We start from the raw sequence: 144,179 nt of genomic DNA, 5'->3' as shown, positions 1-144,179 counted from the left end.
CTTTGTCAACTTCAGCTCTCTGGGATAAGTAATTTCCAAGGAATACTTCAGTTGGTGGTTGTTAACATTTATCGTAGCCCAATATATTCTTGCCTGGTATAAATTAGAGTAAGTCCTTTAAAAACATTTGACCTATACTGGTCTACACCTGCCATAGAGTTTGCTCTGCCACCTATTTTAAATTCATTGCTACTTCTGATGATTTCCCCCTCCTCTTTACTTTATTCCTGATGAATTTTTCTCTGACTTTGTTCCCGTCGGATTCTATTTTACCCCTACAGATGGGTCGAGAAATGTTATGCTGTCATCCAGATTATGCTGGGCTGGAATCATATAATTCTCTTCATTTCTCCCCAGTTGTTCTTTAGTATGTCGGTACATTTGCATGAGAAGAGGATCTTTGTGATCTTTGTTCCTTAAGGGCCCATCTGCTCTTGCTGCTTATTTCCCCCACCTGAAGTCATAATCCTGCTTTTGATATGACAGTAGCGGGGAAGAAATTATAGTGATGTCACAGAAAGAGGATTATGGCACTTTCAGGTACGGGAGCAGATGGACTTTACACAAACAAGGTTGCAACGTTCTCACTTGTAGAAAGCAAAAAGATGGGGGAAAACACAAGAAATGGGCATAAGCGTTCTGCCAAAATGGGTCTGTATGTTGCTAAATGGATTTTTTTTCTTCCAAAACAATTAGGAGACATTCTTAGCTCTTGAGATCCAATGCTGATTAAAGCAGAATAATATTTACGAGGCAGCTGTTTTATTAATTTCTGTCTGGAGAAACGATGCGATCTCAAAAGGAAGTCAAAGCCTCAGCATGCTACATATGGAATGCAGCCGTGCTAAGAGATTGCACCTGTCATTAAAAATTTGCAAAAAGAAAATTTAACACGCTGGTGAAAAAAAGAGCTTGGTTTGCTTGTGGGTTTGTTTTTTTTTTTTTCTCCCAGTGTGGTTTCTGAGGCACAAAGCAACTTCCAGGAGTCAATGAGTCACTCAGGGTATTGCTCGATACGACGTGGCCTTTTGCTTGTATAGGTTGGTTTCCTGCACAGACACTCAGGAGAAAAAGCCAGTTTCCCATGCCAACATCTTGATCTGCAAGTACCTTTCTTCTCTGCAGTATGTGTCCTAACCACTGTCTGTGTGGAAGCAAATTCTCTCCTGATGCTGATCAGAAGTTAGAGTAATAAAATTCCTCCTAAAGTTCACTCCTGATAATTCAAGCTCTTGCTGTCCTTTAGCTGTCATTGGAGCTACCCTCTGCTGAGAGTATATATTCTTTTTCATTCCCATAGTCTTGATCTTCTGGAAATGTTCTTTTTTATATTTATACACATATTTCATTTGTTATTGTGGTGCATTGCTTATGAACTAGCCCCAGAGCAATACTTTTGACAATATTTTAGGCTTTGATGGTATTATCTGTTCCCTGTATAGAGAGAGAGAGAAAAGCTAGTGACTTTGATTTTGAAGGATAGTAACTGTATTATCCTGAAAGCACACAAAGGTCCCTGCTCCCTTTCTTAGACACTCCCTATGGTCATGGTAACATCTGAAATCAATGCTACTAATTCATCCCTGACATAACTCAAATGATGGCAGCTGGCCTCATGCCCTGTTAGCCCGTGGATGTCTCTGCTTACAGAGCATGGAGAACTCACTATTTTGGAGTTTCCCAGTTTCACCATCAGTAAATCCCAGTAAATCCTGCCCTCAACACATTTTGTTCACTCTCTTTAAAGCGATCAGATAACAAACAACATTTGAATTGAAAATAGACTGGATGGCAATGGAGAAATTTTTCACATGAGTAATGCTGACAGCTTAGGGAGGATAAAATTTCCGAGGCTCCATCCTTATGCTTTGAGGCTTAAGACTCATTGCCAGACTCAGAGGTGCAGAAGTTCTCCCTTAGTGGGACTCCATGCCATGATTTTGGCAAACTTTAGGGGATTTGCTTCTGTTTGCAAAGAATCCAGGATTTGACATTGTTGGATGCAAGATACGCAAAGGATTATTATTGCTGGGTGTAAGATATGCGAAGGATTATTATGGCGAGTCCTGTGATCCAGTTAATGTGACTCCATATGCTTTTAATAGAAGGGTGGAAAGTTATCTGTTGCTGTCTCCATAAAGCGTTTCCTAATGCTAGATTGAGTGTATTTGCATGTTTGAGTCGTGCTGAGACAACCCAGATATGCGATAGGCCCCTTCGATTCAGCTTGCAGTGATTTTGCAGACTTCCCTCTTACAAGCATGGACTTTTTTCCCATGAATTTTCATCTGTGGGATGGAAGAGGGATTTCTTTCTTTCTTGAGTTTTTGTGGTTGCAGTCACACGGTGAACTAAAAGGGAATGGAGCTGTTTGGAAAGGGCTCGATGTAGGGAGGAATGACGAGCCCTGGCTGTAGGTATCTGCAGCCTCTGCAACAGAAATGGCAGGAAATCAAAGGGAAAATTGAGGCTGAAGGTGAAGGCAAAATGTTCGTGTGTGGGTTTATTACTGGGGGAATGTTTCTCACGCAACAACCATTCCCCACTGACTGCCATGCTCTGTTTCTTGACAGAGCGCTACAAAAATAGTCTGGAGTGGGGAGCCAGGGAACTGAAATCCATAAAGTAGTATTGACAGTCCTAGAGTTCATAATAGAATGATTTTTATGATACACCTTAACTTTCCTTCTCTGTCGTTCTGCCATGCCAGGTCCGGTAGCGGACTTATCAGGGTTCAAGTGCGGAGATGAGAACAGAGATCTGGGATTTCAGGAGTCCACTTCTGCTGCTCACTTGGGGCACGGCTTTAAAGAAGTCATTTACGCCTCTTGGTGCTTTAGCTTGCGCTTGGTTAAAATGGGAAGGGGTTGTGCTGCCAGCCTGCCAAGACTGGCTAGCAGTGTTTTGTCAAGTGATGCTCAGGCAGGGTGCTATATGCCTAGGCAGTTCTCAGTGTGCAGAGGTTATTTTTGTCTTATCTTCTTGTTTTATCCTGGAAAGGTAGTGTACAGCTGGTTCCTTTTATCCGGGCAGTGCCTGCAGGTATGGGGTTTCTCACACGTGAGCAGTGGACCACTTTGAGACAGCTGTGATTTATCTGAATCATGCATGCGTGGTGTATCTCTTTTGAAAGCAGAACCTCCTCTAGGCATGAGCTGATCTACCACTGGAGGGAAGATACATGGCAGACTTTTCTCCTCCGGTTAATTTAGCAGGTATCCAAATTGCCTCACAGGCAATCCATGTCCCACTGGGTTGATATTTTCCAGCTGGAAAGATAGAGCCTGCAAATAAAAATGGAAAAGAAAAGCAGAAAGAGAAGTTGGCTCAGGAGTTACCAGGGTGGGCCTCTGACCTTGAGTAAGTCACTTAAGCTGCTCTGAGCGAGGAGCCACTGCATCTATGTACTCTGTTCTCTAGCTCACCTTCCTTGGGCACTGTTGTCTTCGGTTTCCCCTAAATTCTTCATCCTCCTATAAAGCTTGGTCATCTTACTTGTGCCTGCGCTGCAGCTCCTTCATCAGTGGGTGAGGCAGCCAAGGATTTTACTGTGGGAATGAGTTTCCAAACTACTCTAAAAGCACTAGCTCCAAGTACTGCGTGTCCATGGCTTAGCAAACAGTAGAATTACAAAGAGGACATGAACCTTGTTCTTTACCGTACTCTTTAGATGAGATTCCTGTAAAGTAGCTCCAAGGAAATGGATAGTGTTTGTACGCGTGCATGTAAGCACTAACCACTCATTGCTTAAATTTAAATGTGAGCAAATGCAATTCGGTAACTGTTATTTCTGTTCTTTATCTGCAAAATCATTGGGTCTCCATCCAGAACTGTGTTAGGGAGAATAAAGACACTTTTTCCGGCCCTCCACAATAGACTCGTATCTTGCGGTCCAAGATCAAAGACTACCGATAGGAGAGCGAAAGCACAAGAGAGAGACTGAACTGAAGTCTGAAGGTGAGCAGCAAAACTGGAAATGTAGCCTTCCTAGCCTAGGCTACAGCTATACTGTAGGCAGAGCCCATTTCTCTCGTCCTGCGGGCAACACGGTTCACGCGCAGGCAAATGGGAACACCCCTTGGTTTCTTTTGTCCCTTGATCCTGCTGGGGCACTGCCCAGGGCTCATTTCCCTGGGCCAAAGGGAATCAGGCTAACAGCTGGACTGTCTGGATGACTGTGGGTCAGCGTCCGAGTCCCTGCTGTGACCCTGCTTGGTGTACTACTGCAGATGTAGCCCTGCATGTCAACCTGCTGTTGTATCTGCTGGATCGCGTCCTGCCCCACGCAGTCTCAGCAGTGAGTACCAGCCAACAACTTCTTTTGGCACATGCTGATTCTTGGTGTGCTCTGGCTGCTTAGCACTCATCTGACAGCACGGAGCAGCCAAAAATATGTTTAAATGGCTCTTGAAAACTACCTTTGTGCAAAGAGGTTCTTGAGAGCATAATATTGCCAAAGCAGCTTTCTAGTAAAAGGGGAAAATGGGACTTGGCAGTGATCCTCTTGCCAGAATGCTTCCTTGGGGCTACAGCATCCGGCCATAAATCTGATTAACCTTCTGATTACTACATCATGTTGAGATGTAGATGAGTCCCAGTTAGGCTTCGGTTTGGGAGAGACCAGTGAGTGGCTTTAACTTCTCGCTCTCCAGTCAGCCCACCATGTCTGGACATGGTTTGGCCAAAGTTCTGACTCCCCGTTGTCTTCTTTCTCCTCCTGCTCCCAACCCAGCTGTAACCCTCCACTGTGGGAGTCTACAGGTTCTGGCTCTGCCCCAACTCAGTTCAGTTCATTTGGTGATGGTGGGAAGGCATCTCCATGCCTGCCTCAGTCTACCCTGCCTAGTTTAGACAAGCTTTTTGAGACAGAAACTCTGAGGTCGGTCACGTAAGACATAGAGACCCTATGTTCTCAGAATACTATAATCTGAGAAAGCCAACCTGGTATGCATTAAGAACGTGGGAATTAAATCAAATTATTTAACTTGGTGGGGGGAAATGAAAACACTGAAAAATATCAAGTTTCCTTAGGAAAAACAAAAATCATCCTTAAATCGCACCTTGTCAGAGGAATGCTGCAAGCCCTCAATCTTTCAACAGCAGCCGAGTTTCCAGTTCAGTGTAAGTGATCATTGCAGCATATAAATAAGATAGTCCACTAAAACTAACCTGCTATTTTGGGATTTATTTCCTCCCTCTCCTGTTGTGATACTTAACTCTATTTTCACCTCAAGTCACTCCTATGTTTGTTCTCTTTTTATGAATAAATATGCGTAGAAATAGGTACCCTGCGGCAGGCAGTGCCTGGGAAACTGTCGTGGCTGTTGCACACTTAGGGCAGAGATGTGCAGGCTGGGGAGAGGGGCCAGGATGCTCCACTGTGCTCTTCATACGAGGGGTCCTGCGGCAAAACAGGGATCCCTTTCTGAACGGAATGCACCCGGCCTTCCCATCTCTTGGTTGAAGCGGGAAAGTCTCTTTCATAGAATCATAGAATCATCAAATAGTTTGGGTTTGGAGGGACCTTAAAGCCCATCTAGCTCCAACCCCCTGCCATGGGCAGGGACCCCCTCCACTAGCCCAGGTTGCCCAAAGCCCCATCCAACCTGGCCTTGACCACTGCCAGGGAGCCAGGGGCAGCCACGGCTTCTCTGGGCAACCTGTGCCAGGGCCTCAGCACCCTCACAGGGAAGGATTTCTTCCTCATATGTTATCTAAGGTTTCCTTTTCAAAAAAAGGAAAAGAGATGCTGCCCAGGTGCAATCTTAGGTCTAAACCCTTGGGTCTAGCGTCGTCATCCAAAATTAATGGCAATGATCTTTGAAATGTAAGGGAGCTATGGGCTACCGGGAGGAGGCGGGTGAGAGTTCAATGGAGGAGATTTGGCACGCACACAGCAAAGTACTTGGAGCATATGTGTAGCTTCACTCATGGCTCCCGTGTTAAAGTTCAGCACGTGCTGAAGTGTGTTACCAAATCAACACCTTAACGAAGGTGATGAGTGGTGGGATGCCCTTTTCAGAGCAGCACTACAATCGCCTTTCTCAGCATATCTAAGACGAAACTGGATATTTGGTGGCAGACACTGAGGTTCCTGATAGCTCCTCTCAAACTTCCTCTGGGTCTCATACTACTTTCATTTCTCTTCCTACAGGAAAAAAAAAAAAATTGCTTGTGCCCTGCCTTGTATGTGCTAGCTTGCTGCAGCAGATGCTGCTCATAATGCAAAGCAGCCCTCCTACCACACTGGAGCATCCAGGCGGTAAACTCTTTAAAATAATGTGAGGTTTTTGAAATTTCCATTAAATTAGAGTGGGGAGAAGTGACTTGGAGGCACTTCTTTTTTTGAATAAAAAGCTAGTGGGACTTTGTGTAAGCAAAGATCCCCTTGGATGCGGTGCGGACAAAGATGCAGATTGAAGAAAGTTTGTTTTGTTAAAGGAGCCAATGCAAAAAACACAGTTTGCAGCGTATTTCAGTATCTGGGGAGGAAGGCGAGGGAGTGAGATGCTGTGTATTGGGGAGCTGCGTCTCTACCTAAGCTCCGCAAACTGCAAGTGCAAGAGCAAGTATTAGCACCGGGCTGTCGAAGGTGAGGTTGGTGGGGCTGCAAGCGTGTGTGGTCCAGCGTGGAGGTGCCGTGGGGAGGACAGCTTGCTCAGCATCACCTCTGCGTGAATGTTATAAACCCTCCTGGTTGCTCAGACTAAAGCGGAGCGACCAAGTTGACCTTTAGCTGAATTAATCCTCGCTGGATGCAATGCCTCGGGAGGAGCAGGGGTAGCAGGAGCGGGTGGTGTGGCAGGCTGGAGCAGTGCCTGCAGGCACGGGGACGGTGTGGGTGCTTTTATTTTTTTGTTGAATTTGCAGGTTTTCTCTTTCTGTCCGGGTCTGTGAGCACCCTGGCTGTGTGTCGATTAACCCACCATGTTGAGACAAGTGGATTTCGTGCACGCTCGGCAGGGCCGGTTCCAATCTTGTGCTGTAATAGCATGTCCTTACAGGGTCAAAAAGTTTATTCAGAGGCATTTATTCTACTTACATTGAAATTAAAGACATAAATCCTATAATGAAATCAGTTTGGGATCTCAGACCACTTCTTAGTGCGTAAAGATGATACACTGATATGGTGCACGCTTAGGAAACGAAGAGGGAGAGAAATTAAACCTTACTCTCATTTATTTTCTCTAAAGAATATCTATATCTTTATAAATCAAATAGTTCTTCCACATGGGCTGACGTCCTGTTAGCAGTGTCTTGGGCCCAGGAAGATTTCCTCTCACCTCCATATAGGATCAGCTTTGCTGTCTGGTGCATTGCTGAGGGTGGAGTGATGGACTTGTTTCCTGGTTCAGAAGTCTTTTATGTGTATGAAACACGAAACGGGAATAACATTTTCCTTGTTTCTTTAAAAAAAAAAGCTGCGAACTCTTCTTTTTATAAGTAGGCTTCTAAGCACTTGGGTTAACATTTTCCTGGGCGTGAGTACGAAATGGCGGTGGTATTACTTTTTGTTCTAGTTCAATAGGTGTGTTGAGAGGAAAGATGATGTCACCAAAAAAAAAAAAAGTACCCATGCCAACAAAATGAATGTTGTCGATAGAGAACCCACCACAGTCCTTGCTAGCCTGGTCCCATGGTTACATTACTGTCACGCTTGAAAACTTGTACCGTACTTCAGGTTGAATTTCCTTTTGTGGCCAGAACTTCCAGCTGCTGGTTCTTGTCACAACATATTGCACGCTAAACTGAGAAGTCCTCTCTTAATTTTGAGTCCTCTGTAGTTATCCTTATTTATCCCTTAATCTTCTTTCTGACAAGTTAGAATATTACAGCTTTTCTCATATTCTCTAATTAGCCTTGAGGCTTTTGTTTGCACCCTGAAAAACTTTCCTTCCTGACTGGTAGCACAGGGTAGGACACAGTGGTGTTACCCCCACCATCGTTCCCAAAGCTAATTTCACTTCTCCTACTCCAAGATTATTTAGTTTTGGCACTCTTAGTCGTTATTGTCTTTTGTTGTTCACTCCAGTGTTGTACATAGAGCTCTGATTTAACAAATCATCTACCATGATCCCTCCCTAGGTCCTTCTAGAAGAGCTGGTTTGTAGGGGAGGCAATCCTGCCATGCAGCTGTATCCTGCAGTATTGGGTTGGATTTCTAGAAAAAGGCTTTGTGCTGAGCCATTGGTCATGTTAAAGCATCTGCGCCGAGGTCACCAGGTTCTTTCTGCACTGGTTACTCACTTCTGTTGCCCAATTCCTTAAATGTTTTGTTGAAGGGAAACTTTGACAGCTAAAGTCGAGATCAAACAGTGGCGACTGAAAGGTTGCCACTGGTGCACAAGTCCATGGGACGTGATGAGTTGCATCTATGGGTCTTGAGGGAACTGGCGGATGAAGTGGCCAGGCCACTCGCCATCATATTTGAGAAGTCCTGGCAGTCTGGCGAAGTTCCCTGGGCTGCATCAAAAGAAGTGTGACCAGCAGGTCGAGGGAGGTGATCCTGCCCCTCTGCTCCGCTCTGGTGAGACCCCACCTGGAGTACTGCGTCCAGCTCTGGGGGCCCCAGTACAGGAGAGACATGGAGCTGTTGGAGCGAGTCCAGAGGAGGCCACGAAGGTGATCAGAGGGCTGGAGCACCTCTGCTATGGAGACAGGCTGAGAGAGCTGGGGTTGTTCAGCCTGGAGAAAAGGCGGCTCCGGGGAGATCTAATTGCGGCTTAGCAGTACCTGAAGGGGGCCTACAGGAAAGCTGGAGAGGGACTGTTTATCAGGGAGTGTAGTGACAGGACAAGGGGGAACGGGTTTAAGCTGAAGGAGGGTTGATTATATTAGATGTTAGAAAGAAATTCTTTACTGTGAGCGTGGTGAGGTACTGGCACAGGTTGCCCAGAGAGGTATGGATGCCCCATCATGGAAGTGTTTAAGACCAGGTTGGATGGGGCTTTGGGCAACCTGGGCTAGTGGAGGGGGTCCCTGCCTGCAGCAGGGAGGTTGGAACTAGATGATCTTTGAGGTCCCTTCCAACCCAAACCAGTCTGTGATTCTATGATTCTGTGAAAGCTGGTGTTCATTATTTAAGGCATGTAAAGAAGCTACCAACATCTGGCTTGACTCCAGACAAGTACAGCGATGAATGAGTTCTTGGAGAAAGGGCAGTGTGTTGCTGAGCAGGAAGCAGGTGGTGACAACCCTGTCCTAGCATGGAGTCCCTAAAAATAAGTCTTGTCTCACTAATCTGATGCAGCTGCTAGAGGGAATAAATGAGTTAACAGATGAAGGATGAACAGCTAATATTTTATCAGCTACATTGCTGGAATTGATATAAATCCTCCCGGTGTGGATTTTCCTTTCCATTTTTTTGGCACATTTTAGGAATGGGAGCCTGTGAGGGTTCTCTTGCTCTGCTAGCTCGCTGTCTCAAACTGTCATGTAATCATAATTTCATCTGTGCTTTTCTACAGGAGAAATTGAGGCTGAGTTAAATTATGCTGCACTTTAACGGATCCACACTGCGTGGGTGGTTGTTGGCCTGATGGTTTTACAGATGATCTCAATGGGACTCGGCAGGTTCCTGCCTTCAGAGCTCCCTCAGCTGGGACCGTTTTCCATAGAGATGGGCAATGTCCAGAGCCTGAGATTTGTCAGCTATGCCGTTTTCCATATTCACAGTGTCTGTGAGCCTGTCTTTTCTCTTTAAGGGGTTCTGCATATATATATGTGTATTTATGTGCATATTCAACCAAAAAGACTTCTGTTTTGTACAGGGGATACAGAGATGGAGTGTGAATGACACAGAAACTGGAAATAAGGCATGCATTTCTAACACTGAGGGTAATTAACCATTGGAGTAACTTACCGCCTTTCAGAGTATCCATTTCTCAAAGTCTTTACTTAAATATCACTTATTTTTCTGAAACACAGACGTGTTCAGTTAGCGGTTATTGGGCTTACAAGCCAGAGTCACCAAGTGAAGCTCCGTGGCCTGGTAGAGGTGGCCACTGGTGATGACAACGGTCCCTTCCCGCAATGATGATTGAAACCCAGGGAGGGTTGTGTTCAGGAGCCTGAGCTCTGCCGCTTGCTAGTGCAGCAAATGGAGATCGTGGGGTAGTTTTTAGATATAAACATGATACGTTTTTAATGAACCAAATAGGCAACATAATCAGTGCTATAAACCCTTCAATTATATTTGTTTTACTGTGCCCAACACTTCAGCTTTCTCAATACACCAAAAATGTTTGTATTGACAATTTATCACTGTGAAAACGCAGCTGGAGGTTTCGGAAGGGTAGAGACAGATGGGGTTTCTGACCTCTGGGGAGGCAATTTGAGATGGAAAAGAGGTACGTTAACAGAATAAATTCTGCTAAAATTATGGTTAAGTGACTAGCTAAGAGTGTTGACCTTTAAATCACCATATTTATGCTTTGAAGTCAACAAATGATGGGGATAAGTGAGGTGGTGCTGAAGGGAATGAATTATTGTTGTAGGCTGTCTGCAGACTCAGGAAGACAACATGGTGCTGATGAGTTCATGTTTAAAACACATTTTATTTTAGTCAAGTGAACACATTTTTAAGACGACCCTTAGATCTGGGACGCAGAAAATGCAATGCATGTGCAGGTAAGGTGAGGCAGCTTGAAGGAAAGGAGAATGTGCTTTGAATAACAGATGTGCAAAAACAGCAAAGGAAGGAGACTTAGGGATAAAAGCATGCGATAATTAGAAGGTAAAGATCCAAGCGTGTGACAGATGCAAGAGAAGCTAATCAGGTCTTACGGCGAATAAGCAAGAGGATTAGTTAAAATCAGGAGAGAGAATGGTTTCATTATACAAAGCCTTTGTAAAACCTCATTTGAAATATCAAGTCCAGCACTGGGCAGTGGGTTTAGAGAAGGATATTCGCAACATCACCAGAGTGTAAAGGCAGCGTTACAAGGCTTATCAAGGCATTAGGAGGGCAAGCCCAGGAAGAGAGGCTCCAGGAGCCGTCTTGACAAAAGAGGGAAGATTGCGTTTGGTCAATGCAGTTTGCCTTCAAAGAGGCTCAAGAGCCCGAGGAAGGATTCCCAGCACGCGAGGCTGTGGCAGCGTGAGAGGTCGGTGGGTAATAAATGTTTAGGGCCAGCTACAGGAGGAATCTTTTCTGACCATAACGTGATGGTATAAAGAGCCTGAAGTGCTGGGTGCCGTCCTGTTGATGGGCACCACCTCAGCCTTACCTGGGGTGTTTCAGAGACAGCGGACAGAAGGTGAGAGCCCAAGGCTTCTCTCACAGATCGGCTTCTCAGTATTGATGTATTGAGGCCAACTGTTTTAAAAATAGTCACGGTCTCCCATGGGACAACCTTGAAAGCTGAATGACAATTAAAGCATAGGGTTGAGCGAGAGTGTAAAAGCACAAATGCTTGTAGAAGCACTGCTCCTACACACCGGGCGGGCATAGACCATTCTTGAAGACTGGAGAGGAGCAGTGCCAAGACCAAACTCACCAGCGTTGCCTCCTCCAGTGCTTCGAGAGGTGCTTGGAGGCACTGTCCCTCAGGGTCCTTTGCAGGTGGGAATTATAACAGCGAAGGTAAGGCACAGCTTGTAATTATAAACAATACAAGGTTCAACACTGATTCCTGTGATACGGAGTGAATTTGCCTTCCGTGATGGAAAATATGACTTCACAGAAGAAATGCTGTGAGAGGCAAATCAGCGCTTAGTTCAGCTTGTGATTAGAACAGGATGTAAAGTAGAAACTCCAACTAGCGTCTGCTTTGTAAAATAATGCATTGGTTTCTCTCTGGAAATTCATAAGCCAAAAAGTTGGACCATGGCGACCTGACGACAGCAGCAGATGGGAGATATCCAGCTCCAGTTTGTTGGATTGGACATCGTCTGGTCGTTAGTAAGAAGCAGCCTCAAATAATTAATCACCCTTCCTCTCCATTTTTTGAAGAGAAAGATGTATCTTTTTCTTTACTGCAGGGCAGATGGCATAGATGTTATACGGTGCAGGTATGTCACTGCTCATTTCAGTCTTAATGCAAACATATTGGAATTTTGATTATGTTTGTTCATTGTTCTTCGAACCCTTCATGCAACCTGATGGAATTGAGCTTGTTTATGAAGATGGAAAAGGAGGGGGAAGAATCATTATCATCTTTATGAGGTATTATGGTCCCACCGATCAGCAGCCTGTTCGATTCCGAGTGGTAATCAACACGCACCTTTCATCTTCTTTTGCTTTATGCTTTTACTGTGACCTATGGTCTGCCAGACGTGGGCATGTAAAACAGAGAATGGGCAATTAATACTTTGCATTAGCTTCCATGCTCGCAGTATTACAGAAACGTGGATGTGCATGCATAAAAAAACCAATGCTCCAGTGATGCACAGAGCATCCACCCATGCAATTTTTTATCCTTTATAACTCCAGCCTCATCTTTGAATCCCATACAGGACAAAAGCAAAGGAAAACCTGGCCTATCAGAAAAGTCAGGAGGTGCCAGTGAATCTAGTGTCCAACTTTTTTTGAAGTTACTGTGGGTTTTATGCCAGGTACGCAAAAATGCACACATATAATATTCAGATTAATGAAAGCATTGTCAAATAATCTGTAAGATGGTGTCTGCTTGTTAAACCACAGGCTTCAGAGCACGTTTATTTAAGGTTTTTAGAGCAGCCATACTGATAAAATGGGACTTTCCAAAAGAAGCCAGAGGAATTCAGTGTGGTTTGGAGACTTGCCTCAGCCCTCCTAAATTTTTCTCCTAACTTGGTATGAAATTGTACCTAGCAAACGTATTTCGTGTTCAGCGCTTCATGGCAGAGACCCGAGAGTAGGAAACCAGAAACACCGGAAACCAGCGCTGGTTGCTGCGGAGCAGCCTGTCACTGCCAAACTGGCACCTCTCCCTGGATGCATCTTCACAGAGACTGAAGTCACTTGCAGCGAGATCACAGACCTTTGCACAGCTGGAAGTTTTCAGTAAAAGCGGTGTAATTCGGCTATTACAGAAGTATTTACAGCTCCCATTGGCAGCTGCTCTAGTTCCCTCCCCTATCTCTTGGAGCTGCTCACAAAATATTCTCCAGTACAAGAGAGCAAAAAGTTTTCTTTTTTTTTGGTAGGAATCCTTGCTTCTCCACTGCTATATAGAGGTGTGCGTATAAAAATGCATACTCATGAATACAAAAATCGGCAAAATAAAGCAAAATGAAACAAAGATCCAAGAAAAAAATCTCTTTTTTCTGAAATGAAGGGATTCTAGAGGACTTTCTTTTTTTGTTTATGTTTATGAATGCATCACAGAAGAAGATCCGCCTGGGGTGATATCATCCTGAAATGCAAGTGGGTTTTTGCACGTTCATTTCCAGACCATGCATTAGAGCTCTTAATCCATATGTTTTTAGGCAGATGATGCACCAAGCGACAAAGCATAGGCTGGACTGGCAGATCCTTTCGAAGGGCCTACCCGCTGCTGGAGCAATATTTGGAACAATGGCTCCTGCTTTTTCTCTTGAACTGCTTGAGACAGTGCACGTTACTGACTACTCCTTTATAGTGCAATAATTTAAAGACACTGTTTCTTTTTGCCCCTTGAAATGAACACTGGCACTGTTGGCTTTCTTCTATAGTGGTGATCCCCTGCTTCTGAGACGTGTCTCTGCTGGACCTCAGCCAGAATATATCCTTTGCCGAGAGCAGGCCATGTTGAAAGACATCTTTATTTGATTTGGCGTTGGGTGGACCGTCTCTTGCGGACCCCTCATCTGCTGGTTTTGATGGCTGTAGCGGAGCGGTCCTCTACTGGGCTTCCTAGTGTGGCATCCTGAAAGCTGAGTGCGGGGAGGAGGGGAGCGGAGATGCAGAGAGAGAGAGGCCGTAATCAACTGGGGATGCTCCGCATCCCTGCTAGCAGGGCGGCTGTTTCAGATGTTGGTGTTGGACTTCAGGGTCCAAAGCTGCAAACTGTTCTTTCTGTCTGTTTGTTGTAGAGTCAGGTGCTGTGCAGTGTCAAACCAACCAACGTCTTTCCTCCAAAGCTGCTTGCACAGTCCCCGCTACTCTAAGGTCTGAGGAATTCACTGTCTTGAAGGGAATTATCTGTGTAACTGTAGGGTGAAGCAGAAAGTGCTGCTTCTTCCTATGGTAGAGTTGGGATGCTCTTCAGACACCAGCTGATGTTGACCTTTTGGCTTTTCCCTCCTCATCAGCGTCAATCATCGTCTGTCTTCCACTGGATTCCCATCTTCTCAGCCCCAGCAAGGGGGATGCGATAGTGGAGCGCTCCAGTCAATAGGAGGAACGCGGTAATTTATATATTCTGCTGATGCTGGTGAAGAGGAAAGTAAATTTATGACTTGCCTATCCACATCTCTTCACTTCTTTGACAAGATTGGTAGGGCAAATAGAGCAAAACCCTGTCTGCAAGTCCAAGGACAGCGACTGCCTGGCCTGCAGCATCAGGGACTGGAATAAGGCTGCAGCAGAGAGAAATCATCATCTAGCTTGGTGTCTGAGGATGTTATCCCAAGAGTAGTTAATACATTCATGTTACTGCACTGTCTTCTATTGGATTCAATATATTAAAGTGTTAGTCAATCTATTTTCTATTTAGTTTGCAGTAACCTCTGCTATTAACCTTTCTTTCTTTAGCATGTGCTGGGAGAACAGAACAGACAGCAAATAGAGATCTGCCTGAAATTATGTGGCGTTTGCTGAGAATGTAAATCTATTTGCAAATATCTTGGAAGAAACTTTGAGTGGGTGGAGCTAGCTAATAAATTAGAATACTCATCTTTCACGTCGCTCAAATAGTTGACTTTAACTTCTTGCTAAAAGCAGTTGGTTTTATGTTACGTTCACCTTGGAATCCCTCATTACTATCAGGGAACTGAGCCATCAGTTACCATTTGTTATTAAAAGAATTAAAAGAAAAATGTGCTAGAATATGAAAGCCACAGCCAGTGTTACACATGGAAGTGTGGAGACCCTGCTGTCAGTGGGAATATGTGTCCGTGCTAAGAAAGCTCTGCTCCAAAGCTGCTGGAATTTGGAGCCACGTTAAGCTGGAAGTACCCAAACACCAATCAAATTTTGCTTTATTTCCTGATTTAAAAGAATTTCTTTAGGCAGATGAAGAAAACAATATCTAACTCCAGCATCTCAAGTAAAAACAACTGGTCGAGAGTGAATTATTATGTCAAGAAGTCATAGTATTGTTGAAATATTGGTAAGCCGGCGATAGCCTTGAACAAGGTGACCCCAGCTTTCTTACCAGCTCTCCTGATGTTTTCCCATTCTTCCAATACAATCCCAGAACCCTTCGGGTCCGATCGAAGTGATGTCTGGCTCAGAAACTTTTTTTAGCTATCATTGATAAAGGTAGTTTTGTTACTGGGGACTCTACCTTCTTTTAAAAATGTTTTTTTTAAAGTAAATTATGCAATAATACTTTCCACCTAGAGTGCTGAAAGCTGAATTGCAGAGAAGTGAAACTGAACTTTTTGTTGCATGCATCAATTTTGGATAATTATAGCTTTAAAATACTTATTTTCCTGCATTGTTTAAAAAGAAACTGTCATGGAAACTTTTGCAAGAGAAAATTTCATTATTCTGGAACAATGCAGTTGGAGAAAACAAAGGAAAAAAAGTGGCAATTAGTACGGAAACCTCACCAGGAAACATTGTGCAGTCATTTATTCTCTCCTACGCACCATACGCTATCACATGGTTCTTCGTATTTGCCTTACAGACAGCACAATAGACTGCCCTAAAAAAAGAAATACAAAGCTTGAAGGGCCAAACACTGAATTTGGAGGTGCTCCAAGATTGAACCTACGCCTGTTTGCTTTACGGTAGCTGATAAAAGTCCTTGCCGTTTTGATACCTATAATTTTTCATAGCAAATCCTTCCTTTCTCCTTATTTCTAAAATATCTCATTACCAGGAACCACACAGCACAAAGGTGGTATTGCCAATATTTTTAACTAGGGGCTTCAAACAAAACTGTTAATCAGCCACCCACGACAAACCTCCTCGTACTGACAGAAGGGACTTTGTTTCTTTCCCCGTTTTAGAGAAAAGCTCGTTCTCATATCCAGGATCCAAGTGGGCAGGGTAATACTACTTGGGCAAACAAACATATGTTTTACAGACTTGTTGGAAACCTTCCCACTTTGTTCCAAAAAAATACTGTATGTTGAGGATACAAGAGAAAGTTAAATGTACCTCTAAGGGAGCCAGTAAATTCCCATCCTGGGAAATGTTTGGGAAATGTTGCTGTTCGGCGCAATCTGTTCTGCACCCAGGGCAAAATAAAAAAATAGGCTCTTTAGAAGTAGTTCTGTGACCCTCCGGGCTAAATCGTCGCTGGCATTGATGAATTAGCAATATATGCAGACGGGGATTAGCATTACCAGAGGCAGGGCAGTTGGCCCAAGCTTCCTTCCAATTTGGTGACGGGATTTTTAAAAAGGGTTTTCGGGGAAAATGCTGGAGGAGATTTCGGTTCCAGTAAAGAGGTGACATTGAATCATGCAGAAACACAAAATGATTCCTAAACTCTGTATAAAAAAAGAAAAAACCAAAACCCAACCAAACATTTTGATGCTATTTATTCATACGTTTTAGAAAAACCATTGAAGATTATTTTGGCAAAAAGCAGCTTTTGCCGTATTCTGACAGTTTTGTCTTCCTGCTTGAATTTGGATGCTCATCTGTGCTGGCAGGCAGACGTCAGTCTTTGTCGTCTCAGACAAGTTCTTGGGGTTAAAGGGTCAAGAGTCACAGATTGGAAGCCAAAGCAAGATGAATCGAGAAAAAATAATGTGCACAGTTTTAACAATGAATGCAATTAACTGTTGGGATAATTTACCTCGGGGTATGATGGCTTCTCCATCACTCGAAGTCTTTAAATCATGACTTGAACGGTTGTCTAAATGATGCTGTGTAGCTCAGAATTAAATTATGTTGATGGCACAGTTGAAATTTGATATAGTAGGGAGTGATTAGTTGTCCTTTAATGTCCTCTACGTATATGTGTGTATATAGAGACACACATATACTTTTATATAAATATAATATCCCTAAAAGGTGAAAGGCATTGAGCACATCTCCATGTTGAGGAAACATAAGCTTTCTCTGCTTGTAGTTCCAGAATTAGAGAATATTAGCATAAAATTCCCATCCTGCTCATTCCCATGTGTATATGCTTTCATTGCAGATTCGTGTTTTCCCCATAGAAAACTCTTAGAGAATACCTTAATCCGTGATCCGCAGCCCCGCAGATCTGCCTGCGGTAAAGAATCTCCGGTGTCAAAAAATGGTTTTAAATTTTCATAGTTCTTCTCACTGTAAAAGAAGTCTTCTCCTCCCCTACAAACATTTAATAAACATTGCTAAAATGCACAGTTTTAATTGAAATGACAAACTAATCTGAGCTATGAAACAGGACAAACTGTTTCTTGTTGGAATAGAAAATCTTATTTTTTCCCGAAAACTTTGCTCTTGTTTTAATGACAGGCATAGGTCGGGTTCGATTAAATTCACGACCTGTCTAGCTGCCCAGGTATTCGGCGCCACCGGGGAACCCGTGCTTACGCAGAGCCGCACTGCGGACGAGGAGCTCTTCTGCAATAGCTTCACCACAATTCCTCGGCTGCAATAGCTTTCCCCACACGATCCTATTGATTCATCGGTCGATTGACTTCGCGGGGCCTGCTCGCGGTTTGAGTTTCGCTTATCTTTCCGAGCATCATCCAAATTTACTTCAGGAGGTGCAAGGGGAAAGATGGAGGGGCAGGGATCCTCCGCTGCCACGTGAGTGACGAGAGATTTGGTCCCTTTCATGGAGCCAGGGTGACAGCTTCACTCCAGTGCGTTAGGCATTTATTCAAGAAACACGAGGTACTGCCGATGCTGCAATTTCAGCATCATCCTAAGGCTTGATTTTTTTTTTTGGGGGGGGGGATCCTTGTTTGATGGGTTTAAGCATTAGGGAGTGGTAAAAATATTGCAGTCCTCACCAAGATTAAGGATCTTCTTACACAAATATAGGCAAGACAGGATGATTATGTCAGGCTGAGGTTTGCACTGACTGTTAGGTTTGTCTCTGGTTTTGGGAGGCTGCGAAATGCTTCCCTCGAGAGTTTTTCTTCCTTTTCTTCACCTGCCCTCCTTTAATAACGTCACCACGTAAATATACATTTACATTCCTACCATTGACACACACCGAGGATTGGGTGCTGAAGGTTTTGACAGCCCAATCCTTCATGGTCTGAGCTGGATAACTTGAATAAAATGAGGTGCCTGCCAGTCACTTTGAACGAGCTGTGTGTTGCAGCAGAGGCTGCCCGTGTTGTCAGTACAAGTCAGATCAATTACATTTGAAACAAATCTTTTATTTTAAGCTTAAATGACCTATTTAGGTCAGCACCTTAGAAACTAATTCTGTGCCTCTGGCTGTGCAGCTGGTCCTCATTGAGCACCACTTACTATGAGTTCAGATGCACTTTTTTATCTTTGTAAGCCAAATGTCCTCAGTGTGTTTATGTAAAGTACCTAACTTTCACAGCTGCCTGCCAAAAAAATGCAGCTTCAGCACTTTCTAACTGTACCTAGCACATAGTCACTAGGGAGAAATAAGTAGTTATGCTCAAAAGAGGATGAAAAATATTCTTTAAATTCCCGCTGTTGCCATTTCATACTGCTGCCTGCAGACGTATCACTTTCTTCCACGGCTGCTCTGCGAAGCAGCGTACATCGGGATTGCCTTGAGGCTTGCATGGGGATCCGGACGGCCAGGCAATGGGGCTGTGGAGGCGGCAGCAGGAGCATCTCTCCCAGTCAAGGACAAGAATACGCTGGGTTAGATCTGCCCACCCAGTCCAGAACCCTTCTTCCACAGTGTTCAGTGCCAGATGTCGCAGAGGTATATAAAAAAAAAAGTTTGAGAGTTATTTTCCTTATCAAACAGATGATACCCTGAAAATCCAACCAGCTGGGATGTTCTCAGCTCTTCAAGTGTCCTGTCCTCCTGTTACCTTGTTTTAAATTTCTCTCCGCTACAAAACATCTCCTGTTCTCTACTTGTACACAGCATTAATCACTAGGGTAGTTTTATTTCTAATTTACCTTTATTGGTATAACAAAATATTTCTAACCAAATGTAGCCTGTTAATAATACAGTATTTTAAATGAAATTGAACGATTGAGGTCTCGGTTGCTTCAGATGGCAGCATGTTTGGGTCTGGATGGCGGTGTTACTCTGATGTCCGGCTTTGGCTAATCGCGTTTCCCATGCCTGCTTTTCCTCTTCCTTTTGCCTTCGATTGGGAAATCTTCCCTGGTCTATGCTAACTTGTGGATTAACGTGTCTGAGATGTTTGCAGCAGCTAAAGGTCTATGAATGAGCATTTTTTTGGTCGTCTTTTGCTACGGCTGACAGTGTTCTGGGGTCATTTGAATAGAAGCATAATTTATTTTTATAGCTGGTTTGCTCCTGTGCATATGACAACAGCGTATCAGAGTCCAGCGGGCTGCGGGACACAGAGATCAGCTGGCCTCGGTGCTTTGGTTTTAAACATCTCTGCTGTGTCACGGGTTCTGTAATGCCAAGACACTTCTCCTAGTTAACTGATTTATAACTGGAAGGAACCATTTTCTTGGCACAGGAAGGATTATGTATACGGGCAGAAGTTACCATTTGTCCTTGCGGGAGGAAGGGCTTTTTGGGTACGTGCGATAACAGAATGCTTTCTATTTCCTTGAATAAAACCTTTTGATGTAACAAAACTTGATTGAGTAGAGAACCGTTTTTACATAATTTCCCTCTATTTCTCTTCTGAGTTTCAGCATGTTGTTTCTGGCTGAATTGACAAGTTTATTATGTGTGTGGGCATCCCAGGAAGAGCCCAAGTGTTTTCTCTTCTCCACTTTTAAGCACCAGAGGCTTTAGCAAAGGGCATTCGGGGAAAAGAAGCTTTGAGGTACAAAGACCTTTTTGCTCTCCTCTCTGCCCAGCTACGTAAAGAAACAGCGCAGAGCTGAGAACTGATACAAAACCACAACCTGCTCACCCATTTTACTAAGTTGTCTTGCTCTTGAACGATGCAATTGCGTAATTTTCTCAGGGTGTGTTTTACATGGCAGGTCTTTTGGACCTAAGAGTTAGGCATGAGCAAGGTCTTAAGGCCCCACGCGTACGAGTGGGCCGTCCATAGCTTTTATTGCAATACAGAATTGCAGCGTTGTTACTGACTCAACTAAAATCTGAAAGAAATGGCTTATTGGGTAAACATAAAGAACACGAGACCCAGAGCGAATGGAGAGAGCATAGTAGTAATTCCAATACGAACAAACAGCAGCGTGCAAGACAAAGACCAGATAGAGGTGTTTGCATGCTTTGCTAGCAAGATAGCAGGATGAAGTTGTTTACACTTCAGCTCGTCTCAGGAGTATTCAAGAGAGAAGTTCTGGCTGCTGTTAAAGGGCGTGGAGAGAAGTTCCTCCAAGCAGTGGCCATTTGTATTTCTCATGCGCGTATTTGTTCAAACCAGGGGTATCCCGGGGAACTCATGGCATCAGTTTGTACCCTGCTACTGGTTTTGAGTGAAAAGGACCACATTGTGACTGGCGTGACCTGGGGCTCCCAGTCTGGTCCTTGGGCGATAGGCTCAAGTCTGCGGCAGAGGAGCTTCACGGGCAGTGGGGCTGGTCTGCAGAGTGAGACTGCTGGTGCGGAGGACTCGATCTCTACATTGCACATTTGAGGGAGAACTTATTTTAACCTCTCTCTGCTCTGGTCCTGTGGTTCCATGAGCAATCAGAGCTCTTTTTCTGCTTAATTTTAACCAAAAATGAATTTGGTTTGCGTACCCTGAGAGCGCTCTGCAATGCAAACCAAAGCTTGGGAGTGGGTACGGCCAGAGACCACCTTCCTGCCCCGAACTAAAATGCTGTTGTAACCTCCTGCAGGTACCACCGTAGCAGGCTGGCCCTGGACCGGTGTCTCCGCATGTTGCAGCATGGCAGGGTGCTTCGGGAAACCTCAAGCCTGAAACACCCACCTGCTCCCGTGCACGGCTTCCTCAGGGAGCCCAAGCCTGCTCAAAAGGCCACCAAGAAGGAAAGGTTTTCCGAGGATTAGTCTCGTGCTTTGTTGTCTTTTGCCGCTGTTGATGACCCCGAGATGCTGTTGATGCTACATCTGCCTGTGAACATAGATCCAGCGTGGCTGGATTTCGCTGCGAGACCATGGAGGGATGTCTGTGTCACCTGTCACCGGAGTTGCCTGATTTTTTCAGACGGCAATTTCAGAGAGATGCACAAAAAGACCTTTTCAGTTACAGCATCAAAGGCAACAGGAAGTAAAAAGAATCCCAACCCAAAACCTTCTCTGCTGACTCATCAGACGAGACTGAGAGTGATGGCTGTAGTCTGCACCCGGATGACAGGTAATCCTTTCCGACATAAATTAACTCCAGTGACAAGGCAGCTTGGGCAGTGGGCTTGAGTAAAGCTACAGTGCGTGCATATTGGTGGCAAGCAGGTGAAGATCGTTACCATTAAATTTTCTTCCTTTGTTGACCAAGGAAATAAAATTGGTCCAATGCTTGCATGAGCAGAACGAAAAACCGGAGCGTGATTAATGGGGGCTCATGGTTATGCCTCACCTCTGCAATATCGAGTCCCAAACTGCACTCCATTCCAGAACAATGGAAATACCACCTTGCTTTGAGCAAGGAACAACTCCTGGTAGTTTACAGCAGTGATTAGTCCCTGCTGAACGTTAATGGTGCTGTGCTCCCCGTGCAGCTTTGGAGAGGGCGGCAGAATATGAAGTTGGGGGCCTGATCCAGAAATTTGGACTCGCCTCCCTCCTGGATCCCCTTTAACTACCCATGACTTGCTGTTAAAATTGTCTCATGTGCTGAAGTGATCTCACTGCGAACGCTTGTTTAATTGGGGCTACTTTTTCTCGAAAATATTCGCTATTGGCGTAATTCTCATATATTTGTGGGTGTCTGGCGAGCAGGGGTCAGGCTTCTCTGCCAGATGTCCGTGTGAGCCGGACGTACTCCGGCTCGGCACCGGGGGCCAGGCAGCCGCATGGCTGCAGGCAATTTCTTGGCCGGTGGTACCTTCTTTGTGCTTCTTCTAGTGCCTTGCCTTTGAATGTCACAAAGTATTTCACAAGATAATAACTACTGAAGTTTTATAAGTAGTCCAGTGAGGCAGCCACTCTGGTTAAATGTTTTGCTGGTGGGTGAACTGCAAAAGTGCTGCTCCAGCCAAGGCTTGAGAAATTAAAGTGCGACGTGTTGCTGAGCCCTGTGAAACCTGGAGGAAAATAAACCATCTCTTCATCTCCTGGGAAGAGAAGGTGAAGAGGCCAGCGGCTTAGAGCATGACTAATCTTAAGGGCAGCAGAAATTAGATTATTAAAGTAATAGTCAAATGAATCTGAAATAGTTTCACTTTCGGGGCTGTGACCTGAAGTCACAGAAGTTTTGACTCAGTTATTGTATCGAGGTCTATTAGCAGTGTGAGAGGCAGATGGAGCAGAGTCATCACTGAAGCCATGGAAGTGCAGGGGTGAGAATTAATAGATTAAAAGGTGGGTAAAAGCACAGGGTGCAGGGGGAAGTCACGCACGAGTGGGGCTCTTCGCTACCCCTTGTGTCCTCGCCACGCGTCTTGTCTTTTTCCTTCTTGAGCTGGAGGCCGTGTCCCTCCAAGGCCTTCCCTTGCAAGCAGGTCTGCTGCGATAGATTTGGAACTGTGCCTCTCCTTCCTCGTTAGTAATTTTAAAAGCTGTACCTTCCAAAGCAGCTTTTTTTCTCCTTCCCTATCTCCTTCTGTTCTGTACTGCTCATTATGGAGGTGACAAATGAACCAGAGGTGACTGAGCCATGGGCCTTCAATTGTTCGTTGACCTACGCTGTCTTTCCTCTGAACAGATCCTAAAATTACAAATTACAAATGTGCTATGATGCTATTTAGTTTAATTGGTATGTTCATTTTATGGAAAGAAGGTTACTGAACTCTCGACACTCTAGTGTCAAAAATCTACAAGCTCCTGACACCCAAATGACTTTGCATGGTGAAAAGAATAATCCACCATTACTATGCTGCTAACATTTATTGTTGCTGTGACTTGCACAGCTCCTGAAACTCCGGAGTTAAAAATGATGAAGTGGTGATGGTTATGGTTTTAATGCTTGCGTCTTTGTAAATTGCTATCTGAAGTGTCACTGAAACAAATGATTTGTAAGCATGATGGTGCACTTTGCCAGCTGAGCATCTCATTAGCACAGTGGACTGTAAACTGCTTTATCACTTGCTATGGTTTATAAGTGCATTCTAATAGCTTCCTCCTCTCAGGGAGGTAATGTTTTGCTTTGTAAATGTGAGCCTATTATATATTCATGTTAATCAGCAAAATCAGTATTCCCTCTTGAGAAGTATGAAGATACCTGATTGAGAAAATACTTGCGGCTTCCCTTGTATTATGACCCTTTTCTCAGATGTGCTTTGCACGCATTGCTTTCCTGTAACTCAGCAGCTTGGTGAGGGAAGAACTTCCTAAAGTCCAGCTCTCTGTTATCGCAAGCAATCTTGTCGTATAATCCCTCGCTTTCCCCTTGACTTGCTCACCCTCCTCTCCATAACGTTTGGTTGTTCCAAGAAGCTTATGTGCTTGGCTGGGCCATAGTTGGTCTTGTGCCAGCCTTGTTCTCTAGCTCCAAAGGTCATCTTCTGCTCAGTGCTACCCCCCGGGGCGGGAGGGGCAAAACCAGACACAGATGTGGGGGTTTGCTGTGTGCCTTGGCTCTTGGTTGTCTTATTTCAGTGGTGAAACTTTTGGCTTTGTACTAAGGGTCTCACTCTGCTCGTTTTTCTGCAACCAGCGTCGTCTCTCGGGGCAATTTGTAACGTCCCGGGAACGCCGGGAGTCTGCGGCCACTGTAGCTCGGCGGAGCTTATGTACTGAGAATAATGGGAGATGGCAGTCCCTTCGATGTAACCTGGTGGCCAAATTTCATTGATAATTTTTACATGTGTTATTTTTACTGAGCTGCTATAAGTTCTCTAATGAGCTCTCCATAAAAAAGATCTATTTGTGCGTGTGTATATATGTTTCTCCTTTGTGCTTTTCTTCTTTGGACAGAAAATTACAGTTATGTTGCATGCACTGACATATTTTTTTCCCCATTCTGCTTTCTTTTGCCTAATTATAGAACAAAGACGTGAAATACAGTGACTAAGAATCCTATGTATTTTTTTAAAAGCAACATGAATTAGACTGCAGAAAACTATGACTGTACAGCTTACCTTTAAATTGGATTTACCTTGGCTGAATTCCAGGCTGTAAAGGAATAATCAGTGTTTGTGAGTGAGTTACCATCACCACAGTCTTTAATAGTTAATTCCGTTACTCTGTTGGCACACAGAAGGCTTCTGGTAAGGGCTCCTTAAGTTCTTCTCGTTTTTATAGTTGTGATAATTAGTGCTATGTCATAAAGGGCTACGGACAACATTTCTAAAATCAGCAGGTTACCTTCAGGCCTCTCAATCTGTATTTCAATGGACTGTTTCAGTTAATAGATAAAGTAAAATCTTAACTTTATCCTAAAAGTTAAGAAATGAGACAGGTATCGTAGATATAATAGTCATAGTAATGCTTAAAACTCTCGGGGGCCTTGTATAAATGGCATTTTTTCAGGCTTTTATATCAGCGCGCTTTGGAAAAGAGCAGATTGAAGAATAACGCCACATGATGCACAAGGCAGCGAAGCACAATATGAACGTTTGGATGAGCTAAACAGTTGCCTTGTCATTGAACGCGGCGAAATTCGGGGTACTCTAAGCCTCTGAATATCAGTCTGCTCTACAGAGTATCTGTCCACAGGCTTGGAAGTACAGCTCGAAGCATCCAAACCTTCAAGGCTTGGATCCAATAGCCCCATGTTTCTACTGCTGAATAACAGTTGGTGTACGTAGGTAGGGAATGTTTGTATGTATGTCCTTTCTTCCAAAGTTAAATGCAATCGACAATAAAATGATGACTGAAACTGTAATGACTAAAACAGTTTACATTTTTTACCATCCATCATCTGTCAGCATCCCAAAGTGCCTCTGTTTGATGGGCAAAATTCGCTCTTGGATTAAATACCAAACAAAGTCAATGGGAGCTGGACAGACACATCTGAGGACAGAAGTTGGCCCTACAAGCTGTACATATGGTACCCCTGAAAAGCTGCCAGGCACCTTTGGGATGCTGGACAGGAGGCAGATGGGTGAATAGTGCGCAGCAGGCTGCCTTGCAGCACAAGGAAAGTAAATGTTGGCTGAAGACCTTGGGGCCAACCCAATGTCACTACTGCAAGAAAGAGCAGGAATTTGGATTCACAGATGGCAGGGGAGAGGATCTCAGCGAGACGTCCTCAATGTGCTGAGTAATCCCAAAATCTGTCATAAGCGTAACAAGGGTTAACCCTTCCTGGTGTGCTTCCCAGCTATTTCAACCAGCTTCACCTGGAGCCCGAGCGTACCCGGGCTGTGCCAGCGCACCAGCCAGCATCAGGAGCTCCTGTGTCTAGGCTGGTTGGCAAAGCTGGTCTCAGCCTGAACGTGCTGCGCGTTCAGGGACCCAAGCGCTGCACAGCCACGCGTGGGACCTCGGGGAGAGCTTCCTCTGACTTTCAGAGAAGATGGCAAGTCTTCTCCAGCGAACGAGTGAGTTTTTAAGCAATAATCAAGCTGAGAGTGCAAATGAAACCACGAGCTGAAGCAGGAGTAGCTGTCGGGTTTGGCACACCTTTGGTGCTTGCAGTGGGAAACACTGCGATGGAGGGGGGCTTTGCAAATAAAACTCTGCTAGTGGTGGGATTTTGGGAAACTAGACTCTTTTGGAAACTGTAGCAGCAAGCTGGAAGTGGTCTCCTACACAAGTGATTGGGAAGATGCTTTGGATGTTGATTTTTGGATGTTTCCTGTGACATAGCCTCATCTATTAAGTCACCAACTTTGATGTCAGGAAATTCAGAGAGGCAGAAGTGGATGCACGTTCCTCGCTTCTGCTGTTCTGAAAATGCGACTGTCAAGCATGGCAGTTATATACTTTAATATAAATTACTGAGCAACTGCGTGTTTCTCCCTGATGATACTATTTTGAATGGACTTCCTAGAAAAGCCTGAGCTTTTCTGAAAAGTAGAGCAGGAATCTCTCAGCCAACATAAATTAAAGTAACTGTGAAGTGCTCAGGCCACGGAAAAGGATTTGGATTTTCTTGGCTTTGTTTTTTTCAACTGTGGAGGAATGGAAATGTTTCAGGTCAAAGCATGAGCTTACACTTTTCTGTTTTAAAAGCACTATATTGCAACAGGTATCCTGCCAGACTTGACATATGCATTCAAGGTTTTAGGTATGGAGGACGTGATAATTTTGCACGTGAATTTTTGGATGGATGTTCTACTTCAGCAGAGCTGTGGTTGGTGGAAGGTGTAGTGGGTTTGGAGGAAGAAAATAGAGACACATGTGGCTGTAGGAAAGGCCTGATTTAGAACAATCTGGGCCCAGCCTGAACTAAATCCAAGTTGTCAGGTGGCAGCTGGTAGGAATTAAGAGTTGAACCACATATAAGTACAATTTCTTCTTTGTTCTGAAAGGGTCAGAAAGGAGAAAGCAGGTGACTGGGGGATCTGTGCTCCCCAGCAGAAATCCTGGATTTAAGGAAGGTTTGTAGTCGGTATTATGTGACCTGACTGTTCCTGCTGACTTTTTTTCTTACCCTTGGTCATGTCTATTTAGCTTTTGATCATTGTGTGTCAGGGATTGTCTGTGCAATAAGGGCTTGCTTTTCTGCTGAGTAGATCAGTAATATAACAACTTATTTTCTGAGCAGATGTGTGCATAGGAGAGGTTTCTGTTTTATCAGTAGCTGTGTGTCTCCTGGATGGGATTCTCTGCTGACTATTAACCTCTGACTGAGGCTTTTCTTGCTTTAATGTGGGCTATTTATAATATTTTTCTATTCTGTCAAATTCAGTTTCAGGGAACCAACACCTTAAAAATAAAAAATGAGAGAAAAGACAGACCATTAGATGGATCGTGCTCCAACAGTCCTTGCTTCCTTAAGAAACCACATTAAAACCATACAAAAGGATGAAATAATCTTCCATTGAATCTTTTCTATCAATTTACTATTATACTGACATCACTTGAAAGTGAAAGCTTTGCCAGCTGTCCAGGTTTTTGCGCAGCACTTTGGTATGTGATTGTTGCATCTTCCTGAGGTTTGCCACAGCTTCATCCGAATATGTGCAAATTGATTAACTGAGCGTGAATCCTAAATCTCTCACATGGATTTGCGGAAATCTTGAAGGTTCTTCAGTTCTCTGTAGATTGAACAAGTCTTGGAGAAAATTTTTTTAGGACAGCACAAGGTCTTGTCTTTTCCTTGGTACGCACAGGTACCCCGCGACAGGCCTGACATCTGCTGTGGATCTACGACTTGGGAAACCTCTTCACTTCTGCAGCTCTAACTCCCATACATTGCTTCTCCAGCAGTTCCAGGTCAGCTGCTGGTTCTGCCCACATGTCCCAGGAAATCCTTTGAAAAGGGTAAAAATGGCAGCAAAATCACACATGTATTCCTTGCGTTGCCCTTTTCTGCCCAGTTTTTGCTCGACTGACTCGTCCCCCTTGGCTTTTTTTAGTAGGCTTCCCAACCAGTATTGCAAATGTACCAGTCACTGTGGTGCTGGTTTGCCAGGGGCCGGACTGGATGCATCAAGCATTTTCGAAAAGCTTTAGATCTACTCACCTTTGGGGTAGTAAAGAATTTAAATTACCACTGGCTGTGCATTTGGGAATGTGTTGTTAACCAACCTTTTGCTTGCCGGCCTTTGGACAGCTCTGGTTTTAATTTATTCTGAACCCTCCCATGCCGTCGTGAGGTTCAGCTGGGACGTGTGTAATGCCTCTGGAGTAATCAAACCAGCGTTTTATCTAGGGCTGTTGATAGGAATGGTTGTCTCAGTGGGAGTAATTATGGGAGTCACGATCCCCCCCTGCTGAAGGTCATCCCTTCCTGCATGGGACAGACCTGGTTTCTCCGCGTACTTTGAAGCAGAAGGTCAGTCAGCTCAAAGAGCATGGATATTTATTTCCTGCTAATTTCCATAGTCCCGGAGGAGAGGGCGGTTGCTCTTTCAATAACTAGGAAACTGAATTCTCCAAGTTTTTAGTAACCAGTTATTTCACCAGTTCCAGGCTATTAGATTTGCCGGTGGAAGCAAAGTTTAGATAATTCACAAGCAACCACCTAGCAAGTGTTTCTCAAAGATTGTACGAAATGTAGAATGGACCCCAAAACAGAGGTGAAATCAAAACAGTGTGTAACTGGATATACTTCAGCAGACACTGTTCCAGAAACTGGTGGTCTGATTCTCGGGTGGAAAAGACATCCGTATCTATCAAGGTGATGCCCAGAGACATTATGTCCCCATCTGGTTGGGATTTCTTGGTTGTATTACTCTGCTCCAGGCCCCTTGGTTTGCAAGGGTTCACCACTGGACACCAAACATGAAACCCACCGTGAATCCACTGAGCAACGGCGGCTGGCCTCACTCGCAGCTCTGCTGCATGATCAATGTGCCTCGAGAGCAGTCTGGCTGTTGGCATGTTGTAAGTTTTCTTGCACTTGCTCAAGATACGCATGTAGGTTGTGCGCCAGGGCTCCATGAAACTCAAGAAAATCCCTACCCGAAAGCCACCTTTTGTCTTTCAAATAGGTTTATAAATGTTGTTGGATTTGACACAGAGCTTGAAGTAGGTCAGAAGTAGCTGTGACTGTGTCATAGAATCATAGACTGGTTTGGGTTGGAAGAGACCTCAAAGCCCATCTAGTTCCAACCCCCTTCCGTGGGCAGGGACACCCTCCACTAGCCCAGGTTGCCCCATCAGGTTGCTCAAAGTCATCTATCAGGAGAGACAAAGAGGCTGGTTAGTAGGAGAATGACTAAAATTGTTACAGGAAAAATTTGTCAGACATAATAAAGGATTCCCACATGAAAAACATCAGTTCCAACGTCAGTAAACAGACCGTGTAAGCAGTTACTTCCTACACATGGGAGGAGCTGGTCCCTCTTGAGACAAAGTCATGGGACCTGGCAGACCCTGTGAATGAAATTTTGGAGGCTGTGAGGTGGCAGCTTCCTTGGCAATAGATACAGAAGGAGGAGAGAGGGACTGTGCTACCAGCCTTCAGCTGTTCGGTATGACAGAACTAATGCCAATGATTTGTTTCTCTGACAAAAACAAAAGTCCGAAAGTCTCCGTTTCTCCTCAGATCTATTTTGACTGGCCACGGTGTCCTTTGTGGTACCTCATCCGATGCGCACCCATTAAAGTCTTGCTTGCTAGTACCTTTTGCTAAAAAAAATACTGTAATTACATTTCTTCAGGTGTTAATTGGAGTATAGTACATAAAGGTGAAGTGATGCCTGAAGGCTAATGGGTTGCTAGCATCATAATCCCAAGGAATAGTGAGAGAAGTGTGAGCCTATAACAAGAAACTGGTTAGGTTTAATTAAGGGTTTCAAATACCACTGGATGCCCATGCAGATGACCTGCGAGGAGTCTTTAGTGAATCAGTTGTGAAAATATTACATTTTTGCAAAGATCTGTAAGTGAAAGCAATGCTGTTGCAACTTTCTTGGATTTGTCTTCAGTCCTTCTGGGGAGGTGACATGGAATCACAAAATCACAGAGAATCACAGAATCACACACAATCCCAGAGTGGTAGGTGTTGGAAGGGACCTCTGGAGATCATCTGGTCCAACCCCTCTGCCAGAGCAGGATCACCCAGAGCAGGTGGCACAGGATCACGTCCAGGGGGATTTGGAATCTCTCCAGAGAAGGGGACTCCACAGCCTCTCTGGGCAGCCTGTCCCAGGGCTCGGTCACCCTCACAGTGAAGAAGTTTTTCCTCATGTTCAGGTGGAACTTCCTGTGGTCCAGTTTGTGCCCTGTTGCCCCTTGTCCTGTCACTGGGCACCACTCAGAAGAGCCTGGCCCCTTCCTCTAGACCCCCACCCTTTAGATATTGATAAGCGTTGATGAGATCCCCTCTCAGTCTTCTCTCTCTTCTCCAGGCTAACCAGCCCCAGCTCTCTCAGCCTTTCCTCATACCAGAGATGCTCCAGTCCCCTCATCATCCTGGTAGCCCTCCGCTGGACTCTCTCCAGTAGTTCCCTGTCTTGAACTGGGGAGCCCAGAACTGGACACAGAACTCCAGGTGTGGCCTCACCAGGGCAGAGCAGAGCAGAGGGGGAGGAGAACTTCTGTCGACCTGCTGGCCACCCTCTTCTTAATGCACCCCAGGACACCACTGGCCTTCCTGGGCCATGGCTCATATGTAACCTGAAAATTCTTCTAAATACTGTTCAAATGGCCTTCTTGAAACTTAGCTTATGGAGGTGATCAATATCCTCAAGGGTTCCAGTACATTATGGGGGAAAAAACCAAATAACTTCATGAATTCTTCATTAAAACATTGAAAAGCGATCAGTGTGTTGGACAAAGTTCAGCAGGGCACAATCAGGTATTTAAAACGGCCGTGCCTAGCCTGGATGCCCATCTGAACGATGCTCCTCTGAAGCGCGGATCTCGTAGAGGATTTGCATCTCTCCATCCGTCCGGAGGGCAAGAGGAGGTCTGCCTGCCTTCCCGTGAGCACCAGCTACTGCCGCCGGCGAGGCCAAGCAGCACCTGAAATATTCAGCCGGGTTGTTGGAGAAATATTCCTTCAGGATTAGCCGTTTGGGTTCCAGGTGGGAGTAAATGCATTCAGATAGAAACGCAGAGTTCCTCTCCTTTTAGCAAATGCATCCTCATGCATGGACTGCATGGACCGCGGCACTGCTGTTTTAAACATTAACCTGTTGTGTCGGGGGGTGTGTGTGTGTGTGGATTCTTTTTTTTCCACCTTCTCCAAATGCTATTTTGTCCTGTTTTCTGAGATTTAGTTAGGCGTTTTGAGCCTCCCTGATTCCTGGTCTCCAACGCATCTGTGTTGGGTTTGCGTGGCAAGGTTTTGGTAGCGGGGGGGCTACAGGGGTGGCTTCTGTGAGAAGCTGCTAGAAGCTCCCCCTGTGTCTGACAGAGCCAATGCCAGCCGGCTCTAAGACGGGCCCGCCGCTGGCCAAGGCCAAGCCAATCAGCGCCTCTGGGATAACATATTTAAGAAGAAGAAAAACACTTAGAGAGGGAGAGCTTTTGCAGCCAGAGAGAGGAGTGAGAAGATGTAAGAAACTCTGCAGACACCAAGGTCAGTTCAGATGGAGGGGGAGGAGGAGCTCCAGGCTCCGGAGCAGATATCCCCCTGCAGCCCGTGGTGAAGACCATGGTGAAGCAGGCTGTCCCCCTGCAGCCCATGGAGGAAGGATGAGGGGGTGTAGCGATTCCACCTGCAGCCCGTGGAGGACCCCACGCCGGAGCAGGTGGAGGCACCTGAAGGAGGCTGTGGCCCGTGGGAAGCCCACGCTGGAGCAAGCTCCTGGCAGGACCTGTGGCCCCGTGCAGAGGGGAGCCCATGCCAGGGCAGGTTTGCTGGCAGGACTTGTGACCCATGGGGGACCCCACGCTGGAGCAGTTTGCTCCTGAAGGTCTGCACCCCGTGAGAGGGACTCCATGCTGGATCAGGGGAACGTTGAGAGGAGTCCTCCCCCTGAGGATGAAGAAGCGGCAGAGACACCGTGTGCTGAACTGACCGTAACCCCCATTCCCTGTCCCCCTGTGCCGCTGAGGGGGGGAAGGTTGAAGCCGGGAGTGAAGTCGAGCCCGGGAAGATGGGAGGGGTGGGGGGAAGTGTTTTAAGAGTTGATTTTATTTTCTCATTCCTCTACTCTGTTTTGCCTAGTAATAAATTAGATGAATCTCCTCTCTAAGTTCGGTCTGTTTTGCTCGTGACGATAATTAGTGAGTGAGCTCTCCCTGTCCTTATCTCGACCTACAAGCATTTCGTTATGCCTTTTCTCCCCTGTTTAGTGAATGAGGGGAGTGAGAGAGCGGCTCTGGTGGGCACCTGGCCTCCAGCCAGGGTCAACCCACCACAGCGTCCCGCGCATCTGGGTGCTGCCGTTAACTCTAGGAAAGGCCGTTGCGGTCGTGGGATGTAAGTACGTGCCGGAGGTGGCAGGTTTTCTCCTGAACTGGGACGCTTTCTGAATGTGTCGCTGATGAGCGATTAAATTACCCATTAAACACAGAACTGCTTGTCAGGCAGGATTACTAGCTGAGGTTTGGATTAGCCCAGCTTTATTTTTTAATGTACCATGGTGTGTAGTCACTTGCGGTCCTACTGCATTCTGGCAGGATTTAGTCCCTCGGACAGAATATAATTAACATTTGAAAGCCTATAGGTCTCTTGCTAGTTTTACTGGTGAAAGTGGAATCCGTTCTTATGTGTAAATAAAGAGCAATTTGTTATCTCAAGACATTTTAGACCTCAAGGAAAATCTTTGTATCGTTCTGCTCATTACAACAGGTATTATAATAGATTCCCATGGAGAAAAAGGCTTGGGTGATAACATTCAAAGGAAACTGATTGGAAAATCTACATGATTTATAAAATACCTCTTGCTAAAGCACATGAGAAGTGTAATGAAAGCATAATAGTAATTATATGAAATCCATACAAGGGATTCATGCTGATACGGCATTTTGCAACGAAAATGAATTCATGTGATGAAAGGAGAAATGAGACAAAGGAATATGGTTTTAAAAGACAGCGTTGAGGGAACCTGGATGTTCTGGAGAGGCTGGTGTTGGACTGAAATAAAAGGTCAGTTCTTGTTTTTGTCTGGAGCTGGCAAACTGCTGAGCCAAGCTGTCAGGATTGCTCCGGCTTCCCTTGGAAAGTCTGCTGTGGGCAAGTAAAATCAAGGAAACTTTGCTAGGAACAGAAGCGCCGCTTGACAGGAGAGGAGCAATGCTGTGTTTGGGTAGACGGATGGGTTTCAGACGCTGATTTCTGCCGGTGGTACAATTCAATTTTTACCACTTGCGTTTTTGTAGTAACTTCAGTAAGTTGGGTGGTTTTTTTCTTTTCTTAATTTTTAGGTATAGCTGGGTAATTAGAAAATATGTTGGAGAGCCCACAACATTCAAACTATGGCTGAGGCAAATTTAAGTCCATTGGTATTTCTGAAAATTCTGATGTCATTTTTTAAATGAAATTTTGTTTGAAAAGGTATTATATGGCTTATGGTCATATTTCTCTTATTTTGCAATGTGCACTGAGTGACAAACTAATAGATTAGTATTTCTGCCTTGGTATTGCTTCATATGTATCTCTACTACTTCTGCTTAAGTTTTGCTCTGATGACAGCAGCCTAAAAGCGTTATTTCATGGTATCAGAGCTATTTTAATCCAGAAAATAAAGCAGCACACTTCAGTGAGCACCAAATCGCAGCTGCCCTTAATTATTCAGTATACAATATTTTAACTATTTAATTTTAATGCTATACTGTGGCATCGAAAGATGTAAAGTAATTTTAAAACACATTATTTACACTCGTATAGCTTCAGAATATAGGTGGGTATTTTTTCCAATACAAAATTTTCTATGTTGTCTCAGGAGATTCTTTTTCTGTATTGAGAACTTTCCTTTTTTTTTTTTTTTTTTTTTTAAAATCGCTGCACTGCCAGGAGAAAAAAAGAATGCGTTTCAGTAAAGAATTCGAGCTAAAACAATACCTTAGACCCAGCTGTTTTATGGGAATGCTGTGAAAGTCCAAATGAGACTTTGTGTAGTCCTGTGAAGGGCAATTCATCTCGCCCTAAGACAAGTTTTATGCCGGGTCAGGTGAATTGCCTTTAGAAGGACCTGTCTCCGTGCATTAGCGTTACAGAGGGCTGCGGTGCTGAGCTTGGGCTAAGATAACTAATTTTCATATGCCAGATTTAAGACAGATAAATCTCTTCTTTAAATTTCTGCAGCACGCCTTGCTCTGTGTTCAACACACGGCACGAGAACGGGGAGGAAATCATCCTGGACCCGGGTACGGGCTTAAAACTTCCCGTACCCCCGAGACTACTTGCATCAAACCCGGGGTTGGAGCCACGTCCAGTAAAACCTTCCTTTCGGCATTTTCACCGCGCCGTCTTTGCGAGATCCGTGCGGAAAATGTGTTTCCATCTCGTTCAGGGGCGTGGGAAATCCAGCCTTCCCTTTCAGGCATTTAGAAAGAGGGCAGGATGAAAAGAGGGAGTTTATTTTTTTTGTGTATTAGATGTGGCGCTGCGATGAGTAGATGCGTGGGGTTTGTCTGTTTGTTTCTGAAGCGCGGGCAGTGTAAGTTAGTGCCACGTTGTTTTTTCGTATATTGGGAATCGGTGAATAAATAACTGCTGGCCGGCGAATGCTGCTCCCTGGCAGATACAGATTCCTGGCACTGAAGGATTAATGGCTTGAATAAGTTTTTTCAAATTCCATTCTGCTGAGGCAGCACGAATGGGGCTCATGGTCACTTTTTGTCACCTAATATGAGCCCTAAAAGGTTCAGTAAACGACACTGCCGAAATAGAAAACCAGATTAGCCGTCCTATCTCGCCACCGAGCCTGCTGTGGGCTGCGGGGGAACGGGGCTGGGCTCACTTATCTTCCCTAAGCCACAACCAGCACGGACCTTCTGGTCAAAATACAGCCCCTAATTTCATTTTCTATCTTTAGTACATATTTATTTGTGCGTAGTTGAATGTTTTCCTTCGTTCTGATTTCATTATGGTAAAGTAATTGATACTGAGTAGAGTACATTGGGCATGACATGATTGCTGGTGCGGCGTGTGATAACGTGCGTCTGGGAGGGATGGTTCGTACGGCTGTAATAGCAGGCAGAGCTTTTCATCTCCGTGTCGGATTCAAATCCCTGACATGAAATGAATTAGAAGGATCAGTCTAGCCTGTATCCTGGTGGACTGATGCCCTTCACAAAGCACATTATTACTCCTGGTCCCAATTTTCACCTTTGTTGCAAACTCAACCTGCAGTCCAAGAGCCCGAACAGACATGAAAACAGAAAATGAGCTTCGAGCTTATCCCACAAGCTCCGGCCCAGGCCACTCGGGATCAAACAACGTCAGGGAGAGAGTACAGGAGAGCTTCGATTGCTGCTGTCTTAGGTGGAAATATGAGGAAGCTAATGTCAAGGTTTAATTTTCCAGGAACTACCGATTCAATAATTATAACCATTGAAATTAATAATAAATTGCACTCCTACGTAGTTATTTTGGTTTAAAATTTCCCAACGCCTCACTTGGGAAACCAGCATCGTGACCTCATTTTACAATTTGCAATTGTAATTGCAATTTTACAATTTACAGTTCCCATGGGGAAAAGCAAGGCAAAGATGAAATGAGATATTGCCGCAAGGATGCAGTGCAGAGGCGATGATACACCTCCATTACGGTACCCTGTGTACTGGCTGTAGTGCAAAATGACCAGTAGTTTGGCTGTACGGGTCGCCCGTAATAATGAGCATTCAATTCTCATGAGAAGACACGTACTGCAAGATGCTAGTAGACTCTCGCCTCCCAGATCCTTTGCCCTATGCCAGAATCTTTTATTTCAAGCTTTTTGGGAGCAGACCTGTTGTTCGACATCTATTTGTATGTGCCTGTTACAATCGCGTCTGTTGGTTATAACTTTTCCACAAGTGCATTCAGATACAGCTAATTGAAGAGCTGAGGGTGAAATTTCTCCTGCTTAAACCGAACGTAAAACTTCTCAGTACATCACTGGAGCTGGCCCTTAATTGCTAGTGCTCATTTCAGATAACGAAAGCCTGCTCTTTCTTCAGAGCCATCTGCAGATTCATCATTTCCAAGCTCTGAGTTTGCACTCCTCCATTTTCATAATTCAGGAATCTTTTACGGTCCACAAGACTTTGATTTCTAGCTGTCAGCACTATGTAAATCCACAAATTTCTGTGCAGATCTCTGAACGGACGTGGTTTCGTTTGGAGGGTTTACTCTAGCCCTCGCCGGAGCTCTGGGCTGCAGCGCAGGCACGAAAAAGTGGGGTTTGCGTGCCTGCAGTGGGAAGACGCAGAGATGTTTGTGCTACTCTGGTTATATAGGCTCCTATATATGTTATTTGGGAAGTGCTGTGAGATTTCGAGATGGAAAGTAGTAGCATTTGATGTGCCTACAAAGTGTAATTGCAGCATCACTATATAAAATGAATATTGAAATATCTGTATACAGATATCAAACTCTTAAATATCTCTTCTAAGTAAATTTATTTTGAGCTTATATGTAAAGAAAAACGGGCAAAATCTGTTCTTTTGCCTTCATCCTCTGAAAGCCCATTTTATTGAGAAGATGCCGTGTAGGGGCAGGGGATCTCTCACTTTGGAGACAGCAGGTTTCCCTCAACGGTAAGCAAATAACCAAAAGTGAGAGCTAATTGCACGAAGGAATGAAGGTACAAAAATAACTTATTTTGTATGCCAAAAAGAGGGGAAGAGAAGCAGAAAATAAGAGAAAATATACAATAAAACAGGTGTAGACAGAAGAATCATAATTAAATTACTGCAATAGAAAAAAGTCTACAACGAAGCAACAATATAGGTAACATGCTAAATTCCCAAAGTGCTGGAAGGCACAAATAAAACTCCATTTTTCCGATGCAGTTGGTGCAATGCAAAATGAAAGACTCATTTTTGGTCTTACTGTCCTGCAGTTGGCAAGGATTCCAGGAGAGGCCAATACAGCAAGCTTCTGAAAAAGCTGTTTCTAATTCCCACGTCGCTCATCTAATTCCTCTGCGCTCCTCCAGTTTCTGAGCGGGTCAGTCGCGCCGTGCCCTGACTCTTCCTCGAATGCCAAGGCAAACGGAGTTAGCCCTGGAGACGTGGGTGGCAAAGGTTAAGAGCTGGAAAGGGGCGGGTGGCTTTTTGCTCTATCTGTTCCTTCATTCCTGAACACCACGTGCATTCCAGTACGCCAGCATCGTGCTAGCTCCGTAACAACTCCCGGTAGTATTAACAGGAGCTACATCGCACATACTGTGTGTTGTCCAGTCTGAGTTCCGGCCGAACCCCGAGAGCTTTGACTGTTAGGCGCACGCTAGCAATATTTTATTGATCTACCAGTTCCTCAGCGATCGTTGACAAACTTCAGAAGCCCGATGATTTGGTTACTGGAGAAGGTTGGAGTCAGAGGGTCCCTGGGTGCAGCTCCGGGCGCTTCCTACCCAGGGAGAGGACTTCCCTGGGGAAATACAAGCCCTGTACCAGGCGTCAAGGTTCGTCCCAGGAGACAGCGTTGCTATGACCATAATAGCGCTGCTATGACCATAACTTGCCGTGTCGCAGCGATAAGTAAATGACATCTTGGGGTTAAACATTCAGTGAGACTTCAAGTTCATTATCATAACAACTTTTACTGGCATCTGGCATGTAACACAGATGCATGAAATTTTATTTAAGCGTGAGAAACATTAACAAAGCAAATTGCCTGCACTTCTGTGTGTGTGTGTTTTAGAAGCCCTTATTCCACAGCTGTCCTACATCTTCCACTATATATATACGTATATATACACACGCACATATTATTGCTGTGGTTTGTAAACTCTCTTCTTGTCTGCATTCAGATAACCACCTCTGGTCTAACTACGGGGGAACATTTCATGATGCTCCAAGCATTGGCAATGGCATTAAACGATCTTCTGCAGCAGGAGAGAGGGAAATAACACACTCCCTTGATAACGCACTCCCTTAAAAAGCTGCGCGGTGAATGCAGACCGCAAGGACCGCTCCGTTATGAAAAGTATCGTGCACCGTTGTGTATAGGTACAAACCATTTCAGAGGAGGAAGTGTGCCAAGTGAACTCTAAGCCTGACATTTTAATAAGGGAAATATCTCATTTTAACTGTGTATAGATTATTTCCCCCTGAGGCTGATACTTATTTTTATTTTCTTTTTTTCATAGAATGGAAGCAGGAGAGCTATCAGGAGCTGCAACCAATGTATATGGCACTTTAAAGCAGACTCCTACAGTATATAGCAGAAATACAGTATTTGCTTAACACTGTATTAATAAATACATACTTACACATTCTCTGATAAGGTCTTCAAAGGCATAATGAAATACAGTGACAGAGTTCATACGAGTAGGAGGTTGGTGTAAACTCATGCATAGAGCTGAAGAAAGATGTTACTCTTTAAGAGATGACCAAACCTCACCGTTCTCGTTCCTGGTGGGAGCAGTGACCTCTTTCTGCCCGCGCTGGCCAGACTTTGGTCCTTGTTCTGAGGAGGCAGTGTTTCCCCACAGATGTTCTGCCTGTAGGGAAGGGACCAACCTGTGACGTACCTGATGACGGTCCCCACCATCAGCCTTCTCTGCCAGGTTTCAGGCTTCATCTCAACCTCCACTGTCCACCCTCACCTTAACTCTCCTTCTCACACCTGCTTCTTCTTATTTCTCTGATTTCCCCTTGCATATCAAGACTGCAACTCTGCCACGTCTTTCTGATAGCATCTCCTGCTCGCTGCTGCGTGCCATCACTCTAAGGACTGGTGTTTTCAGAGCCAGTGCAGTCATTTTGCCCAGTCTCCAGTAAAATCGGTTGTGTTTCCAAAGCTGTGAGGAGACTTTGAAAGTTGTACCGGAGTCTTTAGAGCCAGCCGGCTCACAAGTTGTGCCTGCTCTCAACAGGACAGGATCACAGTGGTTTATGGTCCTCCTGCTCCTTTCAACCTCATCGGTCAGGCAGGATTTGGATAACTTCTTCATTCACTGCTGAGGAGCAGGAGACCCTCAGAGATAGGACCTAACATCCACCTCCAGCAGCAGCCAGTACCAGTTGCTTCAAAGAACTGACTATTTAGCACAACTGCTACAGGTGCTATGTGGTAATTTGGTCTTTCCAGAGCCCTTCTTCAGTCTTCTAACATCCTAGTTTAAGACTTAAAAAGTTTGAGGTATGCCTGTAGGCATTCTTTTTTTTTTTCTTTTTCTTTGATTCACTCTGTATCTAGTCATGACCTCAGACTGAAAAGGGTTTTCTTGTGTGTTATCTTGAATACTTCTGCTGTACTTCTGCATCATCTTAGGCATCTTACCCAAAAGCTTCTTCTTTCTTCCCGCCTACTCTTCATGTTTTCCTGTTACTTATTTTTTTGTCCAAACTCTGTAACTAGATATGATCAAAAAGTAGTGTTGGCAAAAATCCCCAGCCAACCAACACATAGATGTTTGTCTGTTGAATTCATTTTCAATGTAGACTCAGTCATAAAAAATCATGCATTGAGTGTTTTGATATAGTGCATGCCTGAAGAAGGCAACGTATGTTATGCTATATTCTATATTTCCACTTCTGGAGGTTGTGTATTCTGTTTCAGTACGCAGGTGTAGCACAAATGGAAATCCTGTACACACAGCTACTGCTATTTATCCAGATCTCTGGAAGCTCAAATCTCTCTTAATTCACTGTTCACTCTGCTCCTGAATGTCAGCTTTTGTTGCATACATCCTTTTTGAGATACATAAAAAACCCAAAGCTCATCTTTAATATCAGTGTAAGAGATGGATTCTACGTTCTGTAGCTTTCAGTTGCGTAGTTGTTATGCTCAGATATTGTATGCTACAAATTTCATGAAAGTGTTACTGTTTTGTAATCTGGAAGATTTACAAAAGACTTTTATTTGACATATATCGCACCAGGACATTTCTTGTTGCCCCTGGCATGCAGGACTGGTTATTGTATTGACTTGATTATGGGGCATTTGATAAACCTAATAAAGCACTTCCCAACATCTGTGGAGTGTTAGGAGAAGTGAGTTAATCCTGACATCATGAAATGATAAGATTTTTTTTTTTTGTAGAGTGATTCCCCGAAATCGGCCTTTATGCTGGAAATAAGTGAAAGCTAATTAAAAACTACAGTTCTCAGGCAGGGATTACAGAAACCATGGCCATTTAGCATGAATGACAATACAGTGAGACATTGCCCTAGCCAGTTTTCACAGCCAGAGCTATAACTGAGGCAGCGAGGATGATTTTCCCTTCTAAAGCAGAACATTTCCCTGTGCTGTACTCTTCTTGTCCTCTTGCTAGTTACATTTCTCGAACTATTATGATACTTCCATTATATTTGTATGAGAATTTGAATTAACATTAAAAAAACTGGAGAGGGATGAGAAAACCTGGAATAAAACTTGATGTGAATTGACATCTAGGAGCTGTATTGATTTATATTCATTGAGAAATATAAATATGAAGAGATAGGAGCTAACTACACTTATAACTTCAGATAGGTTATCATAAGGACTAAGGAGAATCTCCATAATTTGTTGGAGGCAGGGGGAAATATAGTGACAAAGGATGAGGAAAAGGCCAAAGTACTTAATGCCTTCTTTGCCTCAGTCTTTAATAGTAAGACCAGTTGTTCTCCGGGTACCCAGCCCCCCGGGCTGGAAGACAGGGACGGGGAGCAGAATGAAGCCCCCGTAATCCACGGGGAAATGGTTAGAGACCTGCTACACCACTTAGACACACACAGGTCTATGGAGCTGGATGGACTGAGGGAGGTGGTGGGAGTGCTCACCAAGCCACTTTCCATCATTTGTCAGCAGTCCTGGCTAACCGGGCAGGTCCTACTTGACTGGAGGTTAGCCAATGTGATGCCCATCTATGAGATGGGCCAAAAGGAGGATCCAGGAACTACAGGCTTGTCAGTCTGACCGTGGTGCCAGGGAAGGTTATGGAGCAGATCCTCCTGAGTGCCATCGCATGGCACGTACGGGACAACCAGGTGATCAGGCCCAGTCAGCATGGGTTTATGAAAGGCAGGTCCTGCTTGACTAACCTGATCTCCTTCTATGACAAGGTCACCTGCTCGATGGATGAGGGAAAGGCTGTGGATGTTGTGTGCCTAGACCTTAGTAAAGCCTTTGACACCATTTCCCACAGCGTTCTCCTGGAGAAACTGGCTGCTCATGACTTGGACAGGTGTACGCTTCGCTGGGTAAAAACCTGGCCGGATGGCCGGGCTGAAGGAGTTGTGGTGAATGGAGGTAAACCCAGTTGGCGGCTGGTCACAACTGGTGTTCCCCAGGACTCAGTACTGGGGCCAGTTCTCTGTAATATCTTTATCAGTGGTCTGGATGAGGGGATCGAGTGCACCCTCACTAAGTTTGGAGACGACACCAAGTTGTGTGGGAGTGTTGATCTGCTTGAGGGTAGAAAGGGTCTACAGAGGGATCTGGACAGGCTGGATCCATGGGCTGAGGCAACTGCATGAGGTTCAGCAAGGCTCAGTGCTGGGTCCTGCACCTGGGTCACAACAACCCCAGGCAACGCTCCAGGCTTGGGGCAGAGTGGCTGGAAAGCTGCCTGGCGGAAAAGGACCTGGGGGTGCTGGTCAACAGCCGGCTGAACATGAGCCAGCAGCGTGCCCAGGTGGCCAAGAAGACCAACAGCATCCTGGCTTGTATCAGGAATGGTGTGGCCAGCAGGACCAGGGCAGCGATCGTCCCCCTGTGCTCGGCACTGGTGAGGCCTCACCTCGAGTGCTGGGTTCAGTTTTGGGCCCCTCGCTCCAAGGCGGCCATTGAGGTGCTGGAGCGTGTCCAGAGCAGGGCAACGGAGTGGTGCAGGGTCTGGAGCACAAGTGTGATGAGGAGCGGCTGAGGGAACTGGGGGTGTTGAGCCTGGAGAAGAGGAGGCTGAGGGGAGACCTGATGGCTCTCTACAGCTCCCTGAAAGGAGGGTGTAGGCAGGTGGGGGTCGGTCTCTTCTCCCAAGGAACGAGTGATGGGACAAGAGGAAATGGCCTCAAGTTGTGCCAGGGGAGGTTTAGATTGGGTATGAGGAGAAATGTCTTCACCGAAAGAGTGGTCAGGCACTGGAACAGGCTGCCCGGGGAAGTGGTGGAGTGACCATCCCTGGAGGTATTTAAAAGATGTGTAGATGTGGTGCTTAGGGACGTGGTTTAGTGGTGGGCTTGGCAGTGCTGGGTTAACAGTTGGACTTGGTGATCTTAGAAGTCTTTTCTAACCTTAACGATTCTATGATTCTATATTATCTTTGCTTTTACTTCCTGTATCACTCCTGAAATTCGAAAGGCTCTTTTGCATTCCTGGTCTTCTCTTGCTACCTTAGATAGCAGAGACCTTGTTGCTTCTGGTTTTACATGAAGCGATAAGATCAATTTATAGAAATAAATAGAATAAATTAACAAATTAGAAAATAGTAGGTTTTGATGGAAGATGTGTTCGTGCTTGGACATTAAGTAGTGTGTTTCATGTGCATATCTAATTGGAATATTTTGACATCCATTTTATAGCAGGCTGTGCTCCGATGCTCCGGTGGTAAAACAGTGATAGCGCTGGGAACCCCTTTTTGGTCTGCTTTGGTTCAAAGGCTCTGGACGTACTGAGCATGAGCGCGTCCATCCTAGCGAAGGACATACCACGTACTTCATTCAGCAGCAACGTAATGTCTGGAATGCTGATTTTGAGAGATGTTGAGCAACTCCTGTCATTGAATTACGGTTAGAGCACTCAGTATTTCCCAGGAGCGGCCCCTGGGGATGAAGAGTGAAAGTGAAGATTCACACCTCTATTTTAGGCAGCATTAGGCAACTAATTGAGTTGTGTTTGAACAAAGTCAGAAGCCTGATTTCCTTAAGGAGCCAGTGGAGAAAAATGAGGTACCTTTGGGGATGCGTCTGATTCAGAATGTCAAAATGCTTCTGGAAGAAACATACCCTATAGAAAAGGGCCATTATCTGTAAAAGTCAGGCCTCCTTTAGGGTTTTTTTGGGGTTCCAGGATCTGTTTCAAGTCTCAAAAAACTTCTTGTAGGTAACTTCCTAAAAGTCAAGGAGAAGAACTTTTAGAAGCAGTATTCAACCTCCATGTCCTAACTCCCAGTGCAAGTGTAAGACGTAGAAATGTCTTAATAATGAAAGATTGATCTAAAATACAGAAAAAAAGATGGGTTTTAGGAGGAGAAATGTTATTTAGCATGCTCTCAGGAGCATGTGGCAGATTTCAGTTGCCCCAGCTGCCTTGTGGACTGTCAGCTGTTGTATCTGGGGGAAAAATGTGGACATCTCCTGCCAGCATGGAGCGACCGAGGCCGTATAGTTACACGGAGAAACGTTAAACCCGTGGCAGCCTCTGCTAACTGAGATAGCTGCAGGTGCTGAATTTATTCCAGCAATTGGGAAAGTGTAACTTTGAGTAAGTGAATTGTTAATGAGCGATTCTTTGGCAGCCCAACAATAGCACAATGAGATTAAACAGATGTAATGATAATTTGTCTGCAAGTATCAGTTTACTTTCCATTAAAAAATACGGTAGCTTTTCAAGCTGAAACATGGATTTTAAAACAACGAGGGGTCTATAGGAAAAAGAGATTTCGAAGTGGCAAATAACCACTGGCTAACATTTGGACTAGAATTAGGCAGCGTGTTCTGCTTCTCAATGGGAGCCACAGCTCGGTTGGCGAGCTGAGCCGCTGTGGGCTATTTTTCCTTTCATTGTAATTTTGTCTCATCTTGGACACAGTCCTCTTAGTAAAGGACTTCACATTTGAACAAATTGCTTCTCAGCCTGAACAGTTCAACACAGAAAAGAAAAAAATGACCAGATGCTTGTCTCTTTCCCAGAGGGAAGAGCGCAGTGGTCTAACCGTCAAGTTTGACATACCTAATGAGCGGTTCAAGCCCTGGCAGTCAGTCAGAGGTAGATAATGCAGACTTGATATTTTGGCTGGGGACTGGATGGTGTAAAGAATTAGGCTCCGGCAAAACAGTTTCCGAAGGGAGGTGACAGGAGATGAAAACAAAATTTGTTCAGTAGTGTAATTTGTTGTCAACATGACTGCTCTGAGTTCACTGGGTGTTGGGACAGGTGTCTTCTCAACCATGACATGAGAAAATTCAGAGGAAGGCAGAAAAGAGGCTTAGCTCGTGAAGCTGGCAGAGGGCAATCTGCTCTGCGGTCGCGCAGCCCTGGTTTAACCCATCCTGAGCGTTGTCCCTTCCCCAAGCCGGTCAGGCAACATTTCCATGAGATACGTGAGAGGATCTCAGCAGCTTTGACAGTCTGTAGTCGGTGGCGAGGAGTTTTCCCAAAGTGAGCCATGAGTGCACCCTGTGACCCTGTGGTCCCCTGCCCGAGGCAGAGGTATAGCTCTAGGCAGTTGTTGCAGGGACAACCTCCACCTATGTGTAGCTAATATCCTTTTTGGTCCCATAATTACATACTATGAGTGCTGTCACTTTTCCCGCGGATTTCCACAGGGGTGAGTTCAAGGCCAAAGATACACAGCCAAGAGTAAAACTGGGCACGTGGCTTCACTTCCATTACTGAAAACATCTTGAGATCACCAAGAACGCTACTACAGGATTCGAAGTCATAGCTGTGGTAAAGGTTTAGTCTCTTCTACAGGTCAGGTGCAAGAGGACGGCATGATTGTGCAGCCTCGCTCACAAAGACTAGATGCCGTCGGATGGACAAGTGTGCCCTGAGGTGTCAAAATCAGTTGTTGCCCCAAGCGAAGGGCCTAGAGGGCCACGTTTACAAGAGTATTGGGTCTGTCACAATTCAGCAGTAAGGTGTTGCCAATTATGAATTCAGCTGGATCTACTGGAAATCTCTTCCATCTCTGATTTATAAGAGTTGCAGGCACTTCCTTACAAAATTTCTGGCATTTAAATTTAGAGGTCATAAATGATTTTCTTATCATTTAGTATTAGCTATAAAATATCCGTATTTTAATATATTAGTGCGGCATTAGCTGTAATCCTCTGAGACCTGCTATTGACTGAGAATCTGATTTAGCAAAGCTTTTCAGCTCTTGCTTCCTTTTGCTCTTGTGACTAATCTGTTGACATCAGTGGGGCTTGTCTGATTGCTCATGCACTTAAAATCAGACATGTCCCTGAGAGTCTTTTGGCAATCTGTTTACAAGTAACTTCCATGCCCTGCTAGTGGTGTAAAAATGGCTTTGTTTCCGAACAGAGGGGTCATCTGGTTGAGCATGAGGGTCAACAGAAAGGATTAAGCTCTTCCAGAGTTTGGATTACCTGATCCTAAAGGAGTTGTCTAAGAGCGATGCATTGAAACTGTGTTTTTTCACTCTATCGACTGTACCGAAGAACCTCAGATGATGAGGTCAGATGGAGACATCTGTATTTTGCATGCTAAAAATTTAAGGCAAAGGAACATTGCCAAGAGTTTGCCAGTACGTGGGGAATCCAGCTTTTGCTGTCAGCCCTGTTGCTTATCTCACAGGGTGGCTTAGGACAACGGGTTAGTGACGCTAGAGTTCTCCCAGCACCTTCTCTGGGGAGCAGCAGCATTTGCTGAGGATGAGGATGCAGTGATCAGGATTTGCTCTGAACTCTAAAAAACTCAGAACTTGAAATCCATGGAGAGGATGTACGGGTTCCTGACGGGAAACCAGTGCTTGCAGGGAGAGGTGTCTGTGGTGAGTAGGACTAGCGAGGGCTGCGGGAGTCTGTCTGGGGGAGAGAGTTGGTAAGAGGAGATGCTGTGGCTCAAAAGAATTTTTTCCCTGGAGAGCAGAGTACAGAAAGAGCATCTGGAACCCAGAAAATACACTGAACTCATTTCTGAAAGCTGTCATAAAATGAGCGTAGGTTCCAAAATCATTAAAAATGAAGCAAATTCACTCTTCAACCTAACTCTTACAGGCAGCTTCCCCATGTAAGCATGAGGATTTCTCAAAGGGTGTGCTCTGATTTCAGTAAACCATGGGGGCACGACAGAGCGCGTTGGGCACAGGTAGACTTCAAGATAACCTTCAGGAAAATGTCACGAGAGAAGCTGTCCTTTTTGCAGAGTGAGGATTGAATTGCTGAATTTTCGTAGCATGTGCTGGCACAAGGTACTCTGGAGTTTGCCCTCATTCTCTTTAGGGAAAACAAATCTTTCCAGGAGACTTCAGAACTGCTTTAGGAGAAGAAACATCTTGGCAATCTATCAGAGAACATAATGCACCAGAGGCACCTGAACATCTGATGGTAAGTCACTGAGAATTTCACAGCTACATTTTACTCCGAAAGAAGGTCACTTTCATAAATTCATAAGGCTGAGCTGACTCCCACATGGCTTGATGTCCAGAAAAGTCCACAGTTCATCCAGCTGGGACGGGACCAGTACCCACTTGCGTAAGAACAGAAAAGTCGGCAGTTTTTGTTTGTGATCCTCTAGAGAAATGCCAGTTGTACCTTCATGTAATTTCCAGAAAAGAAACTTTTCCTAAGAAAATCCCCATCTGGAATTATAATGAGTATCAGTGAAAATGGAGGAGTGCTGACCTTGAGAAGAGCAGCATGTGAGTGAACTTTGCTGAGACATCTCTCACTGCTTATGCTTGATAACTTTGAGAGGATCTCAGCTGCTAAAGTCCGGGATCATCAAAGGAAGAATGACTGGTATCTCTAAAAGTTTGGATATTGCAGCAGACAAACCATTTAATCCTATTTGTTACAGCAGATTTACTGTCCTTTGTTCAAGTTATAAAGTTGTCGTGGGAGGAGAGGGGAAGAACTCATTTATTTTGATGAAATAAGGGAGCTAACAGGAAGGTCCAAAATACAGCTGCATCCCTGTAACCTGAAAAGTGAACTCCAGGAGAAGTTTGGCCGATAGCCACGTATCACGGTGCCCTCTCTGCCATTCTGGCAGCGTGATACATCAGCAATTACCCCTTGCTAGGTGAGGTTGCCTGTAAAGTCGGAGCTCGGGCTGAGGGTGCGTGTGATCTGCGAAGGGCTTTCCGGACCAGCGTGGATGTAGGATACAGGCAAACGGTCACCTTCTCCCAGCGGTGAGAACCAGGGATGGGACCTGACTGACCGTGCTCAGCCGTGGGGAATTTAAAAGCACGGAGGATGTGTGCTTGTGGGAGGGCCCCACCGCTGGCAGCAATCTGCTGGATGGCCACCTTTACCTGTGTCATTGTGACGGTTTTATTGCTCAGGATGGAGTTACTTCGGCTTACGTGCTGTGTGGACGCTTACTGAGAAGCTGCTGGGTGCACAGGAGAATGTGAACTAATGCAAGGACTCTGCAGAAGAGAAACGACGTTTAGGTTTATCAGCTTGACTCACAAGTGGCAAAACAGGAACGGTGATTAAACTCTAATCACGGGAAAACAAGAACTTATCATACAGTGTTAGACCTAGATTTCTCAAGGCAGCAAATCCAATACTCTGCTTCAGAGGAGGATGAAGCCACAGATGCACCGCTTCCTTCAAAAAATATGCCGAGGCAATCGAAGTACTTGTTTGTCCTGCAAAAGCGAAAAGCATTCTCTCTTTTGCATGAAAAGCAGAGACTCTTACTTTATCTCATCTAATAAGCTCATTAATTGTAAGCCATTTAGTTAATTTGAGATTATTTGTAAGAGGGACTCAATTCTGCACCGACGTATATTGCTGTATTTCTGGAGTAACATCAGCACGGCTGCTTTTGTGGCTACTTAATGCTTATGTTAAGAAAACCGCGAGCTAAACAAAAAGAACAAAGAAATCAAGTTAATGGAGAGATGCCAGAGACATGGAAGAACGTACACGGGATGTTTCAATCTTTAAAAGGAGAAGGTTTGTTGGCAGCAGGTGGAGATGGCAGATTGCGTGTGCAGTGACTGGGGCGCTGGTAGGAGGAGGGTCACCATGCTAACACCGGAGAGCCAGCTAGAAATGAAACCCCGGGATTTGATGGGAGCCCGCATCAGGGAGAGCAGCATGTTGAGGGGTGGTGGGAAGAAAAAACAGGTAGGAAAGGAGAAAACTTCACTGCAGCTTAGCTTGACTTGCACCAATTTTCTAATTATGTTTAAAAGGCACTTAAGTAAGTGTGATGAAATTATGTGTTCTGATCTACCGCATAGTTGGATGAATTCATAAAGGTGTATAAAATATTCCTTGTAACAAATGAAAGGGGAGTGGTAATTCTGGAGAACAAAATTACATGAGAAGGAGGTAATTGCACATAATCTTACAGGGGATAATAGTACCTTAAACATGGTTATTGGGATGTAAAAGTCGGTAAAAGAAATGTTCAAGTTTTTGAACAGGTCTCTTGAGGTAGAAGGAACCAGATCCTAGAAAAAGTGGTAATGTGTTACAGAATAAACTCTGCAGTCTTCTGCCTTGAATAGCCCGTTGATCACTGCACAACGTCGTGGGGGTTAGAGAAGGGAAAGCCTACTTGTTCATACCGGGTGAGAAGTACAAAGGAAATCATACGTGATGGAAAGCATCACCGCGGAGCTGAACTCCTGTGGCCCCGGGGCAGGCTCCACGGTGCCGATCAGAGTATCAGCTGTAGCCGGCTACTGGTGGATACGGAACAGCTCAGAGGTTTTCATTGCCTGGACAGGAATGGAAATCTCCTCCAGCCTAGTGAGTGCTTTTAACCCCTCACCTTCAGGGTCACGCTTGCTCTTATAACTTCTCAGCCCATGAATCTCCATTTTTTTTTCTGGTTCAGTACAAGGGATGGGGTTTGGCTGAGGAAGGCAGTAGGTTTTACTGGAGAAAATGTATATGCGAAAAGCCTGTTGGCAATAAGCGTGAAAGTTAACCCAGGGCTGATTTTTAATCTCCATTGCAGGATCTACTGCAGTATTTAGGATCTGGATCTGACTTGAAGACCCTTCCCAGGGCTTGGCTCTGGGGCTGTAGGCGAAACGGCAAGACTTTTCCATAGCCTAAGGGAAGAGGGCAGCTGAGCAAGTCAGGCAGTTGTCGCCCGTCTTGCTACGTCAGGATGCAGTGACTGGGCACTTGTTTGTCCTAAGACCCAGATTTAGCTTTATGGGTCTCTCTATATCCCCTTACTTCCCGAAAGACCATCGACACTTGCTTCCACTGACGTGGAGCCTGTTTGTTTTAAGGCACGCAGGATCTGCATTAAAATTGAAAGCAAAAAAAAAAAAAAAAAAGAGTTTAGTGGTGAAAATCTGCTCACCCATTTGTGAAGCTCATAAACCCCCAGTGCACAGCACAGCACAATTGGCAGTCTGTTCCTGAAGAAGCTCAAGGCAAAAATAAGAGAGATCACATGTCAGAAGAAAGCACACCGCTTGCCTGTTTTCTGCACATCAGTTCTGTTTGTCCTCCACTAACATTCACACACAAGTTGGAACAAGTATGCAATTGCCGTATAACTCCGCCGGACAGCTTGAGAGAGAACGGCTGCTTTTAATACTCTCTCTTTGCTCACTGTTTACTTTCCTGTGCAATTCGGCGAGACTTATTATGTTTTCACTGCTAGAATACATGCGAAAGTTAAATAGAAAACCAAGATACGGAACTTGCAAACTGCAATGCAAAAGCTCGCAGTGACGCCTTGAAAGAGCTGAGCTGCAATGGCATGGTTGTACCTTTAGCCTTAGGTTGACCAATCCAAATTTTATGTCTTTTTTTATAAATTAGAAAATTTTCCCGCTTCACCCTGACAGCTTTTTGCTTTTCAGGTTTCACATAGCACATATAGTCACGTGCTGGGTGATAGCTTGCAATCTAGCTTGCGGTATTCTTGGTCGCATTGATTTGCACCTGCAGACGTTCCTCGTGCTTTGAAGTCTGCTCCCCAAAGGACTGGTAGAATCTCAGAGAGACACTCCCATCTCAGTGTGGCTACAAGTTGTGAGTAAGATTATCACCATATGTTGCTCTGCGTGTTGAAATAGAAAGGGTCTTTGGCCACATACTGGCAGAAGTCTTGGTTCTGTTTAAAACAGAAGCCTGCATTTGCTCAGCTTGCTATTTCCTTGGAGCCAAATCCGTACTTAAAGATTTTTTTTTTTCTATTTGTAAAATCAGGCTTTGCAGGAGGAAAAGTGTTTCTGCTACATGAGGAGACACTCAAGGAAAGGCTGATTTTGGAAGGGCGGTTTTTAGAAACAGGTTGTGTTCTCACGCTGAGAACGGCGTTGTGGTGTGGCACTGCAGAATTAGGGAATTGCATGTTGGAGCTTGCGGGGAAAGTGGAAAGGAGAAAACCCATCCCCACCCTCAAATCCCTGCTGCATGCAGTCCTTTCCCTTTCAATAAGGGTTGCTCCCTCTTAACCTTCATGATAACGGACCAGATGCAACTTATCAGGCGGTTATCCCACTTTGCAGAATACTCGTTGAGAACTGAAGATGGAGTAAGGCTGTTCGGAGGAGATCCCTCTGTGCATTTGTGGGAGTCCAGGGCATGGAGGTGTCTGACCACCAGTGAGAAGGTTGTCTTTGATGATCAAAGTGCTGGAGCACCTCTGCTATGAGGACAGGCTGAGAGAGTTGGGGTGGTTCAGCCTGGAGAAGAGAAGGCTCTGGGGAGACCTTAGAGCCCTTTCCAGTCCCTGCAGGGGCTCCAGGAAAGCTGGAGAGGGGCTGGTGCCAAGGGCAGGGAGTGCCAGGCCAAGGGGAATGGCCTGAAGCTGCAGGAGGGGAGATGGAGATGGGATGTGAGGCAGAAATCCTTCCCTGTGAGGGTGCTGAGGCCCTGGCACAGGGTGCCCAGAGAAGCTGTGGCTGCCCCTGGCTCCCTGGCAGTGGTCAAGGCCAGGTTGGATGGGGCTTTGGGCAAGCTGGGCTAGTGGAGGGGGTCCCTGCCCATGGCAGGGGGTGGGACTGGATGGGCTTTGAGGTCCCTTCCAACCCAAACCAGTCTGGGATTCCATGGTTCTATGATTGTGAGAGCTGTGTTGAATACTCAGGCTATAATTTTGGTGCACATGCGGAAGTAGTGATGGTGGTACTGAAAACAGAGATAAGGCAGGTCACAGAGGAAGTGAGGAAGAAGAAAAGACCAAAATACGAGCAAAACCAGAGAACAGCAGAGGCAGGTCGTGGACAAACAGCAACAAGTGCCAGAAACACAATCTTGGCAGAAAGGGATGTCTTGCAAAGCCAGAGCAGAGGATTTGGTGCGTGAAAGCTCCCGGGGACGGCAATGGGAGCGCCCTTGAGAGCAAGGAACGGTGAGGGTGATGGAGCAAGGTCAGTCCGTCGTGAGCAATAGGGTTGCAGGGTGCCTTCCCCTTGCCCTGAAGTCTTCTCCAGAAGACTCGTACCTGACTAGTGGAAATTAGTCAATTAGTCGTCTGAGCTCCTCGGCTTTCATTTCCTACCCAACATGTGCTTTTTCCAGCAGCCAAAAAGTTACTGAAATGCGCGTGACAGCTCGGTATGTTCCGTTTGCAGGAAAAGCGGATGGAGAGCAGCCAAGTAAGCTGTACAAGGTTGGGGTTCCTCGGTTGCTGGCAATGCTTTTGCTGCTGTGGAGACCACAGTTTGACCTAAGGCATGACACGCTCTAATTAAGACAAAGCAACAATTGCAGGCTGAGCATATTGGTTTGCTGGTTATTTGAAATTATTCTTGCATGTTGAACCGGAAAGTCAGAATCCTAGAAGAAAAACATCCGAGCTGCAGATTTCTGCCTGGGATTTGAATCCTGTTTCCCCCGAGGTGCACTTTATGTAAATGTTGGAGCTGTTGATTCTCACTCCTCCAAAATTCACGCTCAAGACGCAACCAGCGCCACCACCATGGCTGCACATCCTTTTTCTGCAGGAGAAGGCTGCCTGGCCACGGCCCTTGACGATGAGTACCCTCCATCCCACCTTCACGCCCAAGTACGTCCAGCGATGCCTCAGCACGCGACTGGGTCTGCTGTGGGGAATCAGCGCCCAACGCCCAAGCATTGAGCGCTTGTGAACTGCGACAGGTTATCCTGAAACAGCCCAAGAGCTCCTAAACATCAATTTACACTCTTAGATCCAGCTCGCGCGCTGCCCGATTGCGATTGGAAGCGTGCAATCCTTTTTTCTTACCATTTCAGCCCAAATGATGGGTTTTCTGGGTTACATCATGTATTTGGGCCACTGCCTCAGATTTAATATAGCCCTTTTGGCTACTCTGGAGCCTGCATCCTCAGCCCTGATGTTTCTTGCTTCCGAAGCATTGGTGCCGGATGATCCGCAGCTGCAGGATCTTCCCAGGGCTCTGTTGACCTCATGGCCAACTTGTGTGGTCCAAGCCTTCAGTCTCTTGGTTTTGCTTTGTGATTCTCTCCTCTCTAGAGATTTTTTTTTTTTTCCCCTCAAGGGCAAAATTAGATGTTTGGAAGAGTCCTGTCTTCCTCGTTCCAAACAATTCTCTGTCCTGTGTGGGTTTCTTTAACCTGAGCATTCGTGCAGGCCTGTTGAATAGCCGTAAAAACCCAGCTTGCGATGGCTTGAGGTGTTTGGAGGAAGCTGAGAACATCCCACGAGAGAGACGAAGCCATGGGTCGGGCGGTGGGAATGCAAGAGGTGCTGCAGAAGTGCGGGATGGGCAAGCGGAAGGACAACAAGAAAAACCGAGCAAGGCAAAGGGGATAAGCGAGCCAGAGGTGGGACCCCATTTCTGCTCTTCCGCGGCGGGACGGCTGCATCCCGCCCGCCGCCGGGTACCGGGGCAGGGCTTGCGGGCAGGGCTTGCGGGCAGGGGCGCGGGCAGCGCGGGCGCTGCAGTTCCCCGAGCGGCCCCCAGAGGGCGCCCCAGTTCCCCGGCGGGGCGCTGCGGCGGCCGCTGCCGAGCGCGGCCCGGCCCGTCCTCCCGCGGCCCGGCCCGTCCTCCCTCCCGCGGCCCGGCCCGGCCTCCCTCCCGCGGTCCGCGCCCGCCGCCGCCGCCGCCTCCCCCGCTCCGCGGCCCCCGCCCCCGCCCCTATGGCCGCCGCGGCTGCACGTCCGGGCTCGCAGGCTGCGGGGCGGCAGCGCCCGTAACAAGTGAGACGCCGCAGCCCTTCCTCCGGCGGCTGCTTGCGGCGCTGCCCCGCGTCTGCCGGGAAGGAGACAGAGCCGCACGCTCCCCGGGTTGCACCGCTCCGGCTTTTTTCTACCCGTGCACCGGGGCTTTTTCCTCCCCTCTCCTTTTTTTTTTTTTTTCTCCCCAAATTTTTTTTTCATTTTTTTTCTACTTTGCACAGCGTTGGACATGGAGCCCCCGCGACTCTTTTGATGCACGCCGGACGGCGCTTTTTTTCTTTTTTTTTTTTTTTTTGACAGGATTTTCTTCTGTATGGTTTTCCAGCGGTGGGAGGACCCTTCCCCATCCTTCCCCGTCTCCTTGAGTTAGTTCCCTCCACGCTCGGAAGCCTCGGAGCCTCCTGGACTGAATGCAACTTTTTTTCCTCCCTCCGCACCCCTTTCCCCTTGGCTGATCCCTGTCAGCAGGGACCAAAAAAAAAAAAAAAACCCAACCAAAAAACCAAACCCCGGCGAGGAGGAGGAGGAGGAGGAGGAAGGAGCTGTTCGTGCATGTGTGGTTGCTGCTGGTGCTTAGGACCCGAATCTGTAGGTGCGTGTTGAAATATGGAGAATAGTCTTGGATGTGTTTGGGTACCAAAGCTGGTTTTTCTCCTCTTCGGGTTTACGCTGGCAAGCCTGCATCCTCGAGTCTCCGGTAAGTCAGCTCTACCTTATCTGCCTTTGCGCTCCGGGGAGAGGGTGATTTTTTTTTTTTTTCTCCGCATCCCAAAGCAATGTGCCCGTTTCTCTTGTGCTAATGGACTTTTCTCCCTCTCTGCGAGCATGATTTGGTTTTTCGGGGGGTTTTGTTGTTGTTGTTGTTCGCTAGTGTGAGCTTTCGCATCACTTCCCACAGATGGGAAGGGGGAAACCGGGGTTAGAAGCGCCTTGCGCAGCCTTGGAGAGAAAGGGCAGCCTTGGAAAGAAGGAAATCCCTGGAAAATAAGGGAAAAATGTGGCAGGAGGTGGCATAATAGGTGCGTAAGTGTGTATGCAGTGGCGGTGGTAGGGTTAGTTCCCGTTCTCTTTTGCACCTGATCCCGCTTGCCATTTGGATGTATTTGCCTGTAGCTTTTCGGATCTATGTGCTGAAACCAAGGGAAGGGGTTGCCTTTACTGGGTAAAGGAATAAAAGCAGCGGATGAGTTAGCAAGGCAGAAAACGCAGTTATCTGCAAAGCATCTTCCAACTCTATTAGGCTGCGATTCTTTGGGGCTGCACCTCTCTCGCTGCACTTGGCAGGCACATTTTCTAATTATAAAATGGCAAAACCGGTTGTGTGTGGAACCGGGGTAAGGGAGGAAAGGAGGGATCTGACACGGAGATGCTCTGGGGCTACTCGTGCGGGTGGTAGAGGAGGGCTTGGCGGTACACGGGTCTCTCATTTAAAAAGAAAGAAAAGAGAAATGGGAGCGTGAGCCAAGAAGTGTTAAGAACTAAGAAAGTGCAGCTTTGATTTGCAGGAGGCTCGGGGTGTGAGTGCGTGGTGGAGGGAGATGTGTGCAAGGAAATATTATTCTTCAGCACTCATTTAATTTTCTCCAAAAGAAAACGAGGAACACTTCAGTAGGAGAAACCTTGGGAAGGGGGAGTCTGGAAAATACAAAAAGGGATCCGAGCACACGTTTGTGCACACTGCTTTCGCAGCGGCGACGGAGGAACAATGGGAACCAACTCCCCACACCACGCACACCAGCGCTAAAGCAGGTTTTTGTGTTGGGGAAAGTGCTGCGTATGAAGCATTTTGCAAAAAAAGAAAGGTCCTCGGTGTCTTCTGGCAAAGCTCAGGTTCTCAGCTGTATGCAAATGGCAATTGCCCATGGAGGTGGTGCTTCCTTTGCACAAACGGGTGTATCTTCTCCTGGTTTTGGGGAGTTAGCAAGTAAACTGGAAGATGCTTCTCTACCAAACCAGGAGGTTTATTTTGTATGCGCGTGTGTGCGCGCGCGCGCGCTTGTGCATGCGTGTCCCCAGCATTGTCCTCCGCAATTACTTGCGCGGAAGGTGGGACGCCGGCAGTGGGAGCAGGATAATGAATAGGTGTCTCTCTCGCCTTTCCAGCTTAAAGGCTGGGAGATGGGAGACATGGCAGTGATCCTCCTTCGTGAAAGATGATTGACTTGCAGGCTGCTTTGCTGCCAAAGGAGGGGATGGAGTGAGAGCCTCTGTGCGAGTGCCTGAGGAGGGGAGGAAGCCGTGTGCTGTGTCAGGGGCCAAACGTGCCGCAAACCCATCGCTCCCACAGCATCGGTGTTGTTTTGTGGTGCATGGGAGAAACAGGCTTGTTTTCCAGCTGCCCGTCTCGGTTGTGCGTTTCACGCCCCGTCTGTGATACACAGGTGTTTATTGCACTGATCTTGAAGGTGGCATCTTTGCTTTGCACCCAATTCCTCGCGCTGCGCTTCACAAGCTGCAAATGGGCAAAGTTTTCCCGGCGTCGCAGCCCTGGGGGCTGTCGTGAGTTTGCGCTTTCCTGAGAATCCCTGTTGCCATCCCAAGTCAGCCGACAAAACCGTAGAAAACAGATCTTGCCCCTCTTGGGAAAGGCTGCGGCCTCTGCTTGCTCACCGTGGCGTTTCCACTCCACCCGCGAGCTGGCGTGCTGTGGGCAGGAGGTGCGGGCAGGAGGTGCGGGCAGCGCGCCGTGCCTGGCACGGTCCCTGTGCGGCAGGGCACGGGCAGGCAGCGAGCGCTGCTAACAAAGGGCTCCCGGAGATGCTGCACAATGGGGCCGGCTCCTCTCTCGTTCCCTGCCCAAAGCCCGGAGGGGCCGTGGGCGTACAGAGATGCGTTCCAAACTTTGGTACCGAAGGGCAGCGGCGCGTCCACGTGCGGGCAGGGACAAGCCGCCTCTGCGCCGAAGCGAAGTCCTGCCCCTGTCTGCCATTGCGCGCGAGGGGCGAAACGTTTTGGGGGATGAGACAAAAAGTAAAGCGCAACATTGGACTTTTTGTGGTTAAAAACGTGTATGTGTGAACGGAAGAACAGATTATGGGCAGTGCTTGCCATTTTGGAAAGAGACCATGGAAAACCTGTTCCTGATAAAGGCAGATGTAAATTATGTAGTGTTTGATCACGGTTTAGTCTGTGTGCATATTAAAGTAACTACAAAATACTTCCCCCCCTTTTTTTTTTCAATCCGTAGGTGGGAATTTAACTCCATCTCAAAGGTTTTTTGTGAATGGCTTCTGCGTTTGGTGTCTTTGACTCCCACTAGATCTTGGTGAGAAATTTAGCGTTAGTGCAGCACGTCGGAGCCCAGCGATGCCTGGGTACTATGGCAATCACTTCTGTGGGTGGTGCAGTATAAATCACCAGTGACCTGTCAGAGCATCTATTTCACATACGCCGCAGTTGCCCTCTGTGACGAGGCGTGTGAGCCACCACGTGTATTATAGGAGTGGGGTAACCTCCGTGCGTTCCTGAGAGTATTTTTAAAAATGGAAATGAGTTTAGTTGAAGACGAGCTATTTACATTTGAGTAGTCATCTTCTTTCTATAGTTTGTTGAATATTTTTGTCTACAGCTCTTCTTGGTTTATGTCTTTTTGTTTTCACTCCCCGCTTCTCCACTTCCATATGGATACAGGACCAACGCTGACTTCAAATACACAGGAATGTTTGTTTCCAATGAGATCACGCCAAGATTTCACACTTAGTTCATTTATTTTTGATTACTACTCCCTTGTCCTTCCTAACACAAAACTTACCATGAAAGGTCTGTTCCAGGGCCCAAGACATGGCAGTGCCATCCAGATATTCTCCTTGCATTTCTCTGTTTGCCTGAACCCTTCTTTGATTGCCTGTTTTACGCCGGGACAGTAAGATTTTGGGGGCAGGACTGGAAGGGCTTTGCCGTGCAGATTCAAAGCAGGATTGTGGTCCGCAGCGAAGGGCTTCCGGGATTAAAATGATTAATAAATACATCTACGCTTCTCAAATTTAGAGAAGAAAACCTGTAGGACTACTTTGTTCCAGACGCAACTTGCAATCCAGGCGAGTTCTTCATATCATCCGACCGAGCTTAAGTTCGGAGCTAGCGCGCTGACCTTGCTGTTTGCATTTCCCGGGAGCAGCCCCGGGGGGAGATGGATGAGCAAGTGCCGTCTTCTCCCAACCCAGCCAGGCTTTCGCTCCGCTGCCAAGGAAGCGAAGCGCCTTGTTTTGCATCCCCGTCGTGTCTCACGTTTTGACTGGTGCTGTATGTGGGCTGGTGTTCCCCAGCAGCCTGTGGTTTAACACCAGCCTGCGATAATCGGGGTTCTGCCTGAGCTCGGTCCCCGAAGTGTGTGTTGCGTGTGATGCCTGGGTTGGCCTCTTCTAACGGGAGACTGCTGTCAATCCAGTGACATGACAGCTAAAATAACTCTTTCAGAGTCGTTCATCAGATGCTCAGCACACGGATTTTTCACCAGATGTCCTTTAGAGGGCCAGTACCGATTTTTTAAATGTTATTTTTATGAGAGAAAATAATGCCACAGAATTGAGTGTTTCCTATGTGCCTGCTTGCGTGGCGTATCCAGCTGCAAGGCTAAAACTCTCCAACGGGTTTGCACCTCCATTCTTGATGGAAAAGGTTGTTGTAGAAACTCCAGCAAATGTGCAAATATGAATAAACTGTGAAAGAAGTTTGCCCTTTCCTGGTGTTTTACCACCTTACCAGACTAAAGTTCGCTGGTTCCCCTCCATCCTAACCTAAGAGAAGGCTTAGCTGTGCAGGTGACCCGAAGGCTACACGTGAACCAACAGGTAGGTTCACGCCTCAGTTTTACCGTTGCAAATCCCTCGATTGATGCAATTTATGGAAATTAGTCACTTTGCGTATTGAATAAAGGGGTTGTGAAAGAAGCCGACCCTCAAAGAGGGGACCGCGTTTTCACACGCCTGATTTCCCCTTCTGCTGAAGTGCAGATCTGTAACGGCGTGAGTCAGCGCAGCCGGTCTCTTTGTTGTAGTACAAATAGATGTCCCTTTCTTAAAACGTTCGCCTTGCTTGAATAAAAAAAGTATACTGACGAATTCCACCAAGGCTTTCATGATTAATTAACTAAAGGCAAAAAAATTTCACTTGCTCTGTTAAAATTATCCCTTGGGTGAAACATTGACCTAATTTTTTTTATTTCCATTGGAATCCAAAGTAAACACGCTGGCCCTGTCCTCGTTTCCCTTACATTCCTCTTACCATAGCCAGGCTGGATGGAGGTGCTCCTGCCCAGAGTGAGTAACTAGCAATAAGATGAGAGGAAATAGCCTCAAGTTGCATCAGGGGAGGTTTGGATTGGATATTCGGAAAAATTTCTTCCCCGAAAGAATGGAACAGGCTGCCCAGAGAGGTGGTGGAGTCCCCATCCCTGGAGGTGTTCAAAAACTGTGTAGACGTGGCACTTGGGGACAGGGTTTAGTAGGCATGGTGGTGTTGGGTTGACGGTTGGACTTGATGATCTTAGAGGTCTTTCCCAACCTTAATGATTCTATGAAAGCATCAGCTCAGGAGGCAGCACCCAAGTCTGCAGGGTGCAGAGTGATTCCCGCTCCTCTGGAAGGCGTCACCACCAGATGCTGTTTGCTATTCCCGGAGTCTCTGAAGACCCTTACTTTTGATTTGCCCAAGGAACTTCCTTTCCCCATGCTGACCTAAAAATTCATCTGCCAAAAAATAGGTACCGCAACGTTTCTCGTCTGAACCGTGAGGTTGCGCCGCGGGCAGACCTGGGCTCAGGTGGTTTGCGGGGAACTGGCTTCGGTACCCATGTTCATGCCATTTTCTATCCGACTCCCTGGTGAATGCTCGCTTTAAAGAATTTCTTCTCAAATGTTTGTTGTGGGCTTGGCTTAAATCGTTACTGGTTCTGATCCTTGGGAAATAAATCTACTTCACGTGTCCGTTGCCTATCTCCTTCTCCCCATCCCCTTTTATAAACTTCACAGTCTGTTTGACCGCTTTTGCTGTTGAAAAGCAGCAGTGGTCGCCTCTGGAAGGGAAAGGATACTTGAAGTTTGGGAATTTTTTTTTTTTTTTTATAATATGGCTGGAGAGCCTCAGACATTTGAGATTTGCTCCTTTGGGTCTTCTGCAGAGCCTCCTGTAAGGAAAAATATCAAACTATGGAAAGCAATGACTGAAAGCAAAGTGTATCACCTCATTTCTGACAGTAAATTCACTGGTAAAATAGAGTATATTATTCCTGAAAGATAACACATCAGATAATTGTAAACCCAGCAGAATTGTTTCTTTCTGACAACGTTTCTCAATTTCAGCTTTGATGTGAAGGGCTACAGCTAAATTGGGCTAATGACAGAACATCTCGCTCGAGAGTTTGGAGATGTCTGCACTATAAAGGAAACTAAATTCTGAGAGAGGCACGATAAACGCACACAGTTAAATGTCTCAATTTCTGTCTCTGTTGATGGCAGTCATTTGTCGATGGTAATGCCAATATGTGCTGTAATTTTATAAATGCTCTGAAGTATTCAAAATACATGGAAAACTACTCTAAATTGCTGCCCCAAGTTTCAGCAAAATATTGGTTGTCAAACAGAGAAGCTGAAGGAATAGTATCTTCTTGGAAATTGCATTACTGGCTGAAAACTGGGTATCTTCTTGCCCTGCGAAGTAGAGTTTAAAAGAGGGAGACTACTGATGTTTTGATGATTTTGTTTACTTTTAGGGTACTTTATGAACAATCAGATTCACCGGATTGATCATGTGCACCCAGCCCATGGTCACACTTTCTTGGGTGGGAGGGCTCACAAGGTGCCTCCTCTCCCAGCTTGGAAGCAGAAAGTGAACAGCCACCAGTTTTGTTATTTCCAAAGCTTTGATAGCAATTTCCATCTTTTTTTGGGAAACAGCGTCCTGACCAGACAACAAGTTTGATTCATTGAAATAAATACTCATGGTTGTTCTCATCTGGAGTCTTACGGCAAGAAAAAAAGGGTGACAAAGATAGGTAAAGCGTAAAATATACTGGAAATTACACGGAATAACTCCTGCTTTGTGCACGTCACTTCCTGGACAGTGAAACAACGCCTGACCGCTGATGCAGGTGTTAGTAAAAACATTTGTTTTAGTTGGAGAGCATAGGGTAGTTGGACACTTAACGCGACGCTGTGTTAAGAAAGGCGGAATTTATCCAAATCACGAAGGTGGTGCTTGCACGCCGTGGATGTACCGTGGGATGAGGATGTACCGTGGGAGGTGAGGTTGCTCGTTGGGGAGTGGATGGAGAGCTTTATAAATTGCAGGGTTATGACTCTTTGGAGAGGCTCTGTAGATTAGCTGAGCTAAGGTCAGCTCTTCAATCACCAGAAGAGCTCTGTAATGAATAACAGTCTCCTAGTTCATATTTTTATCATTTATATATAATAATAGTTTCGCAGCCTGGTGTCCACCTTCTGTATACCCTGCCAGTCAACGAGGGCTTCAGATGTTGTGCTGACAGGGACTGTGTCTGTCCGGCACAGGTGAGGAGCTACATCTCTGTTATTTCCAAGTTGCCTTTGCTTCTTGCTTTTCTTTTTTCCCCTCAATATCATAACTCCATTCTTGTCTCCTATTTCTCAAGTTTTTGTTTACAACCACCACATACCTTCCGCCATCTCCACGGTTGCCCGCTGCTTGATTAAATCTCGGTGCAGCGCTGTAAGTACAGACTGTTTTGATAGAAGTAGCAGCAAGGTTACTCTTGGATTGGTTTCTACAATAAAAGATTAAGAAAGTAGAGAGATTATAGCATTATAAATTGGACTGAAGCTAACTATTATTTTGCAGTTCCCTGCTTGCTCTTGGGTACACTGAGTAGAGTTGTCATAAAAAATAGCGGCACGAAGTTTGTATCTGCTGCCTGGTTTGTCGCAGATGTGAGTCTCAAGAAAAAACGACTAAAGAGAAGTCCTCACTTGAGCCCTGTTTACGATACACTTCTGCACGTGCTTGAGATCTTACAGCCAGGATGGGAACAGATAACGTTTCCACTAAAAGAGGGATGATTTGCTCAGTTAGTCTGTTCTGCGTATGGACAATCCATATAACTTCACTTCTTTGCCTTGGAGAACGTTCTTCCTTGGCATGGCTAATTGCATTCACTGGGTTGCTTTTGACTTGCTTAGTTTTCCTTTGTTTCTCATTTGAATTTGCTTGGCTTCAGTTTCTTGCCACTGGTTTTTGCTCTGCCTTTCCCCGGTAAATTAACAGTGAATTCTCCCTGAGAAGGTCTGAAGTACAGTGAAGGCACATCTTCATATCCTTTCTGACAAGCTGAACAGATTGATGCTGGATGGATGCTTGGGTGCTGCCCTGAAGGTCCAGGCAGCCTGATCTGCCCGTGCTGCTGCCTGTGCTGCCGGAGCCTGCGCCTGGCTCCGACCCATCCCATGCCGATAGCTCTGCCGCTGGTAGGAGCAATCTGCTGAGCCAGAGGCGCTTGCTCTTGGCATAGCTGAACACCGACCTCATAAATATTCTTTCAGAGGCTTAGTCCAAGTTCCCTGTCCCTTTGTCTTGGAGCGTATTTTGAGGAGGAACATAAAAATACTCGGCAACCAAATCTGGTTCAGTGAATCTGCAAAACTGCTGTTCGAAAAGCGTCTGAAGGCTCATGCCTACGTTAACGGTGTGACCTGCAGCTAAACCGGTGGGCATTTCTCTCTGGCTATCAAGCTCTGAGAGCAGTAATTAGACGAAACATGACAGCTCTGGACAAGGTCAAGTGATATAATTGCGTAAAGTGTTTCTTTCTAAAGGCAGGACTCCCAAAACCTTCTAATTAAAAGCCGAAGGTTGCTTCCCTAGGAGTGGAGTTGACTTACGAGCAAGGAGTGGGCGATCTTGGGGCTGGCAGCAGGTACCGAGCGGAGTCGGATGTTTCATCCTTAGCCCACAGCTACCCAAAAGGGCTCGTTCGGTACAGAGTACGTGCATGAATCTCCTTCCCCCGAGTCTCTCTCTGACATTCTTCTTCTCACTATCCAAAGACTAAAAAGCATTTTAAAAGCATTAAGTTTCTATCCACAATATTTGTTCTTTATTTTTCTTCTTAGAAGCATCAGGGGAAGAAGACAGACATTTAAAAAGGCTCTGAGGGGCCTTCATCCTTATTCCCTTCCTTTTTTTTTTTTTTCTTCTCTGCCTTCTGATGCTCAGAAGAAGGAAAAAAGCCTTTAAAGCTTTCCCTCTGCTCTTCCCTGATGCTGAAGACACGCAACAGACCGTGATCGTGGTGAGACCCAAACGCACCAACCTGTTGACTGCTCAAGAAGCAGTGGGTCTTCTTGCTCCGGTTGAGGTTTTGATTGCTGTTGGCTTGGTTGCAGGCGCTTCTGCCAGATCCCAGGGAAGGACCGATGCAACTTCTCTGTAGGTCCGTAATCGGTAGTCGTGATTTTGGCTGGAGTTTGTGCTGAATCACCCATAGAACAGCCTGAGCGAGGGCTACGAAGAAGGGTGCTCTAGTGGAAGTGGGTGTGCGTTTCAGGAGATGGGTGTAAATGGCATTTCATGTGTATGTATATATATATGTGTATAATGTGGTTGCCGTGATGTGGGGTTTTCCCCGTATTCATCAAATTCTGAAAATTTCATACTGATTTTTCAAATGTCGCAGTGTTTTTCATACCATGTTTCCCATATCCAAAGTGAAAATCCTTTTTCCTAGTTTGTCCCTCCCTTCTTGTATTATAGATGCTGCTGAACGTGCTATTGGCGTGACCGGTTATCCTAATTTCCTACGTTATTTATAAATTTGGCCAAAATCCCCCATTCTGCTTTGGAAAGAAGCTTCCTACCTGGTTTTCTGCTCAGAAGATTGAAAAGGTTTAGATGAATTATTAAAGAGGAGTCTGTCATACATATGAAAGTAGTTAATGGTCTTAGATTTAGACTTTGCTGTTAAAAAGGACATTGAGATTTTTCTCTATTTATTTATGGCGGCTCCGGACCTTTTTATTTTCCCTGGATACAATGAATTCTGTGTCGAAACGACGTGAAGTGAGTTAAAAAATTAACCGAATCTAACAGCTCTTGTTTTACCGTTCATGATTAGGAGGATGCGAAACAGAGACCATATCATACCGCTGGATAGCGTCAGAATGGCTTTTTTTCCGTGTCCACAGAGATTTATAAAGGTAGAAATTTTCTGTGCCTGCGACAGAGATGCCAAAAGGGGCTGATAGCTCCCATGGTCCAAGGGTTGATAGGACATTTAGCAAACCAGGAGTTTAAGGACGCTTAGAAAAAAATAAGGAGATACTCAGTTTGTGGAAATTAAAATGACTGGGTGCTTTGGAATAGCAGGCGTGCGCTATAAGAAATCTGTTCAGTTCTGGCGGAAACTGTTACACGTGGCAGTTTGCTGTGATCCCCCTCTCGCGCAAATGTTATTCATTCTTTGTTTTCATTAATCTGAAATAAAGGTCATCTGGATGAAAAATTCAGGAGAAAACTGGGTAAACAGCTGTATTTCCATACTGCCCACACAATTCTCGTAAGCCCACAGTAATGGAGAATAAATCAGATATTTTTTTAATCCATCCATTTTTAATGATTTAAACAATTATAAAAAGAGCGCAAAAGGTTGTTTCAATACATTAGGCCAGATTCTCAACCTGAATAAATCTTGACTGCCTTCCGCAGAGACACCTCCACATCAACAAAATCCTCCTAACACAATTTGTTGTCGATCATTTGCATTCTTTATATGCTCACGTAGACGCTGATTCTCTGCGACCGAATAGCTTTGCTATAGCAGGTGTATTGATATTAAAAGGGTTGTTAACATCTCTCCAGAGGGGGATATTCTGTTACCAGTAACTCTATCAAGCTTTTCCATCTGCGTAGGGAATTTGTCAGAAGCTGGTGTTATGTTATTAAAAGTATTAGTTATCTCTTGATTTGTGTCTAATTGAATTACATCATTAATAGAACTCAATTACAATCAATGGAAAATGATATCACCGCAAGGACAGTGGCCGCTCGAGGTTGTGAGTAATGCTTTGTGCTCAACCAACCAGTCACAACCGAGGCCGTGCCATGACTCCGTTAATGAGGAAATTTTTCCGATCCTGACCGAGGGGAGGCTTCCTACTGAAATGGGCACGCTGGCTTGGAGCCACCCAAATCCCTTGGCACCGTCTCTTCATTGCAAATTGTTTTTTGTGAATCAAGTATGAAATGGTTTTAATCTCAAACATGCAATAAAATAATACTCTGGTTATGTTTCCCCCCCCGATGCTCCTTACATAAGTTTAATCTGTCTTTATCACAAATTCTTGAAGTATCGAGGGGTGAGGCCATTGATGAAGAATCACAGAGGGCATCCCTGTGTGTGCCAAGTCCGGGCTGTTGGTGTTGCGTTGTTACTCATGTTACTCTTCCTTTTCATATCACAGCTTGCAGAACATCCCAGGAATGACAAGTGCATCTGTTAATAACTACAAAACTAGCTAGCTTTCCAAAAAGACACCAAACTCATGGGACTGGGGAGAACAAGCTCATATCCAACCAGAGAGAAGTTGGAGCAGAGTTCAAAGTGGCAGTATCAGAGCGGTGGATTTCCATTTTTTTTCGGAGTTGGAGATACTAGCCGTAGAAGTGAAACATTGCTCCTCAGGAAAGTGGAGAGAAAGGTGTAGGCTTTTTCTTAGTTGCTTCATTCGTTGCCCACCAGGGATGGACACCAGCTACTACTGGTGGCAACGAGACCCCTGGCCGCAGCAGAAGCGCGAAAGAAAGATAACTACAGTGACAATACAGAACAAACCAGATTATCCGTCACCCGCGAGACTCTCGGAGCTATACCGTCAGGAGTATGTTATAGCAGAACCCTGGGCTATATTGTACCATTAATTTTTTTTTTTTTTTTTTAAGTAATACTCTTGACAGGTTTTAATGGGAAATTCCACTTACAAATCGATGGTGTGATTCAGTCCTGTATTTATTAACACATTCCTCAGATTGCAGATGAGCGAAACTACCTGAGTACAATTCAAATGGCCTTTAAACGTGGAGTGTGATAGTATTCGAGTGTCCAATAATTTATATTGCCAGGCTCAGGCTCAGTAAATGAGATCTGTCTCTGTGCATTAATATGCCAAATACTTGATAGCAATAACTATTTCCTTAGCTCTGATTGTTCCTGACATCTCCTGCGCGGCCAGGAGTTTCCCTGCATCACCCTTTGCTGGGCTTCGGGCTTTGCCACTAAACACTCTGTTCCCACGCGGTAGGTAAATGGGTTGTGTCAGAAATAAGTAAACCTTTATACAAGGTCAGTCTGGGTCATCGCGTGACTTAAAAACCATCAGAAAATGCAGCCAGACGCTCCCGGAGCTGGGGTTGACTTTCCCCGTTTGCTCAGGCAGCTAAATGAATGCCGATGCAGAGGTTTCCATCCCAAGTGCTTCTCCTTGGCTGGGCTGGAGAGCTGAAGGTCCCCGTGATCCTTCCCACGGATGCTGAGGCCGGTCCCCTTTGAGGCAGAAGTTTGTTTTCTTTCCTCCCCCCACCCCGGCCCTGATGTTCTATTAGGTTTTCAATCATACCATTCTGAAAATCTCATTTTCCCAAACTGCTCTGCGACGCTGCCGTGGCCTTGTAAGTGTCCCGTTGCCGCTTCTCCGCAAAGGTAAATGAGGATGAGGAGGCACTTATCGCGGTTAAAGCTAAACATCTGCAAACGCCTTTGAAGGGTGCTGAAATGCTTTGAGATTCCTGTAGTTAAAAGGCTACGACACAACCGTAATGTATGACTGCTATAAAATGCTGATCATCCTAACGCTAGTAAGCTCCAAATGAGACTAGAGTTAGCCTGACAATAAATTAGATTTTAAAAGGTAATTCGGTGAATGTATGATGAAAATTTGGCCTCTTAGTATACGATCTGTCAGCAACTTACCTGAATGTGTCTCTCATTTTTTGTAGAATGTTTCTTGATGGCGTATATATTACTCTGTAATATAAAAAAGTGAGCAGCTAATGGTTTCCAAATTCCGTCCCTAGGAATAGCCTAGTTGGCTCCTGGGAGGAAATCGGTCTTTTAAAATTATAATGGGTAAACATTTTCCCAAAAATCTTTGGCAGATGCCTCCCAAAACTATGACTGGATAAAACGTATTCCTTCTTTGTACGGTAAGTGCTGGTAAGTGCCGAAGGCTTCCCTCACCCCTCTGTTACTACCTGAAATACATTCCTGGCATTCACAGCCCTAATAAGCTGAAGAGTGGATGAAAAATCTCCCTCGGCGTTCCTTTGAGCTGCAACAGATGACTTCTCCACGTTGCTCCTGGTGTCATTTTTTTGCTCGTTAGTGGCCTTCCCGAGCAGATGCGTGGTAACCTCGCATGAAATAAAAATGGCAAGCCAACAGGCAAATAACAGGCAAATAACAAATAGCTGGGTGGAGTCTCACTGGATCAAGCAAGATCTGGACGGACTAGAGAGTTGGACAAAGAGGAACCAAATGAAATTCCAGAAGGGCAAGCGTAGGGTCCTGCATCCGGGGAGGAATAACCCCAAGCACCGGTACAGGTGAGGGGTTGACCTGCTGGGAAGCAGCACTGCAGAGAAGGACCTGGGAGTCCTGGTGCACAACAAGCTCTCCATGACCAGCAGTGTGCCCTCATGGCCAAGAAGGCCAATGATGTCCTGGGGTGCATTAAGAAGAGCATGGCCAGCAGGTCGAGGGAGGTTCTCCTCCCCCTCTGCTCTGCCCTGCCCTGGTGAGGCCACATCTGGAGTTCTGTGTCCAGTTCTGGGCTCCCCAGTTCAAGATAGACAGGGAACTACTGGCGAGAGTCCAGCGGAGGGCTGTGAGGATGATGAGGGGCCTGGAGCATCTCTGGTATGAGGAAAGGCTGAGAGAGCTGGGGCTGGTTAGCCTGGAGAAGAGAAGACTGAGAGGGGATCTCATCAACGCTTATCAATATCTAAAGGGTGGATGTCTAGAGGAAGGGGCCAGGCTCTTCTCAGTGGTGCCCAGTGACAGGACAAGGGGCAATGGGCACAAACTGGAACACAGGAAGTTCCACCTGAACATGAGGAAAAACTTCTTCACTGTGAGGGTGACCGAGCCCTGGGACAGGCTGCCCAGAGAGGCTGTGGAGTCTCCTTCTCTGGAGAGATTCCAAACCCGCCTGGACATGATCCTGTGCCACCTGCTCTGGGTGATCCTGCTTTAGCAGCAGGGGGGGTTGGACCAGATGATCTCCAGAGGTCCCTTCCAACCCCTACCACTCCATGAATCTGTGAAAACTGAGGGCAAGTATCAACTGTTGCTTCATGGTTCGTACTTCAGGAATAACCATAATGTGTCCAACCCAGGACTTAATTATCAACTGTCTGGACTAGAAGGGCTATGGTTAACGAACACATCCCATCCTCTGCTTCTACCTTCTTGCTAATCCTGCTTTGTACTTTTTTTTTTTTTTTTTTGGTCCTGCGGTAGTTTTGTTCGTTGTGACAGAAAGTCGCTTTAAGCGGAGGAGAGGGGAGTGGGACAGTACAGCACACGACAGCGCCGTGCTCAACGTCCGCTGCAAAGCCCAGCGAAGGCTGGACTCTGAATCCAGCCCAGCAGCTCTAAACACCCCAACAGCTTTTTGTGTCTTGTAGTTTCGGGTTTTAGTTTGGTGCATATCCTTAAATACCTAATAAACCCGCATCTGATATTTAGGGGAGAAAACTCCTGAAAGGATACCAAATGAGGAAGGGTGGAGGAAGAGGCCGTTGCATTCCTGTTAGCATCAGCTCTTGCACGTGCCTGGCTGCCGTCTTCGGTTTGTGCATCTGCAGTTAAAACAACTGCCAGATTTGGGGTCAAAAGGGACTTTTCCCTAATGACCAGATTGCCAGGGCCTGGTTTTCCCCCCTTTCCTGTAGAGTGGGGTCTACTGGGTTTCCTAGCATCTTGTGTGCCACACAGGGACATCAGTAGCCCCGCGTCTCCTCTGGTAGTTCCAGCTTCTGGTCTTTAAGGAGGTCTTAAGAAGGATGCCCGCAAGTATTTTGGGGGTGTGGTGAAGCTCTGTGGACCTTTCTGCAGTAGGTGTCCATTGCGTAGCTCTGCCCTTCTGTGGGGTGGGCTTGATGACCCTGGTTATCCCCTCCCGTCTGAAGCCCCATTCCTTCTACATGGTGGGTCAAATTGGAGCCCTGCCTGCTGGGACCTCCCTGCTGGGAGTGCTACCCGGTGGGAAATTCTCTCTTTTAACTTCACATTCCTGGAAGCTTGTTGTCTAAGGCATAGTAACGTATATTAATCGGTGGAGAAAAACAGTCACCTCGAGGTGGTGAATCATCTGACCTGCCTTGATGTCTATCTCGGGATAATGCTAACCTTCACAAGGTACCTACTTTATTCCTCCATAATTGAAATTCATTTCTGTGACTGTATAGTATTAAGAAAACCTTAACATCAGTATTAAAAAAGACGCTGACTTTTTCAGCCTTGTGCAAATGATTTCTAATGTGGGCTTGGTATTGAATTAACAAAGTGATCTTTGTGGCATTTACCTAGAGCGCAGAGCAGGGGCAAACGAGAAAACGGAGCCGCTGTAATTAGGGGCACTGCAGACAGCAAGGCTCTTTTATCAAAGCTTGCCTCGGAGCATCGGATGCCTCAAGCAAGAATCTATAAGTGGAAGCAGAGGCAAGGAAATGCTTATTATCAGAGGGTTAGGACAGATCCTCTCAAAACTTTGTTGTGTGCTAGATCGAGCTAAAGAAAAGGAGCTGAAAGTCGACAAACTCACCCGTACGTTAGAAAAGAGCAAAAGGCAATTTTCTCTGCCAGTGGTTTCAAGCCGTTCCTGCAACAGTGCTGAGTGAGCTGTTTGCTTCGAGAAGGACGCCCTCCTCGTTTTAGGTAGTGAATCAGTCAGGGAATTTTCTTCTTTTTTAATAAAAGACTTTGTAAGTGTCCCATAATAAGAGATTATTTATTGGTTTTGTTCTTTTAGTAACACATGAAATGTAAAATAAACAGAAATACGCTTTTTGCCAAACCGGAGCAGGACGTACCGTTCCCGCCGACGTCTAAAATGAGACAACTTGCTGCCCATCGTGCCGTGGTAGGTAGAGAGTGTGGGTTTGTAATGAAGACTGCGTGTAATGATTAAAACAGAAACACATGGATTTTCTCTTTTTCTCTTCCTCACTGAAAGAAAAAGTATTATTTGAGCAAGTCGTAGCTGTCGGTGCCTGTATCCTCGCGGTGCTTGCAGCCCTGGCCGCCACCCTGCCTTTTTCCAGCTGTTAGCAGCTGTCCTGGGCTGATGTGGATGGGTGGCAGTGGATGGCCAGGAGTAGAGCAAAGCCAGCGGAGGCACTTGGGGTCTTCGGTGGGGTCTAACCCTGGAAGGTGGCCTCACCCTGCCAGGAGTACATTGCAAACCATTTCTCGTACTCCTAGCGTCAGAAGTAGTCAAGAAACCAAGTTGTTTTCATGACCCAATGGAATAAACGGACGTTTGGATGACTCTGCACTTAGGCAGATTTAAAAAAAAAAAAAAACTGCCTTAGCCTACCGTATAGATAAGTGCATAATTTTTCTCCGTATGCTGAAGCTCAGTGTCGGTCTTCAAACAGCTTGTAATGATTCAGAAACTGCTCGTTTTCTGTTAAGACCAAATGATGTACCAAAATACCGTTTCCTCTTCTGAGAATGAATCAGGTAGGGCAGAACAACTTCACCGACGTTATCCAGGAATGACCCCTGAGATTCATGGAGCGATGCCCCAGGCACCTGATTAGATAAAATCTTGTTTTAATTCCTGGCGTTCGTTAGGGGCCTGACAGTCCTTTCACAGTGCGTGGGCAGCATTCTTCTATCATCTCAGGTATACCTGCGTGTATATGTATAGATAAACATATGCCCATGTACATATGTACGTGTACATACATGTATATAACGTATGTGCACGCACACGTATCTACAGCGAGAGAGAAAATGCAAGTTCTTACTTAGTAGGCTATAGTTAGAAAAGCAAACCAGCTTGCTAGAAGAGCTGAAAGAAAAATTGCAGTGCTGTGTTAATTGTTTTTTTTTTTTTCCTTCAGATTGTGATCTAACATTTTAAAAAACCCACCAGCTAGAAAGATTTGACTTGAACTGAAGGTTTCCATTTTTATGTGTAGGGGTAAAAATAGTCCTAATATTATTTGGTCTTCTGAAAAGCTGAATTTCAGTGCCAGATTAAACACATCCTAGCGATCGTTGGCCGCTGTACACAGATGCTAATTTTGTAAGCCGAAAGAACAGCGTGCGTTGAAAGCCACGGAGGTGGCGGTCTCCCTCCTCCCATTGAGAATTAGAAAATTTCACATAGTTTTTGATCTGTAGTGTAAATTAGGCCTATAAAGTGGTGTGCTGCGTCTTCATTAAAAGAGGAGACGGTAATCCTAAGACAGCGTAGCGTGATGGTGCAGGGTTTTTTGTTGCTGCTTTTGTTGCTGGCTGGGGTTTTTTGTTTTTGGGAATTGCGACTACTGAATATTGGATTTGCACTCGTGCAAAAATACGCTTTTGTGAGCTAAGGATAATGAACAGAAGCATGCACACATTCTCATTGAAAGATGTAGTGCTTTATTACAATATCATATATTCGCGATCGATGCATGGATTCATTAAAAATAATTTTTGAGGTAGAAATGTCTTCTCCTGTAAGTTAGAAGAATTAACAGTACCCGGGGACCGATTTTATAGGGCTAAGTCAGAAGTAAGACTTCATGCCAACTTTTGCCCCCCTGGGGTTTTCTATTTTCACTTCCAAACAGCAATAAATTATGCATTCTACATACAATTAATGCGTTTTTAATGAATAATTGGAAAATTGCTGTGAGATGAAATTACAGTGAGGTAGAGTTTGACTTTTAAAGGAAAAACTGCCCTCTGCGTTTATGCGTCTGCCACACTTTTTCCTGTACAAGTTTTATTGTCTTTGCAATCTCTTTCAGTGTTTTTCCTTGAACCTCTAAGTCTGGAGCTCTGTAAAAGCTGCTTCTTACATGATATAAAAAAAAGCTGTTGATATTTTGAGGTTTCCCACGTTGCAGTGAACTTTGGGGACGGGCTGGAAAAAATACCTTGGAAAAGCAGAATCTTGTTCCCTCCTGCTCCTGCACATCAGTTGTCACCTTAACCCAAAGCGGTCGCACACGTAGAAATACTGGAACGGGAATCAGGCGCGCGAAGCATAGATTCTGCACCGTGATAAATCCCTGTCACGCCAACAATCTCAGGTGGGGTTGAATTTGGGATTAGGATCAGGGCTTTAGGCTTGATAGACACTTGCGGAGATTTCAGCTTCTGTCTAATATGGATTTATTCTATTTGATAGAATTTGATTCCAGGTGACTTTTTGTAGAAATCAGAATAATTTTCCGACACCTGTGTTTCATAAGATGATTGGCTTTATATGAGCAAAGAAAGTAAATGTGGAGAGGGGAAGGAGAAATATTGATTTGTAATGCATTAAACCTGAGCTTTACATACATAATTTGGCTCCCGTATTTTGTGATGGAAATGCCTGTCTCGCAAGAATGTTTGATTGTAGACATTCAGTATTTTCCAGATTGAAATTGGTGATGGATGGGTTTAGTGTATAATATAAACATGCTGGCTAATATTCAGCCTGAGAGTGGAACCGCTGTAAGAGGAAAAGCTCTTCCCGTTATACTGTCCCGTAACCGTGCGGGTGCCAACGCGGCTGCAGCCCAGCAGCGCTCTCATTGCTTTTGGTTTGCGCCGCAACGGCACCTGGTTTTCAAGCGCTTAACACTCAGTTTGGACTTAAATTTCTTAAATAGTTCAACCACCTGAAGTTCTGGCACTTAGGAGGTGAAAGACAGACTTCAAATCTCTCTTAAGTGCTTGCTTAAATCCCATTCTGCACACCCCAAATCCTGCACACGTATAAAACTTTAAGAAACGTCCCGTTAGAGCTGTAGGAGTGCCTGTGTGCGGTTAGCCAGTCTGTGCCGTAGTCGGGGATGCCAGCTGTGGTTCAGGTTTACTTTGCAAGAAAATTTGCAACGCTGTGTCTTCCTGCTTCTTCATAAGGATCTAAAGGTGCTTTCTTACGCCTTAGGAACTGATGCGCGAGTCCGCGTTTCCACCAGATTTGGCTTTGAGTAATTAGAAGGACGGAATAATGGATTGGATATGTTTCTATTTCTGGGTCGCTCATTATTTTAAAGTGAAGTACTGTAAATGGGCAATCAATATCAGAGTAAAGGTACATGACATCACCTTCTGTAACTGCGGATTTTTTCTTCCTTTGTCATTTTGTGAAGTGGAAGGACAGGAAAACTACAGTTGAATGTCTACTGTGACCAAACCTCTAGAAAATATCCTCTCCTGGCACAAAGCCCCCTCTACGTGCTGGGATCTTTCCAAGAATGGTGAAAAGTCCTTTGGCAAATTTTCTTGAAGGGATTCAAGTAAGCGGAGACCACATTGTCCGGATGGCTTTCATCTTAACTGTTGAGCTCAGAGGCTCTTTTTTTTGATCAAATTTGACCCGAGGGATTAAACTGCTGGGGAAATGGGGTGTTTCAGACCCATAGATGGTTATGAAGAGCTGCTCGAGGAGAAGCAACAATATCTGCCTGCTTCTTGGGAAACAGGAGGAGACCCAAAACCAAGACACCAAGCCGAGTTCCGAGACTTTGGCCGCTGCCGAATGTGTCTGTACCGGAGAAGAGCAGGAACAGCATCGTTCAGCGCAGTGCTCCTCTGTCCTAGTTGAAGGGACTGGTTTCACGTGGTATCAGCCTCAGAACAGAGCTGGGCTTCCAACTCCTGCTTGTCCTCTGCTTTGCACAAGACCTGGGTTTGGTTCCTGCTGTTGCTGGCCCACCGCCAACACCGGGGGTTTATTTAGTAGTGAGACGAGTCAGACATTTGTTGTGCAACTTTACAAAGTTAATCGTGGTAACAGCAATATCCAGAACCCTTAAAACAAGCTATTTTAAACTCTTTTTAAAAACAGGACAATGTGATCCTGTCCAGGGCCAGCCAGAGCACAGTAAAAAATTTCTGCCAGGTCTTGTTGTCTCTAATCGAGAGCAATGATGTCTTCCTTCCCCCTCACACGGAGGATTTGCTGCGGCTCCCGCTGAGCTGTTTGTACGATAAATTAAATGCAGTCAGACCTGGTTAATCCCCATCTTGCTCAGCCATATGCCTGGGTGACCAGAAGCCCCATGCAGCAGACACGGCGGAGGACGCACCCTGTGCAGGACTGGACTCACGGGGCTGAAGCAGCACGACGTTTACTCCGATTTAGATGAACTGGGCTGGGTGGAAATAGAGCAGAGTCTTCCCTGCTCTGTTACGGAATAAAACCAGGAAGGCTACGGGCATTTTGGTGTCAAGGGTTCTTCTGCGTTTGGTGGCTTGGGCGCTTTGATGGCTTTTGCAGTGTATGAAAGGCAGGAGCGTGTGAGGGCTCTGAAGGACGGAGCACGGTCGCTCATGCTGGTTCTGCCCCATGATGACTCTTTATGTTATTTATGTTCCTTTTCTCCAGGGAAAAAAATAACAGAACAGCAGAGGCTGAATAATAAACATCATCTCCATTTACTGTAAAACACCTCGTCTTGCATGTACCCTTCAATTCTTTTAAGGCCAGAAGCACTCGGACAGAAAAGCCCAGAGAAGAAGAGAAGGGGGATTTAGTTGGCCTTTATTATGCCCTGGTGGCATAGATTTACCAGCAGGAATATTTTCCTGTGGAGCTGGGCAGGAGGTTCAATAAGTGTTTTGCTTTTCCTTGATTCATCTTTCTTCGGCTCTGAAATTGGGTCGATCCTGTAGGATTTATCTGAGATGGTGTTAATTGGGCGGATCCTATATAATCTGATTGTGGCGGCAGGTAACGGTGAAAGCTCTTCCAGAAAAACTTACCGGGGCAGTTATTTCTAAGTGAGATGTTGTGTGAGCCGCTCAGAAGAAAAGGATGGACTTGCATAAAGAAGAAAGTCAGAGAAAAACCGGAGAAGAGAGTTGGATGTCCAAATTAAATGCAACAGCAGTAATTTTTAACATGAAAGAACCAATTTATAGGAAGCTAGTGAAGTGAGAAGTGAGGCGAAATGGTGAGAAACAAAGCAAACTGCAAAGCACGAGGCCGCTGCTTACGGAATGGAAATGTGCGGAGCGGATGGGCAGGTTAGAGGAGGGATGCCCTCGCGTTAATACGGTAGAAATGGGTGTGAATACGCACACGTACGTGGCAGAGCGTAGGCATTGTACTCGGCAGAATAACCCGCTACACGTGTTACACTGAAACTTCTATTTCCACCCCTTAAAGCACATACAACGTACGTTTTCAGGTCAAATTCAAGGAAAACTTGTGAATAGTTTCAGCGGGAAAAAATACATCGTCCGCATATTTCAATGTTGATTTTTTTTTTTTCCTTTTTGTGCAAAAACCGTCTTTGGCAACCTAATGTTTGTGTTTGCATTCGCTGACCCAAAAAGCAATTATTTGCACATCTCTACTAAGAGATCCCCATGACGCAACCTTTCTCTCCACCACCCCACACGTACGTCTGCACGCATGGGTACGTGCACTCCGTATCGCACCGGATTTCCGAATATACGGACCCGCTGCGTGTTTCTTTTCTGTAGAACAAGTTGGATTCTTAAAATATGTGAGCTTTCAAGTACTTTAAAGTCGTACTTCAAATTGCTTACTTGAAACTTCAAGTTTCAATTAGTTGGAGGTTTTTCTGGTTAACACCCAGCTGAAAACAAGTGCTCCAAGCTGTTTGTCACTTGTTTCAATTTCTGGTAATTGCAAATAGATTGAAAAGATTTTATGCAAATTTTGTTCTAAAAATTAATCGCCCTCCGCAAGAAGCCAAAACATGATGTTTTTTAAGAGACCTGTTTTGAATCTTCAACCGTATGCATGCTGGGCTGCCGTGATAGATGAGCTTGGGGCTGTGCTGTGACTCCGAGCTCAGAGATCAGCTGTTTGATGGATGCTCATACAAATGTCTGATGCCTAAATAACAAACTAAATAACAAAAAAAAGTTTGGACTGTGACTTCCAGCAATGACCAGTCCCCTAGGAGAGTTGGGATGGTGGAACGTGAATTAACGATCAGTCCCTCGTGCTGTTTAAGTCAATGAAAAGCCGGGACCGACTGACATTTACGTCTTGTTTGTCCATACAGGGAAAAGATTTCTGGAGGAGCAGTAGGTTTTGCAAATGAAAATCAGGATACTTTTTCTAGCGGTGCTGTCTCTGGTGATAAGAGGTAGGGAAGGATGCGCCTCTGGAGCAGAGGTAAGATGGTGGATGTTGTGTGTGGTCCTGGACACAATACCACAAGCGGAAAATGCTTCTTGGGTTGGTGTCGCTGAAGGACGTTTATCTCACCAGAGAGCTGGCCGCATGTCCTCCTGTCGTCCTCTGGTCGTGGGAGGTTTTGTTGGCTAGCGTCATTTATCCAAGAGCTGAATCCAGCCCAAAATCTTTAAAATAAATACAGTGTCAAGTGTATGGGCGTTTATCAAGCATGGGCAGATGTGCCTTTTGTTGAGGACCATGAGCATCATATTCCCAACGTCACTGCTGGGCCAGCCCAGAGGTTGAATTATTTGTGCTCTTGTGGGGAGCCGTGAAGCTTTTCAGCACTTTACTGCACCATAAATCTTGTTATTGCCTTGATTTACCTGCACTCTTTTGAAATGTGAACAATATTTTCTCCCCGACAGGAATATTTTCTCAAAAGTTCCCTTTTGTTTATTGACAGTCAGAAGCGAAAAGTTCTTAGTGTGTGATAGAGAGGTCTGGGGAAAGGAGCGCTATGCCTCTGAGGGGCTTGCGTGGTGAAACAGATCTCATGACTTCTCAAGGAGAAATTGCTTTGGATTTGCTTCCAAGGATGGAAAGAGATCAGGTTTTGGAAGAGGAATTGGTGTTTGGCTTCTCATATCTGAGCTGGACAGATACCAAGCGCTTGTTTGTTTGTTTGTGGGGATTTCTTGATCCAACTGTTTGTTTTCTGTTGGCCTGAGGGCTGTTTTGGGAAGGGAAGGTTGCATCCATGGGGCTTAAGTGTGAGAAATTTTTATGTTCTTGGAAAGATTAAGGAGGCTTTTGAACGTTGTCCTTCAGTTTACTGGAATGCTTTGGCTTTTTTTCATTTTTATTATTGTTTTTAAAAAAGCCTTGTCCTTGAAGCCAGAACACAAAGTAATATATTTCAGTAAATCAAGTGCAAAATAACTAAGTGCATGTAATTGTTCCCGCTTTACTTTTCTCATGAGTATTTGCTGCTCTCTCTTGCAAAGTTATGCCTTAGCTAGATGACACGGATGAGACGCTAAACGATTTAAGGACACAGGTACTGGGTGCTCCCCCATCCAGTTGCCTTCTGCCTTCACCCGTGGGGATGTGGAGGGAGAGGACTGCCCCGTGCGCTTCGGGCAATGGCCTCAGTTCTCTTGTGAGCGTCATTTCTTTCAGTGAACGCTGTCCTCACACACTGGTTGTGATGGCCCAGAGTCATCCAGCCGAGCTTGTGGTGTCTACCTGCTGTGGGAACGCAGAGCCGGAGCCCGTCTGCCTCGCTCGGGTGTTTCACCTACCGTTAAATACTAGGTGCTCAAAGAAACAGTCCTTCTAAAGCTCCCTTTGCAGTCACCGGAGAAAATGAGCTTACTTTAAAGACCTCCGGAGGCAAATCCTGTCTGTCAAGTTAGCGCCATGAGCTAGGCAGGCAGCCTGGGCCCGGGGGGCTTGAAAGGCTTCATGCCGCTCAGCGCTTCGGTAGGCCCCAATGTTCAGATGCATGCTAGAGACCAAATTAGAGGGACTGGATTTCCCCGGCAGACCCTCTTCTGCCTCCTAAGTGGTTGGTGAAGGAAGAGGGACCCCATCAGGGCTCGCTAACGACCTGACGGCCCTTCTGAAGGAACCCTTTGCTCTCCGTTAGCAGCAGAGGAGCAGGAGGGACAGGGCCGGTGAACAGGCACCTCCGCTGGTGCTGGGTGAACCATCAGGTCACGGTGAAACGTCTCACAAAGTGTTTAAGTGAACCCGACAGAGAATAATTGCTGAGGCAGAGGACGTGCAGTTCTCTATAGGAATTACTGACGTACGTATGGATAAGGATTAGGGAACGTCTATACCCTAATAGACGCTGTGAATGTCGTGCATACCTGTGGCCCTTTATAGGTGATTGAATCTTACTGCTGAGTGTCTGGATTCATAAACCAACCTTCTCTAGGAGTGAAAAATCAGAGGGACGAGCGACTTGTGTAACGCAGGTGACAGCGTTAGCTTTAGCAACAAGCACCGCATATGTTTTGACTTTGAGCTTTATGTCATGGGACAGCGTGGAAATCACAGAGGACAAAATGACAATAAGCGAAGAACGATAAAAGAAAACCTATCCGAACCAATTCGATATTATTCAGCGAGTGATGGGGAAAGTATATGAAGATCCTAAATTTGTGCTACTTGTCTTATGAGAGTTTAGCGATAAATTGCTCTCCCCTAAGCAGGACCTTGATTGCGGTGATGGACAGGCGGGTGCGGAGACTGGAAATCAATAGCTGGGATAGATTCAGACAGGAATCATTAGTTTGCAGGCAATGGAGACCAAGATTGCACAGCTCAGTCACTCAGCGCTCACATGGCTTCAAGGGGACCTATTTCCTGACAAGAACGGCAGGATTTGGCCCTTACAATTTTCAGAAGTACTTTCCAGAAGATTTATGAATAAGCTTTGGGTCCAATTTTATTAGTCATAATCATATAATACATCAATTGCTTATGGCTGAACAGATCTTCTTCCGATGTGTGGTCTTGGGGTGGGAAAACCTATTTACTGCACGGCCGAGGTGCGCTAATTTTGTTCATTAGCTTTTGGTTCTCTCAGGTACGTCTGTCCTTCTCTGTATATCCAGGCCCTTTTGCTTTGTCTTAGATAAAAAGCTACATGTGAGAACAGGGCAGGAGGAGATTTGAATTTTACTCTGAAAAAAAATCACACGATTCCATTCCCCGCAGTAAAACCAGCAGCGGAGAGGTTGTTGGCAAGTCCCAGTCGAGACTTGTTTGCTGAAATGACCTCAGGAGCTATTTCTGCGGTAGGAGAACAGTTAGTGATGAATCATCAGGTCCGTAACGGGGAGCACAGCCAGCCTGTTTGGGAGAACCCCTTCCCCCCAAGTTCATGGCCCTCTCTGTGCCCTGCAGGCTTTTCGAAGTCGCATCCGATTCGAGTTGGAAGGATTAGGCCACAAAATGTCCCCTTACTTAAAAAATCTAATTTCACCAAGGGACTGGAAGGCAGAAAGGACTGGTTTCCCCCTTGTATTTTGATTTTCTCCTGAGCTACGCTCACTGGCTTCTGTGGATGGAGATGCTCAGAATTAGCCCTCTGGTATTTGCCTGGCAAAATGTGCCTGGCAGGTCCCGTGTGGCACTTGGGTGGTTGCGTTTATGAACAGCTCGGTCAAAAGTTTCTTTTTAAAACTTTATATTTGATTCGGAAATATTTTGGTACAGGTAAATAGGTGTAGATAAAAACACATACATATACACACACAATGACAGGCTTACAGGTATCGATAATGAAGGACCCTGGGGAGATTTTTAGAGGCTGGGTTACTCTCAGAGGGACGTAGGTACCAAAATCTGATTTGTGTGAATAAATTATAACCCAGTCGGTTACTGCAGAAAGGTCAGAATAAAACCAGAGACTATAAGAACGTTAAAAGTATTTCCAGAAAGCTAAAGTGTTTTTTTAGTCCAAGATGTGGTAATGAATAAGGCAAATGATGGAGGACTTGAATTTGGCTCATATTCCAAAATTTTAGAGTTTAATTAGTTATAGCACTTCTGTCATTTCATCTTCAAGCATTGTATTAACTGAACAAGTGTTCAGTGATGATCTCCATATCTTGGGCTTACAAAAATTAAATAAAGTTTTAATGTAATTTCTTCTGAGTAGAATTAACTGTAGAAGGATTTTACTGCCAGAATGCTAACATTATAGCCAATCCTATAATAAAGATTTTTTTATTATTGACAAAATAATTTCACATATTCGGTATTACTCATCCTGGATACTCTTGTATCCTACACAGTGTTATTCTCTCATGGGAATTCATTTCCTGACCTGCATTTTTGGAACAAGATGGCTTTAAATTCAGCAGAACCCCCTCATTTCAAGTTTATGAATTTCAAGTAACTGTTTTAATTTTGGCAGGTCTGGCCGAAACAGAAAGAGGAAGGGTTGCACTTGTCTGTACAGAGATACAAATTCAATCACAGATATTACACAACAGATACTAATAGCAGGTATTATTATTAGGTAAAAGCTATTGTGTAGACCTCTGTTTAGTTATCTCTCTATTAAATCCTGTAGCTGTCACTGATGTTGATAAATGAAGCGGATGAGCATCCTCACTCCCCCTGTTCAGGAGAGACTAACCCAAGTGCAGCAGAGCACGGGCTCCGCTTCCTTTCCCCTGCTCTGAAGAGGACCGGGGAGGTGACCGGGGGGGTTTGCTGGTTCTCCGTTGTCCCCCCCTACGGCAGTCCCTGCAGAGCCCAGCCAGCGCCGGGTTCCCCTCTGCCGCACTGGGAACCCGGCAGCACCGTGCTGGCGGCTCTGCCCAGACCCCCGGAGATGCTGCCGGGGTCCACTAACAGCCCCCCATGGGTGTTCAGCCCGTGGCGAGGGGCTGCACCCCAGTTCTGACCGTCCCTGGGCCACGCGGGAACGTGTCTAGAAACTTAATTAGCTGGTGAGCATTTTCTGTGCTGTTTGAGATCGTTACAGGATCCCAGGAATGGGTACCAGATGTCTTTTGCAAAGTACCAGGCGTGAATTAAAAAAAAAACAAAGCAACCCAAAACAAACCTTAGTGAGTAAGGCTGAAATCAAGTCTCTTTGGTTAATAACCGCAGATGAAATCCTGGCAATTGTCAAGAAATCATATTTATTTGCCAAACACTTCTGTGTCGTCTTGAGTCTAGGGATACCAAAGCACTTCATAATTAAATTAATTTCACAGCATCTCTCTAAAGGAAAAAAGGCATAGTCACTCTTGCTATTTTCGAGACTAGCTTGGGGCTACACGGGTAAGATTTTGCGAAGAGGCTGGAGAGTTTTAGCTGAGAATTTGACAAGCGAATGAAGCCCTCGGAGACAAGCTTGGTCAGCGTTTTGGTTTACCAGCAGCTCCTACAAATCTGAGGGAAAAGAGGACTTTTCCAGGATCCCCTGGGGCAGAAGTTCCCCTTCCGTGTCTCGTCCCTTGAGCCCAGGACTGAGCATCTCGGGAGCTGAGTGCCAGGGGCTCCCCAGCATCCTTCTCCTATGTACAACTTGGGAAAACTGCAGAGAAAGTGGATTTTTGGTAGTAAATTGGGCCATAAAATGGATGGTAATGGATATAGGGAAGTTTCTTGCATCCCCATTCCCACCCCGTGGGCAGAGTCCCACATCCCGTGAGTTGTGACAGCTGAAACGTCAAATTTTTTTTTCCCAAATGGGTGAGATTTCTGGAAGGGGAGGTTCTGTAGTCCTTGAATTGAATTCTCCAGGATGGTTCAGGAAACCCAGGGACCCTTCTCTCCCTCTCCCAGTTCTGCAGACACCAGGTCCCCATGTTGCCCGTCATTTCTTCCTAGAGGAGCTCGGACTTACTTTGGGGACTCTGGACCGATACAGCCTGTCACCGAGAGTTCATACGACCTTTAACGAACTCATCCTGGGGCAGGAGCAACGTCAGGGTTGGATTTTCTGTTGGTATTTTGGATTTCTTTGTTCGTACTAAGGGAAATAACTTATATTACCTGATATCCGTGTTCCCACAAGCCACCTGCCTACTGAACATGCAGTTTAATCAAAGTGAAAAATCTGGAGGCTGTGAAAACGAACCAATTAATTGAACTCAGTGGATTTTCTCCCAATTTCACTTAGGTGAATTTAAACCATTACGCTATTTTCCATTCTAAATCTCTACCAAATATCACACTAAGCTAGACGGCGATGCTGTTCCCTGTAAGGAGAAGAATGAAACGCAGTGAAAGCCTTGGGGAAGAGGGCACCAGTGTTTTCACAGCTAGAATGGGCTTTTTGGTATGAGAGGTAGTCACGTGTTTCAGATTCTCGTATTTCTATTCTAAGCCGCAGGGACTTCACTTGGACCTTCACCTTTCCTGAAGTTATATTAAATAGAGTGTGTATCATCTGATCTAATATTTATGCCTTTCACTTCACAGCTGAGATTTAAATACTGAAATTTTTATATCCATAAAAAGTGCAAATGAAAACAGAATATTTACAGATCATTGCAAACCACAGTGCATTTCCTTCTGGATTGCTTTGGGGTAATCACCAAAGGGATATTTTATAACATCTAAAATAGTTCCTTCCCCTTACTTGATATTCAGCGTGATCTCCTTGTCAGCTTGTTACTAAATGATTTTACAACTGAATTTTTCGGTTGGCAGACCATTTAGTTTTTTAGTTAGGTTTCGCTGAATATAAGGCTAGAAAAAGCTGGTGTGGTTGTTCAGTCCAGTCTCCCGTGCTGCACTGGCCGTTGCGTTTTCCCCGTGGTTCCTGATCGGAAACTTGGTGGTGGTGCCTGGAGCTGCGGAGAGGTTTTGCAGGGTGTTGGTGACCGCCGGATCGTGTGCCTTGGTGCGTTGGTGCAGGGTGGTTCATGCTTCTGCCGGATGGTGCTTTGGTTTTATGGTGTAACCGAGAAGGAATTTGAGACAGAAATAATGTGAAATTGGAGGCACAACTGTACGGGCCTTGCAGCTGGTGGAGGGAAAGTGAGATAGAGGAGAGTGGTGATGGCGTCCACTTTGCCAGGATGATAGATCGCCTTTCTAAGATGATCTGGACCAGTGCCGGTCTTCGGGAGTGAACCCGCGTGCAGCTGGGAGAGGGGCTGTCTGCCTGGGCAAGGGGTTTCCGTTGGACATCTCTTTCCACTTGAAAGGGACTGTCTGTGCCAGGACTCTCCGGTTGGGCCCAGCCTGCTTGCTTGTGACCGATGAAGAACAGCGTAGGGTTCAGGTACCATGCATGGTGGCAGGAGGAAGGGTCCCGTTGGTGTCCCAGCCCGGCGTGGCTTTGAAGAGTGCGGGTAGAGGCAATGGCAGCTTGCTAGCGGGGAGGTTTGCAGGCTGGCTTGGCTGTTGGTGAACGGAGGAGAAATAAATTGAACTTGAATTGAGTAGCAAATACCTCGGTAGTGCCTTTCCTGCTTATGCTGAGATGGCTTTTGAAAGGTGATGTCATCTTCTGATGCCTGCTAGCGGGAGGTAGAGTTTCTAGAGAGGTAAATTAAAATTGCTCCCGTTAATATATGCAGTTCACTGGCACTGGGGGAGTTATGCAGATTTGACTTGAGCTGGAATTTAGCCGGCGATACACATATTGAAGGCATTTTCAAAAATCGGAGTCCATTCAAGGGGCTGCTTTAGGGCTTTGCTAGATCTGAGGTTGAATCCTCCCCGCCCCCATCGCAGCCGATCAGTAATTGTCGGAAACCCAGAAGCAAACAGGTAGGCAGGAATCTCTGGCAGCCCAGGATGCACCTTGATTGACAGCAGGCTACTGATGTCTGCAAGATTACAGGCTCTGACTTCTTTAGAAGAGCTTAATTAGCTCCGCTCCAAGAGGTCCATTCTCCCCTTCGTACGCATGCATAACTCCAATTGACATTAATGTGAGTTATATACCGGGAGGAGAATAGACCCAGAAGAACGTGGGGGGAGGTGTGGGATGGAGAGAGATGGAAAACGAGATGGTGGGGGAGGAGGAGTGAGAGGGAGCACAATGGAAAGAAAATGTTGGGGGAGTAGGTGCATGTCTGGGGAGGAGGCGCGACCTCTGGTGACCAGTGATAGAACCTGAGGGACCGGCATGAAGCTGCCACGGGGGAGGTTTAGGTTGGATATGAGGAAAAGGTTCTTCATGGAGAGGGTGGTCGGGCACTGGAACAGGCTCCCCAGGGAGGTGGTCACGGCACCGAGCTTGACTGAGTTCAAGAAGCGTCTGGCTAACGCTGTCAGTCATATGCTCTGATTCGGCTGGTCCTGTGTGGAGCCAGGAGTTGGACTTGATGATCCTTATGGGTCCCTTCCAACTCAGGATATCCTATGATCCTCTGACCTGCCTCGCTGGCTGTAAGGGTGCTGGGAGTGTGGGGACGTGCTCTTGGCTTCCCCCTTTTCTTGCCCGGGGAAGTAAGACCGTGGCAGATGACTAAGGACTCTTTCCCAAGGGTAAAATCCTTGGGAAATCTACCTCCCTCGCCTCTTTTCCTTCAGAGACTCCAATTCCCCTCCTGTTGCTCCGTGAAGCACATGACAAAATTCCCCCCGGTTTCAGCAGCAGCCAGATGTGGGACAAGCCAGATGTGCGATGGACGTGTAGGGAGTAGGGGATGGAGGAGAGGATAGGCACGTGCCGCAGGTGTGGGGGGGGGCAGGTGGCTCTTTTTTGTACGGAAAAGAAAGAGAGGGTTGGATGCAGGAACAAAAGCTCCTATTTAAACTCTGGTAAAGACAAGAGAGAAGCGAAATGGAGTAAGACATAAACTATAGAAATGATGAATGGCTGCGTTTGGTATGTCTATATATGGGAAAGGAGCTGCTGTGCATAATTAAACAGTGGATAAATGGCAACGTACATGGTCGCTACTAACTAAAGAGCATGATAAATGAGTTATACTCCGTCATGTTCATATATCGCCTGCTGCAGGTTACTCGTGATGCATTTGTGCTATTTATTCTACTTTCGTCGCTTCAGCCAACTTATTTGTGGAAGTATGCTTGTTTGCAGAAGATGCTTCTGCCCAACATGTCTACAAGTCGGTGTTCCTGCAAAGTCTCTCTCTCTATACGGCTGAAACTCTCTCTGGGACACAGGAGACATTAAAGGCTTTTCTCGAACCCCATTTTTCCCCCTAGAACTGAAAAGGCTTTGCGTGCTCGGACTTAAATGAAGAGAATAGACGATAAACCTCCCGTTAGGGAACATACTGAGATCAATAAAAAAACCACAAAGTGTGGCTTGCCATTGTAACTGTTGCCAGGTACTATTTTGAAAAGCACGAAAGGATCCCGAATTATTTTTAAGTAGTATTTTAGTACGTGGAGTCCATAGCTGGACTTTCTTTTTAGCATTGTTTCTTCAAACCTCAGACAGTGCTGAAGCAGCTGAGATGTGGGATGGGGAAGCTGCTGCGGAGAGCTTGGTGATTAGCAGGGCTGTCGCAAGGGATGGATGGATGTCTGTGTCCATAGATGTCATCTTATCCCTTGCTGAAGAGCTTGTGGGGCAGCCAAAGCCATTATCAGTGGTGCTGTGTCCCATTGGTGGTGGGACGCAGAGCTCTGGTGGGCCATGGACCCGCACACGTCCCTGGTGCCGTGCCATTGACCTACCTGGTGGGCACCAGCTTGGTGACTCACCAGCCTGCCGATGGACACGCAACTCCCTCTGATCCAGAGGTGGGAATTTGGGTAGTGCGTGGGGAGAACGGCTGGAAACTTGAGATTGAATACTCATGGTCGAATATTGATTCCCTGCTGAGGGACTGATCCCTCAAAGCCTGAGTAGAAGACCCGTACAGAGGTTGCATGCAGTGGGGTGGGTCCCCCTTCCACGTGGGGACCTGTGTGGGCCAGGGCCACTTGCTGGTAACGCAACGCAAGTAAGAAATCCGTACGACACAGAGGAGCAACCCTGCGCTGCAAACGAACCGGCTCACTGGCTCCGTTACGCCGTTCTCTCGCTGTGGTCTGCGAGCACGTGCTCGGAGAAGAAACAAAACAAGCCGAGAGCTGTAGAGACGGTTGTTAAATGTGTTGCCAGATTTGAGAGCAGCATCGCTGGATTCTCATTCTTTTTCCTGCCAGCGAAAATAATATCACGCATCAGGGCAGCTCATATTACCAGTGTGTGTCCTGATGTATTTCAGATACCTCGAGAGATGCCTGAGATAGGAGCACGTTTCGGTGGAGGTGGCTCCCTCCCACAGCTTCCATTCATTAGCAAGTCTGCAGAGTACCAATGGATTAAATCACTGCAGTAAAAAAAAATATTTATGGGCATTAGTGAAGGTCAGAAAGGTGTTTGCCAGCTAAGGGAGATATGTCTGTTTTATATTATGGCCCCAAATCTAAATTTTTCCGGTATTTTGACTTAGCTGCTTTATGGCATCAACACAAAGTGCCTTAAGACCCGGAGGAAAATAAATTTAAATTCACAATAAAAATACATACAAATGCAGATTATATTGAGCTTTTCCATCTTCTATTCTTCTACTTCTCTTTTTTATTGGAATTTGATTGAAAACCACAATGAATATATAAAACGTCTCCTTAGAACGTAATAAAAGGTAGGATTAATTTGCACAGATAGCATTAATGGATATATTTAAATAACAGATGTTTAAGTAATCGTAACGTACAGTGCTGCTACAAACTCAACTTGAAACACCTTTGCCTGTGGGAAGAACCCCCAGATAAGAGTGACTCCAAACCCCAAATTTGCCCACGATAGGCTCGAGAAGGTCCCGGTTAGGCTTGTTCACGTAGAGAAGTTGGTTTTGCGGCTTAGAATCTGCGCACGTGAAAAAAAGGCGTCAGAGGGATTCATGGGGCTCAGCTGGCTTAGATGTGACAACACGAGTGTGACAACGTGGAGATGACAGCACAGGCACTTTTGGAAGGGGTCACGCTGTTGTTGAGGTGTTTTTCTTAAGGCTTTGGACCTTCCGGCTCCATCCAGCTTCTTCACGCTGTTTTCATTTTTGACATTGGCCTTCCAACCAGAAGATGAAGAAGACAGCGATTGCTTCCAAGCCCAAACCTCAGAGGTTGAGCTAGGAGCGATGAAGTAAGGCTGGGTTGTCCAGAGGGAAGTTAAGAGCCTCAAATTCCCCGCGTAGCTTCTGGAGGCACCTTGAAAGATTGTGGCTGAAAGCCAGCCTTCTTCAGCTGGGACGGGAAGCTCCAGAAGAAACCCTGAAACGGGCAGGATTAGGCATGGGGCAAGTTTTGATGTTTTGTTGACTGTGTGTGTGTTACGTTCAGATTCTGTAAACCAAATCTGACTATTACTTTCTTTTTTAAATCAAATTCCCTCTGACACGGGCTGATGCTGCTGCTAACTGGAAAACCTCCTTGGCTAAGTCTGTATCTTAGTTTCTGAGCTTCGTTGCTACCTCACAATCAAGATATAGTTCATTTTCTTGTGAGAACAAAATGTTACGAGGAGAATATGTTTCTCTTTTCTGGCTAAGATGAATGCACTTTTTTTTTTTTGGTAGCTGAATTCCGAAGGCAATAAACACTAAACAAGGGAAAGAAAGGAAAAAGACACATTCAAAACCTGCTCACATACTCTGTGTTTTCTGCTGTTATTACTTTGGATCAGGTTATAAAGAGCGCCCTGGATGGGGACAGATTTTGAAGGGTGATGGACATCCACCAGCTCCTTTTCTTCTCCAGATTTTCCCCCAAGAGCAGGACAGGGCACGGTGGGCTCTTGGCAAATCCATCCGCTTGCGCGTCTGCGCAGTGGAGCCCGCCGGAAATCGGCACATCCCCATCTATGCTCTCCAAATACGTCATGGGAGCAGAGGAACCTCTCCGTTTTCATCGCGACCATGATGCCGACAGTGTCCTACACCAAAAGCGGGTCACTTAACTTCATTGCCTTCTTTGATGCTGGTAATAATTTTCCCATCTCTCTCCAACACACCTCGCTGTGCAGAGGCAGTGCAGAGTCCCGTTAGCAAAGCACACCTTCCCAAAGACGTTTGCTGGGACACGAGAAGAATAGCAAGCAGCCGCCGCGCTCCTGCTCTCCACCCTCTGAGCTCAGCGATGAAGCCTCTTTACTGAAACTGTGAAGGCTAAATAAATAAATTAAAAATTAAGGAAGTTATTCTCCCGGTGGAAGAATCAATCTCGAGCAGATGCACTGGTACGCTGCGTTAGCGCGGCAGATAGATATCTGCCCTTTGGCCATACTGGAATGAGGTTACCGTTGGGCTTGTGCGAAGAAAGGATCGTGTTAAAGGAGAAAGCGTGGCGTTTGTGGGTTGTGGAGCTTATCACTACACCTCATTGCAATGGCATTGTCCAGGAAAGCTGTGGCTTTTTGGGTGGTTTAGGTGTCCTGTGGAGACGTGCGGGCTTTGAGAGCACTGTCGGGCTGTGATGAGGATCTTCTGAAACCACTGCAGTTGTCTTATGTGTTGCTTCCCAACTTAGAAAGAGGGCCACCTATCTAAGGAGGTTCAAGATTGATGAGGAGAAAGAAAAGAGATGCTGGTAATGCTACAACATCTAGGATGCGGGTGATTGCAGAGAGTTTCCTGTGTGATGAGATAACTGGGGGTTGTACAATCATTTCCTAATGTAAAATTGTTGAAGATGTATTGCCTTGATCATTTAAAACTGAAGCGGATAACGGCAGTCTTTAAAGTAATGTCGAGGGTTGTCTAGGGTCGCTAGGTAAGGTAACCCTGCTGTAGCTGCCTTTGCACGGACGTAGGACCTCATGTGTGAAGGTCTGGGACCTGGTGTCACGCATCCAACCTGGTGTCTGCCGGTGGCAATTAGTGGGATTGCTGGAAGATAAGAATAATTAGAGACTTGCCAAGATTTTAAGGAGCTTTTTTTCCTTCAGTGTCTGTCCCGTACCGTTATTGATAAAAGGAAACCACATCCCAGGGTGGTTTTTCAGTTGCCTGGACGAGGCTCGAGTGAGGTCCTGTGTGCGCAAAGGAACGACCGGATCTGGGCATTTCTTCTTCGGTGTTGCTCACCCAAAGCAGCGCCAGGCTTGTACGGGTTGGGGCTGACACACGATCGCTGGCTATCGTTTGCTTCTGTTGTCGGGATGCCTAGAGGCAAGCACGGCGCTGGTTTGTGGGCTAAGGAACGCAGATATTTGAAATAGTCGTCCTCCGTGTAAAAACGTTGTGTGCTAAATCGGGACGAAACACGGGCTGCGTCACAAATGGCTGGAGGAAAGCGGGGGAGAAGAAAAGGATCCGTTAGGCAATAGCCGCACAGCAAGCAATATCCAATAACCCCAGCGGTGCGAAGCATTTTGTTGTCGCCATGACAAAAATAACTTTGTCGGGGAGTTTGAGTAAAGCGGCAGAAGCGGAGGTCCCAGGTAACCACGTGCGTCATGATGGATGGCAGAGTTTGGGTAGATAGTAGCTAATTTCGCTGAACTTTGGGCGTGTAATTCAGCGCGCTGAAATATTGATATTGCTCCACCTAATGACAGGAGCTCCACACCGGCAAATGTCTTAAGGTTTGTAGTTAAATGAGGAGCAATCGTGTTAACAAAGGTAACGCAAACCGTTAGGAAATCTCTATGCCGCATCTCTGCATGCGGATGCTATTAAAGTGTCAACTCCGCATGAATACCAATATTAACAGTGTAGTCAAACTTTAATGATTTATAACAATAGGTGCTGTATCAGCGCAGAGAGCAGCCGGCAAAAGGAAAAGCAAACCTGGAGGGAAACAAATGACGAGAGGAGAAGATAATACAAGGTGATGGAACTTGAAATGAAAGAAAAGCGAAATACGGACTGCTGCCATAGGGAAGACGTGCTCTTGCGTGATGCGGTAGAGGATTTTTTGAGGTGAAAACTTTTGAGTGGTACCCAGATGCTGGAAATTTTCTGTTCTTTTGCCTGCTTTGATATGGTAGTGCTGCTAAAATAGCATGTCACGCAGCAAAATGACAAATTTAAACATGACATAAGTATTATTTAGCTGCTGGCGTGGGAATCTTGTCCCTAAGACTTTGCAGGTTCAAGCCTGACCCTGCAGCAGTGTCTGTGGCCGTGTTCCTGCCCCGTCTGGCTTGTTCTGTATTGCGTTGGAGTTCATTTCTGGTGTGACTCCGGCTTACTTGGCAAGGTGGATGTTAGAGAAATGGGAGGTAGTGAAGAGCAGCATGAGGAACACGTTTGGTCCCTGGACTGTTTAGTTCCATTGCTCATTTTAAATAGTGATTCACCAACTCGTGTTTAAGAGACGGTTCTCTCTCCCAGCATCCAAACCGAACTATCCCTCCGCTAGTCCTCAAGAACAAAAGCAAAAGAAAAATTGTGTCCAGTTTTAGGAGGGGAGTTGATGACCGCTGACAACAGCTGAGAACTTCCAAACCACGGTTTCGTTCCAAGCAGGGCATAGCCGTGCCTGGTGTATCACACGCTGTTCAGATGACGGAGGGGGAATAAACGTCCTTAATTCTGCCAGAACAGTCCTCATTGCCGTGTCCTTCCCATGTCAGATGTTTGATCTCCCCGTCCTTGCAGTATCAGGCTAATAAAGGACTGGAAGACATCACGCAGTTCCTCCACTGCAGGGGTGATCAGCGACGCCTGTGGTGGTTCCTGGTGGAGAAGGCATCAAAGCCACAGCAGCACTTCAGCTTCTCACCTCCACATCTACTGTAGACCTGGCTGCTGCACTGGTTAAAATTTTGTGCTGCTTTCTTGGTTGGGGTTTTTTTGCTCATAGAGAAGGTCAACTCCTCTGAAGTTTGCATGAAAATCAATTTAGAAAAATAGCAAGGAAGGGGGAACTCTAAAATACGAGGGCAATAAGCCCCGATAGTCAACGTGCGTCTTGCCATCATACTGGGGCATGAGTGTTATGCCATCGTAGTCTGCCATGGATGTTTCTGAGCGGTTACTTTGCGAGGTAAAATACCTAACACGCAGCAGTCTCTTCCATCAGCCGCACTCGTTCTTTCACAGCGACTTAGGATGGTGTTGGAGAGCTGTTTTGGAAAAGCGGGCATGACATGAGGAAGTAGAGATACAAAGAAGGAAAGGATCCACAGCTTTACGGATCCCTAACTGGTATTTTTTGTCAAGTTCAAGGTGCTACCAGGTATAGAACCGATCTGGGGAACTGTAGGACACCCGATGAAGATGCAGAGATTGAGGGCAGCTGTGGGGTGGGCAGCACTGGCTCCCCCTCGGTGCCGGCGGGGAGCGGAGGGCGGCTCAGCTCCGTGTCGGAGTGGCACCGTGAAACAAGGCGAATTACCGTGTCTCATATGAAGTGACCTTTTCCACTTCTGGTACCTACCTGCTTTTCTCTCCGCGTTCATTAGCGCTGCCTTCTTTTAGCAGCTCACCGCCGTCGCAAACAGCCACGGCGTCACGGTCCTGTCCCCTTCTGCCCCGTCCCTGTGCCCAGGCTCAGCCCGCGCAGTCCCGTAACGGCTGGTGAACGTCTTCCCCCGACTTTCTCCTGTGCGAACAACCGCCTGGCTTCTTCCTTCCCTGCAGCATCACCAAAACTCCGGCGTTCCTCTTGCTTTTCACCTTCCCTCTCCCGTCAGTGGACTCCGTAATTGCATTATTCAGCAGCAACCCTGTGAGGGATTTTTGCGGTGGCAGTGAGAGGGCACAGCAGCGTAAGGACCAAAACCGCCCCGCCTCGCAACATCTGCATTCGCTTTCCACGTCGCAGTTTTACGAACGGCTGGTGCTGCGCTCGGAGTCGCAGAGTGTCGGGAATCGTGCGCAGGTCAGAGGTGAAGAAAGCACGTTTTATTCTGACTAAATACTTCCTGTCGTTTCCAAACGGGAGATTTATAACATCTGATTAGAGTAACACCGTTACCCATGCATCTGCTGTCTGCACAGAGTAGCAGAGCCGGCCAGTTAGCCCCGATACTCTGTGTGTACGTGTGCGAGCACGCGTGTGTGTACGTGTGAGCGTGCACTGGCATCAAGAGGAGCCGCTTGTTGGCTCGGTTGCTGAACACGAGCCCCGAAGCTACAGCTCGCCTCGGGTGGGAATGCAGCTAGATTTTTTTTTTGTTCAGGGTTTTTATGCTATTTACGCGAACAACGGTGAAGGGAGCTTCGCTCTCTCGTTGTTTTTCACGGTCACGGACTGATCCTGCTGCCCGTGGCTCGGCCCCACGCGCCTCCTCTCCCTCCTCTGCTCACAAAGATGCCCCATTTTAGCTCCTTTCATAGAAAACTCCCAATTTTCCAGAAAACATCCCTAGAAGGCACATAGACATGAAGTTACTATTTTGCTGGACCGCTATCTTCCCAACGCGCATCGGCTTATATGTATAATTAAGTCCGCGTCCCCCAAACTTTGGTGTAACTTGCACCGGTGGAATATATATATTAAACGAAGCAACTTTTCTCTGCATGTCACCCACGGTGATGGGTTCACGTTCGGGATGAAAAGGGACTGAAGGGAAAAACGGGGCCAGGAAAAGCCGATGCGGAACTGAAATGTGCTGGGAGGATCCCGGGGAGAGGGAGATGGCTGGAGCCCCCCGGCCCCAGTGGGAAGGGAACCCGGATTTTGGCACCGGCCGCCAGTGAAGTTGCGGCGCTTAATGGGTTGCGAGAGGTGAACTGGGACGGGAATTTGAGACGTGATAGTTTATTTAGCGCTCGGAAGAAGAGACTTTATCCTAGAGTTCTCGGGTGGTGGTTTAAGAGCCCTCCAACTCAGCGTGGATAGCCACGGTTAGCCTTTTTTATAACGAGAGGTTAATTAATAAACGGCTGAGTAAGGGAGGGAGGGTTTTACACATCTCTTCCCCTCCAGTGGTCGCACCAGCAGACGGGAGGTAACAGGTCTACAGGGCTTTGCTGGGGCTGCATCCCTGAATCCGAGATGAGCGCTGGGAAGGGACGGACAGCTGCTAACACGTCGCCGGTGTTCGCTGAGAAAGCAGGGAAGCAACGTTCCCGGTCCGAGATGTGCGTGGCAGTCCGGTTAAAAACCAAGTCCCTTCCGACCGCGGAGCAAATGTTGCGTTATCTAACGTGTAACGTAGCGAGGGGGTAAAAAAGGTTCTTAAATACCACTTAGGGACTAAAGAACAACCCAGAGAGGTTTTTTACTGGTTTCAAAATGACAATGACATTGAAGATAGTGTATCACAATAGACCGTAATCCAAGCAAACGGCACAGACCAGCGATGCGGATAACCCCCCTTCTTCCTCCTCACCTGCAAGAGCCAAGGGCAGCCCATATATCCTAAATCTGCTTTTATTGTCGAGAGCTAAACATTGGGTTGGCTTTAAATACGAAAAAGGTAGAGATGGCAGATAATTGTGCCAGAAATGTTGCTTTGGAACATTGACCCATTTTCAAACATCTCTTTTTGCTCAAACTGGGAATTGTGTCTTCTGCGACCAGAGAGTATTTCACCGATGTAGTTATTGAATCTATTTCGGAAAAAATAGATCCTGACAGTGTCCATTTTGGGATGGGGAAGGGGTTGGTTTTGTTTCTTTTTAAGGCTTTTGGGGAAAAAAAAAAACCCCAAACCCTATGAAACCTTTCTAGCACAAATATTTTAGTCTTTTCCGAGGATCAAACCACTGACAAACGCATTTGAATACGGCGTTCGTTAGCCAACCGCCTGGGTTTGCACGAGCAAATGGGAGGTGGCGTCTGCGCTGTAGCAGCAAGCGGAGGAGCAGCCTTTCCCTCCAACGGTGTCTGAGCAATGCTTCACACACCGAAGGCAGAACAAGCGCCATCGATCCTAGCTACGCTCCAGAGGCTCCGAAGGGAAAAAGTAAAGCAGCATTGATTTGGAAATAGTAGTAATGGAATTGGGGGTGGTGTTTGCTAGGAATGGATAAAAATGAGTGACCTTTCTGGTGCGCTCTATCTGCTTAAATCAAACCGTAATAAATGAGGCAGCATTTTCGGACAAACTAATCAATAGGCCGGTGTAGTCAAGGAACCTCGTATCACATAAGCTAACTGGGTTGGACTTCATCATGTGAGTGATAGCCTTGTGTGGCTCCACGTAGTCCTTAGAAGCCTCGGGAAAGTGCAAAGGGTCCGGAAAAGGGAGGAGGGCTTACGCCGGAAAAGCAACTCGTGCCGTGAGAAGCCCTGGGGAGCGTTTGCTACATCCCCCCTGTCCCGCATCACCTTCAAATGACCAAGTGGATAAGGTGCTGCTGAGAAAGCCTGGACTGAAATCTCTTTGAGGGGCTACTAGAAGTGCAGCTTTCCTGGGGAATGTTAGCAGGGAGGAAAACGTGCCGGTTGGTGGCGTTCCTCAGGGGTCGGTACTGGGACCGGCGCTGTTTAACATCTTTGTCGGCAACATGGACAGTGGGATCGAGTGCAACCTCAGCAAGTTTGCCGATGACACCAAGCTGTGTGGAGCGGTCGACACGCTGGAGGGAAGGGATGCCATCCAGAGGGACCTTGACAGGCTGGAGAGGTGGGCCTGTGCGACCTGCATGAAGTTCAACAAGGCCAAGTGCAAGGTCCTGCACATGGGTTGGCGCAATCCCAAGCACGACTACAGGCTGGGTGGGGAATGGATTGAAAGCAGCCCTGAGGAGAAGGACTTGGGGGTGTTGGTGGACAAGAAGCTCAACATGAGCCAGCAGTGTGCGCTGGCAGCCCAGAAAGCCAACCGTGTCCTGGGCTGCGTGTCCAGCAGCGTGACCAGCAGGTCGAGGGAGGGGATCCTGCCCCTCTGCTCCGCTCTTGTGAGACCCCACCTGGAGTACTGCATCCAGCTCGCGGGTCCCCAGGACAAGAAGGACATGGAGCTGTTGGAGAGAGTCCAGAGGAGGCCACAGAGATGATGCGAGGGCTGGAGCACCTCTGCTATGGAGACAGGCTGAGAGAGTTGGGGTTGTTCAGCCTGGAGAAGAGAAGGCCCCGGGGAGATCTAATTGTGGCCTTCCAGTCCCTGAAGGGGCCTACAGGAAAGATGGTGAGGGACTGTTTATGAGGGAGTGTAGTGACAGGACAAGGGGGAATGGGTTTAAGCTGAAGGAGGGTCGATTTAGATTAGATGTTAGAAAGAAATTCTTTATAGAGTGGTGAGGCCCTGGCACAGGTTGCCCAGAGAGGTTGTGGATGCCCCATCATGGAAGTGTTTAAGACCAGGCTGGATGGGGCTTTGGGCAACGTGATCTAGTGGGGGGTGTCCCTGTCCATGGCAGGGGGTTGGAACTAGATGATCTTTGAGGTCCCTTCCAACCCAAACCATTCTATGATTCTATGATTCTGTGATTTTCCTGGTGTCCTGAGCACAGATGCACAAGGTCTGCACAGCCTACGAGACATTCTAGGGGTTAGCAGTCCACCCCTTCACATGACGTCGTCTCTCAATCCAATTATTTCTTTTTTGTGGCGACTTCATGAGTTGATACAATTTTGTTGTAAGGGCTTGCTTTTCTGGGAACTGGTTTGCTAGCCCTGAGTTTTATTGTACCACGTTTGAAACGTTCTGCACAATAATAAGAATAGTAATAATAATACTTTGCACCTCTGCAGCAGTTCTTTCACACAAAGAACCGCGAGTACTTTAGGGAAATTCTCAAAGTATACGTGACAGTAAATCAAAGCTAGCTGTCGCGTTGCTACTCGTGCCTATCAAAAATTCATTACAATTATTAGCCTTTATTTTGCAGATAAAGACGTTAAGAAAAGGGTGCAGATGATGCACGTTGAATTAGTGGCTAAGATCATCGCTGGTTTAGACACAATACCGAATAATCTTTGAAAGGGTTTTTTTTGCTAGTTAAGCTTAATTTATCCTTTTCTTTCTTTCCTTTTTTATTTACAATCCATTTCCTCTGTGTTTTTCTGCCTAATTATTAAGAGTAATGTCACACCCCTTTCCCCAGCAGCATTCTACATGCTGATCTTCACTGTAATTATTTTTTGCACTTAAATAATAGTTTTCACTCAGATTTCAAAGTGTTTTACAAAGGTGGTAAAATTTTCTCTGTGCAGCCTCAGATGGTTGCACGTGACGTGCCCTGTACGCGGAGGTGAGTTATGAGCTTGGTGCTCCCCCAAGACAGGAGTGTGCCCTTTCCAGGCAGAAACGGAGCTGCTATTTCACAGCTATTATTTCCCCTTCTTCCCTGAACTTGCCCTTTCTTTTACACCATCGTGGAAATGGGATCCTACACTCTGCCGGTAGTTTACACGCGTCCTTTCTTTGCGTGCAGTCCTCAGCTCCCGAGACACACGCAGCAGCTCTAGCAAAGAGGTGAGCCTACTCACGAGGGCTCCAAAAACTGGTTGCTTCTTTTAAGTTTATCTAAGAAATACACAGATTTCTTTTTTTTCCCCCCAATTTCACAGGCAAAACACCTGTCCGTAGGTGTTTCTTGCTGCTGAGCACCGTAGGGTGTTACAAGAGAGACACCCCAGAGTTCTTTCCTTCCACGCAACTTGTCATCTCTTCTTCTTCAGCGCAGGCAAGAAGTGCCAATCCATGGACCGGTGTTATTCTCTCCTGTCTCACCTCCAAATGACCAAGGGAGCCTCTCTTACACCTTTCGGTCACTTTGTCAGACAGATTTCTGTTTAGGCTTATATTGGACATGCCTAAATGTCCACAGAAGGACTTCGCCAAAGACGCGCTGTCCATTCGGAAATAAATAACCGGGTAACTCGTTCCTAACAGAGTCTCTTTGGAGGAAATACATACTTGCCTTAAAACAGTAATAACAATGGGGAAATAATTCAATGTGGCAGAGTTAAGGTGTAATAAAACATTTATTCCTTCACACATGACAAGAGAAAATGTGTTTATGTTTATGTGACGGCGTAAGATTTATGATATCATTAACTATTCATTTCCCTGACTCTAACTGCTCGGGGTTTCTAGACGATGCGATAGACAATTGCGTTTGCTTTCATTTAGCGGCCTTAAAAGTTGGGGTTTCTTTTTTAAATGGCGTTTTGGGGGCGTTGGATTTTAGGAAAGGATCATTTACTACACCGAGGAGAGAATAAACTTGCCTGAGGTCGCCCGTTGAGTCGGGAACAGCTCTGGTCTCTCCAACTTGCTGCAACAAGGGCGTTGGGGACCAGTCTCTGCTCGCACGCTAACAGCACCCCGTAGTTTCACCTTCTCCATACGTACAACATCACCTTCATTTTTTCCTCTCAGTCCATTTCCTTCAAACCTCCCAACATCCCATGGCTCTAATCCTTCTTCGTGCTTCTTTCTCCGTGCCCCTTTCCGTGCCCATATTGTATTCAGCAGGCGACAAGTGACATTTTCACCCTGAAGATGAAAGGGCGAGGAGGGAGTTGGCACGGCCGCACGCGTCTTAGGTGCTCAAAGCATAACTCAGACCTAACTAACGCGTTCGCTGCTAATTCAATAACGTATTTCACGCCCCGGAAGCGCCTTTTTGTCAGTGCTTGGTCTCAGCACCTGCTTTCCGAAAAGAAGACCTCTTTAATGTATATTTTATGACTGTAGTGCAGCAAGGGAGAAGGCATTATTATTTGGAAATCTCTATGTCAGTACACATTAAATTGGGACTTAGTCATGGGTAATTAGCAAGCATTGACCCACACGGTGATTTATACCACATTTTGTGAGCTAAAACCAGTCATTTTTCCTGAAGAACAAAAGTCCTGTATATTCGAGGAAGGACGGAGCCGGTGGGATGCTCGAGCTGAGCGAGAGCGGCTGAAGAGGGGGTGGAAACACGGTTGTTCCCCGAACGGAGACACCTGATAGCAAACCTCACCTTCCTTTACTCAAACGCAGAGGATTACTAAAACCTTTTATCCTATTTAACGCAGGAAAGTAATAATTTACGTAGCGCCGAGATGTAATGAATTGCAATTAAACATGCGTCGTTAAGCGACTGGCCTTCCGGATGTAGACCAAGCTGGTCGGTGGTTTCAGAAGACTTCTGGGGGAGGAAAAAAAAGAAAGTGCGCAAGTCTGTGTATGTGCGCGTGCGCGTGCATGAACAAGCCGAAGTGGTAATTACTGCACCATTGCGCCGCTCTTTTTTCCATCTGTCCCACCGAAATCAGCGGGGAGGTGGATTTATTCTAATCCCAACACTTCAGAAGAAACAGGAGGGCAGAAAATGAAGGCGCGATGTCACTTTTATTAATAAGATTGTTTCCTTTGCCGTCACTCAATGAGACAGTCAATAGGCAAAACCGCTCTGAGTGGCGATATACCCTCGCAAAATGTCGTGGTTATATTATCCTAACTGCGAAAATAGACGTAGGAACAGTATTTATACTCGATGCCTCGTGCTGTCTATTGATGCACGCACAGAAAATCAAATGGAATAAAATAGAGACGAAATTTTGGGTTTTTTTTTTAAATTTTTTTATTTTTGGCGCAACAATAGACACAAAATCAACCTGGAAATGCTGCAGGATCTGTGCCCACGGCCACCAGCGAGAAGTAGCGTGGACCAGCTTTGCACACGGGAGAAGTAGGTGAAGGTACCTGCTACAGCTTGCTAGCGGTTTCTGAACTACACCTGGAGTAAATCTTGGCCTCGGTTTACACACCAGTGATAAGTTTCCCCGTCTCGGCTGAACGTAATCTTTAAAAATGAAGAAAAACCATTGAGGTGTCTTTTTGTATTCTTGATTCACCCAAATCCAGAGCGCGTTGGATTCCTTCAACATCGTATCGCGGGCGGGTTTTCTACCTGCCGCTTCCTTTGCTGGATTACGCTATTTAAGCACAAATGGATTCCTCTGATTTTCCTGAGTATTTTCTTTTTTATCGGTGCATCTCCTTTGACATTGCATCGGGTTCCTCAAAGGCAGCAGTATCCAGTGCTGCAGCTGGGGGGGTGATTACTAACAAGCAATTAGTTTTGCAGCATTTTTTCTTTCAGTGGGATTAGGTTGGTATTTGATCTAAGCAGCCCTAACTCTTTCCAGCTATAAATGACGCTTTATTGCCAGGTTTGAAAAGAAGCTCTATGTCCTGAGTTATGGATGCAAAGAGCTTTCATTAATGAATTTTTCAACTTTAGTAACCCAGGAAATTGAAAATGGGGGAAAGAGAGGAGCAGAGAATATATTCTTGTTATGAAGCAAATGCATCTAAGATCCAGAAATAAAAGATTGTAAATTAGCTTCTGGGTATTTTATGTTCTCTATTTTGACTTGTCTCTTTTCTAGCTTTTCATTAATGAGACTGTCTTAAAAATTATAGCCTCATTTTTACAATAACTGCTATGGATACCCGAACGGTATGCCAAATATATCTGAAGGCTGGGGGAAAAAAAACCAAAACGAAGAGGTACATAAGTAGCAGATGCTTGTAGCACTTTATTCCGGTCTTTTTACAGTGGTGGGGCAGTGTCGGCAGCGCTGTCCTGCTCCGTGCCTGGACAGATAGGAACGGCTGCAGCCCAAAAATGAGCAACGTCCCATAATCTTGGTGGGAACTCGTGACACCGTTTGGATTCATTCTGCTTCGGACATTTAAGAATTGTTCCAGGCTTTTTTTTCGGTTCAACTCAGATGATCCAAGGCTCCAATCGTGGTTTTGCTCAAATCACGCCGTCCAGAAATCCCAGGCTGCGAAGGGCGACGTGGTTCCCATTTCAGCGGCGTAAAAAACTCCTCTACAGAGGAGCTGCCAGCCCTCAGCACTCCTGAGTTTATCCAACTTTTTGACACTAGAGATTGAAGTGTTTAGCCTTGACGACTGCTCTCGCCGTACCGTGTGAATAATAATCAGTCACTCAACGGGAAGGACTTGCTGGAATCCATCAGCAGTCAGTGCCTGGAAAGCCTGCAAAGCTGGAAAACAGCTGAAGAATATCAGGGCTATTTTTTTGTAACAAAATGAACCAACTTAGGCTTTTTTCAACTTGAAATCTTGATGAGGCAACAAAAACGCTACTGCTTTTCAGAGATTTCGCTATAAATGGCAAACCTGTGTTCTTTTCAGGTTATGTCTAAAGCATGGGGTTAAATATTGCATGCAGGGCACGTTTCCTCGTTCCTCGCCTATTGACTGTTCCCGCTGCAGGCGGTGGTGAGTTTTGAGTGGGTAAAGAGTGGGTGGTGAAGTCACCTAATATAGGACGAGAGTCCCAACGTGGCTGATGTGAGCCCCAGGGAGATGCCGTGGGGTCAGATCACCCGGGCGGGCTTGGTAAGTTGTGACTTGGTAAATTTGGGTTTGGTGTTACCTCTTGTTCCTCATCTTTGGGGCACTGGTTACCTGGTATTTGGGACATCGCGGGGAGGAGAAATTAAAGGTGTGAGTTAAAAATAGAGATAAATGCTGCTTTGCGCAGCGGGGAGGGAGTTTGTGGTCATAGCTGCTGGGGTTGCTGGGGAGGCAATGGGGAAAAAGAGGTTTAGAGCAATTCATGAATGGTGGCAGGTCCACAGGCGGGTGCTAGGGGACTAGCTGGGATGTAACCAACAATTATGGGTGCTACGGTGTACAAAGGTTGTCTTGGCTTGGTCATCAAGATTTCAAGTCATTTGGTCTGAGTCAGAGAGGGACTTCTGTTAGCTCAGGGGTCCCCGGGTGATGGAGCCTTCGCCCTGCCCCAGCCCGTGCAAAGGCTGGTGACCACCGTGGTGGGCAGATGTCGTGGCTCCGGGAGAGCTTGTCTGCTCCAGGGAGAGAGGAAAGCTTTGTTAAGGCAAAACCAAAATTATAACAAAAATACTGAAGCGTGAATGATGTTTGCTTGCAGCTGAAGATCTGTGTAGAAGAGTGTGTCTTATGCTTACACCAGTGAGGGATTAAGATGTTTACCTGAGAAGAAAGGAAAACAGATCAAAACTCTTAAGCAGCTTTTGCCAAAACGACAAGAAACTAATTTTTTTTATTGTTTTAATTTACCTATAATTAAATTGTTCAGTTAAAATGCCCTGCTGAAGTATTTCACAGACAACGGCAATTCAGTTCCCAACGTGTTCGTTTTCTCCTTCCGATGCCTGGGAATTTATTATGGCTTGTATCTACCAGAACTGGTCATCGCGTGGACGGGTGTGTGTCCAGCCATGAGGCGGTAGTTTGGGTAGCAGCAGGTAGTAATGCCTAACCTGGTAGGCGTTATTGTCCACCGGCAATGCGAAATCCCCTCGGCTGTCTCTCAAAAGCACTCTACTGAATACACGGTTAAAATAGTCGTGCGATTTCTTGACAGGAGGATCTTCCTTTAATTAGAACTCCGTAGACCACTATTATTAGCACTGAAATGCAAGCCGGCGTAAACCAGGGTTGATCGCTTCTAAAAGAAACGGCTGAAAAAAGGGTTTTAAAGTACCGTTTGGGTAAAGACGCGAGTTTTCATCCCTAATGCCAAGTCCATTAAACCATTTATAACAGATTTTTTTTTTTTTCCCCAGCATGGTGGTTCTTTTTTTCAGTCTGCAGCTTGAACTTTGTAAAGGTTGCCTAATCCATTCCTGATTAAATATGTGATTGCAGGCCCTGATTATGTGTGCATGCGCGTGCTTGTTTGTGTATAATCTAGCTTTGGTGGCAAGGCGCCCAGAAATCGGTACAAACTAGTTTTTACGCAGAAAACCTGCCTGACAGAAGAGGATTTCGACTGTAGTTGAAGAGTAAATTAAGAAGCGCTGGTACATCCTCAAATGTATGAGCGCTCGTACATAACAAGCGCTCTCGTATGTGGCCCATTTATACTGTCTTTCCGAGCAAAGCATGAGAAACGGCCGCGCTCTGTCCTCGCAAGCAGCAGCTAAATTTAAGCCCTAAATCGGAATGAAGTTGGTGGTTGCAGAGCCCCTGGTTCTGCCTGGACCCCCGGAGAGCAGGAGCTGCTCCTAGCAAACACCGAGTGATCGGGCAGACCGTCTGGCTTCTCTCGGTTTTACAGGCCGGGTTAAGCCGTTGCAGGCTTTTATTTGCTGGAGAGCAGCCATGCTGAAGGGACTTGGGGGTCTTGGTCACCAGCAAGTTGAACATGAGTCAACAGTGTGCCCAGGCTGCCAGGAAGGCCAACCGCATCCTGGGCTGCATCAAGCACGGCATTGCTAGCCGGTCTAGGGAAGGGATTGTCCCACTCTACACTGCGCTGGTGCGGCCTCACCTCGAGTACTGCGTGCAGTTTTGGGCGCCACAGCACAAAAAGGACATAAACCTATTGGAGAGTGTCCAAAGGAGGGCAACAAAGATGGTGAAGGGTCTAGAGGGGAAGATGTATGAGGAGAGGCTGAAGTCCCTCGGTTTGTTCAGCCTAGAGAAGAGGAGACTGAGGGGAGACCTCATCGCGGCCTACAGCTTCCTCAGGAGGGGAGCGAAGGGGCAGGCGCTGATCTCCTCCCTCTGGTGACCAGTGATAGAACCCGAGGGACCGGCATGAAGCTGCCACGGGGGAGGTTTAGGTTGGATATGAGGAAAAGGTTCTTCATGGAGAGGGTGGTCGGGCACTGGAACAGGCTCCCCAGGGAGGTGGTCACGGCACCGAGCTTGACTGAGTTCAAGAAGCGTCTGGCTAACGCTGTCAGTCATATGCTCTGATTCGGCTGGTCCTGTGTGGAGCCAGGAGTTGGACTGATCCTTATGGGTCCCTTCCCACTCAGGATATCCTATGATTCCATGATTTTTTTCCCTCTGGGATGACGTGGGCTTTGCGAGGCACATGGCAGTGGGATTCATGATGGGTCTTTCCATCGGTGCTATCCAGCGAACACGTTGTATCAACAAATTTATTCAGAACAGGAGTAATTCAAGGGCCTGTTTTGGAAGGAATGGATTTAAGCTCTATTGACTGAGCTGACTTTTATCTCTGAATTAGTCCCACATAAAATAATTGCATTTAAAAAGGACTCAGCAGGCTGCTGTTATCAAAACCTTTTGAAAGGTCTGTTCTGTTTGATATTGCCGTTTGGCTTTTTTTAAACAACATCCAAGTAAAAAAGAAAAAGACAAAAAAAAAAGCAAAAAGGAATTGGTAAGAGACATTGCAGTGCACACTAGCTTACCTGTGTCCCCTGCTGTTAAAATATGCCCGAGCAGGCTCAGGACACCGTGCGTCACTCCGTACTCTGCTTCAGAGCCGTTCCGGGACAGATGCCGTTTGATGGCGTGCTACATATGGAGCCGCTCGGGTGGACTGCATTGTGAGAAGGGATAATCAAGGTTCACCAAGAAAGAGATTTGTTCATGTCTCTCTCCATCTTTTTTAACGAAGAACTTCTTAGCCGGAGGGTTGTCTGCTGAGAAGCATTTCTCCGCTTGCTGACCCAAGGAGAGCGTGGGTGAAGACTCATCTGTAGGTAGCCGGCATGGCTTTGGTTTTCAGGCTCGCCAGCTCTTGGTTGCCTGGGCTGACAGGTTGCCAGAGCTCTGTACTGGCATGGCAGTGTGTGAAGAAGAGTCAGGAAAGGAGAATTGCAGCATGAACGAGCTCGCGCAGCCCTCCTGGAGTGAAGCTTCTTCAAGCAAGGTCCGGAGCGACCCTACGAGGTTATTGTGGAGGTGGAAGTGTACCAAAATTTGGGCATTTCTCTGTAAAAGTCCATGTAAAAGGTAAAACTGCGTCCATGGTATTGAGTGCCCAGGCCACCCGTCGCACGGCCGGCTCTTCTGCGGGATGTGCGGTGGACAAGCCCATGTGGAGATCATGTCTCTGCCTGGCTTTGGTCACCACTCTGGCTCTAGCTTTCCCTCTTGCGGGTATTCCCAAGGAGCTGGCACAGCTGGAGGAGGTATTTCATCACAGCCCAGATCAAAAATTCACACAGATTTAAGTGCTTTCTAAAAATATCAGCAGAATAGGAGATGAAAATTGGAAAGACAGCTTGGGTTAATAGGCACCATCCTCCGGTCTTCCGTACGGGGATCTTGCTCGCAGCAGAATCCACGGGGCCTTCTCCGGTGGGGAAGCGTTTGCATTGCAACTGTCCTGCTTCAGCAGCTGAAAAAAAGGAAAGGAAAAGTGGGTTGGATGAAACCGGATTTCAAATATATCTTTTTTTTTTTTTCTTTCCTGATAAAAATTAACATCTGAAAAATTCAATTAACGTCAAAAGAAATTTTCTGCTCAACCCACACCAGCGTATGACGCTCTCAGACTTTCTGAGAGATGAAGGACTGCAGAAATGACTCACTGAGGAGATGGGGAGAGAGAGACAGTCCTTTCTGTCTTGTGCCGGGGCCTGTGTGGTGGTGGGACACACCGAGGAGATGGGGCTGGTCCCCCACCCCATCTGGAAGCGCCCCAAATCCTCTGGGGGTGGAGGAACCTTCCTGGCTCTTCCCATAGACCTTTTCCACTTCCAGTTGTTTGAGTGTTCAGAAGTAGTCCCTCTACTCGCCTCTGCGATGAGAAATTAAAGTCCTGGACTCGGGATCAATGAGTGTTACTTTGCAGGATGTCTAGCACTGCTAGCAGCACCCAGAATATCTCAGAGCCTAAAAATGATGACGTTTCCCTGAGCAGGAGGAGAAGAGGGCTCCCGTCGGCAGAGGAAGGAAGCCAGCACTGTAACGGGACCAAGAAGCCTTGACACCACCTTCTTTCTGTTCACCGCCTTTTTTTTTTTTTTCCATTTTCTCCTTCAAATGCAGTAGGAAACACAAATTGTTTCCCGACTGCCAACATTGGCTTCTTTTTTGGTAAATTCACGACTTGCCAACAGTCCCCCTTCTTTCGCTTTCTACGGACATTTTAAAGTCATTAAATCGAAACATGCAGTAATACGTCACCTGCCTGGGGTCAGGCGGGAACGGAGGGCTCCTGTCACTCCTCGGTGACAAACAAAGCATCGTCTGCCTTCAAACAACCCGTCCCCAGGAGCCCGAACCAAAACCTCACCTTGCACCTCATCGCAGCGCTCAGCGTTTCATCCGTCCGCGCCCTGTGTCATTCCTCTGCCTGCTCAGCTCGCTGCCAGAAATGCCGAGTTAATAAAAGCTCGCTCGGCGGTGAGGAGCAAGTTGTTTTAAAGTGGATTTTACAAAGAGAAATCTGCCGAGAGTTTCCTGGGTGGCTCAAAACCTGTGAGAAATGTGGCAAACCCCCCATTTTCCGGTGTTTTAAGGGAGCAGTGGGTAACCGGGGAGGGCATGGCTATGTTGAGGCTAGAGAAACTCGTATCACCTACAGTCCTTCAGGGAATTGTATATTCATTTTTATTAACTTTAATTAGAGGAGCCCTATAAAAATTTCCCATTTTGCGTTGCATGAAAAATGCAGCAGTTAATTGCTCTTGACATTTCATTGGTTTGTGTTTCCCTCTAACGCAATCTTGTACTCACAATAGAGACGAGGATACCACTTGGCTTATTTTAGAGATTGTAGGCTATGATCACACCATGAAATTAGTATTTTTGCTACTTCTCTCATCGGCTTACAAATATGAGTGTAAATGTGTATGTTTGAAGAGGCTGTTCTTGGATTTATGGTGCTTGGCTTGCTAAATGCGACGGGTTTCCTTCACTCCGTGCTCTACCTACCCAGCCAGGTCTTCGTTGTGGGTTTTATTTTCCCTTTCATCCTTTCCGTCCTTTCTTTCCCCACAGATCTGTCAGTTTTTTTTCATCCTTGTTGTAGGTTTCAAGCCATCTGGACTCATAGCTGTCTTTATTTTTTCATTTTTTTTCCAAATGTCATCTCATCTGCTGTAAAAAAAAAAAAAAAAAAGGCATACGGCATCTGAATATTACCAATTATAATGTCTGATGGCTGGATAATCTCCGAGCTCAACGCGGCAGCCGTTCCCGGTGGCAACCAGGCATTTTGGACTGCATCCATTACCTGTGATGATGTCTCGGGATCTCCGAGAGGAGAAATGATACGCAAAGCAAACTAACCTGATGGTTATTTGGAAAGACAGGACAACGCAGAGAGCAGGAGACCGTCAGCGCTCCCGTCGCACTTTGAAATGGAAAGTCGGTCCGGAAGGAAAGGAAACCATCGACCATCGCCGCCGTTGCCTCCTGATCGTGGCAGAGCAGCGGTGGTGGGGCTGGGGGGGGATTGGAGGAGCACCCCTACAACAGGGTGGAGCATCACCTCTTGACGTGTAGACGTGGCGCTTAGGGACGTGGTTTAGTGGCGGACTTGGCCGCGTTAACGTTGGCCTCGATGATCTTCAGGGTCTTTTCCAACCTCAACGATTCTATGATTCTAAAAGAGTAGTACATGCCTAGCAGGCTGGTTTCTTCTAAGAATCACCCAATTCAACCTATTTGGGTAAAAAATGTTTAAAATTAAGTATAGAATAGATTTGAGCGGTAGCCGGAAGAGATAAATCGCTTAGGTGTTTGTCTGCAACGCAAAAATATTTTTCAGCGTTGTTACGCCGATGAGAAGTTCAACCCCCAGCTCAGTGAGTACAGAGGACAAAATACAGGGCATATCTTGATGGTCGTGAAGATACAGAGAGAGAGATCCAGAAATATTAATATTATTTGATTTGGTTTTAAGGTGTGGAGATTTTAAGACTAGAGAGACAGATAAAAATAAGAGAGACAACAAAGCTGCTACTAAATCCATCTCTCATGCACAAATCAAAATCATCATGAACACATGGATGTGGAGCCGTGGAGGATTTTATTGAGTAGAAGACTATACCCAGATAAACACCAAAATCTGAAATTAGTCTAATGAATTAGCCGTTAATCCTACCATAATGTAAATTTGTTCCCTTTGCATTTTCTGAATCTTCGCAGCTGAAGTGTACTAAATGCGACATTTTTAGTCATGTCATACTTTCATCTTAGACTTCAGAGGAGAAAAAAATTGTTCCTTTACAACACTGTTGAGACCAGGAGAATATATATACAGAGTAGGTCCATGTAAATAAAAAAATAAATAAGTAATATTAGCACTGTGATGTGAAATGAGGGAAAAAATGGAATGGTTATTGAAACGGCACTGTTTTCTGTGTCATAAATTTCCTGCTCCCATGGGTTACCGTAGCATTTCAATCTGAGGCGCGTGCCGGCACAGATAGCCAGGAAAAAAAGGAAAAAAAAAGGGGAAAAAGAAAAAAAAAGGCTGACACTCATCCTACGAGCAACGTTGTAGAGAATACCAATGCGCACCTAATCAGGATGAGGAACGTGCCGGGCTGTGGCTCGTCCGTGCGAGTGAGCTGCCGAAGAGCGACGGGTGCGGGCTTGGGTTATGTGGGGCTGCCGCTGAATTACAGCACCCCGAGAAACTGTTTTGTAAGGTTTTTGCGGCTCTAATCCGGATAAATTACTCTTTTTCCCTTAGGTCTTGTATTTATTGTAACACACAATAAGTTTCCAGCGTGCCTGACTCAGGCTTGGATGGAGCTGCCCGGAGCGGGAGAGGCTGCGGCCGTTCTCCGCTCGCAGCATCCTGCTTGGCCGCGGGATCCCCGGCTGCATCCTCTTTGCGTTGCGGCTCTTCTGTCCACTTTGCGTTTCTTTCCCTTTAAACGATTACCGTTTATTTTGCAAGTTCCTTTTCTGTCCTTAGTTCAGGATCAAATATTGAAATTTTGCAAGAGTCAAGCAAAAAATCCTCAGGACTTGAGGCTTTGATATATAAATACGTACTACCGGTAGCGGGCAAAATTAGGGCTGGTGAAAGAAGGGATTTAGATAAGAACAATTTCTTTTTTCTGAACTCTCTCTGAAGAACAGCAATCAATTAAACCTGTCTGAACGAGGGGATTTGGGTGGAGGTTTTTTAAGAAGCCGCGATTGACTGTTTATGCAATAAAATTTAAATAGCTGGCAGCGTTGCAGACTGCGGTGCTTTTAGCCGTAGACCCGTCGTATTGCAGAGAGCTACGCCGCGAGCTTCCCCTCATTGCCCTGCCAATGAACTTGACCGTGTATCTATTAAGAGGGTTGATTCACTCACCGCGTTAACCTGCTTTTGGCGCTCGGTGGGGCCGATGCCGGTGCCGAGGGCTCTGTGCCGCGCCGGCTGCCCGGTTCTGCGGCCAGGGGAACGCCCGCGGACCTTCGGGATGCGTTTTGGGATCCGTTTTAGCGCATTTTGGTTTAAGTTTGTACTGTAATTCCCTTAAGGAACGTCAGAGTATTATATTTGTATACATATGTAGTATATGGATTGATTTTTTTTTTTTTTTTTATGATCAATAAAACAGAGTACATGAAGGACCCTGAGTATTATAAACCTCCTCCGAGCAGTTTACGGAGTGTCAGTTTTCTCCATTCCCCAACTGCTTCCCTGAACGATTTTACAAGGGCTCCAATCTCAGACATTAAGGGTCCGCTCCCTGGGGGCTACGAGGGCGTTTTGAAGAAATCCGAAGAGTAAAATGTGGTATTTGCCCTCCCCCGGCTTGGACTCCCCTGTGCTCCTTCCCCTCGAAGCTCCGCCAAAACCTTCAATGGGTTTTGGGTTTCTGTCAACTGCTGAGACCTTCGGCGTTGTCGCAGCGATTCTTCAGGAAGGAAGGAAGCCAAACGGTAGCGTAAGGATCCATTTTATTCCGCAATCATTTTTATGGTAATTTCTGTATGGAAAGTTCACAACTTTTTAGTTTTATAACTGCTACGCACGCTGGAATTGTACAATTTCCTCTCTATTCTGGTTCATTCTGCACTTTCTGATATTGTTTATTGGTGCCTTCATCAAAACGAGTGCTTCTTATTGAACTCGTTTCAAGGCTTTTATTTTCTTTGGTCAAAGCACATTGATTTTCTTACATTAAAAATTAAGGACTGAATCTCATTTTCATCTCAGTTCTGTCTGGTTTTCAGCTCTGAAGTTGGCAGCGGAGTATGACAGCACCCTTGAAGTGTGCTTTGGACATTTCCTTTAGGTTAAATCTGTAACATCAGTAAAAGAACTTGGTGGCTAATCCGTATCACCAGCAAAATTTGGTCTTGTTTTAATCACAACAGTTTTTGCTGTCGGGAAAAACCTTGGATAAACTACGTGCAGCCTGCCTCGCTCACGGGGGTGTTGTGACACAGCAGCCAGGAGACGAGTTAGCTCTCTTGGTAGGAACATGGGAATTTATTTGAAACATATGCCTCGCTCCTCACTTTCTTTGCCCGATGCGGTGTCAAGGATGTCCAGGGGAGGTATCGCTGCTGGAGACGTCCTCTTCAGCTCCTCTGCAGGCAGAGAGAGCAAGAGCATCTCTGAAACTGTGTCCGAACCAGCAAATTAACCGCTTGTCCACTTGTCCTTTACTTTTGTACCGGCCTCTTTTGCTACTATCTGCAGTTCCAGTAATTGTTGTAGTTATGATAGCGTCACGTTTAAAAACCCGGGGCTGTTTAAGGAACACCACTAGGTTGCCCAGAGAAGCTGTGGCTGCCCCTGGCTCCCTGGCAGTGGTCAAGGCCAGGTTGGATGGGGCTTTGGGCAAGCTGGGCTAGTGGAGGGGGTCCCTGCCCATGGCAGGGGGTTGGAACTGGATGGGCTTTGAGGTCCCTTCCAACCCAAACCAGTCTGGGATTCTGTAACGTTCACAGTTTGCAGCGCTGGGCTTCATGTGTATTGCCCGAGCGTCCTGAGCTGATACAGGTAACACTAACAAAAACGACAGAAGGGCTGTGAAGTCTCTTATTTTGGTTTCTAACGATTGTACCTGGGGATGAAGCCGGGATGGCGCGAGGCATCTTTGATATTGTTCAAATGCATCTGCTCCCGTCGTCTGCTTCAGACGAAACCCTGGGCTACGTCTGATCTGGTGGTGTAATTCCTCTGGGACTTTTCCTTTTCCCATGACAGGGCCAGTTACAGGCGACTGGAAGTACCGTGTTAGCATAACAGGCCTGGATCACATTGACGGCATTTCTACGGGAGTCGCTGTAGGAGCCACGTGAGCGAGTGTCGCTAATGCCTACAGCCCTGCTGCAAGGACACGGCTGTGAGTAAAAGGGCCAAAACTTACTCCGTGTGTCAACTCCTGCAATGGGTTTACTGTAAAAATTGCAAGCCGGTAGTTGTGCGTGGTTAGTATGAGCATTTTATTACTCATTTCTGTTACTCACGTCTTCTGGTTGATCACTGGGTTGGTTTGTCCGGCTTGCATGGCTTAGAGAGAGGAAAATCTGTGACAAGTCATTTCTCTCCACGCTCTTTTCACCCCTTTCTTCTGTTTTTCACAGCAGGAAGGAATTTGGCCTCGAGGTTTTTATTTCGTAAGCATCGTCAATGCCAAAGTGCGCAAGGTGATCTAGACCTGGATTTAATATTGATCTTTTTTTTTATGACTTTTCCCTAAAAACCTGATTGTCCCAGCGAGGGATAGACCTGCAGCCTCAGATGGCTGGGAGCCGACGTCGGCTCTCTCTCCCGAAGTATTTTGTTACGGTTGTCAGCTGGCACTTGAAGGGAAGTATCGGCACCGTCGCTGCGACGGTTGGTAACAGGTTGTGTGTGTGTTGCCCTCGCTCTTATACGTGCCGTAAGATATTTCTTTTCTTCCTTCCTCGCATCTGGACATCGCTGGGGCGGGGACCGATGCCGCCGGGCTGGGCTGAAACGGGGTCCCTCCGTGGGCAGAGCTGGGCAGGGACGTTACGGCCAGCAAGCATCCTCGAGGACGGGACACGTTGCTTGCTTGCTTTTCCTTCGATCGCATGCTTTCTTCGGGAGAAGGTACAAGAATTAATTCGCCAAAGGAGTAGAGGAAAATCCATACGGGTATCGCTCCGTCAGTGGAGCTATAGGTACGTAGCCTGATGTATAGAGAAAAGATGTGGATCATATTCTAGTTCAGTACCCGCTGTGAGTTGATAATTTCTCTTGCAAAAAGAAGAGTAATTCCTCCTGTTTGCAGAGCAATGAGTGAGTCGGTCCCCGGCCGGAGGATCCCCTCTTCTCCCATCCCCCAGGCTGGCACATCCTTGCTCTGGTTTAATCCCTGACCTACATCCAGCATCCCTGCTCCCACTTCTCCTCCTTTCTCTTGTCGTGAATATTCTTTTCAGGAGAAGTTGGCTGAAGGATTTCCTTAACGTGTTGCGAGACAAACAGAGTAATCTTTCACACTGCTGATCTGGAACCAGGAGAAAAACCCTCTACAAATCTCCCCGCTGCTCATTCCTGTCACGTCCCTGCAGCTCAATTGTCTCTCCTCGTGTCTTGGCACACATCTTCACTTCTTCTTTGGCCTTGCATTTTGAATGCCACCTTCCTTATCTCTTTTTTTTATCCACATTCGCTTATCTTTTGTCCTCTATCCACAAACCATCATCCTTCCACGAGCCTTGCTACTGCCGAGTGTGCCTCCCTGCATAGTTATTAGCCATCTAATTTTTCTGCTCGGTAACACCCAGAACCTTATTTAGTGGAGTCATTGTGTGAGCCTCATCTAGGCAGGAATTACTTTAATTAAATAGCTGTCTGCTGTTTGTTGTTTTGGCTTCTGGTTCCTTTTGTATTTAGTAAAATTCACGAGGAAAATAAATCTCAACTAGTCTAAAGATAAGCTGTGCTTCATTATTTTTATTTATTTGATTATTTTCTTAAGAGGGAAAGAGCTTTAAAAATATTCCAGATAATAAAGCAAATAGAAGTGCCAATTGGAAATCATATTTGACTGTACTACTGTTTGGAAAGTCTGCTTTAGCCTGGGATTCTGTCTTCACCGGTAAGGAGGTGGAGAAGCAAACCATCTTCACGCAGGTATTAGTAAGTTCACCTTTTTTCTTCTAATCAGCACACCGACCGTATGACAGTAGGTGGTACTGTAGTCAAATAGATTTCCCAGATTGCTGGAGTGTGCAGAATTGTATCCCCGGCGCTGTACGTGAAGAGGTCTCGATGGTTGCGTCTTACTCCCTTGAGTACAACGGTTACAGGACTTACCCAGCACCACTTCACTCCCTCTCCCCACTTACCTTACACATCCGTGGGTGAAGAGCTCGAGGGATGGAGTGGGTGGCTGAAGGAGGTTGGGTAGACGTGGAAAATACGTTCCCTTCTTGTTCACCTAAATGGTTTTGTAAATAACTGGGGTTTTTTCAGCCCGCTTGCTGATGCAGAAGGGTGAAGGACCGAACGGTTGTAACAGGAAACGTTGGGAGTTTTGTTTCACTCCATATGCAACGTTCCGTTGGGCTCCAAATCAAATACTCAATGAAAAAAAGCCAACAAAGCAATTAAAAGGCAGCAAAACCGCTGGAGGAAGATCGCTGCCTCTTTACCCAATATCTTATCCTTGCTTTGGATGCTCCAGATCATGGTTGAAATTCCTTCTCCTGCTGGGGAGGGTGCGAAGACACATCTCTCTCCTGCTGCGAGAATACCCTCATTGCTAACCTGAGGAGTAGGCTGTGGCCGAGATCTCACCATCTCCTTTGATGATGTTCAGGCTATATAAACTATTAAAAAGCAATAAAAAGAAATGCCTAACCTGGCAGGTTATCTATACGTCTAAAAATACTTCTGGTTTCCTCTTAGACATCTCACTCGCCCAGTTTTTAGCTGTTCCAGTATTAGCCCTCCACTTTTTGACCTCTGAAAGGGTACGTACTTTGCCGGTCCATCTCAAAATTATTCCATCTTATTAATTCTTTTCCTGAGGTGCTTATTTAACTAGACAGCTCTGGACACCCTTGCCAAAAGTATTTTCTCCTTTGTTTGCCGAGGATGTACATTCCAGACAGCATTTGCACTTGGCATTTAAATTCAAGCCCTGCCTACATTGAAGTTCACAAGATCTTTAAGGGCATTTAGAATTGACAGACAGAAGAAAGTCCGTCTTTATCATGTTTTCTGTAGTGTTTTCTCTAAAGGAAAGATCTTTCTGCTGAAGATATTTCCAGTACAGCTGCAACCAGAGGAGATAAAGTTATCAAGGTGTTGTTTGAGGCTACTAAAGAAGATGGATTTGGCAGGGTCCTGGGAGTCTGTGTTGTCTAAGATGCTGAAAATGTTGGTTTTTTTTTTCCCCCTCTGCTTTTCCTGATCAGACTTGTGTATTTGTGTAAGAAAAAATGCTCTTCTTGGGTCATCAGAGGCTTTGACTTCGTTTGTTTGGCTTTTTTCTTTCTTTTTTTCTTTTTTTTCCTCCCCTTTGCTGAGGCAGCTTTATACCCTATTAGGGTCATCAGAAAGAGCTCTTCATTGTCAAATATATTTTGGGTTTTGTCATCTCCCATGCTCTTCAATGGTCCCCTCCTCTTCTGAGAGCTTTGTGGGACCTCCGGTAATGGAGATGCTCCCGAGCTGGTTTCTGCCCCACGAGCAAAGACACCCACAGCCAGCGAGTTGCCCGTACCCCTCAAGGCGCTTCACGTTCTCCTGTCCCTTGCGTAGGAAGAGAAGATGGGTTACATGCATCTTTTCTCCCTCTCTCTACCTTAGGAGGACACTGGGCTGGACCGACTGATGGCCAGACCTTCGGCAAGATCATCAAATTCTGCTTTTGGGCTTTTTCTCTGGGGTTTTCCTCCCTTACCTGTTGCCTCTCACTCAAGATTAGGGAGGACAAGAGAGTCTCTGTGCACGTTACCTTCCAGTTTTTCACTTGCGTCCAAATTAATCCGGGATCCTGCTGACCGTGTATCTAAGTATCGAGTCTTCCTGCTAGAAGAGACCATATTCTCTGGGAGAAAAGGGAGGATTTTTATCTTAATCATGAGTTATAGGAAGCACAAAAAATATGTAGATATATGGAAAGGTTTTTGCTGTTAACGCCTCTGGTAGCTTTTAAAAGCCAATGCCTTAGCACCTGATTAGTGCCATAAATAGGAGGTGAAAACCCTAAAGGCCGAAACCGTCCTTACGCAATGAGAACCTACCTCAGCGTCATCCTGCCTGCAGTGGGTTCGTAGCAGTGATGTTTTCTCGTCTCTTAGATCACAACTTGAGTATCTTTCCAGCCAAAGCAGCGCTACTTAGGGATGTTGCGCTGACTCGGGTGGGAGTTTCTTTCCCACGACAGTATTTGTCCTTTCAGGCTGTGTGCTTGTCTTGCTCACCGCGAGTCCTTTTGCTCTAAAACAGGTATAGCAAAGTACTGCCAGGTGGGTAAATACTGCTGTCTTTGCTGAAAGTTATTTATTTTCCTCGCCTCGTCTCCACTGCCCCTTTAAAGCAGAGGAGTAGCATCGTCTCCCAGTATTGTGCAGGGGAGCTCTCCCAACAGAGTAGGCAGATTTAGTCTGATGCGATGAGAACGCTAAACCAGATCCAGTTGAGAAAATACAGAAAAAGTAAAATAGGCTGGGTGAAACCTCATAAATGGATCAGTGGATTAGTTCCAACTCGGGGTCTTTGAGTGTATTCAGAAGAGCAAAGGATTGGCAACAGGGGGATTTTTTTTTTTTTTTTTAAATAATCAGTCTGATCTCATCTGGTGTTATTTTTTTGTAGGCAAAGAAAAGTCATTTAAGTCTCAATTCTACATAAGGGTGATACCCATAGTACCATCTCAGACATCCTTTCATGAAATATTTCAGGTCTGGGGTGCAGAACTCCCCAGCAAGACCCTTGGGGTAGCTGAAGGAAGTTGTAACTTCTTGAAAAACAGGAAAAAAGGAAATGTGGAGGTAATGACTCCTTCCTGACCTCCCTGTGCTCCTCTATCCCCCTGCCCCACTTGAGGAGAAGTTTTCTCCTGCTTCTTTTGCTCCCCTCCCTTCCCCAGCAAGGCGACGGCTGTGCTCGGACCTCAGCAGAGCATGGCTGCAAAATCAGGAGACAGAGTTTCAAAAGCTGCTGAGTAAATTTTACACTTTAGATTCAAAACTCTTCGTTTTTCAATTGCATGTTTCTCTAAGAGAAAAAAATGGCATCTCTAGATAATCCACTTCCTCTAGAATGCATTTTTTTTCTTGATAAATATAGGACTGAGGAGCTGCTGCCTCTTTTCTGTCCTCGGCGGTACTTGAATTGCTACGTGAAACTCTTGGCACTAATTTATCCTGTGAGTGCCGCTTTGACGATTTGAGGAAAATTGCTAATTGTTATCCTTCTATGCAGGCTCTTTCTAGGAGATGTCTCCACTTTAATCAGTTCCATTGCGTCTTTGATGAGGATAGCAATCACTGCAAGATTCATCTACAAAGTGCTGTGAGTGTCCTTCTTTGCAGTAAACTGGTCCCGACTCACTTGGCTGCACGGTGGATCATAAAGATGCTTTTCAGCTGCAACCTCATTGGATCTTACAGCTCCGAGTCCATAGAGCAGCGCACAATCTCTGTGATTGTTTCTGATTTATGGGGTTTTTTTGGAAGAACATCATCTAATTAGAATGAGGATAGTACACAGACGGTGATTCCTTCTGAGTTTGGATTACAAATTTCAATTCACTCTTGATGTCAAAGCTTCTTCCCCCCATATTTCTCATCAGTGAGTCTCAGACCTTCATCTGTTTTTTCTGATTTTTCCCAAGACCATTCAGTTTCCTGAAGAATTTTCTTTTTGTCTTTTTCTCATCCTTTTGGGTTGGAATCAGTGGTCTCCAAACATAATCTGCTGTGCCAGCGAGCTGCAGTCATTATAGTCTCGATTGGTTCCTGCAGTGAAAGTGGTTAGATGGTTGCGCAATGGATGATTGCGATAGCTGGCTGAACATGAGCCAGCAGCGTGCCCAGGTGGCCAAGAAGGCCAACAGCATCGTGGCTGGTATCAGGAATGGTGTGGCCAGCAGGACCAGGGCAGCGATCGTCCCCCTGTGCTCGGCACTGGTGAGGCCGCACCTCGAGTGCTGGGTTCAGTTTTGGGCCCCTCGCTCCAAGGCGGCCATTGAGGTGCTGGAGCGTGTCCAGAGCAGGGCAACGGAGTGGTGCAGGGTCTGGAGCACAAGTGTGATGAGGAGCGGCTGAGGGAACTGGGGGTGTTGAGCCTGGAGAAGAGGAGGCTGAGGGGAGACCTGATGGCTCTCTACAGCTCCCTGAAAGGAGGGTGTAGGCAGGTGGGGGTCGGTCTCTTCTCCCAAGGAACAAGTGATGGGACAAGAGGAAACGGCCTCAAGTTGGGTCAGGGGAGGTTTAGATTGGGTATGAGGAGAAATGTCTTCACCGAAAGAGTGGTCAGGCATTGGAACAGGCTGCCCAGGGAAGTGGTGGAGTCCCCATCCCTGGAGGTGTTCAAAAAACGTGTAGACGTGGCACTTGGGGGCATGGTTTAGTAGGCATGGTGGTGTTGGGTTAACGGTTGGACTGATGATCTTAGAAGTCTTTTCTAACTTTAACGATTCTATGATTCTATGATTCTATGATTCTATTCTATGGGTTTTAGGCTCAGGAAGGCTCAAATACATTTGAAGCACAGCAAATAATACCTTGGGCTGGTTGGGGTGGCCAAAAAATACTGTATTCACAGCTAGTATTGCTTGATGGGACTTGCTGGGTGTGTGCATTTGCTTCCTTTACGTTCCCGTTTGCCAGATCCTGTCATTCGTAGTTCCTCGCTTACAGCGAGGGCGATGACATCATGACAGTGACGGCTCCTGTCCAAAGCAGAACTGGCGCATGAGAGGGGAAAGGAGAGTGCGTTCCACCAGGAGGGTCATACCTCGCTGCGGTGGTTTGTGCTGATGCCAAGATCAGCGTGTGAGGCCAGTTCGTGGTGCCAGAGCCAGGGTAGGTTTGAACCAGTTAGTCCTGGTATTGCTAAATCCCAGAAAGCAGCCTGCCGAGGTTGTCCCGGTGCTGCGTCATTGCTGCTGGGGCTGCGGGGGGACCTCGCCGCCGGCTGATTTGGGCAAATTGACTCCTGTAGCTCCTGCACCGCTAGCCGGTGCCCTGAGTTGTCTTCGAGAGGTCTCGTTTAGAAACGGCAGCAATCCAAAAGCTCGGGCTGCTCCTGCTTTTCCTGCCCAAAGCTGATGGGAATCCACTTGTCTGAGGGAGATGAGCCAGGTTTAAGTCATGCCTTGATGTCACCTCGTGTAAATAGCGCAGCCCGGGAAGGGCTGGGTGCCGCAGGATTGTTCCGGAACGAAGGGGGTCCTCTTGGCACGGCATATCTCATTTGATCTTTGTGACATTTAGCAGTTGTTGTAGCACTTTGTGTTATCCTTGGGTAGCATTTTTGGGGATAATGTTTATGATCCTTTTACTTCCAGACACGGAGAGGATTTTCTGGAGTGCCTGTGACATCAGTACCCTATTTAAATGCATGGAAAGCATTTTCATATGAAATGTGAGCATGCAAAGGAGAAGGAAGAGCCTTGGGCTCTCCTAACTGGCCCGATTTGCTCTCTGTCTGATGCGTTTTGCCAGAGCGAAGCATGTATCTGAGTATCTCAAGTCACTTGATGAATCTTCTACTTGGCAAAACATGCAAAGGTGACAGGGATTTCGGTTTCCAAACTCTCGTGGTGTGGTCCTTTTAAGCTTCGGAGCGGAAGATACACTCTCAGCCCTTGACATCCCTGAAGCCTAAGTGCATTTCAGCAGAGCATTGGAAATGTCAGATCTGCCTTTGTTGATTTTCCCTCTTCCCCATTTTATCTACGGTTCACTTTTGCTGCCCTGTTTACCGCTTTTATCTTTCTCTCCTTGACAGGATGCTTTTTCCACTGCTGGCCAGGCTTTGAAAACATCGCGTCTCCCGTTAGCTGATCCTTGTCCCTCTCTTGAAATTTCCATTGACCACTGCTTATCTTCGACGTCTTGCGTGCTTCATGTTTCTGTAGTAATGCGTTTGCTCCCCCAATCCAGCTTGGAGATGCCCATGGGATGCTAAAAGAAGATGCCGCTGTACCCTATAGACTCTGATTCCTTTGCGTATGAGCACACTCTCCGTTCAGCCGCAGACTCCAGATGCTTCGTATACCTTATTAGTCTGATAATGCACCTGTTTTCCTTCAAAGTTGAAATCTTATCAAAAGAAAACCAAAAAGTTGTGGGTTTTTTTTAAACTTTCATCTATTTTCTTTTATCCAAGTGCCCTATAGTGGCATTTATAAAATTGTCTTTCTTATTCTTGGGTATATGGTAAGATTTGGCCGAGGAGAAAGCGCTGGGCTGCAGAGGTGGTGGTGTTGCTTGTCATAGAATCACAGAGTCATAGACTCATAGAATGGTTGGGTTGGAAGGGATCATCATCTGTTGTGACACCAGAATAAATCATGCCTTTGGTGGAGCACGTACAGAGCGATGGAAGAGGGATCTTGAGGGGTTCCTCAGTTCTCCATCAAGTCCTCTCATGTCCTTTTTGTTCTAATCTGATTTTATTCTCCACATTAAAGAAAAAAAAGGAGAAAAACAAAAGTAAAATGCCTCATCTCTTCAAGACCCAGACCGCAGCACCTGCAGAACAGGCTTATTTGTAAGTCCGGGAGGCTTCAAATCCTTCAGTTCTTCCCAGCTCTTACCTTCATCGAATGTCTTACCAGCTTTGCTAGGGTGGAGGTCATTAACATAAGCACTCCGAGAGGTGGTGCAAGCAGACGCAGAGATCGTACGTATCCGTACAGGTGCAAATCTACAACAACCGCTATTTATTATTAATAGCGACTGGCCAGCATTGAACTTTTTCCTTCAAACTTTTCCAGGCTTTGCAGAGATTCTGTGTTTCCCTCCCACCCCCGGGCAGCTTCATCTCTGCAACTATTAGTTTTCCTGCTGTTTGGTAGACACATCCAGCTCATCCCACCCACTCCTCTCCTAACTGAGCTCCGAAGAAGGATTCTCTGACTTTTTCTGCCCCTTGCTGTTGTCATCTTAGCGTCAAGTCGCAATGCTGATGCTTTTTAAGTCTTTTCTATAATCTTCTAACCTGGTTACCCTGCCCGCTTTGAAAATTGCTGCTCCAAAAATTGCCTCTGCCAACCGACCCGTTGCTTTTCTATACTGGAGCCTTCAGAAACTCCGTCACCAAACTGGCTCTATCCATGCCCGCCCGTGTCTAAGTAGGTAAAACCACCTCTGCTTCATGAGGCTGTACTCTGCAAAGAGCATCTATTGCGCTCCCAGCGCTGGAAAGATTTGGTTTGTGTCCCTGCTGGGTTTTTTTTAACAGGTGGCAAAGGAGATAAAAACACTAAAATGGGCAATTCCTGTTCTGTCCCTTCCCCTTGCCCCCACAGCCCCGTTGCGTAGGGTCACGGAAGAGGCTGGGGCAGCTTTACGGCGTGGCAGCGCCGAGATGCCTGCAAAGCTCTTACTTGTGATTCCGCAGACGAGTGAGTCGTTCCCCATCCTACACCTGTAGCGTCGGGGAGAATTTCCCATTCATCACCGTAATGATAGCAATCCTCTTTGCCGGCTGCCTCCTCTTGGGCGATGCTTGCTTTCTCGCCGTTGCTGAGATTGATATTTGCCATTCCCTATGATCCAGATTATTTGGGTTACTGTAGACACATTATCTAAAATGAGTGTTACTGTCTCTGCACGAGATAGAAGAGCTACTCCATTCCCCCACCTATGATTACCATCCCTGGCCCCAACCCACCCTTTCTCTTGCGGCTTTCAATACGCTATTCGCATCACCACCTGAGGAGTTCTGTCAAAAGGAGATACAGGGATAATAAAAATCACAGGCTTGCCTTTTTCTTTGCCGAGCTAAACTCATCCTTTGTTGGGGTAAGAATTTGAACTGTTTCTGAGAATCAAACAGGTTCGTGGAATAATAAAGAGTCGAGATAGAGAGGGTATTCTGGCCATCTAATCTACTCCTCCCTACCTGTCAGCGCAGATTTTTTTCCCCATTGTGTGTTTTTCAGGTGCCTTTGTGGTCTGATATCCACTTCAGCTTCAACTGTCCCAGGCAATAATGTTCTTCCTTCTTGCCTCGTTACGTACCCCAGCGAGACTCAACTTCTTTCAGTGAAACATGACCATTTATGTCTGACAAGAAATCGTTTCTTTTAGGTAGAAGATGTAGCGCGCGGCACAGATGATTAAAGCACGCTGCTTTTTCCATCAGGATTACCTTGTTAAAGGAAACTAATCCAGGGCTCTTCTATTCCTCACACTTGCTGCTTTTTTTTTCTTCGCCTCCTGTTCCATTGTGCTGGCGGTGCAGTCAAATGAGATACAATCACACCTTTGCTTCATGCAAAATGAATGCAGCCATTCCGAAACGCCCATCCTCCATTTCAGCTCCTGACTTTAATCAGCAGAATCCTAGAGAATTCCTCCTGCGGCTGGAGCTGAAGCAGATGTTAGTTTGGGTTCCACAGAGGGTTTGTAAAGAGATCCTTCTGCACCTCTGAAGCGCAACTTGATTAATTTTGTGCGTTATTGTACTCCTGCTTTGCTCAAAGGATCTCTTTGTATGGGGCCAAGCTGCAATATTCAATAATCCACTGCAATCAAGCGCAGACTACAATGCGTAAAACCCTTGAAACAAACGGTTTTAATATAAAACGCAGAAACGAGATCATTTCAGAAGTCGTAACCCTTGCTCAAACAGGTTGGCATCAAGTGAAGGCTAAGAGATCTTTCATCTCAATGATTAATATGATCATAGAATCATAGAATCATAGAATGGTTTGGGTTGGAAGGGACTTCAAAGATCATCTAGTTCCACCCCCTGCCATGGGCAGGGACACCCCCCACTAGACCATGTTGCCCAAAGCCCCATCCAACCTGGTCTTAAACACTTCCAGGGATGCGGCCTCCACAACCTCTCTGGGCAACCTGCGCCAGGGCCTCACCACTCTCACAGTAAAGAATTTCTTCCAAACACCTAATCTGAATTGACCCTCTTTTAGCTTAAACCCATTCCCCCTTGTCCACCCACGATGTGTGGCCTTGGGTGGAGTATCTGAAACCAAAGGTTACGCTTCCTGACAGCGGTCAGGAGATGTAGGAGCTGGTCGCAACAGGGCTTGTGCTCTCAACTGATTTAGAGATAGAGCTTTTGGCATCCTACTCTCAGTCTATATTTTTCTGCTTTCCTGCCTCACGTCCTTAAATCTTGAAGAAGTAGAAGCCTAAAATACCAGACGTGATGAATTAGTCGCTATAGTTAGATATTGTGAACCCCTGGGATGCGCGGAGAAGCTCTTGGAGGTGGGTGAGTCCGAAGCGGTGGCGAGATTCATGGGCGGTTAATGGGCTGGGGTGAGCAGACCCGTGAGTGGAGCTGTTTGCTCGCGCTTAGGGTTTGAGTTATAGCGCTGACATTTAACGGCGTAGTCCATCTGTCAGCTGCCTCTCTCTGCAGGGAAAGGGAATTGTTATACTCGTTTGTTGGGGTTTTTTTAGGTTTGGGGGTTTTTTTTCCTCCTTAAAAAAACCAGGCGGTTTCTGACCTGCGACATTTAGCAGCGTGCTTTTTATTTTGTTTTTACGTTACTGGGATTTCTGAGCTTTAAGCACTGTTGCTTTATGGACAATTCAAGCCCTTCTGTGGCTGACAACTCCTGATAGATTTATGGCAGTCGTAATACAGACTGAATTTCCTGATACCTGTGTTTATAGTAGCACTGCTGCTCTAAGAGTATATTTGGGTTGCACGAAACAGTGGTAATACACGAAGCAGATCCGTGCGCGATACTGTCATAAGGAGACTGCGGAAGCGTGGCAAGATTTATTGTGGGACTTGCGTCGAAAATCCCGAAGCTGAACTCACCAAGAATATTACAGGGCATATGACATTTGGGTAGGACGTTTTTGTGCGTTTGGATGAGCGTCGCAGCAATCTGTGAGCGCCGGGACGGCTCGGGGGGAAAGCGCGCGCGCACTTGGTGCTTGGGCGTCCTGCGGTGCTGCTGGAGGGCGCTCTGGGTGCTTTTAACTTTGGTTTATGACTTTAGTTTTTCTCACAGCTCCAAAAAGAGTTCATATGAATTATTCGGAAAGAAGTGGGCCCTTCAGTCAGTCTACATGTGAAGCCCAGAGAGCACCTTCAAAGCGTTTGTTGATAGAAACCACCAAGAGGTACTTAGAGGAAGAAATTACTGCCTAATCTGCTGTTCATTTATAAACGACAGTTCAGGAGTCCATTAGCCGTGTTTAGCTTTGCTTTGATTGTTGACTTAGGAAACGGCCTGTCTCCGCTGATTTATTTCTTGAGGATTTCCCAGCGAATCGTGGGGTGGCAGTGCCTTGTCGCGGGAGTTTTGAAATGAGGGTTGTGACCGCAGGAGGATGATTACTGTTAGAGTGGTGAGGCCCTGGCGCAGGTTGCCCAGAGAGGTTGTGGAGGCCCCATCGCTGGAAGTGGTCAAGGCCAGGTTGGATGGGGCTTTGGGCAACGTGGTCTAGTGGAGGGGGTCCCTGCCCATGGCAGGGGTTGGAACTGGATGGGCTGTGAGGTCCCTTCCAACCCAAACCATTCTATGATTCTACGATTTGCCCAAAAACATTCCTTTGAAAGATCAGAGGTTCTTACCGAAATGCTGCGGCATAGGAAAGCCCGGTGTGGGAGCCCTGTGGAAATGCCACAGACCCGTTTGGGATGAGGAGACTCACTGTTGATCTACCCATATGGAGCCTGTTGCTCATGGGCTTTCACCAAGTTGCATCCTTCCTTCTTGGCTGAATGACCTGCTGTTCCTTACTCTTTTTATTTTTTATTTTTTTTTCTTGTTAAAAACAGTTAAATCTTCACTGGTTTAAAACTGCTTGTGCCTCACCAATAGTTGGAGACCTCGTAAAGCAGTTATCGCCCACCAGTCTTATTTTTCCTCAACAGACAAATCCAATGTCTTCTGCTAGCAGCGTCTTTTGTGCATCCGCTCTTCACTGACGTAATCAATGAAGTTAAGTTTCTAAGACGGTATTTTTGTCTTGGCTTTGTTCTCCTTTTCCTTCCTTGAGCTTAAAAACATAAAAAGAAGGCTGCCTTGAGTTTTCAGCCTTTGAGGTGAGTTCATGTTTAATAAGGAACAAAAGTTCAGGATGTGTCAGGCCCGCAAAGAAAAACTGATTTTATTTTTTGACACAACCAGATTAGGAGGTGGTTCATAAATCCCAGCCCGCCTTCTCTTTCTTCTCCCTCTAATGAGTTCAGCAGCAGGCGGTAAAGATACGGAGACCTTCATCAGGATGCCGCCGGTGAAGGAGGGCTTCCATGTTCCGCCTGCGGATGAGTTGGGCACCGTAAACCGTCGCCATCCATCACGACGACGTAGTTTGTGCCGGGTAAAAGGCCGGTTGGGCAGAGTTGATCAAAGGTGTGTTATTAGAGCTGAGTGCTCCTGCGTCCTTCGGTTAGGATGAGGGGAAGAGGGAACCCTGCCACGGCACGAGGCATTTACTCGTGCCGTTGCCCTTTCCGAAAGCTAAGCCGTAACGCCGAGATGGACCCGTCAGATGCAGTGGTAATAGCCTTTGCTATAAAAAAGCCCTTACCCTGATTTTAGCCTATTATTGCTTTCAGCATTCATTAAATGGCAAATGCTACAACTAAGTAGGGTTATATTAAAATCAAAGTTCACGGTCTGTTTGCTATTAATGATACATAAGCCAGTGTTTAGAAAAACCCTCTGGGCGCAGCGCGTGCTTCCCCGTATCCCTGCAACGGGGCACGGCACAAGCCACTCCGGCGAGACGTTCCTTTTACACCCGAGAGAATTAAACGGCCTCAGTCCCCCATTCACCGGGTTAAAATCTGTCGGAACAGAAAATCCTAAGTTTCCTTAATGCAATTCAGTGGCATTATTCCAGATTTCCGTTGCCGTCTGAACCTGCTCTATTCACTTTGGGAAATGTTTTGCCTGCGTTAAGGGGCTGTGGGATTACTGTTGGTTTCCAGTGTAAAAATAGGTCTTTCTGAAATATATGAAACATTATCCAGCTCCTAAAGTTGCTTTAACGAGGGAATTTATTAATTCTCTCGCCGAGGATTGGTAATAGCAGTTTCCCTGCTCAGCGGGACTGGTTAATCTGCCGCCTCCGCTGCTACCCCAACCTGCCAACAAAAAATGCCGCGACGAGCCGAAGTTAAAAGTCGAAGCAAGAAAGGAGGCTCTCCAAAATCTGGGATTGGATCGGAGTAAGGAGCACTTGACTTTCATTGAGAAAAGATTGATGAATTGTTGCTAAACAGTGCCAACAGCGTTTCTTCACTTCAAATTACTGAGTGATGAGATAAAAGAACTAAATGAAAGATCTAGCTTTTCTCAAAGCTTTCTAATCTTATGTTTTATGCGTCTTTCTGTTGGATATTATGTCGAATTATGTTCGTTAACCCCTTGAGAGTACAGTTAAAAAAAAATTGGTTTTTTTTCCTCTAAAATAATAAGTAACATTAAATTATTTTTTTCTGTGATTTATTTGTTCCTGAACCTGGGATCATATATTTATGTGGCATCTTATCTATCTATCAAAGAATTCTTCACGCTCTTGAACTTGAACTCCTGAGCAGTCTTTACGATGGTACTAAAAATATTTGATGGCCGTCTTTGAGCCGTGGGCCAAACCGAAAGACAAATTGCAGTCAGCTGATAGCCATACGCATTTTATCCTAACACCCCATCCCACACACACAAACGCATCCTAAACTGCTCAGAACAGTGAAATTCCACGCAAAGTCCCGTGGATGTCGGGAAACACAATTAAAACAGGCTGTGCCTCGAGGAACCCAGCGACCCCCTGCGTTGTTACTGCTCATCGAAGTCAGCACACTGCGAGAGTGCAAGTCCTTGCTTTGTACTAACACAGGTAATTATTTACATTAAATTCTGCTGAGTCCGGTAAAAAAAAAATCAGGTTTTTTTGCACTGGAAATGTGTGTTTCCAGCACTGCGCCAATTTTGGCTAACAAGCCTGTACCCAGAACTGTATTGCGCTCGGGGAGGCACCCGTGGAGCTCACCTGCGCTCCGCAAAGCACCCAAACCTGTCGAAACGGGGCAAGAGCATCCCGTCACGGAGTGAAAGTGAATTCCCAAACTCCTGAATGTCTGTCGAGCCATCGAGTATCGCGCGAGGTAGCTGGGACCGCCAAGCTCCAGGGCCACCGTGGAAATGAAAGCCCTTAGGGGCAGGCGGTGGGGCTGGGGACCAGCTGGACCTTGGGGTTTCGGCTGTCCCAAAGCGTGGTGGGGTCAGCAGCGGGGAAGGGGATGGTGTGGGTGGACGCGGATGGTAGAGCAATGCCCTGCTATCTGCCCTGGTTTCCTTTGCCACCCTTGAAAGGGCTGACTCATAAAACATGCGCCTTAGACCCGGCCGGTACTGATGGTGCTGCCACAGGCACAAATTCGAGGTCATTTGTCTCCCTCGTAGTTCCATCAGGAACGAGCCTAGCACGATCGCGTCTCCCAGGGGAACGGAGGGTTATATTGCACGTAAGGCCCAAAGAGGCGTTTGAATTCAGCTGATTGATTTTTGGTTTCGTGCCCTGGGAAATCCTTCATCCCGCTGCCGTCCCCTGCCTGGTGCGAGCCGGGGCTTCGTAACTCCCCACCGCCTCCGGGCTTGGCCGGTGTTTGTGCTGGGTGACGATGACGACCTTTACAGACTGTTTAACATCACTTTAACAGCTGCTTCCTAAGACAAAATTAGGCTAACACTTTTTGACTTCTGAAAGTATTTTTCCCCTTATTGGTTCTGTGAGCGAACAGTCAAAATGGCCGCCGCTGCAGTTCATGCAGGCTGGCAAGGGGAAATAATTGGTTGGAATATGTGCAGACAGTGGCCAAGATTGGGCTGAAGACTGTTAATGGAGTGAAAGCTGAGTAACTTCTTCAGAAGCAGCTGGATGACAATAAAATACGGAATTTCAAATTCCTTCTTCACCCATGTTAAGTAATGCCTGAACTTTTTGATGGAGGCATGCTGTTTGAACGCAGTAAATTAGCCCAAGATAAGGAATATAGTCTGGTCGGTGGTAACATGATGATTTAGTTCAAAGTTTGGTAGAACTGGGTGCAAACATTTTGGCACAATCACGATTTTCTGAATGAATCCTGGGATGTTGAAAAAATGCGCAGTCTCTGCTAGATCGCGGCTCGTTAGGTGAAGCTGACTGCAGTCGAGTAATGTAAGGAGAACATATCTCAATGCGTAGAAACAAGTGACCTAAATTACAGTTATCACAGAAATCTTGGAGGAACTCCTTTAAACAACCTTCAAGGGAACCACCAGCTCCAGCAGCTGAGATGTTTGTTGCTCAGATCAGTGTAATGTTGAACAATTGTAGAAAATCAGGTTTCCCCAGTGGTGGTTTTGCATGCTCAGCGTTTAAGAGCGTAGAGAGGAGATGCAGAAAAGCATCCCGGAAGCCTCCCTCACTCCTGATTCATCAGCATTAACAAATTTGATGTCAAGTCAAGAAGACCTCTCTACAACTACCTCAAAGGAGGTTGTAGTGAGGGGGGCGTTGGTCTCTTCTCCCAAGTAACCAGCAAAAGGACAAGAGGAAATGGTCTCAAGTTGCGTCAGGGGAGGTTTAGATTGGAGATTAGGAGAAATGTCTTCATCGAAAGAGTGGTCAGGCATTGGAACAGGCTGCCCAAGGACGTGGTGGAGTCCCCATCCCTGGAGGTGTTCAAAAAACGTGTAGATGTGGCACTTGGGGGCATGGTTTAGTAGGCATGGTGGTGTTGGGTTGATGGTTGGACTTGATGGTCTTAGAGGTCTTTTCCAACCTTAAGATTCTATGATTCTAAGAATTTTGAAAGAGAAAGTCTTTGGCAGCAGCTGCAGACGCTCCTGCCAAGGAAAGGCCGGCAAAAGCTTAGGATTACTTTAACTTTTTTTCTCCACGTTGTCTACATTTTGTTTAGAAATTTGGAAGGAAATGTTAAACTGCACGCATGCTTCGAGGCTGTGATGATGAGATTTGTAAAAAAATTTCTTTTTGGATTTTATGGAGACATAAGACTCTCTCCATCAGTTTGAAAATCTGTATTTCAGATGAGTCCTTCCATGTAAGATTTTTTTTTCTCTCTGAAAATTGCCCTTTTAAAGAATAAAAAAATTAAGTATTTATAAGGACACAAGGCAAGAAAAGTATAGCCTGCCTTGATTATTACAATAGCCTTTATAGCTTTCGCTTCCTATTATGGCATGGTTTAAACATACGGCTTTTTGCAGCCCAACCATAAATATCTTTCTGGTGCTTCTGATTGCATTTGTGATGGGATAACGCACATGCCACATGTCTGCTCTCGAGATGAAGCTGTTTGGGATGTATCTACTCGCTTTCTCTTCTACAATCAGTATTTTCTTTTCATATGTTTATAATTCATCTTAGTTAAAAAGAGACCATTGTGGCTGACAGAAATAAAACCTAACAGGCCTTAAAGCCCACAATAAATATGAATTCATTCTTTCAATTGTTCCCCCGAGGCCTGACACTGCAAAGTGGTGAGAAAGTTGTATTCATACTGAAATCAGTGAGACTCCACGAGCCACCCCTGCGACATGTTCTAATCTATGAAAATACCCCTCTTTTTTCAATTAAATTTAAAAAAAAAAAAAAGTGCTGGTAGAAACCCAAGAGGGAAAAGGTGGAGGGAGGAAGGTAGTTACAAATATATTTCAAATTTTCTTTCTATGAAGATACCCTAAGGCTGAGGACTTTAATGAATTGCAGTTTGAAGGGAGCTGGGACAATATTCGGGGGAGGTGTTTCTATAGAATTGCCCTATACTTCCCAATGTTGTTGATGATCAGAGACAGGGTGGGGACGGGATGGACTACAAAGATGATGAGGGGACTGGAGCATCTCTGGTATGGGGAAAGGCTGAGAGAGCTGGGGCTGGTTAGCCTGGAGAAGAGAAGACTGAGAGGGGATCTCATCAACGCTTATCAATATCTAAAGGGTGGGTGTCTAGAGGAAGGGGCCAGGCTCTTCTGAGTGGTGCCCAGTGACAGGACAAGGGGCAACAGGGCACAAACTGGAACACAGGAAGTTCCACCTGAACATGAGGAAAAACTTCTCCACTGTGAGGGTGACCGAGCCCTGGGACAGGCTGCCCAGAGAGGCTGTGGAGTCTCCTTCTCTGGAGAGATTCCAAACCCACCTGGACGTGATCCTGTGCCACCTGCTCTGGGTGATCCTGCTCTGGCAGGGGGCTTGGACGAGATGATCTCCAGAGGTCCCTTCCAACCCCTACCAATCTGGGAATGTGTGACCTGTGACCTACACCGTTGCTGCCGTCCTTCCAGACCGTGCTCGCTGTGGGTTATCGGAGATGTTACAGTGAGGGGACGACTCAAAAGGACAAGACAAGTGAATTGACTTAGTGAAAAAACTAGAAGTAAAATACTAACGAGTGTTTTAACTTCAGGATAACATCTTATCTCTCCTCGATGCTTTTTCTTTAAAGATATATGGATGGATATTGTTAGCCAGTCTTTGCCATTATCTGCCACCTTGTTTCATGCACTTGTTGCCAGGAAAGTGAATCGGGATGAATTAGAGCTGAGGAAACAGGGATCTTCTGCCAACGAGTCCAGAAGAGTGATCCAGGCTCCGGAATGCAGGGAAATGCCAGAGCGGTTTCCCACAAAACCGTGGTGGGTCATAGCTCAGGGACCTTGTTGTCCTCTCTGTGGTCACGTGCGGTACCAGAGGCAGGGATGGAAAAATGTCAAGGACGATCGCGGCTCCAGAGCTTTCAGGTCAGTGGTATTTGGTAAGGTTAGCGGTGTAACGAGCACTCATCACTCGTTAATCATCCTGCTGAGATTAACAAATAAAGGTTAGGAGCTGCATTCTCAAAACATCCATGTGCTGCTGCGTTTGAGTAAGAGAAATTCCTTAGTTATATTAAAGTTGTGTTTAGGGTATGGGCAATTGTTACGGTACTAAGAGCAATTATGCGACATAAAAGGTAGAGAAATATGTCTATGGAAAGGTAGAGTAATATGTATATGATAAGCACAAATCGTTTCGCTTCCATAATGCAGGAAATAAATTGCATATTACTTGGCTAACTCACACGGAATATTAAGACAAAATTAAATGCAACACTTCTTTTTTTCTGCATTTGCTGTTCATTTTTCGGTTGCGGAAAATATCATCTTTAAACTTCTTGCGCAGATTAAAATTAGACCTGTAACGCATGGTGTAAGTGTGGTGATGGACCAAAGAAATGGAATTCCTGTTTAAATCCTTCTTTTGGTCAGAGGAAGTTTAGAGTCAGGATTTTAACCCGAGGATAGAGAGAGGCCTCTGGGCACTGGATCTGCGCAGAAAGTCGCGGGATGACAGAGTTGCAGCAGTTTTAGCGGGAAGAATAATAACGGGGGATACTTGGCAATATTTCTTTCATTTCTTTCATTTCTGCTCATATCTGAAACAACGTGAAGCAGATAGAAAACTCAATTGGAGTCGGGATTATAACCATTTTGTCCTTCCCTGTGGTCTTCTTCACCCTAAAAAAAAATTCCGGAAGGATGTAGGTAAAAAACTTTGTCATTTTTGTATATCATTGTTCCAGCTTTGTTGCCACTGATAAGATATTTTATGATGGATTGGTGGGTTTTTATGCATTTGTGCCCAGATACTGAGGTTTTGTGTATCTTGCGGCATACCGCATCTCAGACAAAGAAAGTAGAAGTGTCTTAAAAATTGGAAAAGAAACCAAAGCGACAGTTTAGATGAGGCAGATGTATAATAAAAATGCAAGCTCTAGAAAGGTAAAAATAAATTGAAATCAGGATATGTCGTTAATATTTTAGCGATCAGATGTTGATAATTAATCTGTGCTGCGTTGGGTGAAGGAAGGGATGCGTTGAAGATTCTTCTGTCTTCACCTAGGGGAGGCTTCCATCGCTTTTGGAATTTGTGAAATTAATCTCTTGATCCCAGAGAAGAAGCAGAAAGAGCTTTTTGGAGACTTGCTCCACTTTGGAGCAATATGAACCAGGTTTCAGAACATCAAATCTATTTTGACACAGGTTTGTCTTTGCAGTGCCAAGAGACTAATGAATTTTGTTTGTTTGCCTAACCAAAAAAAAAATAACACTGTAGTAGAACTGAACTGAAATTTAGGAAACACGGGGTTGGCATAGCGAAATATTTAAATTAAAATAGTTCGATTTGACGTGCAATCTTGTACCGGCCCTAACACAGTGTTTCTTTCATTTCGTTAACACGTTGACATAAACCCAAACATTTTTGTTTTCCACTGCGCTGTAGGAACGTGTGACATTTCGTGAATACCTGATGATAATCACTGTTTGCGTTAACTATACGGCTTTCTAGCCAAGAATAGCAATGCAGGATTGGAAGGACCGGCGTGTCCGGGAGTCCAAGTCCCTGGAAATACAAGCATTTTGGTGCAAACGAGCCCACAGATCTCCTCTCCATGTCCCTCAGATATTTGGTGGCACTGGGCAGTCCTTGAAATGTCTAAATAAACTTTTCATCTATCACAGAAGACCAAAAGCCCCAACTATCTTTTGCTGCAGGAGTAGGAGAGATTAAGAGCACTTCGCTAGCATTAGTTGTTTAGGTTCATGATGTCCACTTCAGAGCAGGTGGATCTAGCTGAAGAAAGCATTAGAGGAGCTTGGACACTTGACTGCTTGGCTTTTCCGTCAGCCCATGTCACAGGGATGCCTTGTTATCAGTGAGTTACGGTGAGATCCCGTCGTGATATTGGAGGGAATGCCGTAGGTGAGCTTCAGCGTGCCTTTGTAGCACGGGTGCTCCTGCTGTCCCCATCCCAGAGAGCTCCGGGAAGTTTCTTGCTAAGGAACCCAACCCGTAGCACGTCCAATTACGCAGCATAATCCTGAAGGAACTGGAAGTACAGGAGTGGTCTTCTGCTGTTCAGTGTTGTGTTTTCAGTGGAAAAAGCCACCGCCCCTCATCTGCAAGAAGCATCAGCCCTGGAAAGCTTACCCATTATTAACGAATAAATATGACTCTGACAGTCTCATCATTGCCAGCCATAAGACGAGCTGCGCTCTTTAATGAAGTCTAATGACGTCTGCTCCATTTTCCACCAACACTGCTCCTAATCAATGGAAATTAAGCGGACGTCTCTCCTGCGTCCTCCTCTGGCTCACAAAGGCGAGAGAGGTTGGGGAAGGAGCTGGCACCTACGAGGTCGTTTAGAGCGCTGCTAAATTAGAAGGCGGTAGATGATAGGATGTGCCCTCGCTTTTAGCCAGAGCTTCATCTCATTTCCACGACTATTGCTGCTCGCCTGCCCCGTTAGCGTGCAGATTAAAATTCGTTGTTGATTTTGGTAGTAAGAATTCAACTGCCTTCTCTGCAAGATGCCACTGATGGGAGCAAAAGCGTTATTTTTTTTTCCAGGTGAGCTGCAGACTTCTTTAGGTGAAATGTTATCTTTCGGCATAATTAGCAGTTGATTTTTGATGTAATTAGTTGCTATTTCAGTCTAATGGCTGGGGCATGCATGTGGGATAGGGACAGGTGGGGCGATTTTCCTGCAGGGTTAACAGAATGGCATAAAAAGCTTCTTTCCTTTCTGTGAAATTTATTCTGGGCTGCAAAAATGCCTCCCTAATTAATAAGCAAGTCCATAATAATCTTATCTTGGCGACGGAAAGGTTTTACATGAAACCATTAGTGAAGTTAAGAGTTTGCCTTTTCAACCGAACCTATCATCCCTGCTGGTGAAAACCTGCACGGTGATGGAGTGATGAAGAGTTGTTTTGTATTTTATCATTTGGAGTTGTCATTACAATTTCCGCAGAGCAGTTACGCTTCTCCAAGGTTTATTAATGATCTCTTTATCTAACCTTAATTCCATGGCACTGACATCTAAGAAATATGTTCCGTTGGGACGGGAAGGAGTTTGAATTACCCGAGCAGAGCTCGTGACTGACTTCTGAGGAGCCATCTGAAATTCCTGCAGTTGTGATTGATACGTAAAACAAGCGTTGCATAAGACCAGATGCCAAATTTATATTTGCACGTATGGAGAAACCTGAGCCTCTACAAACAGCTGAGTATGCATTTTACAGCTCACGTCCACGGCGGGTACAGTTGACGGAGTCTCCGATCTGTTCGGGCAGGTCTCGTACGTGTATTTATTATAAATTGTGCTGCTTTACTCCACTGTGAGCTGAAGTTAGTGCTAGTATTTAGGGGTGTGACTAAAACTGCAGCGGAGCCCGGAGACCTCGTTAAGGGTCTTAATCCGTTCTCGCTAATGTACATTATACGTAGGTCCTCACATCAGAGAGGATACAGGGTTTTGACGGCTCTAACTCAAAAAAATCTTAAAGACTGTAACGGGTTACGGCTTTTACCTCTGAAAATCCTCGGTTTAGTCCCTGATGTTTTGTCCTTGATGGCCATCGGACAAGTGGCTGTGAACGTACGGTCCCCGTACTTGAAAAGCTAGGAAACGGCCCTACAGGTGAGATTGCAAATGAATACATAAAATGTGTATGTTTCGATTTGCAATTATTACATTAAATTAGTAAGGTTTAACAAAACCCCAATGATTTCCTTTTTAAACCCGTTTGAATTCATTGCTCATGAGCTGATTTCTCGCTTTAGTTCCCTGGCGCAATTTTGGTTGTAGGAGTTGGACCTAATTTTGCCGAGCAGAGCCTGGGCATAGCAACAAGGACGAAGGTAATTCCATACCTTCGGGGAGCTAAAACCCGCTCCAGGTCAGAAATACAGCGAAACCTAGAAGAAATGAGTTAAATTCCTGAATATTTCCCTGACCTTGTCGAGTCACTTCACTCTTTGTCCTCTTCTCCAGTGACCCCTCACTGTCTCTCTGGGATGGAGCGGCTCTAGCACGTCTGGGCTGGTCTCAGTGGGGACATTTAATGACACTAAAAAATTCCTGCTCGTGTTTTGCAGGGCCGTGAATTGGCATATTTAACTATACATATGGTTTTCTTCGCCTGTTGAGGTACAGCTCTTACCAACCTCTGGAGCCGGGCTCGGTGTGGAAGCTCAGCCGGCGTGATAGAGAGACAATAGGAGAAAAATACCGACAGAAAGACAAGGCTTGAAAGGGTAAACGTGCTGCAAGGAAAGTTAAAAGAAAGGAGATTTTAAAAAATGACAGACTGAATGCAGTTAAATCTGCATGAGAGTATGGAAACTAAATCCATGAAAAATGAATGAACCGTAAGCGCAGCAAGGTACGAGTTGAATAAAAAGGAATGTGAGAGGAGGAAGGTTAAAGAAGAGGCACGACATGTTTCCTGATTTTTATGCAATGTTAATGGTAATTTTTGCTTGTCTTACCCGTGTCAAATTCCAGAAATATTGTCAGGTACAGGAGAGCTTGTGGCATAGCGCCGTTTCCTTGCTCTCTTTGGATGTGATGGAGTGATGCACGAGCACTTACGGCTCCCAACAACCCTTTACACGTGCTAACACGAAGATTTCGGGTTCCTGTGATTTGGAGGCATGAAGGGCTCAGCAAATCTAGGGCTCAGCAAGTCCATGTCCCAGCCTGCGCGACAATCCGTTCCTGACTTCAGAGCTACTGCGAACCAGTAGATTTCTACCTCAAACCAGTAGATTTCTACCCCAATTTTAATCTGAAAAGCTTTAAAGGTCTGTAAATGTATTATTTAAAAATAAATCTTTGGGAGCTGCGTACAGTTGTAGCTTTAGCGCTTGATTTTCATAATGGGTAAAAATCAAAAGTGACTGTTAGCGTCAAATAACAGACAAAGGGATGGAAGCAGCTTCTCACAATTGCATTGTCTTTATATATTAACTCAATTAGATTTGTTTTAAATTCTATAGTTCAATAGCTAGCACAGCATCACGTTGCACCAGCGCGTTTAGAAACGAAATGAGTCGAGTAACGTAATTTATTACCAGCAAAACTAACTGGCAGCGCTAAAAAGCGGCAGAAGCGTTTTTGGCTTGTGTTTACGTGGGAAATACGAGCCAAACTGTCCCAAACCGGAGAGAAACCTGTAAATCAGATCCTGAACGCCCTGGTCCTTCTTGGAGCTCTGTGTTGTATGTCTGCGTTCATCCTGCCGTGATGGCCTTGGGGTGGAGAAAATAACGCGTCTCAAAGAGAAAAGTGACTGTTTGACTTCTTTCAAAATTAATCTGATGACGACAGCTTTCCTTTTGGTATTCCGAATGACGATGGCAAGCGACGCTGTAAAAAAAACCCTGCGCAGAGGGACAGGGGAGGTCAGGTCCTGAGGAGGGCCCTGGGGATTCGCGATTGCTGTGGAAATGGTTGCGGGGCCTCAGACGCCGGTGGATTTTCCTCTGGCACCGAGTTCAGTCGCGTGCGGTTTGAGATGCCTTTAACGTAGCTAAAATCTTTGGGCTTAATATAGGTGTAAGTCAGTGAAAGTTAATGGCGTGTGACAACAGACCAGCCAGCGTAACGCTCCCTTGTCGTCTTGAGCTGAACCTATGGAGAACTGTACTAGTTCGGTCCGTATAATTCCATCTGCTGCTGTAAAATTTCTTTGTACAAGGAATATTTGCTCCTTATTTAATACGTCATGCCTGGATGATGGCATCAGCACGTGCAGGCTGGCCACCTTGCTCCATGGAAAAGGAGTCGCGGGTGATGGAGACCCGCTGCTGGAGACTAAGCAAGAGATGGTGGGTATCTCTTCTGCCGAACAAATTTGCACTTGCATTTTAATATTTCTGCATTTGTCAGATTTTCTCCCCTCTTTGAATGCTTGAGGTGTGTGGAAGTGAACGCAGTTTTCCACTGTATTAGGCGGTAAGATGCATTATAGGGCAGAATAAGAAATTTCTGGTCTGTAGGCTGAATAAAACCTGCAAATTCATTTGCAGTCGTGGCCGCGTGACTTTTCCAATGGTTTTTTGACAAAATTTTGGATAGCAGTAAGGTGCGTGTTAACCTGCACTGCATCGCAGCCCTTTGAAATGCCTCTTCGCTACCAGCAAGGGAAAGATTTCCCACCCAAGCTCGCTCTTCGCCATCGATTCTCTTTCCACAGAGTCACAGCCCAGAGGAGTCGTTTGGAGTCATGAACGCCTATTTATAATAGGCATCAGTGAAATCTTTAATTAAAAAAAAAAGAGACACAATCAGAGCCGAGAGAGTGGAAGAATTGGACTCCCGCGGTGCGGTGCGTGGAGCAGACATTAAGGGGATAAGCTGCGTTGCCTGCTTCGTCTGGCAGCTGATAAATCACCACCGTAATCCCCGCGCCAGCGAGCAGGGCGAAAGGTTTTACACCGGGACGCCGCTGTGTTCGTGGAAAGCGCGGCGGGCGCATCTCGGCCTCGAAGCGCTGTACGCGGGCCGCCGAACGAGGGGGCACGGGGAAAGCTAGGAAATGCAGAAAGCACTGCAAGATAGGGAAGGAATCAGCCTCTTGGAATTGGGGACTCTTCAGTGGTGTGAAATTGAATTCTGGTCCATTAAGCAGGGAGTTTTAATTGAGTAATGCTGCTTTGCAAATACTTCTGAATAATAATATCTATTTTTAGTACATCTGGTTGGCAGCGTGGCTGAAGAACAAAACTAAACCAGAAAAGGCCTAAAATGAGAAATCTTTTATTGGCTTCATTTTTTCCCCCCCGACTGCACCGTCTTGTTTCAATCTGTACACACAATATTTTTTCTTGAATCTCTCTTTTAATTAGACAGACAGAAATACAGGCTATACCGGCATCATTTTTAGAGGAAAGAAGAAGTATTGTACAAACCCAAACGTTACTGATTTTGCCGCTGTTTTATGTTGGCATTCAGAAAGCGGGATACCCTTTCCCTGAGAAGAAGTTACTTCCCAACTTTGAGCGTAAGAGAATGGGAGTGGGTAAGAGAAATAGCTTAGATAGAATTGTAGAATCCCAGACTGGTTTGGGTTGGAAGGGACCTCAAAGCCCATCCAGTTCCATTCCCCTGCCATGGGCAGGGACCCCCTCCACCAGCCCAGGGTGCCCAAAGCCCCATCCAACCTGGCCTTGACCACTGCCAGGGAGCCAGGGGCAGCCACAGCTTCTCTGGGCACCCTGTGCCAGGGCCTCAGCACCCTCACAGGGAAGGATTTCTGCCTCACATCCCATCTCCATCTCCCCTCCTGCAGCTTCAGGCCATTCCCCTTGGCCTGTCACTCCCTGCCCTTGTCACCAGCCCCTCTCCAGCTTTCCTGGAGCCCCTGCAGGGACTGGAAGGGCCTCTAAGGTCTCCCCGCAGCCTTCTCTTCTCCAGGCTGAACCACCCCAACTCTCTCAGCCTGTCTCCATAGCAGAGGTGCTCCAGCCCTCAGATCATCTCCGTGGCCTCCTCTGGACTCGCTCCAACAGCTCCATGTCCTTCTTGTCCTGGGGACCCCCGAGCTGGACGCAGCACTGCAGGGGGGTCTCCCCAGAGCGGAGCAGAGGGGCAGGATCCCCTCCCTCGACCTGCTGGTCACGCTGCTGGACACGCAGCCCAGGACACGGTTGGCTTTCTGGGCTGCCAGCGCACACTGCCGGCTCACGCTGAGCTTCTTGTCCACCAACACCCCCAAGTCCTTCTCCTCAGGGCTGCTTTCAATCCATTCCTCGCCCAGCCTATAGTTGTGCTTGGGATTGCGCCAACCCACGTGCAGGACCTTGCACTTGGCCTTGTTGAACTTCATGCGGTTATAGATAGATGCAGCCTCTTCCTTACCATGGAAGAAAAGCTTGTATTTGAGTGAATAATACTAGCAGTATATCCTAGATAACGCAGACTGGTTTTGTAAAGCACTACTTCTTCGGTACAATTACAAACAGTTTTATCTTTTGGCAGAATTGCGTAGTTGTCAGGATCCCTGTTTGTGTAATTCGTAACATTTAAGACAATGGAATGGATACGCCGCGTGTAAAATCTTTGATTCAGCGGGGTTTCTGGACCTTTAAAAAGCTACAGAAATTTTCTATGAAGGATACAATTGATGAATCCTGAAGGTAAGAATTGCCTGTGTGGACTGTTGGCTGTTAAAAATAATAATAGGTTTTCGATAAGGATTTATGTCACGGTGGTAAAGTGAGATGTATCTCACCTTTGCGCTCTATGAGAGTGTGAGGTGTCTTGGAAATACTGAATTTGCACCTACGTCCCCAATTTGGCTCTGCTGTCGTGCAAGTCCGGAGAGCCAGCTGATTTCAGTTCTCCGTACACATATTTAATTTAACAGCGTATAGCGAGGTAGGGCATCTGATAAATTTTTCGTTCAGTGATAGAGGGGAAAAAAACCCAACAAACCAATGTGCGTGGAGCAAACCCAGGGATTAGTTTTTGCTAGGATGGTTGTGCCTTGCTCAGCGTATACTGTCTGGAGACTGAAGTATGGGATTTGATTTGTAAAGGTCTGAGATCTTGGGAAAACTCCAGCAGAGCATTTAAACACATACGTAGTCTCATTAAAACAATCTGTTCAGATGTGGAAATGAATTTGCCGTGTTAGCCTTGTCCCTGGGCTAAATACTCCGCTCCTACATAATAGTAAGAACGGAGACTCGGGAGCAGAGTCAATTATAGACGGACACGCTGTCCCCGGGGGAGCGAGGGGGTTGTGGAGCTACCAAGAAAGCAGGAGGGCAGATGTCCTTTGATTAATGGGACACCCCATGTATTTTGGGCATCTGGCAGGCAGGCAGACCGTCGCTGCTGCTACTTAGGGACCGTGGCCCCCGGTCGATGCCGTAATTGCTCGGGCCCAGGGTTACCACCCGGCCACTTGCCTCTGCTGGCGGGGGAACGGGGTGGGGGGGCACGGCCGGCCCTGGTGCCGCGGACGGCAGGTCTCGGCCCCGCGGCTCCCCGGGGCGCGGTGGGCGCCTCTGCTTCGTGCCGAGCAGCGCCCTCGGCTCGCCAGTCCCTCGCTGCTGCGGTCGATCAAAAGGACGGGTAAAAATATGAGTTCCCTGGAACCCAGGCATTGCGCAGCTCATAGGATAGAGAGTCGCGTGTCGGCGTTTATTTGCCCGAGAGGAAAGGTGAGCCAGACGTGGTCCTCTGAGGACGCCGTTCCTCAGGGCACCACTTGCAGCCAATGCCGGACCAGGAGAAGTCCACAAGCCTACCAGGACACACACAGGGGACGTGAACTGCAGAAGGACGGGCAGGTCCCGGTTTTTTCCCCTTGCTTTCCAACCGCAGGTGTGTTTTGGTCCCCAGAACTCCCTCGTCCGTAACTAAAATGCCACTTCAAACAGCAGAAGGAATCGTCACCATCTTTGCTGGCTCCTTCGTTGCCCCAGTGAAAAGCCGGGGAAGATAGATGGGTCACTCCGCGTACAAAAGGTGCGCGATTACCCTATTTCCAATTTCTCTCCTAAAACATAACACAGAAAGGGAAAAAAATGCAGATGCAGCTTGGTAACACGTTTGTCAACGTGTACTTCGAAACTCTCAACATTCTTGCCTATTTTTAAATGTGAGCAGTGAGGTATTAACTTCCGAGTATTATGTATATGGAATTACTTAATGCCGTTGTCTTTTATTAGCCGACTCATAACTACCCACATTTTAGCAGTCACGTAATTAAATTTTATAAGTAAATAGTAGAGTGATGCTTAACTTTTTGTGGTGTAAAAGTAATGAGTTTAGGTCTTTGCTCATTCAAGTGAGGTATACATAATTCTATATAGATGTGACTCAGGGCACATTGTGTTACATAATGAAATATATTTTTATATTCTAGGAAATGGTCCTATTTTCCTTAATTTTAGAAGCACCGGGATGTAAATCCCAGCAGACCTCCCGCTGCTCTTTTGTAGCGCATGCCCCGCGGGCAGGAAATCCCCCCCCCCTCCGAGCCACAGCCCAGGGCGAAATAAATGGGGAGGACATCGGTGGTCTTGGCCGGGATGTCCGCACCGCCACCGCGAGGGCTCTCGGGGGTCTCCTGGCGTGGGACCCCGCATCTGCCAGCGCCGGGCAGGGTCACCGGCCCCCGGGGCTGCCGGCAGCTGCCCACAGGTGCGAGGCCGGTGCGGGGCCACGCCGCGCAGTCGGACACACACAATAGAGGCATCTTGTTGATGGGAGGAGGTGGTTTTTTAAGCGGTCCCCAGGGGAGCCGGGGGAGACAATGGCTACCTAAAGAAGCCATAGGGCTTTATATGAGAAAAAGAAGCATCTGTTTGAGGTCTAGTCCTTGGAGTGGCTCTATTCAACCCGCTGGAGTCGGGCTCATTCTTTTTAATTGCCCCTCACATTGTTTAGCAGGAATGTAACACTTTCTGAAAGGGAAAAGCAAGGCAAGTTGATCTTTTTTTTTCCCCCCCCCCCCCTTTGGCTTTTGCTGAGCTTGTTTCCAAAAGTTTTCTGCCCCTCGACTGCCTGCTGCTGCGTCCGCTGGCTGCGTAATACTGAGCTAACGGGAGGAATGCCGCGGGAACGCCTGGAGCGATTGCGTTTCTTTCTTGGCTATCTCTGAACCACGTAGCTGGCCCTGTCCTTGATTGCACCAGCATAAATATGGACTGAACCTCCTGGTAACTCTTCTCACGCCACTGATCAGTTATTTGCTGGGCACTATGGAGACTACCGGCAGCCAGGGCAGGATCGGGCCCAACATATTTGAGGTTGCAGAAGCAATAGGCAGAAGAGCTGCCCCGTTGCAGGAGTCGAGGTGGTAGTCCTAAGCAGGGACCTGTTTCTCTTTGAATCTCCTCTCCTGCTGCGCTCAGGTACACCTTATTTCCCTTCCCACCCTCTCCCTGAGGTATTTCTTTGCGGCCCATAATCAGCATCACACTTAGGACATGTAGCCATGTACGCAAGGGGGCTAAGTGATGCTGAGCGGTTACACCAAAGGACTACTGCTTCCCGAGGAGGTTTAGGCTGAACAAGGAGGGTCCCTGAGATCACCCTGCTCGTCTCCTTCAAACTCCTCTTTGGGTTCCCAGGATGGCCGGTGGAGCGAGATAAAGCATCTCCACGCTGCCAGGTGCTGAGGAAGGGCGAGTGCTGGAGATCTCCTGCACCGCTGGGCAGGACAAGGGGGCTCTCCCACCCCAGCCTCCCCCTCCCCTCCTGCCTCTTTGAGTTGCTTTGTGTTCAGAGGCTTGAAAGCCCTTTAAAGGTCTATGAAAGGGCGCACCTTGCAGTGTACTGACATTATTATCGTAGAATCATAGGATATCCTGAGTGGGAAGGGACCCATAAGGATCATCGAGTCCAACTCCTGGCTCCACACAGGACCAGCCGAATCAGAGCATATGACTGAGAGCGTTAGCCAGACGCTTCTTGAACTCAGTCAAGCTCGGTGCCGTGACCACCTCCCTGGGGAGCCTGTTCCAGTGCCCGACCACCCTCTCCATGAAGAACCTTTTCCTGATATCCAACCTAAACCTCCCCCGTCGCAGCTTCATGCCGGTCCCTCGGGTTCTATCCCTGGTCACCAGAGGGAGGAGATCAGCGCCTGCCCCTTCGCTCCCCTCCTGAGGAAGCTGTAGGCCGCGATGAGGTCTCCCCTCAGTCTCCTCTTCTCTAGGCTGAACAAACCGAGGGACTTCAGCCTCTCCTCATACGTCTTCCCCTCTAGACCCTTCACCATCTTTGTTGCCCTCCTTTGGACACTCTCCAATAGGTTTATGTCCTTTTTGTACTGTGGCGCCCAAAACTGCACGCAGTACTCGAGGTGAGGCCGCACCAGCGCAGTGTAGAGTGGGACAATCCCTTCCCTAGACCGGCTAGCAATGCCGTGCTTGATGCAGCCCAGGGTACGGTTGGCCTTCCTGGCAGCCTGGGCACGCTGTTGACTCATGTTCAACTTGCTGGTGACCAAGACCCCCAAGTCCATTTCAGCATGGCTGAATTAAATGAATATTAATTACCATTTGCATTCTATCAGCAGAGCTCCACAGTTTGGGCTGGTCAACAGTTCTAAAGACTTCTTCTGTTGCACACAAAGGTGTCAACCAACATGTGCAGCCATATGGGTTTGCCTTCCCCAAAACAGCATTTCCTCTGACCAGCATTGTCCTACTGACCAAGCAAAATTGAATAGTGCAAGAGAAATGCAAAGTGTTAGAGAAATTTTCCTTGGTCATGAACCAGCCCGACCTGAGGACCAAACTGAGGACTTTTCCATCTTCTTCTAGTGTCTCTCCTTCAGTACGCTGCGTTTTCTCCCACTTACGCTGGCTTCTCACCGGGATTAGCGTATTCCTAAACCACTTCATTTCTGTTCCGTAGCTCCTGTGAAATGCTACACATGCTCAGACCTCTTTGTGAGAAAGCCCTTTCACTTTATTGTGTTTCCCACACCGCTGCGGTTAAATAGAAGATATACTTTGCTAGGAGATAAGAATATTCTTTAGTGGATGCTGCAGAATGCTGTTTTAAATATTTAATTTGCATTTTTGTTTCAAGCTTAATAATAATTAAAAAAACCCCAGCCTTACGAACAAAGGGGTTGCTTGACAACAGGAATTCCTTAGCGCTTTAAAGCATGCTGAGAGTATAGGGAACATACCGCTGATGAAGCAAAACAAGGAGCTAAGCACACACTTTGTGTTGAGGTTTGTCTCTTTGCAACAGGAGCTTGAGGTTTTTTGGCCATTTGGGTGCTTTTGAAGTCACTTGGTACATGATCCTTCCTCAAAACAAGCTCTGGGGATCTACAAGGGGTCTTGGTTTATTTTTTTTTTTTTGTTAGCCCTAAGAACTGACCGAATGGTTTAGCAGTTATTATTAAATGAGGAGGGATTAGGAAGTCACGCATACACTTCCCAACAGGCTCTTTGTCCTTTTGACTCCTTGCCTAAACGAAGTGCTGTTTCCTTGATGGGACTATTTAACTCTTTAAACTGAGAATGGAAATTCTTCAGCTAATTGGAGATGGACACTGGCATGAATGGCCTCAATCGGCTTACGTGCTCATTAACATGCAAATTGAGGTTTCCTCTATCACCAACGGCCTTGTTCCAACAAACAAGAGCTGAACTAAGCAAGGCTAATCTCACTGCCCAAATTAGCAACCTCAGAGCACAGCTGTTTGGAGGTGGACTGGAGATCAGATGCGAGTCCTAATGAAGAGTATAAAAAATTCATTGCCTAAACTTCAAAGGCATCAGTTCGGAGTGAAAGCAGAAATATGTTGTCCTTCTGAACTTCCAAAGATGTTTTTATCACAGTTCTCATGCGGTAACATGGCCAAAACCTGCTCGGTGTTGGCACGGTGCGTGGTGGGCACTCATAAATCCACAACGCCGTTCTGCTCGAGTTTAGCAGATGTGGGAGTTAATCCATGCATATGAAAAGCTTCATCGCTTCATGGTTGTATTTACACGATAGTTATTGCCAATACTGAACAAAAAGCCTGGCTGTTTACCCCTGAAAATACACGACGTATTTTTAGCCCTCGGAGGTGTGACGTGGGGAGGCAGCCTGCCCTGTGGGCGACAGACCTTTCTCTGACCACTTACATTGCGTTTGATAGACGGGGTCTCTCAAATCTAAGAAATTCTCATGGGTTTCATGGGTTGGAGCATGTTTGTCACCTCTTTATTCTGTACATAATGGTCTTACTCAGAAGAATGTCAAGGAGTTTCATGCATCTTGGGATAACACTTTGTCTTAGCACAAGGGTTCTCCAACAGCACAAATTTCTGATTACTTTTAGTCTGAATAACTTCTTGTAGCTTGCTAGAGCAGGTCAACTCTGGTGCAATAGGCAAAGACCGAGACCACACGTGCTGGGTATGGAGCGGTGGCCTTGATTTAGGGTCGTCCCTTCAGCCCATTGTGTTTGCCCTTACTCCAAAGTCTCTTGATTTCTTGATTTTAGTAGAGTTGGCCCTTGTTTCCACTTACGCCCTATGGATGTGAGTCTTTTCTCCCTTACGACATTGTAAACTGCGAGAAACTAATGTGTTCCTGACACCACGGACGCTGACGAGGCTGGAGGAGACTGGTGCAGACTGTGCGAAATAAGTTTTGGCAGCACCCCGTATCTCGCCTTGCTTTAGGAGCCACCGAGAGCTTCACAAATCTTGAAAACTTCACTTGTCTGAAAACTGCTTATATTCCTCTCTGACCTCTTACTCGACTTAGGGAAGCGCTAAAACAATTTTGTCTGAGGAAGTAATGCGGTTACAACCTTTGAAATGATGCTAAGAACATTTAGGACTAATCTCATTGAATCTTCAGGAGGGTTGACAGCTGGAGCCCAGCCTTGCGCAGGGGAGGGATCTTAAGCAGGAAAAAATTGCTTCAACTTTCCCTACTTAAAGCCTAATAGGCTTAGTAGGAGAAAATAAAAGCAATTCATTTAATGTTACACTTGTTTAAATGAAAAAGAAACAAGCGGGGACGGAGAAAAAGAGATCCAGCCTTTAAAATTAGCCAACGTTTCACGCCTTTTTCTCCTCACCGTCCTCATTTGCCGATTTCAGGCTTGTCAAAAGCATCAGTTTGGGCCTTCAATCTTGTGATGGCAATGAATTTTCATGGCAGTCCACGTGGCCTCTCGACACGGGGTATCAGCCGCGTCTCCTTCGCCGACGGGGCTCGGCCGGCGCTGAGGGGGCGGGAGCAGAGGGGCCGCGGCCACCCCCTGCCCCGCACTGGCGTGAGAGAGGCCAAATTAAATTTCAGACAATGAAAACGAGCGGAAAATTCAGCTTGTCTGGGGTGACGGGGGGAGGACGGCTTGCTGCCGCGCTTGTCAAGTGTGAGTCTCTGATGGCTTTTCTTGACTTGGCTTCAGCTTCCGTCGTTATAACTCGACCCGGCTCCCTTAATTTGTCTCTGTGACGAAAATTGCTATGCAAAATAATAATGTTGCTCCCCTTAATTAATCTGCAAGAGAGAGGCCTGCACGGAGTGGGTAAATCTGAGTTCACGGTCAAGGTTGTGTTTGTTGCCAAGAAATGATGTGGCTTTTCATTCCATTCTGTTATTTAAAATAAAGAGGTAGGCCGGAATGGCATTTTTGCTTTATGGTGACTGCAAGCAAAATAAAACCAAATTATTAGCAGTCAGGTTAGGTGTTTTGATAGAAAACTACTGGAGGTTTTAATTAGAGCAGAAAACAAAAGGCATAACAGTAAATAGTGGTTGTCATTGATCAACAGTTATTATTACTGTGTCTGTTAATGAATGCTTCCCATTTTCCCCCTAAGAATCATTCACGCCAACTTCATTTTTAAAGCATATTCTAATTCCCACAAAGTTCTCTTTCAGAAATACTGCAAATTCCGTGGAAACCTGTAAACTCTAGAGAGAGCCTCATCTCCTGCGGGGGTGATGGCACAATTTTCCCCCTGCTCAGCTGGAATGGGAAATAACTGATCCCAACTTTTGGGGGGGGGGGGGGGCACAGCCTGGCTCTGAGTTGCCCTCCTTTCATTGAGCCCGCTAGACGTAAGTAATAGCAGAGTTAGGTAGGTATGAAATGCTGCTTTTCTGGTAATAGAGAAACAGAAAATGAAAGATTTTGTCCTTTGAAGTTAATGGCTTTTTTGCCGTTAACCTTAGCGACAGTAAGGTTTTTTTCCTATGGCACTTATTTTAAAACTCATTCATTCCTTCTCTTCTTTCCTACCGTAATGAAGAAAGATGCAACTTAACTACTAAATCTCTATCTTGCTTTGGAAGAAAGGACTAAGTATATTTAACATGGCTTGAGTACAGCCTCCTGCAGGGCAGTAGGATACTAAAATTCAGAAAACCCTTCCAAAATACCTGCTTGTTTTTCTCTACTTGGGCCCTCCAGTTCCAGCGCTGCTGCGAAACGCCGCAACATGGTAGGAATTTCAGAAGAAAATCCTGAGAAAAAATATTTGCGGTCAGCAAGCAATTAACACGCACAGATTTTTTTTCAGAGGGGGACTAATTCTTTCTTTTCTAGTTCATAACCATTTAGCATGCTGTGTTATAATAAAGCAGCATTGCTGCTTCCACCCGTTATAATCAACGGTCATTATCCTCAATTCCACAGTGCTTCAAATAGAAACCGAGTACCCCAACGAAGATGAAAAACTGCTGGGTCCACAGCCAAGTTGCGAGACAGTAATTCATGGTCTTCATATGCGTCTCGTGAAGCAACAGCACTTGGGGCTCCAAAGAGATTTGTGTCTCTCAAGCTGAGACACTTCTATCAATACTTGCATAAAAACTTTCCTTCAATACCCGGCAATAAGTTATTAACATCGCAGGAGGCGCGTTCTGTCCTGATTTATTATTGAGTTGCTGTGAACATTAGGGAAGGTTTAAATTCACGGGTTTCGTGACCTCCAAGCGCTAAAGCTCCTCGATCGTTTGCCCCAAAATTAGCAGTCGATGTTACCTCTACTTACCACTGCCGGCCTCGTACCGTCGTCACCTGGTCTTCGCGTGGTGTGCAGAACACGTGGGGTCACTGCGCGGTAACCGTGCGAGATGTTTGCCCTCTCGCACTAGAAAGCGGCTGGCAGAATTGCAGGGAGCGCCGTTCGTCGCTGCCTGTGGTTGCGTTTATGCGGAGATGCTGCGGAAATTGCCGGTTGATGGGAGCTACGTTACTCCTTTAGCGCAGAGGAAGCCTCATCCCGCTTGTTCTCTTGACTACTTTGACAGAAATCTCAATTTCACTGATTTTCGAGTTTTCCAGACATGCGTTTCACTGGCAATTCGGTAAAATTGTCAAAGACACGAGGATCCTTTGAGCAGTCCTCACGATGCTTTATACACCCTGACAGAGGGGAAGAACAAATGGCAGTACCGAAATGGGTCTTGTTCAGCTCCAGAGGTTCAAGGTCAGTTTTCACATGCCATTGACGTTAGAGATAAAAGGATCACGTGGGAACTCTGGCACTTCAAAAGTATAAATTGGTTCCATTTTTTCTTGCTTCCTTAGTTTTAGGTTACCTTAACTCTGAAAAGCAAC

This window comes from Grus americana, chromosome Z (genome assembly GCF_028858705.1).
Source record: "Grus americana isolate bGruAme1 chromosome Z, bGruAme1.mat, whole genome shotgun sequence".
In the NCBI taxonomy this organism is placed as follows: Eukaryota; Metazoa; Chordata; class Aves; order Gruiformes; family Gruidae; genus Grus; species Grus americana.
Note: the sequence above shows the minus strand (reverse complement) of the source record.